Source organism: Hippocampus guttulatus, chromosome 10 (genome assembly GCF_054856545.1).
Source record: "Hippocampus guttulatus isolate MCC_2025c chromosome 10, RoL_Hgut_1.0, whole genome shotgun sequence".
Taxonomy (NCBI): Eukaryota; Metazoa; Chordata; class Actinopteri; order Syngnathiformes; family Syngnathidae; genus Hippocampus; species Hippocampus guttulatus.
The window spans coordinates 9,239,933-9,382,075 of record NC_141270.1 but is presented as its reverse complement, the minus strand read 5'-3'; the positions used below and the strand labels follow the sequence as shown (position 1 = coordinate 9,382,075).

At 42.4% G+C, this 142,143-nt stretch overlaps 10 protein-coding genes across 18 annotated transcripts in view; 8 read left to right on the top strand and 2 right to left on the bottom strand.

Annotated features, from left to right (window-relative positions):
* Positions 1-515, top strand: part of ercc6 (excision repair cross-complementation group 6) — an 18,174-nt gene extending 17,659 nt beyond the window's left edge. For both annotated transcript variants that reach the window (XM_086122266.1, XM_086122267.1), the window contains one exon: positions 1-515. This exon is cut by the window's left edge and continues 1,351 nt beyond it. The gene's annotated coding sequence lies outside the window, so the exon portion shown is untranslated.
* Positions 516-1,597: 1,082 nt separating this feature from the next.
* drgx (dorsal root ganglia homeobox) lies at positions 1,598-17,332 on the top strand. Its single transcript, XM_086122117.1, has 6 exons — positions 1,598-1,795; positions 2,243-2,343; positions 3,205-3,306; positions 12,690-12,862; positions 14,387-14,499; positions 14,577-17,332. The coding sequence occupies exons 1-6, from the start codon at positions 1,738-1,740 to the stop codon at positions 14,924-14,926; spliced, it is 897 nt and encodes a 298-aa protein (XP_085978243.1). The 5' UTR covers positions 1,598-1,737; the 3' UTR covers positions 14,927-17,332.
* A 3,522-nt stretch (positions 17,333-20,854) lies between these two features.
* c10h10orf71 (chromosome 10 C10orf71 homolog) lies at positions 20,855-33,479 on the top strand. Of its 2 annotated transcripts, none has more exons than XM_086122793.1 (2): positions 20,855-20,920; positions 22,357-33,479. In XM_086122793.1, exon 2 carries the CDS (start codon positions 22,522-22,524, stop codon positions 32,782-32,784), a length of 10,263 nt encoding a protein of 3,420 aa, XP_085978919.1. In that variant the 5' UTR covers positions 20,855-20,920; positions 22,357-22,521; the 3' UTR covers positions 32,785-33,479. The 2 variants fall into 2 exon arrangements, with proteins under 2 accessions (XP_085978919.1, XP_085978921.1); XM_086122795.1 differs by lacking the exon at positions 20,855-20,920 and having other exon boundaries at positions 29,851-31,248; positions 31,928-32,129.
* Positions 33,480-35,126: 1,647 nt separating this feature from the next.
* vstm4a (V-set and transmembrane domain containing 4a) lies at positions 35,127-44,441 on the top strand. Its single transcript, XM_086122788.1, has 8 exons — positions 35,127-35,451; positions 36,925-37,377; positions 41,322-41,375; positions 41,466-41,573; positions 41,700-41,733; positions 41,810-41,958; positions 42,383-42,447; positions 43,851-44,441. The coding sequence occupies exons 1-8, from the start codon at positions 35,403-35,405 to the stop codon at positions 44,001-44,003; spliced, it is 1,065 nt and encodes a 354-aa protein (XP_085978914.1). The 5' UTR covers positions 35,127-35,402; the 3' UTR covers positions 44,004-44,441.
* Positions 44,442-47,226: 2,785 nt separating this feature from the next.
* wdfy4 (WDFY family member 4) lies at positions 47,227-85,966 on the bottom strand. The gene is made up of 64 exons (XM_086122093.1): positions 85,738-85,966; positions 84,659-84,916; positions 83,474-83,585; positions 82,592-82,701; positions 82,239-82,358; positions 81,978-82,167; positions 81,298-81,487; positions 80,958-81,118; positions 79,459-79,691; positions 79,248-79,381; positions 77,952-78,082; positions 77,693-77,794; positions 76,910-77,100; positions 75,449-76,128; positions 75,270-75,363; positions 74,987-75,201; positions 74,809-74,900; positions 74,123-74,351; positions 73,945-74,021; positions 73,637-73,855; positions 73,282-73,460; positions 72,969-73,200; positions 72,195-72,340; positions 72,011-72,122; positions 71,716-71,906; positions 71,494-71,646; positions 71,350-71,423; positions 70,916-71,077; positions 70,088-70,182; positions 69,899-69,995; positions 69,590-69,792; positions 68,819-68,985; positions 68,618-68,737; positions 68,377-68,538; positions 68,140-68,298; positions 67,695-67,821; positions 67,440-67,591; positions 66,794-67,032; positions 66,523-66,644; positions 66,236-66,427; positions 65,341-65,450; positions 63,182-63,259; positions 62,884-63,075; positions 62,339-62,414; positions 62,043-62,257; positions 60,497-60,645; positions 60,296-60,407; positions 59,380-59,465; positions 59,242-59,304; positions 55,373-55,415; positions 54,927-55,046; positions 54,400-54,523; positions 54,197-54,306; positions 53,109-53,259; positions 52,910-53,001; positions 51,828-52,037; positions 51,641-51,746; positions 50,080-50,237; positions 49,847-50,005; positions 49,213-49,392; positions 48,906-49,088; positions 48,201-48,297; positions 47,521-47,650; positions 47,227-47,443 (listed from the first exon to the last, which is right to left on the bottom strand). The coding sequence occupies exons 1-64, from the start codon at positions 85,756-85,758 to the stop codon at positions 47,380-47,382; spliced, it is 9,651 nt and encodes a 3,216-aa protein (XP_085978219.1). The 5' UTR covers positions 85,759-85,966; the 3' UTR covers positions 47,227-47,379.
* lrrc18a (leucine rich repeat containing 18a) lies at positions 57,178-59,607 on the top strand. The gene is made up of 3 exons (XM_086122094.1): positions 57,178-57,314; positions 57,397-57,476; positions 58,360-59,607. Exon 3 carries the CDS (start codon positions 58,364-58,366, stop codon positions 59,174-59,176), a length of 813 nt encoding a protein of 270 aa, XP_085978220.1. The 5' UTR covers positions 57,178-57,314; positions 57,397-57,476; positions 58,360-58,363; the 3' UTR covers positions 59,177-59,607.
* Positions 85,967-87,559: 1,593 nt separating the features above from the next.
* Positions 87,560-91,974, top strand: LOC147199169 (uncharacterized). The gene is made up of 10 exons (XM_086122771.1): positions 87,560-87,860; positions 88,642-88,777; positions 88,852-88,962; positions 89,045-89,177; positions 89,561-89,739; positions 90,110-90,183; positions 90,291-90,453; positions 90,551-90,646; positions 90,826-91,003; positions 91,180-91,974. Exons 1-10 carry the CDS (start codon positions 87,740-87,742, stop codon positions 91,660-91,662), a joined length of 1,674 nt encoding a protein of 557 aa, XP_085978897.1. The 5' UTR covers positions 87,560-87,739; the 3' UTR covers positions 91,663-91,974.
* Positions 91,975-94,180: 2,206 nt separating this feature from the next.
* arhgap22a (Rho GTPase activating protein 22a) lies at positions 94,181-100,558 on the top strand. 3 transcript variants are annotated; one of them, XM_086121294.1, is made up of 10 exons: positions 94,181-94,589; positions 95,185-95,335; positions 95,713-95,800; positions 96,190-96,309; positions 96,474-96,684; positions 96,759-96,888; positions 97,555-97,628; positions 97,902-98,023; positions 98,110-99,013; positions 99,095-100,558. In XM_086121294.1, exons 1-10 carry the CDS (start codon positions 94,483-94,485, stop codon positions 99,303-99,305), a joined length of 2,118 nt encoding a protein of 705 aa, XP_085977420.1. In that variant the 5' UTR covers positions 94,181-94,482; the 3' UTR covers positions 99,306-100,558. The 3 variants fall into 3 exon arrangements, with proteins under 3 accessions (XP_085977420.1, XP_085977418.1, XP_085977421.1); XM_086121292.1 differs by having other exon boundaries at positions 96,756-96,888; XM_086121295.1 differs by having other exon boundaries at positions 95,139-95,335; positions 96,756-96,888.
* A 75-nt stretch (positions 100,559-100,633) lies between these two features.
* mapk8a (mitogen-activated protein kinase 8a) lies at positions 100,634-114,730 on the bottom strand. Of its 2 annotated transcripts, none has more exons than XM_086121300.1 (12): positions 114,594-114,730; positions 108,894-109,060; positions 108,411-108,540; positions 108,118-108,176; positions 107,881-108,019; positions 106,980-107,145; positions 106,697-106,768; positions 104,977-105,159; positions 104,736-104,860; positions 104,587-104,650; positions 103,597-103,674; positions 100,634-102,408 (listed from the first exon to the last, which is right to left on the bottom strand). In XM_086121300.1, the coding sequence occupies exons 1-12, from the start codon at positions 114,627-114,629 to the stop codon at positions 102,224-102,226; spliced, it is 1,404 nt and encodes a 467-aa protein (XP_085977426.1). In that variant the 5' UTR covers positions 114,630-114,730; the 3' UTR covers positions 100,634-102,223. The 2 variants fall into 2 exon arrangements, with proteins under 2 accessions (XP_085977426.1, XP_085977425.1); XM_086121299.1 differs by lacking the exon at positions 106,697-106,768 and adding an exon at positions 106,132-106,203.
* A 138-nt stretch (positions 114,731-114,868) lies between these two features.
* Positions 114,869-141,898, top strand: ptpn20 (protein tyrosine phosphatase non-receptor type 20). Of its 4 annotated transcripts, XM_086121289.1 has the most exons (48): positions 114,869-115,136; positions 116,756-116,880; positions 116,968-117,131; positions 117,961-118,026; positions 118,126-118,305; positions 118,371-118,440; positions 119,367-119,447; positions 119,910-119,997; positions 120,104-120,257; positions 120,506-120,577; positions 120,696-120,870; positions 121,369-121,504; positions 121,579-121,717; positions 121,793-121,945; positions 122,022-122,207; positions 123,421-123,583; positions 123,663-123,918; positions 124,000-124,076; positions 124,536-124,613; positions 124,713-124,820; positions 124,893-125,009; positions 125,098-125,306; positions 125,816-125,917; positions 126,051-126,144; positions 126,413-126,498; positions 127,013-127,184; positions 127,798-128,009; positions 128,289-128,387; positions 128,467-128,960; positions 129,473-130,229; positions 130,410-130,580; positions 130,651-130,825; positions 131,589-131,799; positions 131,903-131,940; positions 132,162-132,248; positions 132,876-132,937; positions 133,466-133,627; positions 133,720-133,969; positions 134,072-134,178; positions 134,274-134,356; positions 135,540-135,676; positions 136,337-136,485; positions 136,579-136,669; positions 138,555-138,629; positions 138,741-138,889; positions 139,014-139,229; positions 139,625-139,687; positions 139,782-141,898. In XM_086121289.1, exons 1-48 carry the CDS (start codon positions 115,069-115,071, stop codon positions 139,890-139,892), a joined length of 7,218 nt encoding a protein of 2,405 aa, XP_085977415.1. In that variant the 5' UTR covers positions 114,869-115,068; the 3' UTR covers positions 139,893-141,898. The 4 variants fall into 4 exon arrangements, with proteins under 4 accessions (XP_085977415.1, XP_085977413.1, XP_085977414.1 ...); XM_086121287.1 differs by having other exon boundaries at positions 138,555-138,889; XM_086121288.1 differs by having other exon boundaries at positions 116,732-116,880; positions 138,555-138,889.
* The last annotated feature ends 245 nt before the right edge of the window (positions 141,899-142,143 follow it).

Here is a 142,143-nt window from a genome sequence, read left to right as displayed (position 1 = left end):
ACGCTAATGTTTGTGATCATTTCCTTGATTTATCTGATGAATGAACAGCTCACGTTGCACTGTTGGAATAAGTTCTATTTCCTGTTCTATGGTTAGATTTTTTTCCTCTGGCATCGATTTGAGCAGTTATGGTGGCATCACAAAAAAAAAAAAAACAACTCTTAAATGTGGCATTGTACAAAACATATTGTTTGCACACCAAATGGTACCACTCTGGGGAATTTGAAAGTTCCACTGCATGCTATTAATATATTTGGAAGTACCCCATGTTGCAATATAAGAATTTCTGATTATGTGACTTTCAAGTGCATTCACTATATTGTTTTTCATTTTTGTGCATGACTAGAGGTCCAAATGTACAGCCAATGTTTCAGGTGATTTTAATTTATGAAGACAGACAGACTTTTTTAAGATGTTCGACTTTCCTCATGAATGTTTGTGTGTGTTTTTTTTTCAAGGAGCACGAGAATAAACTCCACAAGCACTTGAGGCCTCCTCAAGTCTTCAGGAGCAAATATTGGGCTAAAGTTATTTGATTTCAATTTTCTGCACGCACCCCACCATGCAGGTCATAATAACAACTTTATTTTCAGCGGTGCATAAATTAATTACGCGCATTTAATAACTAAAATATCATTATATTCCCCCTTTAATAACATAAACGCCGCACGCCGGGGAAAGCCTTAATAGCGCGGGGCCGTGTAACTGGCCATTATCCGCCTGTAATGATATTACAGAACCAATTACGCGCCATTAGAAGGGATTTGGTGCACTTTATGTGCTTTGCGCTCCTCTTGGAAATTTCTGCAGCCTCATTTTGCGAGCACCTCGCAAAAGGCGCGCGGGCGTCGTCCCGCATGTGCTTTAAAACTAATTGAAAGGCTCCCGCAGCACGTCATTCATCTCGGCCCGCCTAATAAATCGCGAGACCCCTTGCTGTGAACAAAATCAAAAATTTGGCCTTGCGAGTGTTGCGGAAGCGCAAACCCTTGTAAAGTGGACCCTTAACACACCCCCGACGTGCAATTAACACCCCAAAAACTCGCTGCTTTTTTTTCTTTTTTAATATATGAACGAAATCAAAAAGTTCCGTTGGCATGTGCGCGTGTTTATGGTTTGGGAATAAGCGTGTTCTGCACTTTGGCTCACACACACACACACACGCACGCACACACACACACATACACACACATACACACGCAAGAAAGGGTGAGCGAGACAAACATAATCCGATTAGGAGCAATTAGCCGTGAGATTGTGCGACACCAGATGAAAACCTTCCCGCGGTCTGCTACCCACGGCCCGTGGGCCATATGCGATCCGCCAAGCAAATGTAAAATAACATCTAGATTTGTAACAATTTGCTTTCATTATCTGTCATCATTTTAGCACGCCCCCGGAGGTCATTTAATGCCTCGAAAAGGTTGACATCATGGATACTCCCCGAAGTGTGTGTGTGTGTTCATTACTGTGTGTGCGCGTGTGTGTCAGAAAGAGAGAGAGAGGAGGGGGGGGGGCAAGTGGAACCTCCCAGTCAGAGTCCAACCTTTCTTCCCTCCAGAGCAGCACCTCCTTCTCTATCACGCACACACACTGTACGCACGCGCACAAACAGTGCAGTTTTGAAAGGATGCTCCCGCAGCCCACTTCCCAACTTTGACGTCCATGTCGTGCGTGTTGCGATCGGAGCAGGGACTGTTCTTGCTTGTTCGATTGTAAAGTAAAACTCTTGGCAGGATGTTTTACTTCCACTGTCCTCCGCAAATCGACGCCGAGTGCTGTCGCTCCAATACACGTAAGTACATTTTTTTTAAAAGTGTGAAGCATGAAAAATGGGTGTGTCTGTCACTTAGTGTGAGATATTTAGTGCACTGGTGTGACTTTCTTTCCTTGTTCCTGTTACGTTTTTGTTGTGCATGGTTTGCGCTCTGGCGAAATAGAAAATGAAAGAGGATTTTTCCCAGGCACGGATGTTGTGATGCTGACTTTGGTTTCAAAGTCCTTCATGACTCCCCTCAGACTCCAAAACAACGTCAAAGTTTCATCATGTAAATAAAGGCCAAAATCAATCGAGCAATGTTTGCTGTTGCAGATGTTGCACTTAGAATCTATATTTTCCTCGAAAAGAAAATAAATCAGTGCAAATTCTTGTGATTTCTTTTCTTTAATTTCCAAAACGGACATTTAAAACACAAGCATGTGATTTACAAAGTGACTAAACGTATGGAATGTAACTTTTCAGTGAATTCGAGCACTTTTGCAAACCACGCCCCAGCTGACTTTGACGATGGCTTCCTTCGTAGGAAACAGCGGAGAAACAGGACCACGTTCACTTTGCAACAGGTATTGCACATATTCAAACTGGACATACACCGCATTCATCTGTTCACCCCGCAAACCTTCGGGGAATGTATACATATACACTATTTTCTTATTATAAAATTCCAACCTTACTGTTTATTTGAATGACATTATTTGTCGTTTCATTTCATGATTTGGTTATTGTTATTGAAATATGTTTTTGCTTCGTCTTTCGCTTTGTTTTCTTCATCTTGTTGAGGACGTGGTGTTGTGTTTTCACAAATGTGCACATCGTCAAGTATCATTGCTTGCATTGTATTTGTGGTGCAGTTGTTCAAAAAGAAAATCATGGTGGGGGTGGGGAATCATATTTAAGATAATAATCATGCCAATAATTCCAAACTTGGCAGAAAGTTGCTTTCTATGCGTTAAGTGCGGAAGTAAAAAGCTTCATTATATATAAAGCTTCATTTATATACAATATATATATATTGTGTGTGTGTGTGTGTGTGTGTGTGTGTGTGTGTGTGAAACATGCATGCATTTATAGTATGTAAACTGTGTCTATGTTAAATATAGATGTGTAGATATTAGGTAAAAACCTTAAATATTGATTTTATTAACACAAATCAATAATAGCATGCATACATGAATTGTATTCATCATACATAAATTGTATTTATTCAAAATAATGTGAAAATGATATGTACCATATTTTCACATGTTTCTTTTGCATTGCACTTATTTTTTCTGAGTGGCTTTTTATTTTAAAATGTAAGCATGCTTCCTGTTGATAGATAAATGTGTATGCATTCATATTAATATTAATTATTATACATTTAAATTATGTACTACTGATTGTGACGTGTGTGTGTGTGTGTGTGTGTAATTGTGCTCTGGAAGCTGGAAGCCTTGGAGGCGGTCTTTGCCCAGACTCACTACCCAGACGTGTTCACGCGCGAGGAGCTGGCCATGAAGATCAACCTGACCGAGGCCAGGGTGCAGGTGGGTCTCGGCTTCCACTGTGTCGTTATCAACCCTCTAATTTAATAAGGGACCTAACTTTGATTCATCATGCATGATCAGCGGCCTTAATGTTGTTGGGTAATTTGTCAAGTGTGTGTCCATTTCCAAGACAAACGTCAGCATGCAAAAAAACGATCACGTTATGTCACTTCCTGGTTTTTGCATGTAATTGCAAGAGACATAATGGTTGGGTTCATCCCATTTAGCTTCAGGTCCGATAATGGAATCCAGCGTTGTAAATCAGGACACGTCAACAAATTATTCCCCCTAATCCGATAACACATTGCTACCCAGTCAGCAGAGGCATCTGGACCGGATTCGGCATTAAGCTGGCACAGCTGGCCTTGAGTCGGCACTGGCATAATGCATGTGGGCCGAACACGGCCCAAGAGTGGCAAAGGAGGCACTGGCTTGACTCTGGCAAACCAGATGAGGGCCAGTTGTGGAGTGAAGTATTTGGGCCAGAAATCAATTTACAGCCCTGGCCCGTATATGGCCAGCCAGTATTGAGCCACCCTTAAATGCAGTTTCAGATTTATTTTTTCAACACACAGCCTTGTTTTACAATTGCACACCGATGCGGAATTCCATTCATCACTCACACACACACACACACACACACACACACACACACACACGCACCCGCACACGCACACACACGCACGCGAGGTTCAATCAGGCCCGCAGAATAATTTAAAAATTAAAAAAATGCATAAAAGACACAGAATTAATATTTTTAATAAGGTGCAATTCATTGAGTATCCGCTAGTGGACACTGTTTTGACCAGAGAAGAAGACAACAGCAGCCTCAGTCCGTCACTGAGACAGACCCATGACAGCAGACGCTATCAATAGCACTCTCACATTTACACATTCAATAGCACTCTCCTTAGTTTGTAAGGTGTAGGCAGGGATTACATTTAGATTTTATATGCACGTGTAAATGGTTTAAAACTTCCTTTCTTTATAAATCTTGTTTAATCATAAAGTGCATTACTATATTTTTCAAGACCAATTACTTAAAATTCAGTGATGTATAGTAAGGCGTTTTTAGCCAAAAAAAAACGATCATTAAGATATCCTTAATTTGTCCCACACTGGGGAAATTTACAATGGTATAATAAGGCGTTTTTAGCCGACAAAAACGACGATGTGTAGTAAGGTGTTTTTAGCTGAAAAAAAACAACGACCATATATACAGTATAGTAAGGCGTTTTTAGCCGAACCCCCCCCCCCCCTGGCCATGTATAGTAAGGTGTTTTTAGCCGAAAAAAACCGACCATGTATAGAAAGGCGTTTTTAGACGAAAAGAAACTGACCACGTATAGTACGGTGTTTTTAGCCGAAAAAAAACGACCATGTATCAAGTAAGGCGTTTTTAGCCCAAAAAAAAAACGACCATGTATATAGTAAGGAGTTTTTAGCCGAAAAAAACCACCATGTGTAGTAAGGCGTTTTTAGCCTAAATAAAACCGACCATGTATAGTAAGGCGTTTTTAGCTAAAAAAAAAAAAAAGACGTATAGTAAGGTGTTTTTAGCCCCAAAAAAACGACCACGCATAGTCAGGCGTTTTTAGCCCAAAAAAGACCATGTCTCGTAAGCCGTTTTTAGACGAAAAGAAACGAACATGTATAGTAAGGGGTTTTTAGCCGAAAAAACGACCATGTATATAGTAAGGCGTTTTTAGCCGAACCCCCCCCCCCCCCCTGGCCATGTATAGTAAGGTGTTTTTAGCCGAAAAAAACCGACCATGTATAGAAAGGCGTTTTTAGACGAAAAGAAACTGACCACGTATAGTACGGTGTTTTTAGCCGAAAAAAAACGACCATGTATCAAGTAAGGCGTTTTTAGCCCAAAAAAAAAACGACCATGTATATAGTAAGGAGTTTTTAGCCGAAAAAAACGACCATGTGTAGTAAGGCGTTTTTAGCCGGAAAAAAAACGACCATGTATAGTCAGGCGTTTTTAGCCGTAAAAAAGGACCATGTATAGCAAAGCGTTTTTAGCCGAAAAAAATGACCATATATAGTAAGGCGTTTTTAGCCGAAAAAAACGACCATGTATAGTAAGGCGTTTTTAGCCGAAAAAAGCGACCTTGAATAGTAAGGCGTTTTTCGACGAAAAAAACGACCATGAATAGTAAGGCGTTTTAACAAAAAAAACCCCGACCATGTATAGTAAGGTGTTTTTAGCCGAAAAAAACGACCATGTATAGTTTTCCCCAGTGTGGGACAAATAAAGGATATCTTATCTTAAGGCGTTTTTAGCCAAAAAAAACGACCATGTATAGTAAGGCGTTTTTAGCTGAAAAAACCCCCGACCATGTATATAGTAAGGCGTTTTTAGCCGAAAAAAATGACCATGTGTAGTACGGCGTTTTTAGCCGAAATAAAACTGACCATGTAGAGTAAGGTGTTTTTAGACGAAAAAAATGACCAGGTATAGTCAGGCGTTTTTAGCCGCAAAAAACGATCATGTATAGTCAGGCGTTTTTAGCCGGAAAAAACGACCATGTATCGTAAGGCATTTTTAGGCGAAAAAAAACGACCGTGTATAGTAAGGTGTTTTTAGCCGAAAAAAACGACCACGTATAAGAAGGCGTTTTTAGCCGACAAAAACGACCATGTGTAGTAAGGTTTTTTTTGCCGAAAAAAACCCCAACCATATACACACTATAGTAAGGCGTTTTAAGCTGACCCCCCCCCCCCCCATCCCCGGCCATGTATAGTAAGGTGTTTTTAGACGAGAAAAAAAAACGACCATGTATAGTAAGGCGTTTTTAGACGAAAAAAAACGACCATGTATAGTAAGGCGTTTTTCGACAAAAAAAACGACCATGTATAGTAAGGTGTTTTTAGCCGAAAAAAAACGACCGTGTATAGAAAGGCGTTTTTAGACGAAAAAAAATGACCACATAAGGTACGGTGTTTTTAGCTGAAAAAAACCGGCCACGTATAGAAAGGCGTTTTTAGCCCAAAAAAAATGACCATGTATCTAGTAAGGCGTTTTTCGCCCAAAAAAACCCGACCATGTATATAGTAAGGCGTTTTTAGCTGAATAAAAACGACCATGTGTAGTAAGGCGTTTTTAGCCGAAATAAAACCGACCATGTATAGGAAGGCGTTTTTAGCCAAAAAAAACGACCATGTATAGTAAGGCGTTTTTAGCCCAAAAAAATGACCACGTAAAGTAAGGCGTTTTTGGCCGAAAAAAACGACCATGAATAGTAAGGCGTTTTTAGACAAAAAAAACGACCATGTATAGTAAGGCGTTTTTAGCTTCCACTGTCCTCCGCAAATCGACGCCGAGTGCTGTCGCTCCAATACACGTAAGTACATTTTTTTTAAAAGTGTGAAGCATGAAAAATGGGTGTGTCTGTCACTTAGTGTGAGATATTTAGTGCATGGTCGAATTTTCGGCTAAAAACGCCTTCCTATACATGGTCGTTTTTTTTCATCTAAAAACGCCTTACTATAGATGGTCGTTTTTTTCGTCTAAAAATGCCTTACTATACATGGTCGTTTTTTTCGGATTAAAACGCCTGACTATACATGGTCGTTTTTTTCGGCTAAAAACGCCTGACTATACATGGTCATTTCTTTTGTCTAAAAACGCCTTACTACACATGGTCGTTTTTTCGGCTAAAAACGCCTTACTATACATGGTCGAATTTTCGGCTAAAAACGCCTTCCTATACATGGTCGTTTTTTTTCATCTAAAAACGCCTTACTATAGATGGTCATTTTTTTCGTCTAAAAACGCCTTACTATACATGGTCGTTTTTTTCATCTAAAAACGCCTTACTATACATGGTCGTTTTTTTCGTCTAAAAATGCCTTACTATACATGGTCGTTTTTTTCGGATTAAAACGCCTGACTATACATGGTCGTTTTTTTCGGCTAAAAGCGCCTGACTATACATGGTCATTTCTTTTGTCTAAAAACGCCTTACTACACATGGTCGTTTTTTTCGGCTAAAAACGCCTTACTATACATGGTCGTTTTTTCATCTAAAAACGCCTTACTATACATGGTCTTTTTTTTCAGTTAAAAACGCCTTACTATACATGGTCGTTTTTTTTCGTCTAAAAACGCCTTACTGTACATGGTCGTTTTTTTCGGCTAAAAACGCCTTGCTATACATGGTCGTTTTTTTTCGGCTAAAAACGCCTTCTATGCATGGTCTTTTTTTTGTCTAAAAACGCCTTACAATACATGGTAGTTGTTTTCGGCTAAAAAAGCCTTACTGTACATGGTGTTTTTTTCCCGCTAAAAACGCCTTCCTATACATGGTCGTTTTTTTCTGCTAAAAACGCCTTACTATACATGGTCTTTTTTTTGTTGTCTAAAAACACCTTACTATACATGGGCGTTCTTTCGGCTAAAAACGCCTTACTATACATGGTCGTTTTTTTCGTCTAAAAACGCCTTACTATACATGGTCGTTTTTTTTCGGCTAAAAACGCCTTAGTATTCATGGTCCTTTTTTCTCGGCTAAAAACGCCTTAGTATTCATGGTCGTTTTTTTCGGCTAAAAACACCTTACTCTACATGGTCGTTTTTTTTCCGCTAAAAACGCCTTATTGTACATGGTCTTTGTTTTTGTCTAAAAACGCCTTACTATACATGGTCGTTTTTTTTCGGCTAAAAACACCCTACTATTCATGGTCGTTTTTTTCGGCTCAAAACGCCTTACTATTCATGGTCGTTTTTTTCGGCTCAAAACACCTTACTATTCATGGTCGTTTTTTTCGTCTAAAAACGCCTTATTATACATGGTCGGTTTTTTTTCAGCTAAAAACGCCTTACTATACATGGTCGTTTTTTTTGTCTAAAAACGCCTTACTATACATGGTCTTTTTTTTCGGCTAAAAACTCCTTACTGTACATGGTCGTTTTTTTCCCAGCTAAAAACGCCTTACTATACATGGTCGTTTTTTTCGTCTAAAAACACCTTACTGTACATGGTGTTTTTTTTCGGCTAAAAATGCCTTACTATACATGGTCTTTTTTTTCGGCTAAAAATGCCTTACTATACATGGTCTTTTTTTTGTCTAAAAACGCCTTACAATACATGGTAGTTGTTTTCGGCTAAAAAAGCCTTACTGTACATGGTGTTTTTTTCCCGCTAAAAACGCCTTCCTATACATGGTCGTTTTTTTCTGCTAAAAACGCCTTACTATACATGGTCTTTTTTTTGTTGTCTAAAAACGCCTTACTATACATGGGCGTTCTTTCGGCTAAAAACGCCTTACTATACATGGTCGTTTTTTTAGTCTAAAAACGCCTTACAATACATGGTATTTTTTTCGGCTAAAAACGCCTTACTAAAGATGGTCTTTTTTTTCGGCTAAAAACGCCTTACTATACATGGTCGTTTTTTCGGATAAAAATGCATTACTATACACTGTCGTTTTTTTGGCTAAAAACGCCTTACTATACACTGTCGTTTTTTTGGCTAAAAACGCCTTACTATACATGGTCTTTTTTTTTTCATCTAAAAACGCCTTCCTGTACATGGCCGTTTTTTCGGCTAAAAACGCCTTACTATACATGGTCGTTTTTTTCGGATAAAAACACCTTACTCTACATGGTCGTTTTTTTCGGCTAAAAACGCCTTATTGTACATGGTCTTTGTTTTTGTCTAAAAACGCCTTACTATACATGGTCGTTTTTTTTCGGCTAAAAACACCCTACTATTCATGGTCGTTTTTTTCGGCTCAAAACGCCTTACTATTCATGGTCGTTTTTTTCGGCTCAAAACACCTTACTATTCATGGTCGTTTTTTTCGTCTAAAAACGCCTTATTATACATGGTCGGGTTTTTTTCAGCTAAAAACGCCTTACTATACATGGTCTTTTTTTTCGGCTAAAAACTCCTTACTGTACATGGTCGTTTTTTTCCCAGCTAAAAACGCCTTACTATACATGGTCGTTTTTTTCGTCTAAAAACACCTTACTGTACATGGTGTTTTTTTTCGGCTAAAAATGCCTTACTATACATGGTCTTTTTTTTCGGCTAAAAATGCCTTACTATACATGGTCTTTTTTTTGTCTAAAAACGCCTTACAATACATGGTAGTTGTTTTCGGCTAAAAAAGCCTTACTGTACATGGTGTTTTTTTCCCGCTAAAAACGCCTTCCTATACATGGTCGTTTTTTTCTGCTAAAAACGCCTTACTATACATGGTCTTTTTTTTGTTGTCTAAAAACGCCTTACTATACATGGACGTTCTTTCGGCTAAAAACGCCTTACTATACATGGTCGTTTTTTTAGTCTAAAAACGCCTTACAATACATGGTATTTTTTTCGGCTAAAAACGCCTTACTAAAGATGGTCTTTTTTTTCGGCTAAAAACGCCTTACTATACATGGTCGTTTTTTCGGATAAAAATGCATTACTATACACTGTCGTTTTTTTGGCTAAAAACGCCTTACTATACATGGTCTTTTTTTTTTCATCTAAAAACGCCTTCCTGTACATGGCCGTTTTTTCGGCTAAAAACGCCTTACTATACATGGTCGTTTTTTTCGGATAAAAACGCCTTACTATACATGGTCGTTTTTTTTTTGGGCTAAAAACGCCTTACTATACCGTACATGGTCGTTTTTTTTCCGTCTACAAACGCCTTTCTATACATGGTCGTTTTTTCGTCTAAAAACGCCTTTCTATACATGTTCGTTTTTTCGTCTAAAAACGCCTTACTATACATGGTCGCTTTTTTCGGCTAAAAACGCCTTACTATACATGGTCGCTTTTTTCGGCTTAAAACGCCTTACTATACATGGTCGCTTTTTTCGGCCAAATACGCCTTACTATACATGGTCTTTTTTTTCCGGCTAAAATTACCTTACTTTACATGGTCATTTTTTTTGGGCTAAAAACGCCTTAATATACATGGTCATTTTTTTTCGGCTATAAACGCCTTACTATATATACATGGTCGTTTTTTCGCCTAAAAATGCCTTACTATACTGGTCGTTTTTTCGGCTAAAAACGCCTTACTATACATGGTCGTTTTTGACGCAAAAAATTCCTTACAATGCATTGTCGTTTTTTTGGGGCTAAAAATGCCTTATTATACATGGTTGTTTTTTCGGCTAAAAACGCCTTACTATACATGGTTGTTTTTTTTTATCTAAAAACGCCTTACTATACATGTTTGGTTTTTTTCATCTAAAAACGCCTTACTATACATGGTCATTTTTTACGTTTAAAAACGCCTTACTATAAATGGGGGTTTTTTTTCTGCCAAAAACGCCTTACTATACATGGTCTTTTTTTTCGGCTAAAAACACCTTCCTATAATGGTCGTTTTTTACGGCTCAAAACGCCTAACGACACATGGTCGTTTTTTTGGGCTAAAAACACCTTACTATTCATGGTTGTTTTTTTCGTCGAAAAACGCCTTACTTCACATGGTCGTTTTTTTTGGCTAAAAACGCCTTGCTATACATGGTCGTTTTTCTCGGCTAAAAACGGCTCATCGTTCACTTCAAAGATGTCATGGAGACAGGAGAAGACAAGAGGACATGAAGAGCGCAACAATTTGATGGACAGAAAAATACTGTTCAAGAGTAAGCTGCATCTCCAATCTGTTAAATAAAGAAAAGTGCATTTTTCCAGTGTATGTGGAGTTATATGTGAGGTTCACAAATTATGACAATAAACATATATTTTTATCACAGTCGTTTTTGAGACTTTTTTTTTAATGTGGGTCAAATATGGCTCATGAAAGATGTGGCTTAGTTGAGGTTGAATTCAGGCTGATATCAGGAACCTGTTCTGGTCCAGCGTCGGGCCGGAGTAGGGCCAGATATGGTTTTACAATGCGGCTCAGATCTGGGCCGAATGCGGCCCACTGCAGGACCGTCATTCATTGAGGTATGTGGGCCGAGTGTACGTGCCGTGTCTGCCCCAGAGCTGGGCCAGACCAATTTTGCTGACTGGGTATTATTCAATCTGTGCGACCAGGGATATTAAAGTTGCATTATTATTGGGAAATAAATGTCATTTCTGGTCCAGTGTTGTCCCCCCCACCCTCCTTCCATCCTTCCTCCCGTTTTTTGTTGAGTGTCAATGGGACTCCCCTGCATTAAGAGCACGCTGCAAATGGAGATGAATGGAGCAATTATAGGCCATTGAGAGAGGTGGTGGCGGTGGGGGTGTGCGATTCGCATTGGGTGGGGGGTGGGGGGCTTGACTTGTAGCAGGAAGGTGCAGGGGTGAGATAAGTCTGTCGGCTGAATTGTTGTCCCGTCTGCATGTTTGCTCGGCCTTGTTGACATGACACAATGGAGAGGTAACCTCCATTCATTGGCACGGCATGATTAATGCCCGCTCGAATGTGCTCCTAATCGAATGTGATGTTGTCAAACAATCCCTAAATGGGCAAATAAACGACTTCATGGCCGCCTCTCTCGGGCTGCACAACTGTCAGTGGGAAGTCATTAAAATATGATAATGAAAAATGGCTCAATTAAATGTTCTTATAGGCTATGACCTTCATTCGATAAAGATACCGCCACTACTTGTTCTCACACGTGCTGGCTACAACTTTTGCATCTTGACTGCGCATGCTGCTGCAATTTGACAGACGTGACGAATGTGACACACTAAACTCAAACAGCTACGACAACAAATGACATATTTGACAAATACTTGTCACACAGTGCACAGCCATCTTTCTAACTGAATCATGTTGCTCGGTGAACATCCACCATGTGCCCATTACATGCTAACATGAGCCAAAAAATGTCGTTTATTTTTTTGTGTATGTTGATCTTGACTAATTAGTCCACTATCAAATTGATATTTGACATACTTGTTGTACCATCCAAAGTATTATTTATATTTAACATACGCCACACCACATTGCCTATACTTGACCCATTTGTACAATGGACTAAATAGCTTTGATATGACTTACTCAGATACCACACTAAACTGCCTATATTGGACATACCTACTCACATAATAAACTATAAATATTATATTTGGCGTACAACATTACGTATATGTGACAGACTACTCATTTGGCATACATACATATATTAAATAAAAAAAAATATATATACAGTATATATATACATACATACTATATTTACAACGTAATTTAATTCAAAACCCGAATAGCATATACTGTAAGCAATATGTTTTCTAGTCATGTTGTAACTGTTAGGCAGTGACTGAATAATTCCTTTAAAATATATATATATATATTGGTGTGTTGGATCAAAAGCTGGCGGGGTCTAATCGGATCCACGGGTCATAAGTTACCCACCCCTGTGGACGCGTTGTACAGTAACAGTCGTTTTAAGTCTTTACATGATCAGAAAGTCATTGATTGTGTCACTGCAGGTTTGGTTTCAAAACCGGCGGGCCAAGTGGAGGAAGACGGAACGAGGAAGCACGGACTCAGAAGGAGGCAAAGAGCACCTGAGCGAGGCCGCTCCTCCGGCACGCGGCATCAACTCTCAGTCGCCGGTGGAGCCCAGCAGGAAGCACAAAGAACCGCTGGACATGCAACAGAGGTGAGATCAGAACAACGCGATCAAAAGCCCGACGTTGCCTTTAAACCCGTCGCATTTAAGCACGGAATCAAACTGGATCAACACCAAATTGTACGCTTGATCCACATCCTGCATATACAAGCATTTTCTCTTGTAGCGTCATGCATTATTAAACTGGGAAATGACTGTAAAGTCGCTTTGTTTAGGAAAACGTCTTCGCTCTGCACTAAAATGTAATTAGTTGTCAGTGGATGATCTATACAAAATGAGTTCACTAGTAGTCGCTGCATTATATTTTTAGCTGGTCGCTCTTTTATATAGACCATATTTCAGAAAAAAAAAATGGAAAGGGGGAATTTATTTACTCAACTGCAGATGGGGACAGCTGCCTATTTAGACGGAGGCCGCGTTTGTTTGATCACCTCAAACAACATTCCGGTGACATGACAATGTTCAGTACAGGTCAAATTTAAAAAAATAAAAATGACTCATGGAGAAATGGAGTAAAATGGCAAGAGCAAAGGCAGCCTGAACAAATATTTCCTGCATCTCCCCCCCGGCACAGCGATGTGGATGTCCACTACATTGTACAAAGTCGACAGAACGCTACTGTTGTTAAAGGTCGAACATTCACCGAATCATCTCATCTTTAATACTGTGCAAAGTATTAATTTCCTTTATTTGCCTTGCTGTTGCTGTTTTGGTGAGCAACAGATTTCGAAAGGGTTCAACAGTCAACTCTTTCATGTCTGTGTGTGAACATTGGCGTCGATGAAACGACATAGTTAGTTATCCAGGCCAGCGAGGTCTTTTCTTCTGACCCCTAAACACTCTCAGAATCACTGGCATACATTTACAACATAAATTCTCTTGTTTCATGAAATTGTATACATTTATTGTCTTTGTTTCGTCGCATTTCACGACGCTCCACCGCTTCCAGTATGCATGTGTGCTTGACTTTTTTTTTTCCTCGTCTAATCAGATTTCAACCTTGATGTGCCGCCATGTCAATATAATTTTCCCAAACCCTTCAGAATCCGTAATTCTGACCATTGCAACTGACACTAAATGAACAATGTGACACTTTCTTTCAAATTCAAATCCAGCAAACAACCACCCGAAAAAAAACCAAACACTGGCTCCCCTTCTTACAAATGGCTTTCTAGTTAAACTATGTGAAAAACAAAAGACCAAAAAAAAAGGAGGGCACACGACGGGCACCGCTTGGTCCATTTGTCACTTCCACGCATTTTTCATCCTTGTACAGTGTACGGCATTTTTATTTGATTTGAATGTTTTCTATAATCGTGACTTGACAGTGGTGGTATTCGAGGTGGACTGAGTCGGCTCGGTCTCTACTGAAGTCTCAGCTACCAAATGCCAGTGAGACTAGAAAATGGATGCTGGATGGATGTAATCGGACACTTCACATTAATAATGAAGTTGAGAAACAACAACATAAGACACATTTTTTTGCATGTAAAGTATTTCACCGAGTATGCATATGAAAGTGTGTGTTACCTGGAGATTCTTTGTTTTGGGCAGTATGAACAGGCCGGTGGGTCCCGGTGGTCCCTTCTTTCCATCGTGTCTACCAGGGACCCTCCTCAACTCCGCCACTTATGCTCAGGCGCTCTCTCAGGTCGCCACTTTGAAAGGTGATCCTCATCACAACAACGATCATCGAAATTCCGATCGTCAGCATTCCACAATGTTGAACGCGTTTGCCTTTCAGGTAACGCTTTGTGTTCCTGCTGCGTTTCGGACCCCATGGGCTTGTCCTTCCTGCCTCCCTACGGTTGCCAGGGCAACCGGACAGCCAGCGTGGCCGCCCTCCGCATGAAGGCCCGCGAGCACTCCGAGGCCGTGCTGCAGTCGGCCAACCTGCTCGGCGGCACCGCCGCCGCCGCCTCGGCGTCCGGGGCGGGCATGGTGAGGCCCCCCGCGGGTGCTCCGGCGCAGGCGGAAGCAGGCGGGACGAGAGGCGGGGACGCCTCCAGCCCCAACCTGACCTCGAAGCTGATGGGGAGCGTCCCGGAGAAGCACCCTCATTGCTCCAACAAGGACGGCGTGGAGAAGAAGTGAGTGTGTGGACAACACCCGAGTGACAGCTGAGGGCTCGTCGAAGCGCAGCAATGGAGCGTGCACGAGATCTAACTATTTATTGGACTCTTTTGAAGAATTGATATTACCGTTTGTGACAAACATACGGGGGAACTTGTTGACCTCACGAATGCACACACATTGGGATCCGTTTTGCTGCACTCTTTGATGGACCAATGCAGTTAAGTCCGAGATGATTCAAACGCTGGACACATTTTGAGGTAAAGTGTTGAAAATGGGCTTGTAAATGACATCCGATTGTTACAATGATGATTATTATTCATACCCTTTCTCTTGTTGCATGCGCATTCAGTGTTCGAAATGTAAAGTGGAATAGAATATTCTCAGTTTCACCAAAATCGATAGCATACGGCATATGAATCATTTTTAGAAAAACAAAAGCTACTACCGGTATTTTTCATTGACATTTCAAGCACAATTAGCTGCACCATTTCATGTTTCCGGATAAATTTCTGGAATAATCTACAGAAAGGATTTTCAATTACCGGTTTGGGAAACGAAACGGTTTTGCGGACAGCCGTCAGACGACCTAAAATATTATTTGAGTCACTTTGAGACTATAATCTTCATTTCATTTTTTGAATTGACTCATTTAATTCTTTATCAGTATTTATTTGTACGTGGAGTTTCAAGCTACATTTGCTGGGTTTTACTTTGGCGGGAAGCCTTGAGCGAGAACATTATTAAGACCTAAACACTCCTTATGCAGGTATTGACAAAGTGCATTCTGGTAGAATTAGGGGGGAAAAAAATCATCTTACAGCCTTTTACCACTTTCTGGTGTCTTTCCCAGCTAAAATATAAATAGCCAATATCTAATTGATTGAATAAAAATGTATACGTGTATGAATCATTTGGGGGTTAACTGTACAGTAGATATAAAAAGTCTACACACCCCTGTTCAAATGCCATTTGTTTCCCCCCCCCCCCAAAAAAAAAAGACCAAGATAAATCCTTAAAGAATTCTTTCCACCATTAATGTGCATGGCCTGTACAGCTCAAATTATTATTCTTTTTTCGAGAGCAGTAAAAATAAAGAACTTGGAGAATGTGGTTGCACAAGTATGCGCACCCTCTTTGAACTGGGAATGTGGTTGTGTTTACGATGTGATGAACCCACGTGAAGTTCTGATGTGAAGTTTGCGGAAAATGTTGACGCTTTCTAGTGGAAGTCTGAAGGTTTTGTGCAAATACGAATTGTTATTTGCAATTAATAATAATTCACAATAATTCACTTCACTAAAGGTTGACTAAAGGTCCTTCCTTGGTCCAGCTGAAGAAAAAGTGAGCTGTCTCTCATTTGAGTTTGAATTGAATTCTGAACACAACCACAGCGATAGTTAAGAGGGAGTGTACACAACAACCGAGTCGTTCATATGACTTTGCGCTCAAAGATTTCTTTTTTAAAATTAACTTAAGCAGAGGTTGTATTGCAAGTTGCATCAATGGTGAAAAAACATTTTGAAATCATTAATCTTGTCTGCTTTTTATAATGTCACAAAAATCTGGCAGTCAAACAGGGGTGTGTAGACTTTTTATATTCACCCCATGTGTTACTTCCAGGAATAGCCAATGGATAATGTGAATATGCCACTTCAGTGGGCCCATGCTTACTTATTGTAAATGTTGATGCATGTAAAGAGTAACTTCACGGCAGCGTTTTTGCTGCCTTTTTGTGTGTGTGTGTGTGTATTTCCACAAATCAATCATCGTTGATCTTGAAGTGAACGTGCACTTTAATCAAAGACAGTAATATCCAATCAGCCGTCATCAGCGGAACTGTGTCCACGTGCCAGTCGAGGGGAAGTGAAAAGCAGCCCGGGTGTCTCTCTCTTTTGTTAGCGCGATGACCGACAGACAGCCAACACAGCTCGGCTGCCGTTGTGACATGTTCTTGAAAACAATTTAACATGTAGGCGCTCATGTTGCTCTCACTGCAGCCATCTGTTCTTATCCATTATTTAGCAGCTCATCTTGAAAGCCCGCAGAGCATCGCACCCGATGTTTATCATTCATTTACTTGGAGGAATCTTCTTCTTGCCTCTTAATAAAGCCCATTAAATGTGATCATCTCAGCGTATTCGTGGTCCACTTGAACAAGATGACCTCACATAACAGCCGATGTCTACTGTATTAATTATTATGATGATTTGATCACTTCCTCCCTCCCCGTGATGGAACAGATCCCCATCCTGGAGGATTTTCAGGAAATGACTTTTGATAAGTCAATAACACAATTAAGTCAACTGCACACACATTATCGTGAATAATTGATGAGAAATTATGTATTACCGTGAAGTAGAGCTTCAATAATTGATGAAGTGACACCCTGCTGAGACAAGGGGAAGAGAGCTCACGTCAAAAGTGTTGTCACATTGTACATGGCGACGGCGCATCTGTGTGCAGGTTTCAAATGCATCGACCAATCAAGCCGGTCGGTGGGTCGTCTCTAATTGCTTTTCTTTAAAAAAAAAAAAGAAGAATATTCAAGTCAAAGGAGAGATACAAATTTGTGCATGTGTTTGTCATACTTCTATGACTATAAATCAAAATTATATAAATAAATAACCACAATAATACTAAGTGAAGAAAAAATGCAAATGATAAATTACTGAGCATAATATATATTTACATATACACACACACACACACACACGCATTATGGCGGCTACTATCCTGATAGAAATGGTTTTTAAAAAAAGTCATGGAGAGTGGCATGGCAGCTAATATCCTGAAACAAATGGTTAAAAAAAAAGCACCAATCTGTACATCGCAATCCAATTCCATTCTCACAAAAGATGTAGAAAAACACATTACGGCTTCCCAAAAATTGAATACAGTTGCTGTGGAATTGAACCATTACAAGCCAAAACAAAGCGTGCTGGAGTTGTAATGACTCCGATCATCATTAAGTTCTGCCCGTAATTCCCGGCTTTAATATTTCATAAAGAAGTCAAGTTGGTGTTGACATTCAGCGGCAGCATGTGGCATCATTGATGATTGTACAAGTCGTTGTGTGTTGCATTGTTATATCAAATTAGTTGGAGAGGAGCCAGAAAAGCAGACAAACATGGGAAGAATGTGGCTGATAGAAGCTCTTACATTGCAGTTAATGGCCTTTTGTTGCAGTAATGAAATATTTTTGCAGACATGTGGTCAAATGTGTTCTGAAACCACACACACACACACGCGCACACACACACACACACACACACACACACACACACACACACACACACACACACACACACACACACGCATCACCCGAACTGACAGTACAGTTCATGATGCAGAGTCCATCTCAGGGGCTAGAAACTACCCGCTCTATATTACCATGTCTGCTTTTAATTCCTGCACCAGACCTGATCAATAACCCAATCAATTAGGATCAATTAAGATCATCTCTGAATTGTGGTATTCCAAACGAAGCAGATTTTAATGCTGCAGCCACTAATGTGCAGGTGGGCCGTGTGCCACTCTAGCTCATTTCTTCTTACTCAGCAAGCTGAGGGCCTCCCAGTCAACATTTGAGATCAATGATCAAACTGAAAACATTTGCAACAAAATCAGATGAAATGTACACTTGGACTAAGAAATATGAAGATTGGGGTCTTTGATTGGAATTTTTCCACTAGAGAGAACTAGTGTGCAGGACTCTTCTGCCTCCAAATAGCACACATTAGGTTAAGGAAACACACACACACACACACACACACAAAATATAAATATAATAGAAATATGATTTTATGATATATAGGTGTATAGACTGTATATTAATGTGTTATAACAATATTTCATAACATATCACTAATATGTATTATAATCATATAGAATGATAAGAATATTAAATGTGCTCTTAATTTATTATTATATTTTATATTAAAAGGTAATACCATGAATAGTCCTTCTATGTCAATTAAATAAAGCTAAAGAACATATGATAAAAATAGACACTGTATTGTACATGTGTGTCTTTTTTTGGGGGGGGGGGGGAAGTTAACATCCGGATTAACTTTAAAGAACACAACAGAACATTGTCAGTGATCTCAAAACAAAATGTTTTATGGGAGGAAAAAAAGATGAATTAGATAGATGCCTTTTTGTGACTCTTCCAGTGTTTTTGCTGTGACCTGCTGTTAACATTCTGACATGCTAAGCACAGTCGCCACCTCCCCGTTTGAAGCATCTTGATAGTGAGGTCTTGTTTATCAATTGTTAGGTGCAGTGTTAAGGCTGAGGATGTCAAAATATGGCCGACGTGTTGAAGAGGACTGTTGGAATACCAATTCTAACTGAACTTTGCTGGTTGGATTCTTATTAGAAAACAGCAAGTTGGGCCAAAAGTATAAACACATTGAACCCATCAAAAATGTTTTCAAATTAAGTTCACTTGGCTGTAAAAGGTTACAATGCAATTAAACGAGCATCCCGAAATCTCACCCAAAAACCAAATCTTTCTCACATTTTGTGCCTTGTGTGCATGTTTGTAATTCTTGAATGTCCTATTTTGAAACTCACTTGTGGTGGTGAAAGGCTAAAGGCTAAATCCCCTAACAGCCCACATCCAAAATACCGTTCACGTCCAAATACTTTTGGACCGATGAGTACAGTACACGTAGTAGTAAATGCGCAGTGAGAGCGTGTGACCCGGGCAGCCCATGTGTGCGTGTCCATCACGCTGCCAGGTCGGGCCGAGCCGCGCACCCGCCAAGAATCTCAGGAAACAATCTGATGCTGCAATCTCTTATTATAGCAACGGGCTGTGGGAGGGCACCAGCCCGCCCTCCTTCCTCCCTCATGGCCTTTTCGGCTCGAGGTGGGTGAGAGAAGCTGTAGTCGGGTAGATTGGCTCATGATAAGGTCTACTGGAAAATGGAAGACAGAGAATACTGTATACGGGCTCGATTGGGTTGTATTAATGAGCAATTGACGCTCTAAGTGTGAAGCCATTTATGTCACAAACCCCAAAATAACTACTGCAAAATGTATTTATTTATTTTTAAATCATATCTCCTCATAAATGTATCCACGGTGAATATTTCCTCGTCTGCCCAAAGCTCATTCCTGAGTGAGCTGTACTCATTTAAAAATAGTTGCCAGGCTGTTTGTTTCATCCATGTGATACTCGACACCACAGGATCTCGTAGACCTGCACGCCAGCTCCGAGCCCCCCGTTCTGTCCCCCCATGATGGAAACTCTCTCTGGGACTGCTCCTCTATTTCTGTTTGCGCCGCGGCCCGAAACCGGCGCCCGAGCGAGGGTCCCAAACCGAACTTCATAGAGGACCTGGTTTAGAGGGTGAAGACGGTGCGGCCAGTGAGGGGATAAGGCAGGACTCCCTCCAAGGCCTGTTTTTGGGGAGGGGGAGTTTGGAATCACTGGAAGGCCTAAAAGATGGAATATTACCTTGGAAGGTAAGACCTCACTTGACATTTTTCTTTAAGACACTTCAATGAAATAAATAGATGGTTAGAAGGACAACGTAGAGCTCTGAAAATATCTTTCATCCTACATGATCTATATGTTGGTATTTGAATGCGGGTACTGTAACCACATTGATAACCATTTGGGCTAATTTAGAAATACTGAATAAAATCATATATCATAACTTGAAACAACACATTAGTTGCGGTTCTGTCTACGCTTGGACCTGCCACTGTTCCATTTTCAAGTCAGGGGCCTCTCGTTGCACCAAAATAAACCAATCATATGCAAAATTAAATGAGAATTGATTTTCATGCCCCAAAAAAATAGCTTCACTTTCAACAGCCACCGTAGAAGACGGCAACATTTAATTGTGTTTTCTTGTCACATAATATTGTCTGCCTATTAGTCTTTTGTACTTAAAACGATGTGGAAAGATGTTTTTAAAGTATTCTATGTGATGTAGGTGCACCATGGCAGCACAGCTGTAGAGCTTAGATGTGCTTTAAATACTTCTGGATGCCTTCCAGGTAAGAAGATATTAATGATTGTTGATGATGGTTCTCCCCAGTTTGGCAGCTAAAATAAAACACAACCGCATGTGATGCTATTGCTCACAATTTGTGACCCTCTTCCAAGAAAATCAGGGCAGTTATTGCAGCTTTTGAATGTTATTTGAAAATCTAAAAATACGTTTGATAGAAATACTTTTATAAACAAGTCACTGTGACTACTTTACTGCAGAGAAACAAGTGTTGGGTTAAGTTGAAGCACATGATGTTGTTTAGCCAAAATTAGTGACGGATTTCAGTGAGGACATCATGGCATTCTCGTTCGTATCATGTCTTCCTAATAGTTCTGAAATTGCAGTTTGGATGTTGGTTTCTTCCCTTTCTTTGCATATTTTGCATGTTTTTCTCATGCATGTATGAGTTTGCTCCAGGTACTACCGCTTCCCCTGACCGACACGCCAAAAACATGTATGTTCAATTAATTCAAATTTTTTTTTAAAAAGCCATGTCCAAGTATGAATTGTATTTGAATTCTAATGTGTAATTAGCAATATGTGCAAAGTCAATCAGAACATGTCAAAATAAATAAGCGGCTGATGCAAGATCAGTTAATGTGAGTTAATGGAATGTCATTAGTTGAGACTCTCAGAAAACTAAGATGCTAATATTTTTCCAACACTTGAACATTAGTTTAAAAAAAAAAAGCACATTGTTGTCGATCAAAAGTAGACCTTAAATATAGCAAAAGATACGAATGCATTATCTTTTTTCAATCAATAAATATACCTTACAAAAAGCCTGTGTTTGTAAATGGTAAAAAGATTGCAGTGTAGAGGGTTATTTCAGGGCAAAAGGGTGGTGCAGACAATTTGACTTCCCCAAATAACTCACGTGAGCACGTCTTTTGGGCGCATAGCAACAATGCAAATTTTCACAAACACGCCGGGCAAGGTCAGACTCTTTGAGCGGAGGGATTTACAAGACTGTTTTGGGAATCACATACAGTACAGGAATTGTAAATGGAGTCGTAGCTTCGCATCAGTGTCGAACAAAACACAAGCCGCATGTCCTGCCTGCAATGTTGATTTTGTGATTTTTGGACTTTGGTTGAAAGGGATTTTAATTTGTGATTCATGTGTTGCTCTGGTGTGTGTCTCACTGGCCCTGCCTGCCCATGTGTGTGCCTCAATCGTGTCCTGTTCTAAGGTTTATTTTAAGAAGCAGTATTAGCTTCACTGTAATTGTGTCTCTTCCTGGAAACATGTCAATATGTGTATCTCTAATCCTACTTTTGACAAAATTCTGTTGTCACAATTTGCTAATAAATTAATGGTTCTGAAATCCAAGACCGTTGCTAAAGAAAACGAACTGGTTGCATGAGACCGAAAGGCACAATTCACTTAAGACATTATCTGATGTTAAAATGATAATCCAACTTTTTTTGTGTTTTGTAGGGAATTTTCAAGATTTGTTCAGATGAAGCACAACTGAGATGCACGGCTATTTAATAGCTGGGACCTTGAAGCCGGGGTTCTTAAGATCTGCAAAGAAACATTGTATGAGTTGCTGAGGTGACAGTTGGAGTGAACGACTCAGCTCACTGTTGGCGAGCCTGCATCATGACATCAGTGGAGAAACGTCGCTCGAGCCGAAAGAATGGCGGACATCGGAAGCACAGCGACGGAGGTTTTAGTGACACATCAAGCGGTGGATCCTTATTGGACGAGACGGACCGTGAAGTCCGTAGTCTCACAGACAAAGCCTTCAGGAGTCTCTGCGTTGGAGAAGAGGCCATTTACAATGACTCGGACCTGGGTCCATCCTCACCTTGCCTCCAGAGGGACAGACAGCGCGCCTTCAGTCGGAGTGGGCTGGAGAATGAGGATGGTGAAAGGGAGGAGCTTAAAAGAACAGCTCATGAGCGTTTCAGCCTGATGGTGCAGCAGTATGAACATGATTGGACTCATGACGGAATGTATGGGGCAGAGTTGAACAGAAATCCACAGTGGGATGTTTGCGAAGACGGGACACCGGGGAGGGTTTCTGCCACATTCCAACATTCCTTAATGGGGATGACCCAGGAGGATAAATATCTTGAAGAAGACCCACTTAGCTATTTTAGCAACGGAGCCACAGACTTGAGTTTGCGGCATCAAAGAAGCCGTTCCAGAGTTTCTTCACTCATCAGAGCATTTAACTCTGAGGGTGGAGCAGTTATGGAGGATCAACTCAGAGAGGGGAATGATGAGGCACGTTGGAATAGACCAGATTTGATGAACACGCCTTCATCATATCAGCAAAATGTTACCAATGGTCATATCTCCATGTTTGGCCATTTCTCACCCCAGGACACCAACTTTTACTCCACTGAAGCAGCTGGGGTGCCTCACATGAACGCTGCCTCCTCTTTTATGGGATTGTCCCACAATAACTATACTATGATGACACAAGTGGACTGTAACACCAACATCTTTATACACAGCGAATTCAGTCCCTTCAGAGTATGGCGAGACCATAACCAGTTCCAACAAGGAGAAGTTTCAAGACATATGCACTGTTCAGAGTTCCCCAAGTGGAACCACACACCCATGTGCAAGGAGCTTTCACTGGAACCCCAAATGAATGCTTCCTCTACGTTTCAAGAGCGGAGTGGTAGGCACCACAGTACGATGATGGCCCCTGAGGTTCCCAACCATCCTCTACAATCCATTTCAACATCCACAAGGTTGCAGAAAGCATCTGCCTTGGAAAAGCGCTGTGAGTCTGAGCAGGCCGTACATTATCCCCACAGGATGAGGACACAAAGTCTTGGAACAAACAGAATTCCAACCAGACGGCCATCAACAGCATCGCCCACTGTAGAGATGTCTCGTCATGTTCAGGAAACCCTCAGCTCTGTTGACGCCCTCCACCAACAGATCAAAGTAATGACAGAGCAAAACAACAATGCAGGGATGACAGCTAATAGACGTGGAGCTTTTCGGAGCAAAGACACTCTATTGCCAGTCACAACGGAGCGAAACGCTGCAAATCAAAGCAGCAGTACTTTATCCACTCTTGGTCATATGCTTTCGCCACAAGTTCCAATGTCCCAAGCAGAGCCACCAGAAAGTCAACAGAAGGTAGGTTATTCCCAAGTTATGGAACATCCACCGGTGCGTGCCGAAAGCAGGGGGGCTATGCCTGATGTAAGGATGCCAAGCTACAAATCCAGAGCCAGCAGCCTCCTCTTCAATCTCAAAGATAACAGAAAGAGAGTGAAAAGTACATACAGTTCTGCCAAATTTAAAGGCTGCGAGACTACAGAAAAAAGCAGAGAACTTCCTCTCTGGGAATCCAAAGACATTGTGATTGATATACCTGAGCATTTACAAGGAGACATCGAGGAATCCAGCTGGACTGATGGAGCCTCACATCAATATGTTAAACCCTATCACAGTTCCAGACTTTTTTCTCCTCCAATGAATTCTAAGCCCAATACCGGGCACGTTTCAGACTACAAGACGGCTCAGAGACAACATGAAAATGACACCAGCAACCGTTTGACTACTGGTTTGAATTTTAGTGAAGAGCTGCCATTATATTCTCCCTTTAAACAGGACGTGGCTGGCAATCAGGTGGTGAGAGGGGAGGTGTTCACCAATAAATCATCTTTTAACACCACGGACGTGAACTGGAAAATGGGTGGAAACAATCAAGTAACAGACTATTTACCAAGGGAAAGTGACGATTTGAAAGAACCATATTCGAGCCATTCTTCTGAGGTGGTTCAACTAAATCAGAACAAACACAATTATAGTAATGCTTCAAAAGAATGGTGGGGACCTCCAAATAACCCAAATGCAAAACAATTGGCTCTGAAAGGAGTTGTACCTCCATGGAAACACGACACCTCACCCTTAAAAGAAAAACATCCCCATGTTCAGGCTAACCCACAAACTATCACCGAAAAACAGATCAGTTCACCAAGAGATGACCAAAGAAGAGAGGGTCAGCAGGACACAAGAAAAGAATCCCGAAGGACCCCACAGTGTAATATGTCTGTTAAAAACTCTACATTTTGTGGAAAAGACAGGACAGAGAATTATTTACGACAGAACAATCATGCAATGGTAAATCAAGAAATTGACGAATCTATGCAAAATCAAGAAACAAGTCCGAGAAAAGTAAAAGTATGTGCACAAATATTCGAGGACGAAATGCCAAAAGTGGCCGAGCAACGCAACACATCAAATAGCCAAAACAGTTCGCTATCAGTCCATGAGAGGACAGAAAAGGTCCACCAGGTGAAGGACGGACAATTGGTTGATGTCAAGGCTTTGAAAAACACATTAAAACAAATACAATCAGAGCAGAGACAAACAGAGCAGTCTAAAGTTCCACAGTGTGCTCATGGGGGACACCCCAAAGACAAGTGTGCTTTGTGGCAGACTGGTTCAGTTGAAGCAGAACCAGCGCGACCGGCGCCTGATGAAATAACAGCAGCCAAGGTCAAATCGGAACATGATGAAAAACAAAAAGACAGAACCAGTGAGAAACCAACAAGAACGTCAAGTGAAATTGGAGATGGTAACGAAGAAAACAACGATGCAAAAGTACAAGTTGAACAGAGGAGAGAGGTACAGAGGGAACGAGTCCATACCGAGCAAGCTGACTTGGAGGAACTTCAAGGCAAACAGAGACCATTAGAGTCAGTAAGAACTCAACCATCTCAAAATGAAAATAACATACTGGATGAGGTTGAGGCAATACGGGGTCGAATTAATCAAGAAGGTTCACAGAAAATATTGGAGGAAGTCAAAGCGAAAAATGTTAGGGACGAAACTGTAGCAAAGCAAGTCAACAAGGAAAAAGCTCAACTACAAGCTAAAATGGAACACACTAGCACACAAATGGAAGTGCACAGTGGAAGACACAAGCAAAATGAAAAGAAAGCTGAGAAAGAATCACAAGTTAACACTCAACCTAAAGAAGTGAAACATGCTGCCAAAGAGGCCAATTCTGTTGCCAAAAAAGCAGAACTGGCTAAGATGGAGCTAACCAACATGGAGCTAGCTAAAGTCGCACTGGTAAAACACCAACACATGAAGCAAAGACCATCAAAGCTCACAGCAATCCACACAACGCAACCTCACGTCAACAGTGAGCCCACAAAAGTTGACCAAGTAAAAACGGAGTTAGCCAAAGCTAAAGCGGAGCTTGCAAAGATAAAGGAAAAGATGAAGGGGGACAAAAAGGGAAAAGTCAGGTGTACAATTATCACAAAGGAGGAAGGTGTTGCAAAAGAAGATGCAACACAGCAGACAGCACAACATGAGGACAATTCAGCTGCAAAAATAGCAAATAACTCAAATCAAAAAGAGGATGGGGCTGATTATTTTCAAAGTCTGAGAGAGAAATATGGCTTTACTCGTTCACTTTCACACCAAATGTCATCCAGGCCAAGCATTTCTTCAAAAGATGGCAATTTAACTTCATCTGCGCTGCCACTTGATATTACAGAAGTTAATACCAACAAATCAAATGGTGATGATCTCACAGTCAGTGGTGAATTCAATAATAATGAGAAAGTCAACTCCAATAAAGGAAATGAGAGTCTTTATATCTACAGCAAGTCATCCAATGAATTTAAATTATCTCAGGCAGGCAATTTACCTCCTTGTGTAGATAAAAGAGCAACTGGTGGCACAGTTTCTGATATTGGACAGGAAGGCACAATTGAAAATTTTGAATCTTCTGATCCTTCTTCTCATTCTGTTGTTTCACAACAGACACGTTCGGAGTCCATTCAAAATCCTGAAACAAAACATAAATCAGAGCGCCAGAAAGCAATGCCTCCGAAAGAGAAAGCTCAGACAAAACAAGAGATTCTGACTTCCAAAATAAAAGCTCATGCTGAGAAAGAGATTTCAGCGCTGATGGAAGGTTTCGCTTTACAAGAGGTCTTCACTTCTAAAACCGCCACCAAATCACTACCAGCTAGTCAGAATCTTAATTTAAAGCACAAACCTCCATCGCACGATGTCGCCAGAGGAATCTCAATATCAAGTAGCGAAACTAAATATCAGATAGGATCATCAGGAATGGAGGACAAGGCACTTCTCAGTTCCGAAGCAATCGGCAATCAAACTGTCAATCAAACGCAGAATGAACCTCCCATGAAGAGTGATGACTCCGCCCCAGACGTTGCAACCGCAGAGATGAAAATGACACCAGCTCATTCTGTGAGTGCAGAGCAGCGAGCAGATCATCATGAAATCAGGTCACCAATACAAAATGAGGATCAGGAATCAAAGTACAGCAAAGAAAACGCAGCAGTAAAGCTTGATGGAAACTCTGAAAAACCGGAATTGGATTCACTTTTGCACAAACCTGATCCACCCGTCGGCAGAATGAAGTCACAGCAAGATGCAAGCCAACATGTAGTTGTTCACAAAGACTTTGCCTGTGGGCAGACTATGAACTCTGTGTCAGAGGACAGTTTGCCGATTATGGAAATAATTGTGACTGAAAAAGTGAGCAATGATCATAAAGTGTTGAACGCTGAGGAGGGCAAAGAAAGTAGGGCTGAGCCTGACACGTCTTTCCTCAACTCGAGGACAGAAATGAGCGAGAAAAGTGAATGTTTGATCCATATTAACACAACACATGCGAAGGAAATTCAACCTACAGAAAAGGAAATGCCAAATAAAGTTGGTATGAATATTCATCATGAAAAAACCATAGAGGAAAACATCAACGAGAATGTGACTGAGAAAATGGCCTCTCCCTTGCAGTGTAATATCAATGCAGGACCCCAAAGCGAAACGCACGTCACAGGCCCCATGCCTGGAAAAGATGTAACCTCCACACTCACTTTCAGTTCTATAAATAAAGCACCAACCGAAACTCAACTCCTTCAAAACGTAGCAACATTGGAAATGGCAGGAAGCACACTTGAAACCTTCGACCCAGCAAAGAAGTGCCACAAAGATCAAGAGGAAATTAAGACAAAAGAAATTCATCCACATTTAAAGCAAGACACGGCCAAAGGAATAAACACAGGACTCAATTGCATCCAAGATTCCATCAAGGCTGTTGCCGAAACTCGATCCGTCACACCATCCCTGAAACAGGATGCGGCATCTGACATAAATCCATCTGAAATCAGCGGCATAGAGGATAAGAGTGCACTCCTACTGGAAGAAAACAGAAATGACAGTACCACCCCCCAATTAATTAAGACTGAAAGCATGAATGCATCTTCAAAATGCAAGGAGTCAAAGACGGGAACAACGAATCACCTCGAAGATGTTCATACAGACAACATTGTCATCGGAGTCGTCCCAGCAGTAACCGAGAGTGACAGTGTGGAGAAACAACAGAGCACAACGTGCTCTGATGTGGCTGCAGTTGAGGAACATCAACATCAAGCATCATCGATTGCGGTGGAAAACACGAGCGCATCAATCAAAAATGATCAAAATAAACATTCCACTTCAGAAGGCTGTGGGGAGCAGAGGAACGTTAAGATGGAAGACAAACTAAGTGTACAAGACAGTGTAAGAAAATTGACTGACTCAATGAAAAACATAGATCAACACAATAGCATGAGTATAAATACAAAAACAGAAGACAGGGGGACCGTCGTAGCACAGACTCCAATTTCAAATGTAGAAGCCAGTGAGGAAGACTATTTCCAAGTTCAAGGGATACCCGGAGCACTCTTTAGAAATAATAGCACGCACACAAATGTCCCAGACGTTTCAAAGGGAGTGGAACATTCCAACCAACCTTCGGATCAGAGCACGTCCGTATCTTCCACAAAACAAGTTCAAAATGAGAGAATGCGAAGAAGAGGCGCAACAGAAAAGAACACTTTGAAGCAAAGCGATCGTCCGTCGGAATCACAGAACTGTGAAAATATTGCGGCTGCCCAAATGGTGGATGTGAGAAAACAACATTCAGATTTTAGATCAAATTTATCAGTCAGGGAAAGACATAACTCAAGAAATTCACAGCTGGCAAGCGAGGAGTCAGAAGTCAAATCAAAACCAAAGAACAGAGTGTCTGCAATTCCTGAGATATCAGCCCTTGCCGACTACGCCAGATTAAAAGTCATTGTTTCAGAAGACAGAGAAAACACAATTCAGGAATTCCCTCCTCACAAAAAAGAAGGATTCTTTCCACTGATACAGTCCCGTCATGCCAGACGCCCAATATTCAGTGTTGACCCACAAGAGCAGCCTGTGAAAGACAAAAGCCCACCCAAAAAGACAGAGCTCAACACCAAAGTCAACAAAGAGCCCAAACCAGTCGTGTTTCCCATAACTGAGAAACAGCATCAGCGTACAGGGATGTTCAAACTGGGAGAGAAGGACAGACAAGAGAAAACCGTATCTGATGTCAAACATCATGAAGAACATTTGGACAAAGAGCTACAACAGCCCACACAAAGAAAAGTAACGCCAAAAGCTCAAGTTAAAAATGAGGTCAACAGAGAAGAGGTCCCAAAGGTGGATGGAGAAATAGTTAGTCAACAAAATAATAATCGTAGGCAAGACGCAACATCATCTTCCTCACGGCACAAAGCAAGAGAAAATCCTCAGTCACAACAACAAAAACTACTTGATGCTCCAAATGCAACAGAAAACACGTCAGGATTGACCTCAATTAATTGTTTGGTGCTCAGGGAAAAAGTCTCTGACACAAAACCCACTATGGAGCCAATTTATCCAGATGGGACTTCAAAAATTAAAAACAATATAAATAAAGACAGAGCAGGAGAAAGAAATTCTGAAAAATCAAGAAAAGAAAACCTTGAAACTTGTCAAGAAGAGACAAAAGCCAAACGAGAGCAAGAGGAAAGCGCTTCCAAGAGAAGGCAAGATACAATTGCAGAAGACATAAAAGCTAGGATAGAAGAGAGGAGGGTATTTATATCAGAAGAGAAAAAACGGGCTGAAAGAGAAGCGGCACGGTGGGAAAAACTCAAAGAAACGGCCCAAAGGATGGAAGAGGAAAGAAAGGGAAAACAAATCGAGGGCAGGCGAACACATCAAGGAAAGGATGGAAGAAGAACAGAAAGAGAAGGAGGACACCCGCTGAAAGCCCAACAGGAAAGGCGAGAAAGCACATCGGTTGGGGAAAGGAACAGACTGGAACAGAGACCGGGAGAGAGAACTGCTGAAGAGGAAGAGCAGATGAGAGCCGTGCTCATCGAGGAGCAACGCCTAGCCAAGAGGATTGAGCAGCGGAGACTTGTGGAGGAGACAAGGATCAAAAAGATTCAAGAGCGCATGAGAGATGAGCAGAAGAGAGAAAGGCAAAAAAGAGTTGAACAGATGACCCGTGAGGACAAAGAGACAACCCGTGCTGACCAAAAGCCAAACACGAGTGCAAAACCAAGAGAGGCCGAAGGTGAAGAGCTGATAAGTGCCGATGATATCGTGGCCAAGAGGGAAGAAGAACATTGCACAACTCAAAGAAAGAAAACCTCGACCAGCAAGGAGCAGAAACGGGCAGCACTCTTGATGGATGCTCTTCAGTACTACACCATCAGCTCGAAAGATAAGAACCCCAAAGAAAGACAAACACTCTCCCCACTGCCCCTACAACAAAAAAAACATCCATCTGTACCTCCGGAAGACTCTGGATCGCACAGAAGGTCACACGGGCCACATGCTCCTCCTCTTCCACGCTCCAATACTTCCTCCCCTGCTCTCGGCGCCAAAATGTTGATGTTCAGAGTGAAGGATAACACCAAAGGTTCTTCTTTCACTAAATCGGTTAAACCACGCTTTCATAAGAATTTTGTAGAAGAGTCCAGAGTGAGTTCACCGATGGAAGGGAGAGCAGAGAGAAGAGGGAATGAACAAGAGATAACGAGTCGGAACACCGGAACGCCCGTCCACCCCGACACGATCGCAGGCTTAAACCGACTCACTCCAATTAACGAATCCTCCGCCTCTCAGCCTGCATCGACGTCGCAAGAATACTCAGTTCCTGTCCCACATCACAGGCCCTTCTCCAGGAGAAGCGTTGCTCTGGACGACGACGACTCCCCGTCAGTCATCAGTAACATGTCCGAGGATGTACAGAGTTTTGCCACCAGTGCTGCTGACGTAGCAGATTTGAGAGGACTGTATGATTACGAGAGGCCGGTGTCAGCCTGCAGCTTCAGCAGCGATATGTCGCGTTTGGGAAAACCTCCAGCAGTTCCCCCAAAGAGTGACAAAGCCTTACGCAGGGCACAAAGACTCACGACTCGTAGGATAAGGAAAGAGGTGACCCAAAGCGCAACAATCGACCCTGCAGAGAAACCACAACGGGAAGCCTCTAGTAGGCCTGCTTCTGCCTCCACCGAGGTACGCTCCTTAAACCGCCATGCCGTGGCTTCTCCGCATTTTGCCCCTCCCGTCTCGCTCACCCATGCACCGACATTTGGGCCGAGCTTACCCTCGACACACACAGAGAACCTGCACTCAGGCCTCACTTTCCACGCCTCCGCTTATGCTACGGCTCCTGCCTCCCCCCCTGTCACTTCCCCTCATGTCATTGCACCTGTATCATACCCTCAGTACACTCCACCCATGTTGCACCCAGTTGCTTCTCCTTCCCCTGCACCTATATTCACCGCTGCTCATGCTGCCACTGCCGTCTCCCCACCTGTCACTGCACCTGCATCACATTCAATTTCCTCCCCTCATTCCATTGCGCCCGGACCGCACACAGTTACTTTTCCTCACGCCACAACCGATGTGTCCCTTTGTGCTGCCTCCCCTCACGTAACCTCCCCCGCATCATATCATTTGTCCTCACCTCCTTCCAGTGCACCTTTAATGCACCAAGGTGCATCCCCTCACATCCCCGCCCCGCCATCCCAGTCAGTCACCACTCCTCATACCACAGCTGCTGAGATTCATTCAGCCGCCTCTCCTCATGTCCTGGCACCTGTGAACCATCCACCCGCCACTTTTCATGTCACTTCTTCTGTATCCAATCCAGTTGCCTTCCCTTACATGCCTGCCCTTGTCTCCCATCCAGTTGCCACCCCTCACGTCACAGCACCTATCTCCTTTCCAGTGTCCTCCCCTCATGCTTCTGCCCAGATGACACACCCTCCTGCTCCAAAGATGGTTCAACATGTTCCTTCTTCTCCCACGGTCCATTATGCTCCCCAGCCAGCTCCAGTGAGACAGTACCATGTAGAGTCAAGCTATCCCCAGTCCTATCCACTAACCCAGCACAAGGTGTTGCAGGATCTTGGCTCAGGCAGATATTTTCTTGTAGATGCACCTATTGAGGTGAAAACGAAGACTTTCTTTGATCCAGAGACAGGAAAATATGTTCAACTCAATGTCCGTCAATCTGGCCAGAACATCTTTCAACCTCATCTCCAGCCTGTGTTGACCCAGCCACTATTCCCTCATCTGAATTTACCACCCCAACTGCAGCTCAAGCAGCAACCCGAGCTTCTCTCACATAGTTCTCCAGCTGAGAAGCCTTTCACACTTTATGAAGGCTCCCAAGCTTATCCACAAGTTTACAAATCCCAAGGGATGTCCTCCACGCCTTCCCAGAGGCTGCCCTCAGGAGTGGTAGTCCAGGAGGAACCGTATTTCATAAATAACCGCAAAACAAATCAATCAAATGAAACAGGCCAGAAATCTGAAGGGCAGCGCTACAGTCCTGAGCAGACGCCCTACATGGATACGGTTAATGACACCAACAAAACACAAAACACTGTTTACAGCACGCGTGAATCCTTCCCACAGTGTGACACAAACCAGCTTGCAGGAATCCTTTGTGAAAATGATAACTCGGCCCTCTCAAGGTGTCGGCCATGTGATATCATATCTATGAGTGAGCTGGATGACTTTATGGAGATGAGCGACTGGTGAGGTGTGGGGGGTGGCAGGTGGGAGCGTGAAAGAAAAGGAAGTTGCTTTGATATTGTGGTGAACGTCTGTGTAAACAATGCAATACAGTCCAATAAGTATTTTATTTATATGGTGATGTTTTTCATGTAAAAAAAAAAGTATTTTCGGTTTGTCCCTGTGAAATGCTGTTACATCACTCATGCTTAGCTTATGCTACAGTTCACCATTCCATTGCCCATTTATGAATGTGAGAAATGAAAGTTTCTCCCTTATGTAAACATAATTATAGCACAACTTTTGGTCTTGTGATGCATGTCTTGTGACGCTATAATGCCACTGAAGGTTCTGATGTAAACCTCCATAAAGCAGCATATGAAGCTGTTGTAAAGTGTCATACAGAAGTCAATATATGAATAATGTTGGAAGTTGTGTTTTGCAGTGAAACAAAGCAGGGTGATATGCACTAAAAATACACTTGACTCAACAGAATAACTGCTCAGCCAAATGTCTTCCTGACAGAAATCACCGGACTGTTGCAGATTTCATTTTGTGACTTGAATAAACACAATAAATGCAACAAGAAGATATTACTGCTACCTGTTTTGACTATTGAAATGTTCCCTGGGTCTGAATGACTGAAATTAAACATATTTTCTGCTGAGTGCGTACAACAATTATGAAGGGCTGTTTAGAGCGCATTGATAGGTCCAAAGAGAGTTAATAAACAAAAGAAAGATTTTGCAACATACTTGTGTTGTCATTTTATTTCTGTATGGAACTGAAGTTTGGATCCTTGCCTGCGATGCCAGTGGGATCTAATGACAGAAATGACTTTGTCTTTTCTTTGATTTCCCTAGATTGACAAATTCAGATACAAATGAACACTGATAGTGAGCCCCAAGTGGGCTCCACATTCCTTGAGCGGTAGTTAATAGTCTCTAAAATCTGGAGCAGATTCAACATTTTAAGAAAGAAATTGCAATTCCATCATAAATTGCGTATGAATAAGACACTGCTGCTTAAGTGAAATGCCCAAGAAAGTATTAAAACCGAGGACGACGACACTTGCTAACATATTACATCAATCCACAGATACAGTGAAACTTTGGATGTCAAATACGACGCGCGTCGGGTTTTTACGCTAAGTCGTCCAAAACAGAACATTTCAACATTTCATACAGTTTATTCAATTCAACTCTGGACTAACGTCTTCACTATAAAGATAAACGGTACATAAAATGAAAGCATGATTGCGATGCCCAGACTTTAGGGACACCAAGTAAAATGAATGAATACACTGAATGATTCAGTCCTTCTCTTGCACCAAAATTCAGTTCAAGCAACTGAGTGGTGGTGTGACCATGCATTTGGGAGCTCAATTAATTCACCTGTTAGTACCACCACCATCATGTTGCAATGATAGAAACCATCAATAGTATACATAAACACAATGTAACTGTGCTAAAACCATCATTTGGAGCAATTCAAAATCAACAATTAACTAATGTGACAAAAACGTAGGAATTTTAAATAAAAGACTCACTCAGATGTTGATCACTACAGATTGTATTTTCCTCGTTCAACTTGTTTGTTCTGACCAACCAATCAGAGGACAGGAATATGGTGACAACACGGAGGGCCACCCCACCTGCCCTCTGAGGCTGAATTTGAACTCTGCATGAAATACCTTTCATGCACCCTGAACCTGAAAACACAATAAGCTGTCCACTGTAGTAACCGCTGTCCCTGAAAGGGTTAAGGAACAAACACAAGAATTTAGGTTGTGAATGTAGGTCATTGCTCCTGATAGTGTACTCAACCTGATGGTTCACCGCTGCCTGCAAGTGAGGGGAGCTCCACAGCGCTGAGGATGATTGAGCTACTGCCCCACCCCCTTACACGCTTCCATGCATATATGACCAAATTTTCAAAACAAACACATTGACCACCCACTCCTCTCCAACACAATCCGACCCACAACGCATCATTTGTCTTTGGCTGCATCTGAAGCGCCGGCCTCAGAGATTCAGGCCGCCCAACACAGCAGCAGCCCTGGGAGCGTCTGTCATCCGCAGCCAGAGACAAGCCCATGCCACTCTTTCCAGCAGCCAGACGGGGGAGAAGTCCCACCACGCACAAATGCATCGTTACCACACGCATGAAAAAAAAAAAAAACACGGGGGTCAACATATTTGACTGGCAGCATAACTAGAGAAGTAATTGCGGATGGTGGAAATGCACATTCAGCACTCTATGGTATACGCTTCTAAAAATGACACGCGTTGCGATAGACACGTGGCCGTGCACCAAACCACCAAAGTGGACCAGGACAACCGGGCTTGTGGGGGTTTAAGGCCTTGGCCCAAGACACTTCAGAAGAACTCAGGAAATGACATTTCCTCCGTTTAGCAGGACACAGAGACAGCGAGAGAGCGAGCATGTGAGCGAGAGACTACTGGGGGAACGAGTGGGAGTTCCTAAGTGGGAACAGAGCAACTAGTGTTTCGTATTACTGCGAAAAGAGGAGAAAGAGAGGAAGAGTTCATGTGGCCAAAGGCTGTGGTGGGTCCCGCAGTCGTGCTCCGCTTGTTTAAGCGCGCTGCAGTGTTGTGGGTTTATGGATTCACTGAGAGAGGACAATGTACATTTCTGTAGTGCTGCTGGTCCTGACTAAAGCTCTGCTCACAGGTAGGTTCATCTTGTTTACTGCAATAACACGGCAGGGTGAGTTAAAATGAGCATGCATGCAAGGGGTGCAGAAAATACATCCAGAGAGGCATAGGATATGAAACCTAAAATTATAGGTTATGCTTTTTTACTTTAAGATGTACATGTAAGAAGGTATAAAAAAAACACTGCACTACACTGAAGTTGAAAGTGATCCTTGTCACACTTCTTACCAGTGACTTGAAAGAAAACCTGCTTAAAATGGTCTTGACACAACTCTTGAACCAATCGTATTGAGTACTACCGGGTAATTTTGTAAGGATCTACTTTTTTGTCGCATTCAATTTGGGAGCGTGCACAGACACTCAGGGAGATTCCCAAACTAATCAGAACAACAGTGGATGGCATCTGGTCTATGTTATTTTGTTATCTTCTTTTATTAAAGCTGTTTGGGGCTTCCTATAGTGTTTCCCACCAGCAGATTCCCTTAACTCTTTTTTTTTTTTTTTGGATCACGCATCTTGTGTCCAGACTCTATGTCTCGACCAGACGTGAGCTGCCGCAGCTGGCTGCAGAGCAAAACATCACTACCTGCAGAGAAGCAAAACAGCAGCACACCAGGGAAGAGTTTATAGTAGGATGGGGCCGAATTTCCCCGTCTAATGATAGAAAAACATGACAGTTTGAGATGAAGCAGTGTGAATCAGTGCAGCCGCTGCGGGCGTGCATGTCAACAAAACGCCGCCATTATGTCGAACTGGCAGGAAATCAAACACTCTGCTTAAGTGAAGGGAGAAGAAACACAAATGACTTCACGAATGTAAAGTAGACAGGCACACGGGAGGAAAAGAAATCACGGAGCGGCAAACGCCTTATTTGTGTTTGTTCGTCCAACCACGTGGCAATTGAAAGATTTGCAATCCGCGTTTCGCCCTCTGACAAAAGCAAGGCAGTAAATGTTAATAAATTACGTGTATAGTGCATATTCTTCCTCGTATTCTTCGTTAGTGTCTGCGCTACTGTATATATACAGCACTGCCTTGTGGGCTGACCAAAAGGAGCAGCACGACAAATTGAAATGCAGCATTAAATCATGTGGCACATGATGGTTTATGATCTATTGAATTTTGTTGTAACTTTGTCTTTATCAAGTAAAATATATTTTTAAAAAACACGAGACAGTTTTTGTTTTTGTTTTTGTTTAGTTATTTATCTTACTTTATTTATTTATTTATTTATTATTTTTTTAATGGAGTCGAGGAAGGCCGGAAGGGGTTAAGAGCATTTCCCTCCAATTCAATGGAGAACGACATTTTGAGTTAAGAGCATGGTCACTGGATTCTACATACAATTGAACAATCTTAAGTTGTAGTACTAAATATTTTGCTCATTAGTTAATACGAAATTAATCATAAGTGAAAATTAAATATGAGAATTGAGCACAAGTTTGCCCACCCCTTGTGTCAAAGTCATCTTTGTATGTTTTGTCAACAGAAGTATGTCACGCTCTGAACGTGACGGTGATCCCGGGACCCGTTCTCACGGCAACCGAGCGGGAGAACCTGACACTGTCCTGCCTGGTATCTCAGAGAAAGAAGAATGGCAGCACTCTCGTCCTCCGCTGGTTCTTCTCCCCTCTGGCTGCTCCCACCCCCGTGCCTCCTTTACCTCTCCCGTCTCCTTCCCCCGCCACCCCAGAGCCCGCCCAGGTCCTCATAGTCAAAATGGGCATCAAGAAAATCAAGCTGTACGGCAACTACACCCGCCGCTTCCCCCAGCCCAAGTTTCGTCTTTACGAGCAAACGGAGGGAGAGGTGTACCGCTTAAGGATTCTCAACGTGAGTGGGACGGACCAGGGCTTCTACACGTGTCGAGTGCACGAGATAAGAAAGTACAGGAACATATGGAGAGCATCGTCCAACGGTAGCAGCACCACACAGCTGACAGGTAACGAAAGCTATTGCCATTATTGTACGCTAGCATCCAACTTTACGCGGCCTTCGAGTCGAGCCTTCAAATCTGGCTTTCGTTTCCATGGAGACTGGCCCTGAGCGAGGGCTCTTTCGGATCACACTTGCGAAGCCTGCATTGCGCCGCTCTTCTTCTACGCTAGACCTTCCCAAATTCACCACAGTTTATGCAGTCCAGGAGGCTACACGAGGAGGAATCTTGACGGAACCCAGCCTGCGAAGGCTTCTCAAGGACGCAGGCTACAAATTGGGAAACAGCTTTACACGTTCTAATAATGGGGCCAAAATGGAGCACGATTCCTCCTTTCCGATCAAAGTCAACAATCTGATTTTGAGATGTCTTAAAAAATAAGTGATTGATTATCCTGATGTGTGTTAAGAGTGATTTTGATCAACCTTTGTGCTGAACACCCAGGCCCAACAAATTCTACATGTTAAGACTTTTTTGATAGTTACGTTCGCAAGTCCTGAAAAGTGTGGTCAAAACCTCCGCAGACTTCGTAATTTGTCTGCCGAGCCGCAGACTTCGTAATTTGTGATTTCATCTAGGAACTAACCTGAAGCTAAATAGACGAGCAACTGGTTGGGATTGTCCTATATCATCATAAAAATGACAAGAAAACTTTGCCACTGCAACGCAGAGTACGTTTGCAAAGTAACTCTGACGCCCTTCGACCACTCCGAGAATGTGAAATTTGGAAAGGCAGCGTTCCCATTGGTTTACGAACATAGTGTTACAAACCAATCAGCAGCATTTGCTTGAACTGTTTCCACCCGTACTGCCCAACGGACCGGATGCACCGTGTTCCAATTGAAGTGGTCAGAGCACGCTACGGCATTTCTTTGTTTGGGGCACACTGAATAACCAAGCAGCACATTTAATCAATGCTCTCAATTTATAAAACGTTTGGAGTGAACCAGACTGCGCTTGCAGGATATTTCCAAATGCGCCCGTAGTTCCCAGATAAGCTAACATTTAGCCTAGCTTCCTTGATTGCTTCTATTGGCTACAACTCGTCTTTCCTTTTTGTTGTATTTCCTGGTAGCAAGGATGGCCTGTGGCACAATGTTGCTTCTCATTGGTCAGTCTTGAGACCATGTTTGTGATTGTCAGTGGAGATATCGCCGTGTGCGCGGTGTGCTGTTTTGGTCACTCAAGAAGAACAGTCCAAACACATGGATTGGCGGGTTGGGTCCGTCATATTTTAAAAATCGGTTAAGATGTTCAAAATTAGCATGCGTGTACCAGGGGAATGCAATGGAACACTATTGAATGAGAAATGTGCATGTTTTGGCTGTTTTCGGAGATCCAAAATAGCCTTGCGAGGAAGGACATATGAGAATAGGTGTGTCTTCTCACAACACCATCTTGCCAAACCGCAAGATGACTCGACTGTGGCCTATTCCGGGGGAAAAAAAAAAGAATGGACCAATCAGGAACTTGAGGTTTCGAAGTAAGAAAAACGGTATGCTTGTTTAGTCTTGCCATAGCAGCGGTTATAACAAAAAAAAACAAAAAAACAACTGACAACAAATAAAATGGATGATTGGATGGAATTCTTCAAAAAACAAAAAACAAACAAACAAACAAACAAACAAGAAGAAGGCTTCCTTGATATATCCGCAAAAGCTTTTCATCCGATCTGCCATTCAGTCTAATCCACAAACATAATAATGAACTTTTTTTTTCATATATTTACTGTTCCCCAGCCCAAATATAAAATATGTTGTCATTAACAACTCTACTGAATAGCATGGTAGTTGTTGATGTCATGTTCTCATAATTAACACGTGAAGCCAAATGTTTATCACATGGTAATAAAAGTTTGACCAGCTTCCAGACAGTTTTCGACCATCCACACTCCAAACGCACATACTTGTATATAAATCAAACAATCTGGCCCGTCAGCTTCGATTAAAAGCACCGTCAGTTATCAGCGTCTATTTAATCATCAGTTGATTCTGGCCAGCAAAGTGAAGTCAAACACAGAATCCTCATACACACTGCCAAGAGGGACTGGAATGGAGAAGACGGGGAATTCTGCTGTCATTGCACGGAAAAGTTATTGTCTGGAATACCAGGGCATCCGCACGTCCTGCACACACGACATCCATATTACGGAAAATAAAAAAAATGCAAACGTTGGAAAAGCAAAGACAGCGCGACACCGTAGCTTGATCATTTGTGTTGAACCATTTGTGTGTGTGTGTGTGTGTGTGTGTCACCCCATTTCTGTGGTATTTCCCTATAAAAACAATGAGCTCACATGGCCAAACCACACACAACAATGTGACTCTGTGAATGAGTGTGAGCAGAGGTAGCTTGTTGCTGAGCTGGCCGTGTTCACGAACTCTGAATTAGATGACTTCAGCGTTTTGAAAGCTCCTTTAGGAGAACGCTCATTTTCTCACCCAAATCCACGGCCACAATAAAGTTCAAGTAAAATGATGAATGCACACTAAATTGTTGTGGTGATGTCCGCCTATATGACGCGACTGCTGCAGCTCTGGCATATACTTTTTGGGCACTTGGTAAGAACATTTGAAACGGCGGAGGCATCTGCCAACGCCCTGCCTGTCCTACATTCAGGTCAGTGTCGCACTGACGAAGCCACATGACCGCAGGCATCTCTGACATGCACACACCACAGAAGCAGTAAAAGGGAAAACAAATCAAAACGCTAAATCTGACTCTTAAATTGGGGATCTCCTCCGTCTGGCTGAAAAAAAAGGCTGAGCTTGGAGCAGTGAACATTGGCTGTGACTTACTTGGGCAACTTGGGAGAAGTGATAAAGTGAATGACTTTATAGGATGCTGCTGCCTGGCTTCAGTGTGGCTCGGTTTGTGTTTAAAGAGCATTCATGATACAACGACACAATCTTCCATCCAACCATTTCCATGCTGCTTCTCGTCATTGGGGTCACGGGGGAAGACGAGGCCAGATGACCTTCATCAGGAGGTGGGGTAAAACTATTGGAAACTACTGAAATAAAGGCCATTTCACTGTTCACTTTCTGCGGTTTCACTGTATTGTGGATTTTGAAAGCCGTACATAATATCTCATTTTGGATTGTGAGTTTTACTAAATTACAGTGACTATTTTTGGACATGGACTCGTGTTACTGCAGACTCATGCAGCAAGAAGCACGAGCCAGGAGAAAAGCATGCGTAAAAGACAAAGTCTGATATTCTGCATCACTTCGCTTAAAAAAAAAAAAAAAAGTTGCAAATGTGTCAAAATGGCCACAAATTGAATTTTGGGCAAATTCATACAGATTCCTAAACACCGACATGGGAATTTGTCCAAATGAGCACCATTCCAAACCAGGCATGGGGGATAGGCGATTTTGTTTCGTTTTTATGTAAAGGCAGAATTTTCTTTTATTTATTTATTTATTTATTTTGTCGGGTCTACCCAATAAAATGACTAGGAAGTATAATTTTACGACATGTATATTTCTCGCTCCTGTGACATTTATTAGCGCCATATTCACATGTGACAAGTCAATCACAGTTGATATATCTTATGAGTTTATGCGGCGCATGCATTTAAAAGACATATTAAAAAGTCATTAAGGGGTGCTTAGGTTAAGTCATTTATGTACGTAGCCTGTATTCATTCTCCTCAACCTTTTGCTAAATACCCCTCGCCTGTTCACGGCACATCATTCATTGACACATACGCACTGCAACGTCCTCATTCATTTATGGTGTGTGTGTGTGTGTGTGTGTGTGTGTGTGTGTGTGTCAGCGCCACTCTACCTCCATTCCAGCCTTTTGTGATATTTTTGGAAAACCACAGAGGCTGTCTGGCCTCGAGTGGGTCAGTTTCTTCAGAGAACAGCAATTTACAAAGATGCATAGTCTGGACCGTTTCTTCTCCATAAATGTTTTTTTTTCTTTTTTTCTCCTCTCTCCAGTGCATTTTACACTGGAGGCTCGTGGAGGTGAAGGAATTTGGCGCCTGTTATCAGGTATTCCCTCGGCCCTTCGCACTAATGTTGTTTCCTCAACATTAATGGCTGGTTTTTAAAGTTATTGTTCCAATGCGTTTATCTTACCAGACGTGAACGTGTGTGCAGTGTTAATCTGCTCACTGGGTTTAGTCTCCATCTTCCTCTTCACTCTCACGCTCACGTTCCAGTATTTCTACAGGAGACACAGGCTCAAAGGTCACTTCATTTACCATCTACAATTCACATGAAACATTAATGCATTAATAGAACCTTTGTGGTCGAACGCAAGCCATTGCAGTACGTTGGACAATGTCAGACTTTCGTTGTTTTTTTTCTCCACAGCAAGTTACCTTCTGGTCAAGTGTCCAGAGAGCAGGTACGACCAATGTGTCTTCATTCATAAGAAATAAGATGTCACATATTCTGAGTTGCAGCATCTCTGTTCCATGCAGCTCCGGAGAGACAGTAACCAGCTCCGGAAGTTCTTCTAGTTCCTCACCAAGAGCACTGAGTAAATACATGGGACAAAAAAGTGATCGAAAAGTGGCATTAAAACCCCCTAAGGTGCCTGAGAAGCCACTACCACACACACCACCTACAGGTAAAAACATCAGAACGGCATATCAAACATTGCAAGACCACGGGTCAACTCACCAAAACTTTGCAAAGTCTCCATCACATTTTCCAAATGTGCTGGATATATTAAAGAACAGCAGGTGCAATACTTGAGGCTCCCGTGATGCTAAGAAACTGGATGAGAGGATTAAAATAACAGGATGTGAAGGTATCATTATCGAGGCAGTATAATTCAATTTGTAGCACCATGAAAACAACATGCAGACAATGTGAAAAACGGCGAGAGGGAAACTTTACGCTCTTATTTGGGGAAAATCCCACTGCGGGAATTTAAGTTAAAAGCATCATCAGTAACAAAAAAACAAAAAAAAAAGCTGCTAAAAGCTTACCAACCCCCCCCCCCCCCAAAAATTTTTTAAAATCACTTACACATATGCTTTTATTTTCAGTGCCCATGGCTTCAAAAGGACCTCAGAAGCCCAAAAGGTCAAAGGTCCCAAAGAGATCTGCCAATGTAAGTCTTCATCTTCAGTACCTCCTCTACTGATGTCAGTAATAGCACAAAATTAATTCAATAATTTTTAAAAGGCGCTTATAAAATTGCTGCTGCCGAAATACACGCAAGAGGGAATTTGTCTCACGACCGTCTGATTGTCTACAAGAGTTTATTGCCCTCTCTTCATTCGGTTATGAGCGTGATAATTATATTTATCGCTATTGCTTCTCAAACACAATTATTTATTTAGGGCGCTTCACTGGTTTTATTTCTACAATTTAACTATCAAGTAAGTTCACACAGAAGAAAACTATCTCCAATGTTTCCAGCGTTTTTGCTTTTTTTTTTTTTCCTTTATGTGATGAATGGCAATACTTCATTGTAAGCATCCTCCAAAAATGCATTCCATGTTTGACGATCCAATACTCATATTTTTTTTGTTTAGATTAAGGCTTTCTTGGAAGTCTGAAGATTGTTTTTAACCCAAACAAATCTAAGGAGAGCGCCAATATACAAATCTGGGGAAGACACACCTAAACTTCCGCTAACAACACCGGTTAGCTCCTCCCCACTATATAAAGATATTGCCACGCAATCACCTAGACATACTTCCTTGACACCAATTACTACTTTCAAATAAGACGGGGTTTGACGCCATTTTAGGTCATTTGCAGTAGGGCATGAAATGTTGCAATTTGCATTTTATGTTTGTTTGGCAAATAGCTCAAAATAATGAAAAAAATAAATAATGCCGATACCGAACATGAACAGCAAACCGTGACTTAGCAATAGATACATGTACAATATAGTTTATTGTACTTTTTTTTCTCCCTTTCATCATTCAAATTTTCAAGTTTTATATCAATTTATATTTCACTGACAGACGACACAAAATTGACTAAATGTCCAGTATGAGTAAAAATTTATTCTGCACCAATCCACTGTTTCAGCCTCCACTGAATAAAGACAAAAACAAAGGTTGTCGTGTCATGGAAAAGCTCGAAGGTTCCGTAAAAGAGCACTTAGCCCATAATGACAGGGTGCACATTTCGGGGACATGCAAAAATGTTCCATGGGATTATGAAAATAGAATATAGGCCGACATCATCAAAGTGACTCATTTTATAATTTTTTTGTGGACAATACAACCATGAAAACATGTTTTGGTTTAGTATCATTTAAGCACTTCACACACACTGTAGTGGGACATACCAAAATCATACATCCAATTGGGGCGGGGGCGAGAGAGAAAATGAGAGAGAGAGAAAATGAAGGAAACTCATTTGAAGTGATGCATCATTAGCAGCGCAGTACATATCCCCCCCCCCCCCCCCCCCAACCCTGTTCTACACTCAGGAGACAAACATGTGCACGTTTGCAGTCTTTCACCTCTGACTAAATTCCCCCCGTGCTGTTGGCAGCCTCAAGCACGTCAGGAGGACAACCTGACATACGCGGAGCTGGAGTTGGTCCGACCAGCCATCGAGCCCCCGGCCTCCACCAGTCCCGACCCTGACCCTTCCAGCCCAGACACGGTGTACGCTCAGATCCTCTTCCAGGAGAAGCAGCTGTAAACACAGCAACTCGATCTGGACTCATGGATATCTCGCTATACCTCCCGGAGAGGAAGACTTTGATTGGGTTCTGGAGTGAGGACGTGTATTTATGAACATGCAATTGGCATTTGTTTTCACTGTATGTGTCTTTGCGTGTCTTTGAGCACCTGATTCGAGTCTAACACAGACATTTTTGAAGGGCCTGATTTTATTTGTTTGCTTTGTCGGCATCTCTGGTCTGTGAGCCAGATGTTGTAAGAATGCTCCGTTATTGCTGACAGGATGCTCAGGAGAGAAATCGTTGTCAATGCTCCTTTTTCTGGACAACTCTCAGCTTCTTTTCATTCATCTCTAGTTTACAGTGGAGACATGCTTATGAAATAATAAATGGCGATGTAAATTATATATGCCCATGTAAAATATTTGTTTCATATAAAAAAAACGTTTTTAAATTGATCTGGTGACTTTTCTCTGTTACGTTCATATCACTAACCATTTGCTAGACATCTCATTAGGGCAGGCATGCCCAACCAGTCGATCGCGATCGACCGCTAGCCCCGGGGACTGCTCGCAAGTTGATCACAAGGAGTGTTGGGGAAAATGGGGAAAAAGCACGTCTACGATCTTTGTGTCCTTGAATAGATTATTCAGTTACTACTATAATTTTCACCCGCTTTTATTTCTCTTAGGTTGATGGCGCACCCAATGAGGTGTTAAAATTTCACAACAAAATTCAACTCTTTTCAACTCTGCAAATCAAACCAATCTTGTTTCAATCATAGTCCCATGAGAGGTCTGCCATGGGACAACTCTCATGACTCATTGGGCATGGGACACAAGCTCGGGTCTGGTCAGCCTGTAGCTGACCACCTCTGGTGATGATGCATCATGTGAATGGCCGAAACACACCATGAGCCTGAGGAGCACGACTGAGGATGCGTTCCAAAATTTCAACTGTCCCATTTCCTCCATTTTTCTTTATCATGTCATTTTCCAACAACAAATCCACCAACTCTCTGAATGTGCTCGCACAAGGATACCATCTCATCCTGTATTTTTTTTGGAACAAACAAGATCGATAAAGACATTTATGAAATTAGACTGTGTAATTTTGTCTGGTTACCCGTTACCACTTGAATACACATTTTCTGAGTATCCCTCTACAAGTGCGGTGTGTATGGAAAAAGAACCCTGAGATAATTATTAGAATGTTTTGATTTGGGGCCGAGCACATAAACTAAATTGAATTGAACTGCGGAGCACAGGGAGACGATTCTTGCAAAATGGCCTCGGCAATTAGCAGCAAATAACACATTTTGGAGGGAGGAAAGGGGGGCGGCGCATGCGTTACGCTCAAGCAGGCAAGAAAGGTGAAGGTCGCGAGGCATTTGCTGAAGGTCAGGTTGAAGAATAGAAGAGCAAGCAGGAAGTGCATGATGCACACACTGAGTGGGAGAGGTGGTGATGATGATGATGATCATCATCATCACCATCATCTCCCCCTCAGTTTGCTCTCGTCGACCAGGATGAACCTGCTAATGACGACATTTATTCAAATTAGACTAATTGTAATCATGGTTAATAATTAGCTTTACAGTGCAGTATAATTGGGTTAAGCTACAAGATGGTTCTGCCTTGGCGCTATAATTTATTTGATTTAATTACTGTGAAGAAGCCGGCGCTTGGACATCTCTATCATAAAACCAGCCATGTAGAGAGAATGGAGCTGGCCGTTGTCTTTAGAGAAGGTCATTGGCGGCTCTCTGGGAAAATTACGATGACTATTTTCCACTCTATTAAGCTACTTCACTTAGCACAATTAGCTGCACACACAAAGGTTAAAGACAGAGACCTCCTCCTTCATGACGGAGATCGCATGCGCACAAAAAAAGTGAGGCCAAGTAAGCCTGAGGTCCTTTTCTCAACAAAAGACCCCGTAGGGGGATCGCCTGCGCAAACAAAAAATCGGACATTTTTTCCGTCCTCTGATTGGTTAGTCAGAGGAAAACTTGTCGATTAAGTAATTACAGCCAACTTCAACCAGCAAAACACGTGGAGCAATCTGCACATATGGCATCTCTGGTGAGTTTGTCCCTCCTGAAGGTCTTGGTATTAAAACCCATCATTTGCGACAGAACAATGTGGGAAAATGACAAAAGTCTGAAGGGGTCCAAATGCTTTCTCCATTTTGTGCCGGTCCCAACAGTAACATAGGTTGTCAAGCAGTGTAAAAGGACTTGGGTACATACTGACACACAGTCCCCCATCCGACTCCCCCCAAAAAACACTAACAAAAAAAAAAACACTAGCCAGGATAACAAACAACGGATTAGCGAGGCACAAAATGAATAACTAACACATTTTTTGGAAATGTATTTCATCCAGTTCAACTATTCACAAGCAAATGAATGTAAATTTTGCAGAGCTGACACAGCTCAAAATGTCGGCATGCAAAACACCCTGGTTTGGATTCCATGACAAAAGCTTCGCTCTGAATCGTTGGTCGATGAAAAGCTGACGTTTGAACAGCAAATAAGTGTGCAGTTCTGCTCTTTGGTTACTCGAAAACACTTACTGGTACGTCAAAAAGCAGCAAGGGTGAATTCTTTTGTTTTAGTTTTTTTTTTAACCTGAATGATGACATCACAAGGTGATAAGTGAAACTGTCATCATGATCATGATCATAACGAAGTGAAGTGAAGCATGCTGGTGCCACCATCATACTTTGGGGCCAGTTTTTCCTAAACTGGAACTGGCGCCTTAGACAAGGTGGAGGGAATCATGAACAGTTGCAATTATCAGTCAGCGTTGTCAGCGTTAGCATGCATGACACCTTCAAGTTACTGCTGAAAAGCAAAATAAGTCAGTAAAAGCCTACTAGAAATTCATTTGGGATCAATCTGCCAAGATTTGGCCGGTGTGTGCCGCCTCACAATTAATTTGAACTTGGCTGACTGGTTAATTCTGAACGTTGCCACATCCCGGTTATAAGAGGGTAGACACACTTGTGTATCCACATAATCTCATGTTATTGTATCTTTTTAGGTGCCCACTCAAAAAGATTTTTAAAAGAATCAATTGAGTTACACGTGTTTCGGTCACATTGTTGGTGGAAGATTTTTTTTTTTTATATGATTTATGTTGGTCTCTTTTTAAAAATATTTTTCTAGATCGACAATCTGGCCATCTGTGGTTTGAATATGTAATGAAGAAAATAAGAATTAGTGTTCATAGTCACAAATAGCTAAAAATGTTTAATTAAATTGCAGGTCAGTATTTACATAAAAGAAGTCACAGTACTACTAAATATTCACATCCGAGGTAAGGTTCACTGCTGTTCAAGTCTTAAGGCACCACCAATAAATGAAGTCAGAGATTGAGGTCACGCATGAGCTCACTCGCAGGTCCAAGTGAAAACCCGGCCCCAGGCGTCACCTGCCAACAGTGTTGCATGGCTCCTACACAAAGACATTTTTGGAACAACTAAACATGAATTAAGTCCACCGGTTTCCAGTGTGTGTCATTATGTGAATACCTGGACATGGCCAACGCTGTGATAGCGGGATTAGTTTTGCTGCGACGCTGCAACGCGGCCTGACTTCTGTTCAGTTCCCGACACAACACCAGACGTCTCTTCCATCGTTTAACCTGCTGCGGGCCGTTCGCTATGGAGACATCATTGCAGCATGAACTTGAGTGTTATGATAATAATCAGCATGTGCGACTCTTTCAGTATTCAAATTATTTCTCAGTCATCAAAAGGCTGCCAAATTGTGAAAAACACTCAAATATGAATGTTAAATGTTACATTAAGAGTGGTCTTGGAGTCATTTAGCCAGCACAATGCTCAAGTGAGGTGAAGTAGGGCTGTAACCAACCAGCAAATGCCAAATTGGATCTGGGTATTATTGCTTTCTAAATTATACACGCACACGAACGTCAGCACATTCACTCATCAGTCTTTACTGCTTCTATGTTTAATAACTTTATAACAACATCCTTCCTGCTAGCCGTAACACTAGCGAGGCGATCTGAAAAAGCTCACCCACATCGCTCGGAGAAGAGCGCTTAAAAAATAATCATCTCACACTTAAGGATTGATCTAATTAGAGGCGTGTTTTCCTTGTGAAACTAAAAAAGTAAAAATACGTTTGGCGCAGTTTTCCACTCGGCTATAAATAGATCTGTATCGGATCGTAAAGCAAGCAGCATTACCGGCGCTCTCTGTCAGCGCTGTTGGGTCTCGCCCTGGGGACACGAGCTCTTCTGGAGGGCCAGTTAATTGTGTTCCGGTGTACTCTCTCCTCCATATCTGTGTGAAAGACACATAACGAGTAGCAAAATCAGACATAATTCAACATAATAGCAAAGACACGCACACGCGGCGGGGGTACGCGCACTCTCCATAACTCAAGGTAATAATAAAGTAATAATACCAATTGTGAGCATGTGTTGGCATTGGCACCCGTTCCCCGGCGAGGGCCTAATTTAAGAGTTTGCGGTTTGATTGCAGCAAGGCAGCATTATGCTTATATGAAACATGCACAAACCCATATGCTGTTATTATTACTGTGATGGACACCAGGTTGCAACCTGCGAGGCTAAGCGCAAAGTAATGACATGCATTCAAACACTATGCAGTCGTACACTCGATAAAGCAAAACAATAACCTCTTTCTTGCACCTGTTAGTGCCACAAAAAGTGCAGTGGTTCTCAACTGGAGCTGATTGAAACGTGTGGCCATACGTTTGTGCAGATGTTATATTTCGTTCTTTTACGATATTCAATTTTTTTGTACAAGCAGTCGTCATGTTTGTCCTTAAGTTTGTTCAGGTGATCTGAAAGGCACTTTGAAAGTGATTGTTTCAAAATATGATACGATTTTAAATTGTTCTTCATTGTTCTTCTAAAAGAGCTCACCCGTATGATGCCATCGGCACAGCCGGTGGCCACAACATTCCTGGCATCCCACTCATGTCGCTGTGTGAAGCTGACACAAAGGATGTCAGCACGAGGCCCACAGGAGGAGTCGGTGCAGGCCAACAGTTGACCCTTCATCGTCCACAGGTAAAGCAAAGGCCCGGCACATGATGCAATTTCACCCTTGGACAGAGCATTGTTGCGTTAATATACACAAAGCAGTCTCCTTTCCTTATTCCGTGAAAGATGTGAAGACATGACAGCACTGAGCCAAACGCAGTAATGATGAGATTCCGGTCAGACTTACTGTGAGTTCATTTATAGCCACTGCAGAGATGCTACTTGTATGTCCCACCAGCTGCGTGATGTAGCTGAGCTCCTCCAGATCCCACAAAATGCACGTGAGATCACTGGAGCCGCTCACGACCAAGCTAAGGGCCTCAGACGCGGTCATGCAAGTCACCACTTCAGTGTGGCCGTACAGCGGCTGTGGGTAAAAAAAGGATATAAGACAGGTTGTTCCCCGAAAAAATAAAAATCTGACATACATTCAAATTGTAATAAACAAAATTGCTCAAAGGATGTCAACTTTGAACAAGACGTGTAAAAACAAGCTACATTTAAAGTTAGTTTAAGGTGATGCTTTTTCTTTTTATTTCTAAGATGAAGAACGGTATTCACCAACATTGAAAAATGAAAAATTTGACCTAAAACATACTTGAATGCAGTCAAATGTAAGTGTGCAACAACCTGGAAAGCAGATTTAAGAAGCAATTTATTAAATCACGCTTTTTTTGAAAGAACATTGACATTATTACAATTTATGTCAAGTGAAACTGGAGCTGAAAATATATTGAAAAAATATACAATGGGGAAATTCAGAGCGACAACAAGAATGTTCATGTATTTTTTTTTCTCAAAAAACATGCAGGCAGACTCACCTGTCTGAGTTTCATGTGGGTGACTTTGTCCTTGTTGATCATCACATCCCACACACAAACCACGGTGCTGCTTCCTGCAGTGATGACGGTCGTTGGGTTGGGACAGACGGCACACGTTGTCGGCCCCCAGGCACATAAACTCTCGCACACAGCAAATGTCTTGACATGGACACGCAAACAAAGACATGATGAAGCTGTACGGCACAAAAAAACAAATCTGCGTCCCAAATGACCTTTTCAGTGGTATAGCTTCCAAAGGTGCAACTGTTGTCGGGGAAGCCCCAATTGAAGAAGCAACTCAACGATGGGGACAGGAGGAGTCGGTTACTCTCCAGGATCACCACCTCTTTTTCCAGACACGCTATTTGACCCACTGGACCTCTTGGCAGTTCTAAAGAAATATCATCATGTTAAGTGACTGTGAGTGCAGCATAGCGCAGCAAGAATTTACTTCAAACATTTTTACCTACATGCTGTTACTTAAATCATCAAACTCCAACTTAAAAAAAAAAAGAATCAAAATGTAACCACCTTGAGGCAGTTCATGCATGTTTAGAATAGAATTTGGAGAAATCATAGAAAATGGTAGTTGGCAGATTACACCTAGGTTTAGTTATGTCCTTAGCAGACAGTTGCATGTTTGTATGTGTGTGTGTGTGGGTGTGTGTGAGTGTGTGAGAGAGAGAGAGAGAGAGAGAGACTACACACACACACACACAGTGTGCAAGAGGCTGTAATTGTTCCTGTAATTGACCTATCTGTACAGGCACAAATCATTACTTCCTGTCACCAGCTCTGCACGGAAAGTCCCCAGAAAGAGGCCAAGTCCCGGCATTCCTCCTCCTATTCATCTCTATCTGCTTATTGATCAGATCAGACACTCTAAGATTTAATATGAAATGTAATATGCAGGAATCTCTCCCTGAGCATTTGCACATTCATCTCCTCTCCCTCAGTGGGCCTGTAGGGATATTCAGATTATTAAGTAGAGCTCAGCAAAAGAGTCATCTCCATATCGTCGTTCGCCGATGGCGCCTTCCGCCGCGTCCATAGTGTAAATTAAAATATGGATGCTCTCGCACCATTGCAACGATCCCCCGGAGACGGCGACACGTCTTGTATACAATAATTGGCGTCAAATGGTGTGAGATAAAATAAATGCGGGGAACAACACAAAGTGGGAGCAGATGGAGGTGACAATAATTGCATGCTATTTTCTGGATTGTATATTGGAGTCACTGCTTTCTTGAGAGTGGATATGGAATGTGACAGTGCCCATGTCAAAAGAGCCGACTTTTCGGATTGGAAAAACACCATGGTCAATCCACCAATCAGTTCAAAACATGATTTTGAATAAATGATATAACAACCACATTGAGTTCCGAGTGGATTCATGTCTGCACTCTGACTGGGCCATCACAAATCTAGAATTATGCTCTGATTGGTATTTGTAAGAACAGAAGTCAAACCAATGCTAAAGCGTTGGTTAGAGCGTCTAACTTGATGGTTGATAAATTATAATTAATTAATCTAAGCTTAAATGCATTGATGTATACTTGTTTTTACTTTACAAGTATTTTGTAATTCTTTATTTTGAGTACATACATTTATCAGTCACTTAAAATAATTATTTAATACTGACTAAAAATAAATAATGAAAAAGTACATTTTAATGAACCAAATTTAGCACATTTTAAATGACTCTTGTAAATGCTTGGTGGTCCAGAAGAATGCAATGGAGCAGGCAAACATGGCCCACCGGCCACACTTTGCCCACCTCTGCTTCAAGCGTACCTCTAAAGGGTTGGGCAGTCGTCTTGAGTTTGTCCAGACTGAAGAAAAATGGAGTTGGATGAGGTGGCGATGGCCCTTCTTTCTTTGGATGGGGTTTAGTGAAGAGCTATGGCAAGGACACAAGGGGTTGCTTTAATTTAAAGAAAATGAAATCGGGTGACCGATGCAGTTTTGTTTTGTTTTTTACCTGTTTGGGAATCTGGCCAAAGTTGCTGACATATCCCAAAATTGTGCTCTTAATGAGTGGATCCCTAGCCTCTTGATGGCCTCTCGGGGCATAAAAGTAAGGATGGAAGGTGTTGACACTTTCGAGAGCAGCAGGGCCTTGTTGTCGGTACCCAAAGATCAGGTCAATCCACAAGTGGAGGTGTGAACTCACGTAGTCACTTTCCAAGGCCTGTTATAAACAAACACATTGGAGTTTATTGTTGCAAACCACTACACTGGCATGCAGAGCGCCGTAATAACAGTGAGCCCAAAGTCATCAGTCAAACTTTTAATATGAGACTATAGCACCACTTGTTTTAGAATGCACAAGTAGTAAAAAAACAAAACAAAAAAACCCACTATGATTTTCGCAAAGTCCATTTGAAAGTGAGATGCTGCATAATTATGAGCATACCACCATGTTGGCATTAAAGAAAGATTTGTCCAGAATTAGCCAAAGATTGTTTTTGAAGAGTTAATAAGGAAATGGAGGAGTTAAGGACCTGCAGGATGCTGGCAAATATTCTTAATAATCCCACCCTAGAGTAACAGGGGGAGGGAGGAAAAACTCATAATGAGGATATATTGTCGTAATTTAATTTGTGTACGGAAGAAAAAAACAATCTTCAAAAGTCACTAATTTCATGAGCATAGTTCAGTAGATTGTGCCATGATAACAGTCAAGATACCCGCAGGATAGATGGAACAAGGAAGAATCAAGAGCAAAAAACAAAGAGCAGTAATCCATCTGAGAAAGCAAAGAGAAGCTCGCAGACATGGTGCATTGAGGAAAAACAGAAAGGCCTAGGTTGTGCTGCAGATACGTTTTTGTTGAAAAGCAAGAAAAGTGGCATGAGACACAATACGAGGATAAAACGGTACGTCTCAACAAATAAACAGTGTTCTCAACACTATTACACGGGCCCCCTCTTGCAGTGAACCATTGTTTCATATTTTAAAACGGCATGTTGTGAGTTTAGCTATGAATAGCAATAATAGGTCTTATGGGAAACCTCCTCATAATGTAATTAAATGGGAGTGTAAGGGGGTGAGGTCACTGACCTCACGCTGGATTCTAATGAACTCCTGAGGGTCATCTTTGGCCCATGCCGGCAGCTCCACATCTCCCAGAGCGGTTCCGTCCGCCATGCAGCCTAAAGACGACGCAGAGGAAAATATGTGCTATGATATCGTATTCTAATATATGATATGTGCAGTGTTATTTGAATATGTATAAAAGGAGAGCTTTTTTGAGGCAGACCCAGCTGCATGTGGTTGGAGTTGAGCAGAAAGTCTGGCAAGTAGTAAAACTCCGGAGTCAGCTCTCTGACGTCACTCATGTTATCTCGGGAGGCCGACTCCCACTCCTTGTTTACACTATAAAACATCCGCTCGGGGATATCAAATCCTCCCTGTAAAAAGAGAAGACAGATAAAGTGAAAAATTGATGTAATGTTCCATTCATCCAGTCGTCAGAGAAGAGAACCTCACTGCAGACAAAGGAAGCTTTTCATGCTTCAATAAATTCCTATAATCTGTGATGAAAATCTCATGAGAGGGAATGCAATTTAGAATAAAACAATTATTGAAATGAATGAAAATAGCTTATGTATTGATAAACCTGGTTAAAGATGGAAATCCAGTTATGGATATTACAACGCGACTGTTGTTCGCCTCAGTAGACAAAAAAGTACACAGTAATTCACCAGACTAACATTATTGCTTTATTTGACTATCAAATATGCATGCCTTTTCATTATAATCAATTGGACACCCTATTGGAAATTTGCAACATCAATGGCTATCTTTATGGGCTGATTTTAGATGCCTCCTGCAATTATTTGCATATATATTGGAATCTCACCATAATTTGTTTTCAAAAAGAGAAAAAAAACAACCAGAACAGATGTCGCACAAACATCCAAACAGAGGTTATTTATTTCACTTGTATTTTTTAATGAAAAGCGCCGTGCATGTGTGAGCCGCAGACACGGTGTGCGCCAGTCTATATGTACGGACCAATCAGCAGCTGACTAATATTTTTTGAATGTATTTCATCTAAATTTATATTCATTACCGCTGCCTTATTTGAATTTTAATGATTCTAATCACTATTAAAGACCCTGTCCACACCTTAAGAAATCTCTTCATGTTTGTAGCATAGCAGCTTGTTTCAATGTCAGACCCTTTTTTGTGAAATGTTGGAAATTGTGAGGTAAATGAATATACTGGATGAAAAACAATTCATTGAATCAAAGATGAAAGTTACCAAATGTTATAATTTTCACACAAAAGTGACTGTAAGTAGGACCGTTTATGTTGGTGCTCACAACTTGTTTTGTGCTATACCTGCAGTGTCTGAAAGGTATGAGAAAAAGGCTCCATGCGAACAAGGAAAGAGGCCACAATGATGGCTGAAGAATAGTGGGTACAGTAGTGGCATTTTGCAGACAAACCTCCTAAAAAGATTGTAAAAAGAACACGGGGTATATTGAATTTAAGCCGTAATACACCACAAATGCAAGACCAGAAGGAAAAAGCTAGAAAGATACCTTCACTCTCACTGTGCTCCACTTCTTCATATCTCTGGATGAACATCTGCTTTCTTTTCTCTGTCTGAGCACCCATTGGCTTTGACAGATCTCGGAAAGTTGTGGGATCTGACAGGTCCAGTGTCTGGGACATTTTGGATAAAAAGTCAAGCATGCAGCCATGCAATTCTAAAACCAAATATTGTCTGTCGAACATATTTAACCCACAGATGTTCATAACAGTTCACACATTGCATCTTATTTATATCAACAGTTTGCAAGGTTGTTAATTTTTTTAAAAGAAGTCTCTGCCGTGATATAGAATTCAGTGATTCGCTAAAGTCATTGAATCATTTAAATTGTTTAATATTTTCATATCTTGAGGTGAATTGTTGGTGGATAACTGTGCATAATGTCACAGGGGCTAACAAAGCATTACATTTGGTTGTTGGTCATTATGGCGGGACTGGGAGAGCTAAGGATTTTTTTAGGTTGTACATGCTGTAAAATTGTTGAGAAAAACTGGCCTAAATTAGAAATTGTTGTACCTCAGACTTGTAGTCAGCTAGAATCCAGGGGAACACAGGATACTGCATGAGGTCATTGTATGTTCTTCCAGCAAGGGTATTCAAATACATCAAGTACTCGAAGTTACTGATCTCCCCTTTCTGTTGGAAGAACATGTACACAAGGAGGATTAACACACCAAGCATTGTTCAAAATAATAAAGAGGAAGAACAAAAAAAAAGACATGTATGTATTGCTCTTTACTTAGTGTTGACGGTCTGAACACCGTAATTATACTTGCTATTTGAAACAAGAGACCAGAGGGCAACATTACAACCTAATTATGCTTTCCTATTTTAATGTAGCGTAGTTTAAATTATGAGTCCGATTTTCTGATGATACCGATGGTGTTTATGCATCGATCTGATACACAAACAAGTCTTAAAGTGGATAAAAATAACACAACAAATCATCATCTGAGTCATACCTGCCATTTAACAAGGGTTGTCTTCTCAACCAAAGGGGTTTTCCTGATACACAAGAGAAAAAGCAGCTTGTGTTAACACCACAGCCAAAGCATTTTTCACCACATTTTTGTTATACTTGTTTCCAAGCAACCGGAACTGTAGCACAACAGAAGTGACTTTTTTTTTAAACCGCAGCTGTTCAGTCTTACCGTGTTTCTCTGGTTCTCCTGTGGGTCAATTTCCCTTCCTCTCTAGCGATGCAGCAACAGTACTTTTGATATTCGCAGTAGTCAAATTAGCAGTTTTCTTATTAATTATTTAAATTTCTTTTTTACCCCGACCCTCAAAGCTCAATATCAGTTACTCAAGTTAACCAAGCCATCAGCGCAGGAGGCTACATGTGTTTTGTCCTGTTCCAGGGATTTATCAGTTTCCTCTCAGTACCATTTACCAAGTACAGTACTATATTTGTTAATGACCCTGTTATGGGTAATAAATAAATAAAATATATCTTGATTTAACTGAAGTTGTGAAGTTCTTGACATTATCATTTTCACCAAATCAAGTAAGAAAAGCTAATTGGAACAACACATTTGAAAGGATTTATGAAGCTAACAAATTATCACTGCACAGTTTTTTGCATTAATATCAAGCTTTTATCTTGATGAACTATAAATTTGTTCTCAATTGGGTGCGGAATGACTCAAACCTTTTTTTAAACATCATATAAAATGTTCTAAGGGTCCTTCATATACTGTATGAGTTCCAACAACGGTTTTTATATATGAACCTGGATTAAACCTATTGTTAAAAAGAACATTAACAGTGGTTAGGTGGTGAATACATTAAAAACATATTCGAAGTTCGTGCTCTTCATGTTTATGTTGTTATGCGTAAGAAAGCGGCCATGCATCTCAACCATGGCGTCAATCGGTGGATGAAAGCAGTTCAACTCTTTCCGATTTGCTGTTGACTCGTCCAGTAAATAAAAATCGGCAAATCTTGGTTTGAAAAAGTTGGTTTATTTGTGAAATCTAATTTATACTGATGCTAACAGTAAAAAAAACCCGTTAACACATCAATAAGTATAGCACCGATGCGATTACCAGCGGCGTTTGACACGTTTTGGTTGACGCCATCGCTTTCGGTGACGACGCGTTTTAATTACGTCACATGACTGTAATCGATATGTAGATTGGAATTATCATACTTGAACATTCCGTACGGTTCCGGAAATATACACGAACGGCATCCTTGCATTTTCAAACTTCCGTAACGCCACCATTCCAACGTGAGTGGATGTGACCAGAAAATATTGAGACATATAAAGCCGGGTGTATTTTGTTTTTTTAAACAAGCTTCTGCCATAAACTCCAAACGAAGGCTAGAGAAGAAGGAACAAGGCAAAACCAGTCACTGCCAGATAGCACAGATGGGCGGGCGGGTTGCGTGAATTGACAGCTGTCATTTTTTCGCTTACGAAAAGCAACTGCAGACTTTACTGCAAGGCGCTACAATTCAGTATTCCAAATGCAGTGACATTTATATTCCAGGATCGATTACATTTAATTGCTTAGTGTTATATTAGGCTTCCAGTTAAAGACTATATATAACTAAGTGATCACTGACAGTGTATAATTGTTTCCATTACTTCCACACTGATGGTTAATCTACGAGAGCATGCATATCTGTTAGATTGTAATGAACATTTCATAATTTACTCGCACAACACTATCTATCCAAGTCGTTTAATTTAAATTAGGAGAGCATTCATTTGCTCCTGAAATTTGCTTCCCCACCCCCTCTACGGGCCAGCAACGCGGCAATCCCGTCCTGCTGCCAAGGACCCCGCGTTGCTAAGTTACAATGCCAAACAAGAGGAAACTTGGATTTGCCGTGTGCAAGATAGGAAACATTGCATTCCCGAGCTTTCTTCTCAACTTTGAGGATTACAGTTACCAGGTATTACTTGAGTACATTGTCTACATGCTGACAACTAGCGTGTTACTATGGCCTAAATCGCGGTTCCTTTTTTTTGGCACAGGGTCTGATGCTGTTGGTAGGCTTTTAAAACGGAAGACTATCACCACTTTGTTAAGTCAGAATTGGGAATGCAAGACTATGGTGAGTAAATAGATTCATTTGTGTTGATAAGAGTCAAGTACAATAGAACAGATACAAGTCCTCGCTTCATCCAATAAACCCTGAACAAATTATTTTGTAAGCCCGCACTAAATCAATCATTGACTTTGGCCCAGTATGTGTTATCTAATTGCAGGCAATAATTTCATGCAATAGTTTTCTATAGGAGGTTATAATAGAACAAGCACCATTGGATAGCCCCTCTCATCCTGAAGATGATGAATGAGGCGAGAGAGGGCCTTGGGGTGTATCACAGACACCAAACACACACGTACCTTGCTCTCTTAGACAAGGCGGGGGGAAGAGTCAAGCCTTCATCACATTCCTAATATCCCATAACTATCATTTATCAAAGTCCTGATTTGACTCTTCACTCATGTACATCCACTTTAGGACAGTGAAGTCATGTATACCATTACACTTACATGCCTTAAGCACCGCAAATAAACAGACGCTATCCTTCCTGGCCAAACAAACACAGTCAGTGATGGCGCAACAGCACTCATTTGTTTTTGCTGCATTACCCAGTGTCGCCTCTCTGCGGTTGTTCCCCTGCATTAGCCTTAATTAGCGAGTCGTGCTCTTAAATACCCCCGAGGGCAACACCGGGTGAGCGCGCACTGGTTCAAACATAACGCTGCTGCCCGTACACACGCGCACAATCATACAAGCTCTTAATTCCTCAGAGAGAATTCTTTTCCTATTGCCCCCGGTTATACATGATCCTTTTTTACTGTGTGAATAAATCACATAAGCTGTGCGCAATCACACATGAACACATACTGCAAATGTATTCACTATACATGTAGGAATAAGTCTAAAAATGTGAGCTAAATCATGTGGTTATTTCCTGTGTGTGTCGCAGCACCATGACCAAAAGGAAAGGAAACACAGGGACAAAGGTGACACTTAAGGATGCCAAAAAGGCCATACGGATGAAACCCGACGGGTGGCGCCGGCTCACACTAAGCAACATGGGCATTACTATCTTCCCGCAGTGTATCCTCAAACTGACCAACATGGATGAGTTGGATCTCAGCCGCAACCAGATTCAAAAAATCCCAGAGGGCATCGGGAAGTTGTCATCGCTCAAGTGGCTGGACCTGCATAGCAACAAGCTGGAATCTGTGCCCGAGTCCATCGGTAAACTGGTGGACCTGACCTATCTCAACCTCTGTAACAATCGTCTCACCTCGTCAGGTTTGCCCACGACGCTGGGCTCTCTTACAAACCTGACGAGTCTCAATCTGGGTTTGAACAAGCTGGATGCCCTGCTTCCAACTATGGTCCCTCAGGAGAGCCTCCAAGAGTTAGGCTTGTTTGACAACCTCTTCACCATCCTCCCAGACTTTGTGAAAGCCCTCCACAATCTGACTAAACTGAACATAAAACGAAACCCATTGCTGAAAGTGAAGGAGGCCGGTGAGGAGATGGAAACTGAAAAGTCAGACGAGGAGGATGGTGTGTACCTCGTCCACGAGAGTAGACTGTGTAAAATGTGCCTGAAAATATGTAAAGACCCAGGAGGACGGCATTTGAGAGGGGATTGTGTGAGGGAGAAGTATGAGGACAAAAGGTCTTACTCGGGACTCGTAACACCAAACTCGGTCGCTGCGGTCAATCAGGATGTGTGGAGAGCTAAGAACCTCGAACACTATCAGTCTTTCGAAAGCAATATTTGATATGTTTTGACCGGTACAAATCCGAAAGCATTTGCTATGTCAATAAATCGCTGTTTATTGACTACCTTGCATTTGCGATGACATCGGCAACACCTCTGCCTTTCAAGGATGAAACCACCTTGCACAACCTGCAAGACAGATTTTGGATCAAAGTATCAATCGTCAAGAGATTTGACATCCATCATTCAGAGACGTCTTTTTACCGTTTGTATGCAGAGACATGATCCTTATTTATGAACACCAAGAATGCTGAGTGGCCATTTTTCACGAAGACCTCAATGGCATTATCCTATGAAAGAAGACAGTGTTTTAGCATACTGTAACATGACCAGGCACAAACTTTAACGGCATTTCAACTTTAAGATCTATGACGGCAGATAGAATGTACACTCCTGCATGTTTTGCATATTAAATGTTTTATCTAACCTCAATATCTAAAGTTGTGTGTACCGAACTTTCAGCTGACCCAAATAAGAAATCTGATGGCTCCACAGGAAACAAACCAAAAAACTTATACCATCCACACATGCATCAAATTGATGATGAAGACAAACTGATTCAGTACAATTAATACGAATCAAAAGCCACATGCAACAGTTGCACTTGTCTGTATATTCTTCATTTCCAAACCAAACAAAATATTGGTGTTAATGTTTCATTTTGCATGTCATGAAATCTGTCATGTCACACAGTTTGTTTTGCATTTTGTCCTTAACTGGACAAAATGGGTACTGTACATAAAACCAAGTGACATAGGAGTGTTGGGACAGTTCAGGTAACCCACGGTACGGTCTGTGCCTCGTTTCTTTTTTGGGCCATGGTTTGTACATTTTGCGGTGCGTGGTTTGTGCACAATCGGAACAACTTTTCTTTCTCAAAAATACTTTTTATATGTAATTTTAGCAACAAATAAAAGTGCATTTTGTAGTGTATTGATTAATCTGACTTTTCAAGTTAACCTCATTCAAACAAAAATCTTGAGAATTGTAAACTGCCTCTTATTTATGGACGAGCATGTTAAACAAATGAAAGCAAAACATGTAAAACCAACAAACTACACAAAAGCATTACTTGTGTAAATGTATTCATTTTTCTTGTAGCTAGTGTGGGATGTTTAACCTCTAACAAGAACCGCATGAATCGGGCCTCCTTGATGTCCTCGTAGAGCCATTGCCTGCAGCTTGACGTCGACTCCTTAGTCAGCATGCTGGAGATGAAGGAATCCCTCACACTGGAGAAAGAATTCTGAGGCTGAATAAGGCGAAATCAACCAGAGTTGTGTTCTTGTGCAATTCAAATGTATAAACCGTACAATCGTACCTGCTGGGGTGGTGCTTCGTGCAGCAAACGTCTCCAGACGGAGACAGGGTGAACCCTTCGCACAAGAGCAGACTGTCTTGGGCAAAGAGCAGCACCCCCTCAGTTACTCGGAGGCCGCTCACCATTACAACAGACATCTTTGCTTTGACCTAAGCAAGAGATTAATTGAAGCACACTTTGATGTCCACATTGCATGTAGAGCCAACACTTGATTGATCATTTTAATCACATATTTTAATCATTATTAAAAAGACACCACTGAGCACTTCATTATAGGAGCTGATTGATGGGGAGGAGAAGTCCTGGCCCTTTTTCCAGCATCTTTATTCAACATCAAAAATGACCCACATGTGTCTTTCAGGCCTGGTTGAAGCTAATGCTAACTGCTAAGTGTTAATGTGTGTAATTTTATTGTCTCTCCCCTCATTTCACAGTGAGTATGCACACCTGGCTGGCTCCCTGTGTTGGCTCCTCTGGGACACAGAGCCCCAAAACCATATGGGGCCCCAACATAGCTGCAGGCCCCTCACAATTTATACTAATCAAATCAGACTCCCTACCCCCACAGACATAAGAGTCACAATTGTGAAGGGGGAGGAGGTCTTGCCTGGCCATTATTAGGGGAATTAATCACTGTCACATACACAATAGGCAACCTGCTAAACGATCAGAGCCTCTTGTCTGAATGCACACAAACGTACGTGCTATGATGAATCGTGTCACGTGCAAGCCTTTAAGAGTCAAAGTGAGACTCCGTGACATGGCACATCATTTTTACCCACAGTTAGATTAAATGGCAATTTCCATTCGCGAAGGCAAGCTGCAATCCACACAATTGGCCCTCATAATGAACAGATTTCACAAAAAGTAGCTCGAATTATTATCATCAACGCCTAAATACATAACAATAAACTTGTTTCCTTATCCGCGTATTGTGCAAGGGACAGATGTGCATTATGAGTCGGGGAGAGATTTAGCTGCTGATTGGAAGGAGAGAAAAGAAGGACTTTATTGACAGAGCTTAATGTCAGACCATTGATTTCTCCCCACACACATTAGCGTCATAATCACACTATTGGCGCTGGAAAGCTAATTATGCGTGGGTCTGCTTTTGTGTGTTACTGTCCGCGCTGTGTGTTAATCTGTATCGGTGTGTGCGTGTGCATTTCTCAAAGCTAATGACTGTGTTCATTTGACAGGATGCTCAGCAGGACTCACACACTTGAACCGCTGCGATAGAACTACGCAGATCACGCACTTACTAAGCAGATATAAGACAGCTTGCATCACCTCCTACTGTTTTTATTAATACATCTGTCAGAAACATTAAAAGGCGCGGCTGGTTGCCGGAGCAAAGAGAATCCCTGTCAACATGTGCCATCTAACTCAGTGGAAGAATGAAAAGAGCTGAGCTGGGCCTTGCACTAATGAGGAAAAATGAAATCCTGATAGCGGCATCGAGCTGTCGGAGTCCCTCAGTCTACTACTGATAATTATTATGATAGCGAACTTGGCCAGCGCAGCACAGGCTCTCGCGCCACAGTACCTGCTCTCCATCATCCAGCTCCTGCAGGATGAAGCGAATGTCAGTGCAGGTTTGCACATGGGAGCAGGGCTCCAAGGTGAAGGGGTCCACGTGGTCTTCAAAGGCAGAAGGTGTTTCATTCAAAACAGGAAAAAAGGTCAGCTGATCACAAGCCTGTCCTCCATCCTCATTTTCCTCTTGAGCCTCGGCGCCAATTTCGCATAGAATCTTTGGCTCTGGTACAAAAGGAAAACATGACTTTCACACTGAGCAAAAAAATAAATAAATAAAACTCATGATGTGTCTGTTTGTTTTACCTGTGTCAGCATCTATTCTGTTTTTGCTTTCTGCAGAGGCGACCTTCTTCGAGCCCAGAGACAGAGCTCCTTGCACCTTCATAAATATCATCACATTCCATATTACTTTTGCACTGTTATTTTTTTTCTCATCCTTTTCCAGGTCACCCTTCTATCCAAATACTGCTGACACTGAATGAGGCGATGTTCTGCCGTCAGTGATGTTATCAGAGCCGTGAACAGAGGCGGAACATCGTCTTTGTGTAACGGGACATTTGCTGGGACATTTCACACTTCTCTTGCACTATTGTGATGAAAGCAATTGTTGTTGTCCTGTTACTATTTTGTACAACACACCCGACGCTGGTGATGAGCCATGTTGCTGTGTGATCACACTGCACAGTTACAGCAATGCTTACTGGGGTAAAGTTTCGTAAGAACATGTTCTGAATCAAATTCTGGCATGTCATGAAAAAAAGTGCCGGATACTGCAGACAAGCAACTATCAATCCAAAGTATCCCGGTGGGACGTATGCAGAAATTGTCTTTTCCAGTTATTACTGTACCCGTCTGGATAGTCTCAGTTCCTTTCTTCGGATACGTAGTCGAGTGCGGTTAGGTCCTTCGGCAGCACCTTGCACCCAGTTATGGCTGAGCAGCACGCCCGGACTCGGGCCAAACACGGCCCTCTCCCTCAACAGTTCTGCCTCTGCACGCAGCCATTGAGAGTAGATCCGATCCCATTCACTGGCTCGTAACTGGGCGGCAAAAAAAAAAAAAAAAGACAAGAGCACTGGGATGGCAAATACAAATCAATGGCTTTGTTCTTTCAAAAATACATTCTCAAAAGTATTTTCTTCAAACCTGTAAGTGATTTGTCCTCATATTCTCAAACATGCTGTTGCCCCTTTGTCGGTGCGACTCCATGTAAGACAGAAACTCCTGCAAAAAGCCAAGCAAAATAGTCCAGAAGCAATTCGTTCCTCCTTCCACGCACACAGATGTTGTTATATTCATATTGTTATTTCCTCATGCAATTACAATGCATTCATACAATTACACTGGCTCTAAATTGCATTCACGAGGGCCAAATAAGCTAGTGGCTACAGACTTACAATAACCCCTGTCTGAGAATGTAATCCTTTGTCGGTGTGATCTAATTAACATAAACATTAATATCACCGAGCCACAGCACAGTAGGGGGCAAGGTAAATGTGTGTGCGTCGATTAAAAGAGAAAAGAAAAAAATAACAAGCGGAGCCGTGTTGACACTGCAGGATGCGCATGCTGAGCAGACACACAGGGATCATATTCGCACTGTTAACTGCTTCATTAAGCCCATCATCACAGCAGTGCTGGCTGAGAGAGCAGTCAAACAACATGTGTCCATCCACACTGCTGACCCACGACAGCCATTTCACTGAAGGAATGAACACGCAGTCACTCTTTATATGCGCTCTTATTTACAGATGCTAATTTTGTGTTTCGGGGTATAACCCCTTAATGAACAGACAGCACAACAATACGCAGCAAAAAAAAAAAAGTCTTCTGTTTTATAAAAAGAAACAAAAATTAAACTCATTTCGAAATAAAGCCATGACAATCAAGTTTTGATTTGGCATGGCTGCTGGAGAATGAAAATGGCACCGCGTGCAGTGGAAGATGGGCAGAAAAGTAAGGGGGATTATGAAAATATGACAGAGAGGAGAGTAATAATGAAGTTTGCAAACCAGAGCCGTGGCGTTATAGATAAACAGCAAGTCATCTTGCAATTTCATTCCTTCAATTGGACAAACATAAGTAATATATAGCATTAATTACCCTATTTGGCAGATAGGAGACTCATTGGCTTTTAAATGCTGCATTAAATACATAACTCATCCCTTCCCACTGCAATTAACATTCGAACATCACACTCATTTCCATTTTAATGACTTCCCAACAATACGCCACCTTTGATGATAAGGCAACATAATGTCAACTTCATTTTGGGCTGGTAGGGAATGTGTAATGAACTTAACGTGATCATTAGTGCTGTTAATTATCCGCGTAATGTGAGGACACAGATATGATTATGGAAAACGGCATTCGCCGATGAAATAATTCTTCGGAAGACATGCAACTGAGACTGCCTATCAGTCACTATATTCCTACTCAATACCTAACAGAAGGCTTTGGGACTGCTTTTGCTTCAATGAACTGTACAGTCATGTTAATATCTGAGACGAGAAAGCCATGCTCAGCACACTGTAGTGCTGCATTAATGTGGATCCCCGAACACATCTCTCACTTGCCAAATAAAGGCCACAAGTTGATGATCCAGAAATTAATTATTGTCTCGCTCCTTTCTTTGTGAGGCTGGGTGCAAACTGGCTCAACGTTTCGACGATCTGTCTATTAGTTTTGAAGAAACTCTCAGACCGGCTCAGAGTGACGTGATGCAACAAAGTGCAGGGGAAACATCTCTCCTGCTTCTTCTCACGCGGAAAAACAATTCATCACCCAGTCTGATAGCCTGTCAGATACTGATATGATAAAGAATAACATCAAATGAATAATGTTTTCATCAGATTGCTACCACTATAATTGCCAACCCAATTTCAGCGGGCAGGACACACACACACACACAGGGCTGGTGCAAACACAGACGCGGTAATTTCATGCCTGTGTGCTTGAGTAATATGTCCCCGCTCCCTGGTCCAGATGGCGCAACGTCTTAAGCGTTGTGGGGGAACTAATGATGTGGACCACGTGTTTCAGGGGGAAAACAACAATAAATGCGTCTTTAACCTTCAGCGGCAAACAGTGTGTTGCGGCGAATGTTCTTGTGAATGGGCCGAGCAGATATCAATTACGATGCCCACTCAGGGGCAATCAGCTGTGATCCTCCAAATCCATTTTAAGAAATAATAAAAACACTCCCACAGGGCTGGACGGCCCACATCACAAATACAGCGGCGAGTGACTTTGGGATGAATGTCGGTTGGTTTGGTAGCGTCTTAGAGAGGATTGTGAGAGCGTACCTCCACTGTCACCGTCTCCTTGTCCTGCCTCCCCATTGCTGAGCGTACCGCACTGCTGATCATATCGAACTTCTTGAGAGGGTTGCTGGCCATCGCTTGCTTATGATTCTCTGCAAGGGTGTGACACACACACACACACACACACACACACACAAAGTGAAAGTGCAAGATTCAACAAGTGATGTGAATTTGTTTTCTTGCATTTCTCTACTCTAGTTACACATGGAGCAGAGTCCTTTTTATTTTATCATCTTGTGTTGATCGATATACCATTCAAACATGTCCCACGATGGGAATGATATGGGAGAGTATTATATATTAAAGCCCGTTAACATAGATTTTATCGTATTGTTTTCCTATTGATTTGTGCCACATTGTTTTGTTTATTTTCACAAATAATTTGTTGGAGTTGTACCTGTATCCAATGTACTGTGTCTTTCTTTGAGCCCCTTCATATCGTATGGTCACATTGTCTTAGAACATATCGCACAAAAAGGTATATGATGCACATACAGCAGAGGTCACATAAATGTATAATCCCTGACATACAGTATGTCTTATTATAAGTTATCATATCTACAAAGTAAAAGTAAAATATCATTTCACATTGCATGAAATCATGCCCTATTTTATTCATAACATGAAGTATTGTATCACATACAGCATGTGTTATTGTAGCATATCTGATTTTAATTGGAGCATAACACAGAGCATTTTCATATCTAATTGCACTGTATTGTATCATTTGATCGTATTGTATAAGCATCAAACTATTGTCTTTGTTTTACAGTGTATATATATTTTTTTCATGGTATCAGAACTTGTTTTATCAGGTTTTACTCTCTCATATGTTACGCTTTTCCCAATCATATTGTGACACATCATCAAGGCTGACCTGAGTGCAGCAGCCAAGCTTTGTGTGCCATCTCCTCCCACAGTGGGCTGATGTCAGTCATATTCACAGGTGTCTTCTGAGCAGTGTGGCTGGATGAGATCTCAATCTTGTACGCCTCTTCCAGAGTGTGCCGCCGCTCCGTCATCACCTTGGACCAGCAAGCCTTTGCTAAGGACACCAGCTCTTTGTCATCTAATACACAAATGCAGACTGGTCCGAAACCCTCGAAAGCATACAAAAAAAGTGTGTGAATACACCGAGAAATGCTTAAGTGGTAAATTTCATACCTGTGGATAGTTCTGTCGTCGATTCTATGTCCATTTCACATTGTGTTTTAGTGTGAAATACGTTTACTGACACTTTCCTGTTGTGCACTCTTTGGGTTCCACACATAAAACCTTCTGGGTAACTTCAATAAAACAAACAAACAAACAAAAAGGCACACACACACACACACACACACACACACACACACACACATTTTACTGTAGGTCAGTTTGATATTCATGGTTACACAAGTGTGCAAATATGAGTCGGTGCATCTGAGTGAGCTATTACCTGCCCGAGCCAATCAATAGCAGACAATGAAGAAGACATGTAATGAAGTTCACGTTTGAATTGTAAGTTGCCAAGAGAACATCCCAGCGATCACTGATTGTTTGGAATGTTTTAATGATGCCCTCCAACTCGGCTCTGGAATGGCGCGGTTGGGAAAGGAAGTAGAGCAGGGCCTTATTTGTGCAGGAGTAGAGTGCTGAAACTGTCTTCTCCTTCTGAGTCTGTCCTTTTTCCAGGGCCTGATGCATCAAGAAATAATACAGGTCAGAATGAAATATCAGAGGGATTTTCAGTTCTATATCATCAAATGTTAGTAGATTAAAGTAACTAATAATGACATTACATTATGTTTTTATTTATCTACTGTGTAATAAACTCTTCATCGAAACATAATTAGAAACTACTGAAGTACAATCACACAATCCAGATTTTTTTTTTCCCCCATGGCTGTATAACCTTCCGACATAACTGGGAGAATGTTTCCCTAGCAAATGAAATGTAACATGAATGCCTTGCGGAATTGTCTCACGTGAACAGATTGAATTTAACAGAAATCCTGCACTGATCTTAGCATGACACGGTTGTTTGGCCATAGCTGTAGTTTGGATTAAGGGCATGAGCATATGTGCATATCGGCTCATCTCACCACGACGATCTGATCTGCGAGGAAGTTGACTAAACTCTCAGAGGCCCCCAGGAATGTTCCGTTGTAAAGTGCCTGCACCAGAACCTTACAGAAGAGCACCACATTACCCATCAACGTGCACATCTGGTCTGCAGGTTGTTGCCCTTTGGAGCCTATATGGTACACAATATTGCAATACCGTATTGGATACAAAAGAATAATAAATGAATTAAGAGGCACATTTAGGCACACGGATAATCTATATGGCCACGTTACCTTGTGATATAAGGTGGGTGTAACTGTCATTATCGTTGCTGAGCATGTAGACGACGTCCATCAGGAACTTCAGCATTTCAGTCTGAAAACTCTGCCTCTGCTCCAACGATGCGCCATCTGGGCAGAACTATATAATAGATTTATTATTACTGGAATGATTACTTTTATTATACTGTATTTCAGAACTTCCTGCAACATGAGACTGGAAAACACTCAACACAGTCACTCTGGTTTTATTTGTTCTTCAAAGTACAGTAATTCCATCATTAGTGCCATTGCTCTGCACCATTCATTCGGTAACCAAGCAAATAGTGGCACCTTCTGGAGAAGTCATAGTTTTGCAGGTTCAACATGCAAAGAGTGTAAACAGAATACGTATCGATATTTGTGGGTGATCTATATAAGATACCTAGCTTTCAATGTAATCATTTATTTGTTTACTTACCTCCACCAGTAACACCAAAGGATGTGTGTTGCTGTTGCCAGACACATTGAGAAGACTGTCCGTCAGCAGAATGCGGATAAAATCACACACTGGCTTCTTGGGTGACTGAATCCTGAGTTCATCCTCACATTCGTTTATTCTACAAGTCTCATGCTCCCCCTGAAAAAAATGCTACCATCAGTCAAAAGGAACCAGGTAGCAATGTCATGAAATATAAAGCAAATTTAATGCACAAACCTCTGCACTGTACCAGGGGAACATAACAGCAACAAGCGCGTGGAGGAACTCTATGGATGCCCAAAGTGGATCTCGGGGTCGAAGGTTATGCAATAGGCAGAAGAAGTGCATCACACTTGCCAGCAGCTGCAACTCCCATGATGCATCACTGCTTCGTCGATGCTTTATTCAAACAACAGGTTGTCATTGATTCACCTTAAAACGTAATCCACAAACACTCGAGAGGATTTAATGTTTTTACTTGTGTGATGACAATTTTGACCAGTTCAAGCAGAATTGTTGCAGCCTCCATACAGAGCTGTGGGGCCGGACTGTCTACCTGGCTGTCGATCAATGACTGGAGGGAGCCATCCAAATTCACCTGTACATTACATGTGGCACAATTTCAGTGTCAACAACCAACAACCTGGAGCCTATCCCATTTCAAGCCCAAAATCCTCACCTCTATCTCTGCAGAGTGTGTGACCCTCCTTCCCAGCAGCAGAGCTGCCAGAGCTTCATAGACCTGCAGCAGCTGAAAGTGTCTGACCAGAAGACTTTGGAGAACATCAAAACCGGGGCATGCAGCACTGGAACATTCATATGACCAAGGGTGAGCACGAAGGTTATCTGGGGGGAGAAAACACACACAAAAAATGCACACATTTACATGTCCATTTGTTGTCCAAGTTTATAGGAAATATTCACAATTGCCCTTTACTGGGTATGGAAACCAAGTCGCACACAGTGAGCCAGTCTTGCCCAAAAATGATCAACTAGGGGCTGATGTACTTGCACAACTGTATAGAGAGAGAGGGAAAAAACAACTATGGAGGTCTAGAAAGTCAGACTGACACAGTCTAAGGAAATGACTCCAGACACAGAACTATAAAATCAATAAATAAAAACAGCACTGTCTACTGGATTTGGTGGAGGACTGGAAATGTTGCAAAAATTCACATTTTCATTTTGAGGTATTGAGTGGAAATTGATCACAATGTACAGATATAATGTGTGTCGTCTATTCGGTGTCCCTGTCTTCATATTATTAATTCCTCTGGAAAACATCCAAAATTCCCCAACTAAGCTTCAAATTTCTGTAAATTTGCCTGCAGTTTTCTGTTGTGTTGCAACACTATGCTCCGCCCTTATTCCTATCCAAACAAACAAACAAAAAAACCAACAAACAAAAAGGCATCATTGAATCATCCATAATTACTGCACTAATGTGTACCTATAATAGCAAAGGGCTGCTCCATGCCATTTATGAGGCTTCCAAGGAGCACCACCTCCCTAAAGCTGCTCTGCTGCGTCGGACAGGACAGGAAGTGTGTGATCAGGATGAGACCCAGTTTCACAGTGGAAGAGTGAAGGTGAGGCTTCAGGAAGTGCAGAAACCAATCACTGCCCAGGGCATCATAGACAGCATTCTGTTGACTTAGAAAATACAACACAGCACAAGTTAAAGTTTTTTCCTTGACATTATGGCAAATTTGATTCCATCCTGTTTTGGTTTTGCAAAGAAGTAACGTGTGACACCTACTCTTTGATCAGTGGGCTGTCTGAGCCGAGGATGTCGCAAAGAACAAGTAACAGCTGGTTGCGGATCCAGATGAGGCTGGCGGGAGCAGAATTCTGATCTAAAAAAAATAAAATAAAATAAAGATTCGACGTGTGAAGTTATTCATACAAGTCAGAAGGGGTCTTTCATGAAGACGTTGTCATGTGTTACCTTTTGTATCTTGTGTAAGATCACAGTCAGACGTGCCGTGGCTTTCGGCCGCATTATGAAGAGGAGGGAGTGTGTAGATGAGGAAGAGCCCAACTCTGGCAAAATACGCAAACACCGGCCATCAACTAAGAAAAGAATCAGGAGTATCCAACCTTTTACACTATGAGGGACATTAAAAGAAGCTGAGAGCTACTTGTTTCATTTACTGTATATAACTTGTAACATTTACTTGTACTGTATTGTATTTACATAACACATTGTCATTCATGGCCATTTGATGTGGAAGTGTTTCACCTACAAAAACACAAGAGAGACTTTCTGCATTCATTCTTTTCCCCAAGCTACCTGTTAGTGATCCTTGCGCAAGTTTTTTTTTCCCCACTGACCACAACATTAGAGAAACTGTCACAATGTAATGATCCAAGACAAGAGTTTTGTATCCAAAAGTCCATCCTGGTCAATTTCTTTTAGCGCCGCCAGAGAGAGAAAATATGCAGGGCTGTTGAAATTCACTGTATCATGCCTACACTGTTGCTTTAACACAACTAAAAAGAAACCAAAATATGTGTACCGGTACCTAATTTGCGGCCAATGAGTGTGCTGTGTTGTTTTCCTAAAAAGAGGTACTATCATTGATGACATAAGTTAATGACTGACCTGAGATTTAGAACAGAGCACCACAAACTCTAAGCAGTCATTGTATGCGCAATAAATCATCAGTTTCAACCAACCTATGACAACACGTCATCCTTCAGAAAACTGAAACAATTATGTGCATTTTAAATTTAAATTTTGAAAACATCTTGCCAGCATGTGTTCGGGTAGTACCTGCTGATATCCAGAGGAGTGAAGTGAGCTTTCAGGAGGCACGTGATGACACAAGAAACAAGTTTGACTTTATGATAAGTCACAGAAGGGTCACACAGCTCAAACAGCAGATATGGTAGCACGCCCATTCTGTGCATGGCCACTGCAATCCTGCTCTCATTGCTGAGGATACAGAGAGAATGTATCGGTTTTGTTGACAGCAAATTGTATTCAATTCAGTCCGTTCTTCTCTCTCAACCTATTTCTGCTGGACATTGCCATGATACACAAGCATGATATTGATGTCAGGCTTTGGGAAAATGTTGACAGCGTAGACGATGAGAGAGTTTCTTTATTTCAGTGTCCAGGTGTTGCAGAACTTGTTGTCACGTGAGCAAATAGATTCCATTATAGCTGTGATGTTTAGTAACATGCTGAAAGACGGCGGGAACTACCTTGGGCACTTCAAAATCTCAGCAAAGTGGCTCAGGACTGAGAGATCCAGATTTTCTGATGTGTTCCTCCAAACCTGACAACATGAGTTCATGTATGTAACAAATTGGTAAGATATTCCTTCGCTAGTATTTTTAAATGTGTACCTCCAGGTCCAACAGCAGAGCCTGGAAAGCAGCTGTGTTCTGCAGAAAGTCTAGACCACTGCTCAGTTCCATGGAACTCGAGAGGTACAGAATCAATTGAAAGGTTCTGTGACTGACCAGAGTTTTCTTCATTTTCAGCAAGAAAGCAAGCAGCTGCATAGAGTAAAATTACATGTAAAAAGTGGAATTTAAATGTAGCTAAACTAGCGATTTGGAATAGACCTTGTAACCACAAATGCGATTCATTTCCTGCCGCATGGCAGAATTTGTTTCCAGAACGGAGAGAAGAACCTTAACCGCTGCATACAGGGAGCTGTCGTCAGCCGCCATTGCAATTAGACTGAGAACAACTGCAGGCCCGCCCACGTACAGAAAAGCATCAGCGGCACTTCTGGGAACGAATGTGCGGAGACCTACGATAAAACGGTAATATTCTTATAAATGCACTTGCATGAATTCAGGACACATTACATCAAAATAATATATATCTTTTAAATATATCACGTGCATTACTGACCAAAATGTCCAATCAGTGCTGCTCCTATAGTGCGTGCAGTGCCACTCAGGTGGTGACTGATGTTATGAGCCAAGAACACTGGAGTGGACTGGTCTCTAGAGGTTATCCCTAGCTGGAATTAGATGGCCGACTTTTAGAATGTACTTAAAAAGCAAAAGGGTATTAAAGATAGATCTGGCCGTACCTCTTTAGCAATCAGTCTGCAGTCCACCTCGTTGTAGTTCTCTCTGATGCGCACAACATTTGTTAATGTGGAAACTGCTGGGTTGATGCCAAAGGTAATCCTCTCCTCAGGAACCAACGGGAGCGGGAAAGACTCCGTTTCTGGATCTGGGAATAAATGATGGAGATAAAAGCAGTTCTACGAGGTAAACAAATGAAAGAAAAAACAGGCTGGAGCCTATTCAGTGTCATAAATCAAAAGTATGGGAATAAATGAGATAAAAAGAATATTACAATCCGGGACATAATCCCAATCCAACTCTGATCTCAATAGTTTTTTCCTCGATTGTTCATTTATTGTGCAGTACAAATACTGGGCCGGTTGCTCATTTCGGACCAGTGTAAATGCGTTTGTTTAAATGAATTTCGCTCTCCACCAAACTGTATCAAAAATTGTACAAGCATGCATTTGATGCTATAAACTGTTGCCTCAAGTCGTTGTGCCCTTTTGTCTCCCTACTCGCCTGTTGCTTTCATAAATAAAAGACAAAAAGTTCATCTCCTTTTGATTTAATGCGTGTAATGCAGGGCTAGCCTTTAAAGACCACAATTTAGTTTTGATGAAAAAATATATACACATTTTCACATTGGAGCTGAATAGAGATTGATGCTATTATATGTACCAAGTACCAACTTTGACCATCAGTCATGATATACCAAAAAATAAGTCATATTTCTGCACAGTAAGAAGTTAATCAAGAAAGAGGACCTGTAACAAACAATGTCATGCACTTGCCTTTGTTGCACAAGGCCAGAAAGTTGCCCAGATAGACGGTGCCTTGAGAGTAGATGACACCCACAAACTGAGCGCTCAAAGCCTTCTCAAAAAGGTAAGCTGGTCCAATACGCCAGACTAGAGCAGCGTGGTCTTTCCAAAGAGTGGGCGTCCCAATCAATGCATACACATCAATAACAGCTGTGGGATCCATGTAGACACACTTGCCAGGAAATGGCTGAATATATTTCATCTGAATGAGAACATAGAGTATGTTTAATTTAAAATAGGTCACGTCAGCTCTCTACATACGGCTCTCTCTTAGTCTTCACACCTTTCCAGTCCCCAGTACTTTGCCATTGAAGTAGACGGAAGCCACGCAACTCTTCTTTACATCTTTGGCCATGACCACAACAAGATGATGCCACTGACCCGGGACCAGCAAGCTGGAGCAACGGAACTTCAGTGAGTTGGGCAAAGAGGTTGGGGTACTCACTTCTGGCTCCATCATATCTGTTTTTCAAAGACAAGAAAACCATTCAAACAAAACAAATTCCACGGTGAAAACGGGTGATGGAACTACGCTACAAGACTGATGGCTGAACCATGTTTATATGCACGCTTTTGTAGAGATATTTTTAAGGTATGTAATATATGTTACAAATCATCCAAATTCATACATTTCTTACCCAAATAAGTAAAAGCTTCCTCTTCAGTGGAGAGGACCAGACAGCCATCATAGGCTGAGAAGGAGAGAGACAAACAGATATACTGCTGCTCCGTCCGTGACATATGCCGAACGACTGTTAGTAGTCGGATTGGGTGCGAATCACATGCTGAACTAAATCTGTTGATCTGAAACCAGCAGGAAAAGGAAAGCCCGGCTGTGGGAGGGAAACTCCGGCAGTCTAAGGAAATAGAAAGAAAGTGATGACAAGACATCTTGTTTAGATTAATGAATACAGTACATGCATAGGTTGAACATTTGCACTCTTACCTCCTCCTATTCCACCAGTTGAGATAGAATCGGCTGTCACTCCCTTCACTGTAGCCAGCGAAGGGAGGAAAAGGCAGCTGTAAAGGACAACGATGTTGCGGCGTTTACGATAATCAATCAATTATATATATTGTAATACATTTGATGAAAAGCTATCAATAAGCAGGTTGTGACTCACCCATGGCCACTCTCGCTCATGTCAAACTCCACAAAGGCTGGCGTGGTGGAGAGCCGATGCGGCCGAAAGGCGCGTGGGGATGTCATTGATACCACACTGATGATCTGGTGGGCGGGAATGGTGGAACCGGCAAAACATTTGCCGGAGTTTGTAGACTGTAACAGGCTGAAGTTCCGCTTTAGTGTCTTAGATGAGGGCCCTCTGGTTGGGTCTGCCTTTGTGATGAGATCTGGAAGAAAAAAAAAATCAGGTTTTACTGTGTGTTTACTTTGTTGAGTGAATGCGTGGTTTAGGTGAATGCGAAATGATGTTGCTTACAGGGCTACTTTACAATATTTAACTCAGTATCCACTCTTTAACTCATCTGAAAGTGTTTGTGTTCTTCAATGCTGTTGTTTTGGTTAGCAAAAGGAGATCAAGTGGGCTAAGGAGTTAACGATTTATTGTCTGTGCGTGACCAATAGTGCCTGAGATATGTGAAACTAACATTTTCTCGTTCTGGAAAAAGGTAGCTGTTTATGGATCTCAATGGATTATGCGCTCTGTGACGAACTGGGGCATACTGTCTACTGCAGGGACGACGACTATTTGAGGTAATGTGGTACATGGTGGTGAAGTCAACTTGTGCTATTAAAAATTACAACAACAAAAAAAACGAGAGTGTCATTTTCACAAAATTACAGCACCAGCTTCTCCTGTTGCGGGGAAGTCTGGTTTTGATGGCGTTCCGGCTTCGTCTGCCAAGCTCATAAGAGGGCCTGTTAAGCACAGAAATTTCCTGAAAAGGGACAGAAATCAGATATTCTGTGCTCAAATGTTGGGAAAAATGAAAAATTATTTTGGGTATAACGTACTGTATCTAACCTGAATTCAGAAGGTGTGATGGCCTGGGAGGAAAGCTTCTCCAGGATCCGTGTCACCGTTAGATGTAACGGGTCATTTGGTGTGAGCAGCATGCTGTGACAGTGAGTCAAGAGCGTAGAGATAAGCCCCCCCTCACACATGATCTGACGATTCCGCTCCGATTTGACCGCTGACTGTATGTGGTTTGCCACGGCGAGCTGGATTTCCACTGACAGCTGAGAAAGAAAGAGTGGGAATAAGTATCAACGTCGAGGGCCTTATGACATCATGCTTCAACAAATACCTGTATGTCCTCGGGCGTAAAGATGAATGGAAGGAGAGTCATGATGACACGAATAGCTCCGGGGTGAAGGATAACATGATCGCAAGTGAACCTACTGTATGTCAAAGAGAAAATCTTGTTAATGGACGTTAAATATTCTTGCAACAACTTGTGCATGGCATGTGAGTGAAAAGAAGCACCTCGACTGGGACTCTAAAACTGTGGATATGCTGGTTCCTGTGGTTCTAGAACTCCCGGGCGGCTCCTCCATAGACTGCTGGACTGGCCCCATGGGGACTGGTGGTGATAATGAATTCATCTTTCCATCGCCGTCACACGAATTCCCAAGTTCTAGGCCAAAATTCAAATCGAGAGGAGAGAAGAGGCCTGTAGCAAAGTGATCAAGGTAGGAAAGGAGCCTGATGCAAGTCCGAAGAGTGACAGAAAGTTTGTCAGATGAGGAGGAGTGACATGAGATCGCCCCTTGTGCTAACTCAACAAACTGATCGAAGCTTCTTCCAGGAGGCTGGTGGTCTTCTGCACTCTTGATAAAGCATCCCTCGTCTGCCTTCCACCTGCTCCTCTCAGAGTGGAAGCATCCCAGCTGGAGGAGAGCCTCAGCCAGCTTCTCGTAAAAGCCGCCAGTCTGAAAAAAGTGTGCATTCACCGCATGCAGATGCACGGCGGAGGCCAAGATGTGGAGGGCGAGAAGGAGGAGATCGAGCAATGGTCGATGACCCACGGACTGCCACACTTCTCCCTGGGGAGGGTCGGCCAGGGCACCTTCCATATCGAGCACAAGTGAAAGCAATCCAGTGAAGCCGCCCGCCCGTCGGAAGGCGTCCAAGCTATTTGGGCTCTCGAGTACCTTCAATATAGACTGACGTCCATCCAAGAGACAGTTGACAAAAAAAAAAAAAAAAAAGATGAGCGGGTGGATGAATATTTTGGTAGACACAAAGACAGAAAAAGCTTTCAAAATGAGCTGCAGTCAATAAAAACAATGTGATGAAAAATAGATGAAACATATAGATCTATCATAAATCATTTCAGGTAATAGTTTTTGGAGGTCAACTAAATCACATTAGCTTTATTCAATTTGGAGAGCTAATCCATCAGGTAGGTAAAGTGTGAGGCACAACGTAGGGGCAAATGTGATTAAGTGAAACCGGAGTAATCACAATGGCTCGGAACACTTGGCAACCCAGGTCAGAGCCAATCTGATTGCCACCTGCTTTAACCGCGTTAGCACAAACAGCACACAAGCACAAAAATCACACACCGGCCGACACATACACAATATCTGCAAGTAAGAGCGCCTCTCATTGCCATCTATAAAAATCAGACACATACAGTAGGTGTGTAACATCGTTAAGCTTAATCAGATCTCAGGCCCATTCGCCGATCCAAAAGCAGCGCCGCACAATGCTACTGGGCTAATCAAATCGGTCCAAAGTTAACAGCTAAACCTGGTTGAGCAAATCAATCTGCTTTGTCAATAATGTAATCAGCATCCCACATGGAAAGCAAATAAATTCACTTGCTAATTATATTTTAAGTGCATTACAATTTGTTATGATTTGATGCAAGATGAAGACTGAGATCACTGCAAAGACGGGTGTCTCAGGACATGTATTTGGGTGAATGCTCGACGCGAGTACCTGTAACAGGTCCCGTTTCAAAGCCAATTCGTGTTGCGTGGAAGAACAGAGGGCTCCTATAGCAGTACTCATGAACTCCTCTGGATTCAACTCGGCAAGATGCTCCAAAATGCACAGAGTGGCACCTCGATACTGAGCTTCGTCCAGGAAGAGCTTAATGTAAGGAACCATACCAAGCTCTCGCACTGAAACTGAAACATAAGCAAATAATTGGCAAAGGGGGTGAGTTAAAAAAAATTGTGTAGTGAAATAAAATTCAAATAGAAATATACAACTGCATTAAAATGACATAAAATCAATCCATCCATATCTATACAGCTAATCTTCCTTACAGTTGCAGGAAGCTGAAGCCTTTACAAAATGGCAAAAGGCGTTGCACACCCTGGATTAATCACTGGTCAATCATAGGGCAAACATAGACCAACCATTCTGAATAAGAATGGAATTGACGCTGTCGGATCGAAATCAAATAAAATGAAGTGTATGCATCCAGCGCCCTGGTGTGTTTTTTGCACTACATTACATGTTTAGCACTTTCTTTGTGGATGACCTTTGAAAGGTTTTGAGTGAAAATCCTTAAATCCTAATGATTAATCTATCAATCTGTCACAGACGATGATATGCTGTAATCAGCGATTGAATAATTGATGATACAAAAAAAAATGGTGATGTGTGGCCATTTTGAGACACATTCAAAAGGGGTTCTCTTACCCCACCCCACCCACCCCCGCAAAAAAGCTAATAAAAGTTACGTTTAAGGGGGGTGAGTGGACCATTTTCTACCTGTGTTTTTGATTGAGCGTAGAGTAAGGGTGGACACAACTTGCAGCATACAAGTAGTGAGGAACTTTTCGCAGTCATCTATGCACGGCAGCTGCTCTGCATCTAAGGAAAACACCGGTGATTCATAAATGACATCCTCATGAGTTCCCATTTCGAAGTTAAAATGACTCATAATAATAGACACATGCAGTGAATCATTATTGAAGGTGGCTGCAAAGTGCACTCACATGAATGGTGAGTCACATATGATGTCTCCTACCTAATTGAGGCGAGGCGACAACTCCAGCTTTCCGGATGATTTTTGCTCTTCTGCGAAGTTCCCCGAGCAGCAACTCCAAGAGTCCCCAGTCACTCAGCACCTCCGCAAACATGCCACTGTGCACCGTCATTCTACACAGGAGACCAACATCTCCATTTTCAAAGATGGCTATGGTGTTATTATTATTCTGGTTACAGTTTGCAGAACTGCACTGGTAGTATACAACACGACAATCAATATCTACAAATCGACACTACAGCAAGTTAGCTGCAGATTTAAGGGAGCCAAACCAAAGACTTTATAGTATCATTTTTTAAGAAAGGTTAAGGTCTTTATTTAAGAGTGTCTGCCTCATTAATAAAAAAATAGGAAGAAAAAAATGAAATTGTATAAGTCTGTGGACAGCCTGGAATGTACTGGTTAAAGTAAGGTATGGTAAGTAAACCAGAAAATAATGCTCAATATTAGCTGTGGAGGTGTACCTAATATTGCGGCCGGTGATGTAACCACATTTACAGCAGATAAAGCAGCGTTATGGGCGTGGAGCATATTTTAAGTATATTTTCTAACTATAGCCAATATTAAGTGTTTAACACATACATTAGACCACCACCAAATATGAGGTTTATGCAACAGATGCCCTTAAATGCCTGTTCCTAAAATAATTTCATAATTTTTACTTCAAAATTGGAGCCTACTGGATCAGCATCTTCTTTTCTGCTGCAGATTAACTCAGCTGTGTTAGACAGGCCTGAGGTGTGGGTTTTGTGCAAGCTCTTCTAGGAACTACGAAAGGGACAAGTGTCCGCCATCTTTGTGTAATATTCGAAAGAACATGGAATGACCACTTCAAATGCCTCTAAAATGCTCCTTAACAAATAAATTCCAGAAAAACAATTGAAGTGCATGACCAATTCTCCTGCTCCTCTCAAGAAGAATGTTCTGTCAAGTTTTTAGTGCAAGTGACATTTGAAGCGTTCCAGTAATTCTTATTTGTTTACTTGGGGAGTCCCTCGGAATTTTGACCCACACAAGTTTATTGATGGATATTTTTAAATGAAACGTGTCAGCCAATCAGAGAAGGGCTTCCCTGCAAAGCACATGAAATGAAAGGGTTGTTGACATTTTTTTAAAAATTCTAACTAGAAAGTTTGTTTTTCAATTTTTTTTTCCCAAAAAGCCCCCCCAAAAAACAAACAAAAACTACATTTTTCCTTCACAGACTGCCGGCCCTTGTTAGATTAACAGTTTTGTCCCAAAACATTATAATTGTTTCCAAAGTAGCACTGTTTTTACCTGTGGAAACATGTAAGAGTTGCTACTCCAAACTGTGTTCCCACCACAGGTAGTAACCCTGACCAACTCTGCTTCAGAATGCCCAGCACTACGCGCAATGCCTCATGGGGGATGTAGTTGAGCTTGAAGATGACCTGCAGGAGACCCAGCACTGGATCAGTACTTGCGGCGAAAACTCGCATATAGAATCGTGTGAGATGACCTACTGTACCATCTCGAGCATTGAGTAGAACATCGTTTGGACTGCAGCCGGTTTGTGGCACACACATGCGGCCAGTTGGGCCATCGTCTGGAAGGTCCACTCCAAGAGGAAAAAATTGCCTTTGTCTAGCTCCCAAATCATCTGAATGGTTCTTAGGATCTGACAGCACAGCAGCGAATCCTCAGATTGCAGCAAAGTAGTCTGCAGCAAATGGAAGGCGGGCACGTTCTTGACTGATGAACCTGAAATAAAAAGTTGAGAATCAAGAAAAAAAAAAGCCCCTGTAGTAGTTTTGTCATTTTTATTTCAATGATTATGGTTAAGGGCGGCCCGGTAGTCCAGTGGTGAGCACGTCGACTTCACAGTGCAGAGGTACCGGGTTCAATTCCAGCTCCGGCCTCCCTGTGTGGAGTTTGCATGTTCTCCCCGGGCCTGCGTGGGTTTTCTCCGGGTACTCCGGTTTCCTCCCACATTCCAAAAACATGCATGGCAGGCTGATTGAACTCTCTAAAATTGTCCCTAGGTGTGAATGTGAGCATGGATGGTTGTTTGTCTATGTGTGCCCTGCGATTGGCTGGCAACCGATTCAGGGTGTCCCCCGCCTACTGCCCGAAGACAGCTGGGATAGGCTCCAGCACCCCCCGCGACCCTAGTGAGGATTAAGCGGTTCGGAAAATGGATGGATGATTATGGTTAATATTGTCAAAAGGTTCAATGACAAAAATCCTTCTGGAAGATTTTCGCTGGCAAGGTCAATTTAATAGAGAAAGCACAAGCGATATGTTACAAAGAACAAAGAACATCAAGCACACCCTCAATATAGTAAACAAATCAAGTTGCACATACAGTCCATGAATAGATTGAAAACAAACACCATAATATGTATGAATACAAAATGTTAAAAAGTATAATCTGCCTTGATGTACTTTGTTTGCCACCATGTCAAAATCTGAACATGAAATGTACCGGTAATAGATTTAGCCAGAAAACACACTCGTGTGTGTTGTGGATAAACACAGACCTGCTTAGTAATAGAATTCATGTTCACGCTTAAGTTAAATTGCATCAAACCCAAACAAGATCAACACAAGACTCTATGAGTCCTGTGTTGTAACGAGAGTTTCTCCTTCATGTGATGGATGGCTGCTCAATGTGTGCGTGTGTGTAGGTGTTTATTATGGGCATCAAATTTCTGAGTCTTCTGTTGGTGCGTGTGCTTCCATGATAGATGGCCGCTTGTTGTAGGCCAGTGGTGAATAGATGTGGGGCATTCTAACATTGTTATAAGGGAAGCCTCCACTTCATCATCCCGGACATAATCACCTCAGCTTCCTGTTAAGCGGAGGGACACTGCTTGCCACGGTGGGGTGCAGGTGGTGGCAATGTGGAGTCAAGGTAGTAGTCGCAACAGTGGAAAAGAGATATCGAGTGAGGAAATGAAATGATGGGCTTTGAGCATGCGGGTTGGAAGACGACAAAGCGGGACGAGCGGTGACGTTGAGTTTTACCTTTGTTGAGGGGCGGCTCAAATTTAAAGCCGGGAGGCTGAGGGTGACTGACACAAAGAGCCACTTTGAGCTCTGTTTTGCCGAGCAGCGTGAACGAGGCAATGAGCGCCAGCAGCTCCTCCACATAGTGGAACTGATCCTCTGGCACGCCTCCTTCACAACTTTTGCGGAATGATCGGCAATAGAAAAAAAAATGCGAAAAGAAGAACTATAAGGGCAAATCATAATACAAATGTGTGAGATAGTCTTATTTCACACCTTGAGAGTATGTTAGTAATGTGGAATTGATCTCGGCTAAAATAAGCCAAACATGGGCTGAAATACATGATCATGATCTCACCGTTTAAGAATGTTTTCAAACGCCTTGTAGCCATTGTGGGAGTCAAACTCGATGAAGAGAGCTGGATTGAGCGGATATGTGTCTCGAATGAAGCTGAACACGGCCACAGCCACCTCAGCTAATAGCGGGCCCGCCACCTCGGAGTTGATGCGTGACAGATTCTGGATGCATATGCGTACGCAGTTCTTCTCTAAAGAAGAAGGAGAAAAAGATATTGTGAATCTCATGTGTAAAATGTTCATTTAAAATTCAAGATTACTTATCAGCAAAACTACAACATCAAACAATATAGCACTTCACCTGAGAGATAGCAAATGTCTTCACTGAAATGCCATATTAGATCGAATTCTTGATTTAAATGACACAAATATGAATGAGGAATAAAATTCTGCTCAGTTTTGGAAAGAAAAAAGTGCCAGTATAAATCAGTGCCCAATTGATGCCAGATGAGACCTCAATGCCATGTTTCTTGCAATAAATCCCAAATCTGAAATGCGGTTATGTGTTTTTGGAGCACTAATCACTTTAACAATAAATTAGTACTAGCGTGAATAAATACTTATTTTTTTTACCATTTAAATAAATGAATCCACTTTTTGTGACGCCTGTCTTAGAATGTACAGTATTTAATCATTTTCAATCCAAATGGAAGCAGACAGTAAGTTACATTTTTGGCTCACCAAGGAGGTTAGGAACAGTGTTGCTTGTGGCTACAGCAGAAACCACTTTAAGGACGTGCGAGGCCTGATGCCTCCATGAGATGCTGGTCTGGTCCCAAAGCGATGTAAGCCCTATGATAAGGCATTGCAGCTCTTGGGTCTCTACCAGCCGCTCCACGTTGACTGGCTGCCTACATAGTTGGAGGAGAACCTAAAGAGGCACATTATGAAGTCACACACGCACACTCATGTCAGGAAGGGTGTTTGTGAAGTCATGTTCACCTGCGTTAGAGACTCCTGAAAGCTCTCTTCCATGTTTAAGTCGTCCTTGGACGGGATGCATACGAGCAAGTACAAACATTTCACAAGAACGGCAGGAAGTCCTGGATTGAGAGATGAAACCTACAAACACAAATGTCGTGTTAAGAAATGGAAACTTTAGAAGTGAATAAATGCACTGGTCAAGTTAACTGATAAAATATTGTTACGGATTTGATTCGAGTGAAAACCTGTGATACTACAATGAAGATCATATACAGTATGTACACATAATGGACATTTTTTCATCTAGTACAGTGAGGAACACTGTATTAGATGATGAGGGCAAAAGTGGGGACGCAAAAAAAAAAACTCACTGAGGTGTCAGCAGTTAATAGTAACAGAGATTTTAGCAGCAGCCATCCTGGACAGCTTGTGTGCTCGTGTTCCGTCTGGAAGAATCGCACAACTTCCTCACGAGCATTCTCTGGGAACACAAACAATTCAATGTGCCACATGAATAGCACGCAAGCATATTATTTTCGTGGAAAACATCAAATAAAATTTGAATAACAACAATAATAATAATATTAATAACTGGAATGTCCAAAAAACAGCAGCACAGTAGCACCTATTGTTGTGTGAGCGAGATGGATATAACGGTGCATTGTTAATCGGTCATTCAAAACAGCATTTATTCCAAAAGCAATGGGGGCTGTGGGAGGGGGGGGGGGCACTTAAACAGAGACAGTGGTCACATTGACAATAGAACAAGAACCTGCAGGACGTGGAAAAAAGTATTTGGGCACATGGTGGGCTGAAAATGGAAGCAACTGCTTGTATAATAGTATCATATTATTGACAGTGATGTGTAATGATACAGTGAGGACTTGTGATACACCCAATACGACAGTATATGAAACTCTAGATTTACATGTGGTTTTATCAGCCCAAATCTTCTTGGCCTTCTTCTGTCCACCATGCAGGAAATAAGAATGTTGTTAACATTAGGCCTACTTTTATTATTTTTGCCTGTACTGTACATAATGTAACAATATAGCAAGTATGTGCAATGATGTTCCACTCTGAGGAGCATGGGTGAAATTTAATAGTAAAAGGCCATACAGCTTGGTGGATAGGAACGACAGCACAGATAAAAAAGCAGAAGTAAAGCGTGAGGTCGAAAGTCCCAAAATCACCACTTAATTATGATGGGCCATGTGTGGGAGGAGGTACGGGGGGATGTGAGAGGGATTTACCTGCAGGCCTTTCTGCAAGCCTGTTGTGGATGTTCAGGATGAAGGCGTCAGAGGTGAGCACTGCAAGTCCCTTGAAGTCCAACCCCTCAAGCCCTCCATCTTCTTCACATACCTACCATCAAGAGAAGACAGCCTATTATAACATTGATGACACGCACTCACACAACAGATAATTATCCATTTTCTGATCCGCTTATCCTCACAAGGCTCGCAGGGAACGGGTAATTATTTATATGAATTAGATGGAAGTTTTCACTGCCCTCACTTAACAAGATGCAACCAAACAATGGTGCTTTGTTCAGAGGTGGTACATTATAAGTAACCAGCTGGCACTGTGTTCACTTTCACTTCCGTAAGAGGATATCGTACTTCACCAAGATTGAGGTTATGTAAATCCCTGAATGTTGGTCATGAGGCTTAAATAAGGCACACCCACATGCAAACTAACACCGAATGATTCTAAGGAAAGGCTCAAACAAGTCCCGTTGCACAGTAAGAATTATGATCGTGGAGGTCGGCCTATATTAATGGAGTTATCTGCTTTGGTCATGGTAACACAGTGGACGAGGGTGAGAACCTCGTCCTCACAGTTCTGAGGTTAGTCAGACTCTAAAGTGTACACAGGTGTGAATCACTCCCCTGCAATTGGCTTGGATTCATACTGAGAGCACCCCACCACCCGGGTGACCCAACTGTGGATTAATGGATGGCTGGATCGTTTGGTCATGTGGTACTGAGCAGCCAGATACTTTCCTCGGTTGCAATAAAGCCGAATCATCACACTTTTTTTTTTTAACCAACATCATCACATGATGGTTTGAACTCATAATATTTTCAGTAAATGGTTGACCGCGACTGTTCCACTGTATACGTCTCTACACACTTGAATTCCGTGTGACAATAGAGCAAATGGTAAAGATAAATACACGGAAGCCAAACATGTTGTTTAAGGGCTGAGTGATGGGATCGGCTAAAGGCCAAACATCTGACCGTCACCTTTGGTTATCTGGATTGATTCGATAATCCTCTCTTGTGACTTTAACCTTTGAAACAATGCTTCTTAACACCACTAAGACTTGAAACGTTTCTATACAGTAATAATTCCTTCATGCACTTTGCATATTGACAAGCACTTGGCTGACAGGCGAGGGAAAGAGAATATGTACCGGTAAGTCTGGTTAATACCTGTATGTAGAGAGGCAGGATTCTGACTAGATGCTCATGACTCTCTTCCAAAGGGGCCGGGTCACCTTCGTGGTCCAAACTTGAGCATTGATAAATCTCAAGTTGGTGCAGTTGTTCACGTAGCAAGTCAGAGGGCAGAGGGTCCAGACAGGGGACTACTGCTTTCTTCACATCCAACTCCACAGAGACTGATAACTCCCCTGAAGCACTCAGCTCGCCTGTTTCTTTATTGACCCTCTCCACTTTTATGCCGGCATCCTGTAGGGGGAACAAAGACAACATTCAGAAATCCACAGCCTCTCCCATCATCTCATTTTGAAAAATTCTATTCACTTAATCAAATTCACTTGACACGCATCATTTCCCAATAAGAAAAATGTGCAGCAAAAATGTCCTCACACAGTAGAGCACTAGCAGTCATGTGCCATCTAAACGGGGCATTCACCCAGATCTGCATAAAATTTGTGACTGGCTGAATTCACAATAACTGGAAACACAAAACAAGCAAAAATATCAACATTGATTACAAAACCCCAAAATGCTCTAAAAATGGTGGTCTTACTGAAAATTGAGATAAACATTACTAACAGAGAGGCACTCATCTTTACTTGGTCAACTTTCAGGATGTTCTGAACTCAGTTTGCAAATGTATTTTCAGTTACAATAAATGAACCTTGTGTGCCCCGTGAGTGAGGCCTCGGTTGCCTGTAACAATGAAATTTAATGTTTATTTAAAGTACACAGCAATATGGCAATTGTTGCTGTGAGCTTTCAAATAAATTGAAGGAAGTTCTTGGATTGAGATTTATGGTAAAGATTGAGAAGCAACTCGAAAGATTTGATTATACAGCAGCAGCCAGATGAGCGTTTTCTATTAACAGGCATGTGATTTTCAAAGAAGGAAGTGGTGGACTGTACATAAAGACAGCTCACATTCCTCACGAATACGCTGATTATTTAACATCACTCATGTGAGAAGCTTCTGTTTCAGTGTACGCGTGAGTGGAGAATGCATGCACACTTTCTTCTCAGCATTTCATTGAAACATACCCGACAGAATACACAACACAAGTTCTTACCTTTGTTTGTGTGAGAGCCATGTGTGACGTTCCACGCTCTTAACAGATTTCTGTGAAAGTACCTTGTGGGAGTCCAGCTGAGTTCCTACTCTGTCCACGTTTCCATGTCAATAGCAAAGGCGAGCAGAGACCTGCTAAAACATGACGATTACTGCACTGTGCTGTGCTGTGTAAACCCTCCTATAAAACCGCCCGCCCTCACTAATCTGCAACAAGTAGAATGAACTCTGAACATGCAGAATAACTCACATCGGCTGGATCAGGTCATGTGCCTCCTGACTACCCAAGAGAAGCAGAAGTGAAAAAGTATTGTTGGGCCAATTGGATGAGGCCCTCCTGCCACAGCTCGGTAGTCGCTTGAGCTTTTTATAGAACTGCCAGATCTGGCTGCCATGACATGACATACTAGGACAGCAACCCATGAGTAAGCAAGCGTGGCTTTCAATTAAAAATAATTTGGAAGGGGAATTACTGTGAGAAGTTTGCATGTTCTCCCTATGCTTGCGTGGGTTTTCTCCTGGTACTCCGGCTTCCTCCCAAATTCCAAAAACATACTTCTTAGGTTAGTTGAAGACTCTAAATTGTCCTCAGGTGTGATTGTGAATGGTTGTTTGTCTATTTGTGCCCTGCGAGTGGCTGGCAACCAGTCCAGGGTATACATCGCTTCTCGTCCAAAGTCAGTATGGTAAGCCTCCAGCTCACCTCTAAACCCTTGTGGCGATAAACAGAAGAGAAAAGAGATGGATAGAATTACAAGAAAAAAATCTACCATTTATACTTTAGCTTAGGCATTAGAATCGGGATGGCCAACCTTTGTGATTTTTATAATGAACAGATGGGATGAGTCATTTATAGATGGGGTAAAAATGAAAAAAAGTTCAGATGTTTATACGGACCAGATGTAAAAAATGTAACAACAAACAATAAAACAATACATTAATAACGAAGACATCCTCTGGGCCTGCGCTTAGTTCTCGGTCCCTCTTATAGTGCAGACCTAAAACCTCTGGCAGTTGCCGGAGGAGCTCAGAGGGGTAAGGTGAGGGGAGGCCATTTCAGGCTTTAAAAACAAATACAGTAATAGGATCTTAAAAAGAACTCTAAATGTATGTATCGGGAGCCAGTCAAGGGATGCCAGAGTAGGAATTATGTGCTTTTCTGACGACTACCAAAACTAACAAACAGTGTCATCTAGTGGGGAAATACTATTACCGCTACCACTCTCAGCCGAGGGAAGATTTACAAACACAAAAAAATGTTTGGAACGTGTACAAGAACTCTTTTAAATCGTTGGTCGTTAAATGTCGTTGGGTGTTAATTTGAGATGAGATGACGAGTTAAATTCAAAACATACAATACAAATATTTATCACAGGCACATTTATTAAGAAGGAGATCCAGAGTATATATTTTTTTTAATTTTGAGGGATTAATACAATTAAATTCAATTACAGTAGTTTTCTCTTCGAGCCAACAACAAGGAGACTAACACCATAGCCCGCTGATGTACAGCAGGAACTCAATAAATAGCCTGTTGTGTGGCTAGCCTGCTTCTTTTTCTTTTAGATGAAGTAAAGGGCGGATTGCTGTGGTATGGAGCATTACCGCCACCTACTGGAGCACAAACCTGGGCCGAAATAATTAAATGACTAAAAACAACATACATATGCTATCTAATTATATGAGACATATATATTCCTCTATGAACTAACAAACTAAAGTACGTATGTAAAACATTTAGTTTCGTGTCCCGTTTCTGCGTTTCATTTCCTACATCTCTAGTCATGTGGGAGGCTTCAACCAATGAGGTGCCTGGGGCGTGGTCCGTCAGCGTCAGACAACATTCGGTTCAACGGGCGTCTGGTCGTCGCAAATAGTTTTTTTCCCCATCACTTCATTTTGCATGAAAAATATGAAGTCGCAATTAGTCGAAGATGCTAATTTAATGTAACTTCTGTAAAAATAGAATAAGAAGGCAGATCTGCACACGTGAAGTCACAAGGATGCAGCCAATGCATTCATGTTCCCTGAGTAACGAAGGCATTTTTGACTTTGTACAGACAGGAAACCTTGAGCAGTGCAAAGACATCCTTCAAAATGACCGCTCAGTTCTCATACACAAAGGTAAGCACAAAACAAATCAACTTCATTTGGGTTTAAAAAAAAAAAAATTAACTGTCAATGTGTGGGTGTATTTTTGTGGAAGTTATTTTTGTAATCAGAATTTACCGTGATAAAACGGTCAAATAAACGTGTCCGATCTTTAATTATCCATGAAAACCATTTTAAATGGTCTATTTTGTTTAAAAGTAATTATAATAATATGCCTACTCTCTTGCACACCACATGTAGTAATGAAGAACGAGAAATGTCAGAGAAACTAAGGGACGCACAAACACTGGTACATTACTTGAGCTGGATTCGGTGTTTTGTTTGCTCAAGGCCATCCCTACAGTACAGTAGTCAGGAAGCAGACTAGCGGCGCTCACACATCCAATATTCTCTTTCTCCCTTTGCCCACCACAGGACTCGTTCTGTCACCCTACAATTCTAAGCCCAAGTACTTACAGAAGAGCTCTTGTTGGTATTCATGAATTCATTAATGTGCCATCACACACCACTGTCCTCTGAGATAATGTGAATCTCGACAAGGGGTGTCCGAACTTTTTCCACATATATTTGTAAGGCCACATACAAATAAAAGGATGGGGCGCTACTTTGATATTATTCTCCTTTAGTTTATTAAGTACATTAAAACCAATGTAATACACTCTACCTGTCAAACGTTTAGGCATGGGTTTTCATTCAAGATATGTAAAGAAATTAAATATCCATCCATAAAGCATCAGTATGATAATAACTTATATACAATTATCAAATCTGTGTGCTTTTTACCTTCATCCAGGCTGGGGTGGTTTCACTCCACTGCACTACGCTGCCCTTCATGGTAACTGTTCCCTGGTTGACCTTTTCCTTAGCAACGGTGCAGACCCCAACCTGACCTGCAATGCAGGACAGTCAGCTTTTCATTTTGCATGCAGGTATTCCAGGTCTCAGATCTTTAGTTATTTTCTTTTGAAAAACTGGTGATCTTATCATGGATGATTCCTGACAGGCAAGGAAACATTGACATCATTCATAAAATGATCAAGCATGGAGCTGACCTGCGTGTCTTGGATCATCAAGGAAAATCCTCTCTTCATCATGCCGTGACAGGTGGCAGCATGTGGGTGAAGTAAAAAACAAACGTCAAAATGGTCACATTTTAATAGTTCCGGCATGCATTGACCATGATTTACCTTTCCCAGTGTTGCAGTGCACTATTTGTGGGAGACAGAAATGTTCCGTTTCACAGACACAGACATACACCGGGTGACCCCACTTCACATGGCAGCATCTACGGGCAACACAGATATGGTCCAATACCTCCTCAGAGACCAGGTAATCATTACAGACAGTATTAGTCTTACATACAAAACCCCAATCCCAAACTCTTACATACAATATTTACATACTGTACATACAACATCAGATCATACAACGTTTGTTAAAAGATTGAAAGAAGAAAAAAAACAAAAAATGGTCCTGAAAGTACTCACCCAGAGAAATTTGGGGTAATGGTCTGTACGTGTCCTTCACAGTGGCGAGATCATGGGTGTTAATCTCATAGGACAGGCATGTTTGGACAACGTATGTCTTGAGTGTATTGTTATACCGTGACATTTGTTGAACACCCAAGAGATGCGCTCTTGTCTCGCATTTATTTTTGTTGGGCTCCAAATTGTACTACTTGGGCCATTTCCTTTGTTGATCCTGTGTTTCAGCGTTGTGCAGTGGAAGTTGTTGACCAAAAGGGGGCGACGTCACTTCACGTCGCAGCCGAGCGAGGATGCGTGGAGGTGTGCTGGACTCTGCTGCAAAAGGCTGGGTGCGGGATCCTTCATGAGAAAAACCTCAGCGGCCTCACACCACTGGACCTCAGCAAACAGGGGAAAACATTTAGGTGAATATGAAGTAAAATCTCAGTGTTAAAAATGGATGGATTGATGAATGAACCGGAAGTACACAAATACAAAAACGTGCACTAACAAACGAGGCTCAACCTCTTCCCCGACATGCAAAGCTTGTATCTCAGGCGAGATTCATCATTTTAACACAGTTCCTTGACACCAATTACTTTTTTTCTATTTAGCAAGGGCTTTTGTACCATCTTGTGGGATCCCAGGGTGTCATAGAAATAGCACAAAAAATTGCAAATTGTTGTTTGGGGGGGGGGGGTTCTGATAAAAATAGAAGTGAGTTTTGTGAATAGCAAACCACGAATAGGCAAGGGTTCAATACATACATTTATGTACTGTTCTTTTATTTTGCAGGCATCAACAACTCACCAAACTACTGAGCCAGTACATGAATGTGCCAATTCACCACAAGCCCAAAGAATCTCTTGGTGGGTAATCTGTTGTGGTTGAATCAGGTTTTGCACAATGGACACAATTATAAAGACATGTGCATACTTTCATTTGTGTGTGTTTTGTTTATGTCCCTGAATGTCAGTTTTGTACTACTGGACATTGTTTTTTCCAAGCCTGAGTGGAGCCACTATTCTTGTGGTCGCATCCATGTTGGGAGCTTATGGTGGTCTCCTTTGTGGCTTACTCTTCCCTTGGCTGGCCAGAAGCATCTTCACTCAATACCACCGTATGGCCACATATCAAAGGTTTGACAAACGTTGTTTCAAGTATGTGAGATGTTTCCGACACATTTTATGGCGTTGTTGGATGTCTTTGTTCAGATAGCAGCTATCTTCCTTCCAGGTTGCCCAACCCCATTTACCTGGGAAGCCTCATAGCCGCCTTGCTCCATTCCCTGTTTTGCTTTTATGGGAAAATAACACCTAATATCCTTCCACAGCAATTTTGCATATTTTGGATGAACTGGTTGCACTTGAGAAAGATATGCTGAATTGTCCGACCACCGGGATGTTTGGCTTTCATTTTTTACAATTATTTGCTAGTTATGCAACAGTCACAGCTTGTTGAGTACATACCTAAAATCGTATCCTTAACCAAATGAAATGTGTGCACCTAAGCGGCGCCCTGGTCCAGGTGTCGACGGTCCACTTCTGCATTGTCCTCAGTTTGTTCTGTAAGGTTCTGACTCAGGACCCCGGGACACTGGACAGAGCAGATGCAGATCCTCGCTTCTCCTGCATCGCTGACCTAGCAGAGAAGAATCAAAGCGCTCGTAGGTTCTGCCCCTACTGTGAGGTAAGACGTGATATTGGACACGGGTCACAGTGACATGAATCTCTAAATCAATAAACAGCTTGATCTCTTTTTTTTTTATTTTTAGAAGGGACGAAAACAAATGCTGCATCTTCATAAAACATTGATTATTCTGCACGATTAGGTTTCTCACCTCCTGGGTCTTTTTTCACCCATAGTTGTTCCAGCCCGACTACACGAAGCACTGCAAGCTCTGTGATGTGTGCGTTCAAGACTACGACCACCATTGCCTTTTCCTAAACCGGTGCATCGGACAGGCGAACCACCGCCTCTTCCTCTTCTTCATCCTCTCCTTGGTGATATGGCACTTGTTGTTTGTTGCCACGGCAACAAGTTACCTGTACAACAAGATGTCTGCCAGCAACTTGTCATCGTGGCTCACGTTCCTGGGGGGTGAATTCTGGGTCACGGCGATGGTGGTTATGAACGCCCTATCACTCTTGTGGGAGGTGTGGCTGCTGACAGAGCAGTTTCACGCCATCGCCATAGCAACAACTACTTATTTCAGACACTGTGGCGATGTCAGGCGGCACAGGTCACTTGGACAGCGCTGTGCGGCGGTGCTGATGTTTTTGCTTGAGGGACGGAGACGGCTGGGCTGCAGACCGACAAAAAATGACAGAGTCATGATTGACATTTAAAACTGCCACAGCTTGTATGTTTTTACTGATCGCCTGAATTGAGTAAATATTCCATTCGGCTTCAATCAGACTGAAGGCAAATGTGAATTGTGATCATTTTTATGACAGTCGGAATGGCTCAATTTTGATTTTTTTTTTTTCAAATCTGACCTGCGTCAGTTTCATATGTGGTCTGAGATTTTTTGCAGGGCAACCTCAGTCTGAATGGACAGGTCACATGTATCTGACCTATGCGTCATCAAAAGCTAAACATGTTGTACGTGTGGGCAGGGGATATTGATGAATATCTGAATAAACTAACAATGCTGCTTACTCACCCTCACGAGAAATGAGGCCACCGGTGGCCATCTTACGCTGCCACTCGCTAAGCTCCCAAAATTGAATACATTGATTTCTCTGTGGTGTCTCTGCAGTGAAAACATCACAGGGTGCGGTCTGGGAGAAGCGCTACATGCACATTTTATCGGTAATAATGAAACTTGAAATAATGAAACCAAGATTCATCTGCATCACAATGTCAGAACTATCAACAATGAAATGAAAACAATCCACCATTCTTCATACTGAGATAGTATACTCTGACTAGTCGATGCAAAAGGACGGATTGATAACAGCATTTTCAGTGAAATAATACCAGGTTGTCAGTAATGGTGTCAACGTAAGATGGCTGCACTCTGGCTTCAACCATGAAGGGCCAATTATCTATTAACTCCTTTTGCCCGTTTTCAACCAGCTTGAGCAATTATGTGTCTCGGGAGTTTTGAAAATATCCACAAAAATCTGTGTTAAGCATTCAGTAATTTTCGTAAGAAAATATGAACAATCCGTAATAGTTGGCAGCCCTGATATGTGTTTGTAAATGCAGAGGATAAATGCAAATCACAGCAGATCTATGATTAGCTATTTGTAATGATAAAAAGTAGCTGCACTCATTTTCATTTCCACTCTGACCTCCTTTCAGCTGTCTGTGCTTGAGGTTCTTTTTACATACTTTATCCTGCGTTTGGACTAGTGGGGGCGCATAGAACTTATTAATATCAATAGTTTTTTATTTGACTTGCCCTTTGAGTAGATAACATTGCAGTTTAGGAGAATTCTTTCAAACGGTGCATGTTGGAATCTATACATGTGGTACCTTTCAGTCAAATCAGGTAATAAGATAAATTCTGCAACCATGGTACCAAATGAGGGCCATGCAGAACCACTACGATGAATAATGCAGATAAATTCATTCGGCTTCCATTAATATTTCGTAATTTATTGATGAATAGGTCTTGCTATGAGGTTGTGTGTGATGTAAATATGCTATACAACCTGTTTCAGCTCAAATTACAACACTTTGAAGATTTTGGGAAAAAATCATTCTGTAAATGTAGTGGGAGACAAAAAAAAAAAAGGTTAAAGGTTCACCCTGAGATAAGTGCCCCAACTACGATATCAAATTCAAGCGCACTCTCACATTGGGGAAAAAAACAAAACAAAACATTTTTAATTACTAAAAGCACACATGCAAACATTGTGACTTAATAGTTTGCACAAATTCATTCAAATCCAAATGTTTGCGAACAGTAACTCTTGCAGGCTTACATTCTTATCCATCATCCACAGGTGCAACTCAACAGTGCAAGAGAAAAATTAATTACAGTGACAATGCTACTTATGTGCTAAAATTGTAAAATGTATGGTACTGGGGATTACGTTCATATTGCATTTGTCAAATATGAATTAAGCAACCAAGTTTACCCATTCATTGCAATCTCACCGAGGAGCCATTTTGCCACTTGTCGTCGACTAAAAATGACATCACAGTGCCTATGGGCTTAGGTAAAGGCCAATCATTACTCACCTGTTTTCTGGGCTTGGTCATGTGACTGGGCCTATTAGCAATGTGATGCAATTTTCAGTCGACAGCAAGTGGTAAAATGGCCGCCTTGAGATGGGTAAACACGTGTGGATTTTGCTGCTCAACTCACTTCACAAACGCAATGTTAATCAGAATGCAGTTTTGAGTCGTGGTTTGGACTAGGAAACATTTTTGAGTTGACACAGGTCCCTGGTGGAAACTTTTCCAATACCCTCCTGCGATCATAATGATAGGTGTCGCTAGAACGCGGGACAAAAGCACTCCCTTTACCATGCATCAACACTGAGATACAGCATCCTACCAATCAGAGCAAAGCTTATTTCTACATTTCAAATACTAATGGGAACTGGTACATGCGCCAAAAAGGGCATCCTAGGCATTTCCAACACAAATGAATTGTCTTGCAAAGTCGATTAAAGGTCTTGGAAAAAAAAAATAGGTGTGGCATGAGTCCTTTAAGATTTTTTTTTCTTGACTTACTTCTATGATCGTTACATGTAGAATGTTTGGAAAGGTTCCGTTTCAGCTCTCACAATTCTCACATTAACATCAGATGACGAAACATGCGGTACATGCTTATAAAAATCAGCAATTTTCACTTCTCTATCAAATTGCCTTACTTCCTGAGGCAGAGAGTCAAGAGGATGTCAGACATTTACGTCGACAAGATTTTTTCGAAGGTTGTAAGATATCCTCTTGCGAAGAACAGAGAGATGAGGCACAATCATGGAGACTTGTCGAGTAATTGCTGGGAGTCACTGAGAATACATTAGTGACCAAAGTGAATTTATGTATAGTCAAAGGAGGGAGGGAGGGATGGTAGGCGGTGCTCCAGGCACCCAAGAACAGCCTGTGCAACAGTGGAAATAGAGATTGGGGGAATAGGAGAGTGAGGGGTTAAGTGCTTGTAAGTGTGCCTGGCATCATACAGAAAACGGTCCAAGTGCTAGAGAGAGATGCTGGAAAAGGATGGAAAAGGGCGAGGCATCTGCATGACTGTGTCTGGACACGCGGATGTCACCCGCAACCATGCTGAGCCCCAAGATAAAACAGGTTCGGCGAGGTAAGATTTATTTCTTTTTTCTGTACATAGTGTCACTATTTTCATTGATAAATTCTTCACTCTACCTTATGTGACAAATTCACAGACAGTTGACATGATGGTGAAAGGTGATGCAATCTCTCATCTCTTGATGACCCACCCCCCTCCCTTCTTTATCTGTAAAAAAAAAAAAATTGAAATAATTCCTTTTGAGATAAATATGGCTGCAGGGGAGTCATTGTGTTATTGTAGCTGCTACAGGGAGGTGATGCGGGTTGAAATCTTTCATTGGGTGGAGTGTGGGTGTTGCAGTACCTGCATCCCCTCCAGGTGCAATGCCTCTTGGTCCTGTGTGAAACCAGTGCCCTATGTGGAAGAACATAAATCCAAAATTTCATGGTGATATCTCTGCTGGTGCTGCATAAGTTTCCTGAGTGTTGCGGTTATTATATATGCATCATATGCAAAAGATTGCTGTTTGGAAAAAATATATATGGCCATCTTTCTCTTTTGGTGATTATGTCATGACGAGTACTTCAATTTTCTTGTGTGGTTTTAATCCTAAAACAGCGCGTTCTAAGAGCATGGTCTTAGGAGATTTGTCTGGGGTCTCCAGGCCTTGCTCCCCTCTTGACCGGGAAAAAGTGTTGAAGGCAGGCTGGCTGAAGCGACGGCGCATTATCATGAAAAACTGGCAACTACGGTGGTTTGTCCTCAAGGCTGACATTTTGTATTTCTACAAAGACCAGAATGAAACCAAGGAACAGGTAATATGCACGTGTTTATCACCTGGAAAGTCATTTTTCTTTTCGAGTCGCGATATACACAAAATTTGTAGGGTTTTTTTTTTTTTTTGGTCTTATGGCGCCTTGCTTCTAAGGAATGTCAGTTGTAGTTCAGGTATTTCAAGAGTCCTGACTCAGGAAGAGGTGATGACTTGATTTGAAGATATCCAGCAGCTCTCTCTTAAAACTAATTGTTCCCTCTGCTGTAGGGACTTCTACATTTCTTTGTCGCAACTCAGTAATTGATAACATAGCCCAGTGAAAAAAATCTTGATTGGCTCTTGAATATCACTAGTATAAAATCCGTCAAACTTGCATTTGTCATACCAGTGCATTCCTTCTCCCCATTTTTTAAACAGGGTTGCATTCATCTCAAAGGCACCCAGGTTAATGAGCTGACCACCAATCAAGATGATTCAGGCCGTCATTTATTTGAAATTGTTCCAGGTGGGTTGGCGTACTCGTCGAAATGTATGATAAAGCGTTGGTAATTATAATTGTTAATTTTGCTGCTATTTTGCTTGTTCAGTTAGAGAAACATTGTCTGGTTTGAGTCTGAACACCTGTACTATGAGTACACAAACATACAACATACATACGTAACATCTGGCTAGCTAGCTAGCTAGATACCTCCCAAAATATACTTCAATGTCATTAAAGGTTACTGTATCAAAATGTCAAACTAAAATGTCAGACCAGAGGTTGTCCAGGGGTGACTAAGAGGAATGACGAGACACTGCACTGATGCAATTTTTCAGTGTACTACAGGGAAGCTGGAGCTAATCACACTATCATCACTATATTTAAAAATGATATTCTATGATTTATATTTTCAGGAGGTGATGCAGAACGCGATCGTAACCATGAATCCTTCCTGCTGATGGCTAACTCTGAGAGCGACTTGGAAGAATGGGTCAGAGCGATACACAGAGCAATATGGGCCCCACTTGGCGGAGGTGAGATTTCAAAAGTAATTGTCTATTCCTTCCCAATTTATATCTCCGCACAGTCATCTCCACTCAGAGGTCATAAGCAGACACAAAATGCTCCACCTTCCAATCGTGTCCAAATATACTTAAGAAAATGTATTCTCTCAAGAGCCTTTGATATGCTGCTGTAGGTATCTTCGGCCAGCACTTAGAGGAGACTATGCTTAATGAGGCACAGTGTGGTCCCCAACGAAGGGTGCCGGCGCTGGTTGAGCTGTGCGCGTGTTTCATACGTGACCACGGCCTTCGAGAAGAAGGCCTTTTCAGGGCCCCCGGCCAGACCAATCATGTTAAAGAACTGCAGGATGCGTTTGACCGTGGTGAGAGTCTGTTGTTTGACAGGTGAGTCAACTGGACTGAACACAGCATCTGCCATGAACCTGTGTTGACTCACTACTCTCTGCGCCTTTCAGTAGCACTGACGTCCACACGGTGGCGTCACTCCTGAAGCTTTATTTACGGGAGCTGCCGGAGCCTGTCATCCCTTTCACCAAGTATGCACAGTTTCTCTCTTGTGCATTGCTACTCAACAAGGACAGAGAAATGGTAAATCAATAAATTGGGAGATAAATACATCAATCAATGAGCCATGTAACTCATACATACAGGACAGTGCTACATTGACTTACAATGTCCCCATTGCACGGTGGATAAGCAGTAGCAAGTATCCCTCACAGTTCTGAGGTTGGGGAGTTAAATCGAATATAAGCAGATATGAGTCTCGTCTGAAACTCAAAATGTTCGACCAAAGCAACCAATCAAAGGATCATAACTCTAAAACTGAAAATCAAGTTACCAGCGGGAGGGCCCGGTGGACCAGTGGTTAACGCGTCGACCTTACAGTGCAGAGGTACCGGGATCAATTCCAGCTCCGGCCTCCCTGTGTGGAGTTAGCATGTTCTCCTCGGGCCTGCGTGGGTTTTCTCCGGGTACTCCGGTTTCCTCTACATTCCAAAAACATGTATGGGAGGCTGACTGAACACTCCAAATTGTCCCTAGGTGTGAGTGTGAGCACGAATGTTTGTTGGTCTCTGTGTGCCCTGCAATTGGCTGGCAACCGGTTCAGGGTGTCCCCCGCCTACTGACCGAAGATGGCTGGGATAGGCTCCAGCACCCCACCCCCGCATCCCTTGTGAGGATAACGGAATCTGAATATGGATGGATGGACGGAAGTTACCACTGCACATATTAATAACACTTCTTTTTTCCAAGGGTATTATAGCGCTTGGCAAGCAGGTAAAATCACTTCCCAAGGTCAACTACAACCTTCTTGAATACATCTGTCGGTAAGTCATATGGTGATGCTACGTGTGTCACCGTCATTCATAATTCACTATTTGATGTGAGACATGTGGCATTCATCACGCCCGCGCGCACATCGTCTGTGGAAGCGGCAGTACATCAATTGTGGATGTGCATTACAACACGTCTGCGCTGAGCCCACACGCCTGTCAGTCGCATGACTCAGCTTCTCATCATGAGTCAGAATTTCAGCCACACTGTTCATTGTCAAATTTCAAAATGCCGCATGAGTCTCTGGTTCCTTCCTACGTGCTCAGGTTTCTCGATGAAGTCCAGTCTCATTCCGATGCCAATAAGATGAACGTCCAGAACCTCGCCACTGTATTCGGCCCGAACATGCTTCGGCCCAGAGTGGAGGATCCCGTTACCATGATGGAGGGTTGGTGACAGTGCCGCAACAGTAAAATCCAAACATCCACGTCAATTCTCTCACGCTAATGATGACTCCTTTTTAACCGAAAACAGCAAGTTCTCAGGTGCAACAGCTGATGACTGTGCTGATAAGTGAAAATGCCAGACTGTACCAGCTGGAAAACACAGATACTGTGATCGAGAATTCTTTGCTGCATCAAAATGATTCCATCCATAGAGGCAAAGTGGAATGGCTTAAACAAGAGCCCGCCGAATATCCAGTGGAATCTAACACAGGTGCGGAAATACCTCAAAAAACTCCTCAACCTTGTATACCCTCAAAGGACAATAAGCTAACACCATCCTTCACTACCTCTGAGCCCGATGAAAGTGTTCTAGTGAAGAGTAAGGCAGAGGAGAATGGGGTCGGTCACCCAAATCACAAAGAAGAGGCCAGCGCTAGCCCCGCTAAGCAGGCCAGAGTCCTCTCTGCATGGAAATGCTCTTTTAAGGGCAGTTCCGTGGGGCCGAGGGGAAACATCGGGGGTTCAGCGGGGGACGTGTCAGCAACAGGTGCTGGTAACTGGTTGATGAATGGCCTGTCGTCCCTCCGAGCACACAGGCGCACCACCTCATCTGGCGCAAAACTAAAAGACTCTGCTCCATCGCTGAAGGATTCGACCCTGTCGCTGAAAGAGACCGCAGCGAGAGACGCCGAGAAGGACGCCTCTTGGGCGCCGCCCTCTCAGAGAGCCCTTCACCAGTCGCACCGATTGTCCGCCTATGATAATGTCGCTCCCTCCACACTAAGCTTGCCGGCTCAAACCTCTTTAATCTGGACTGCTTTTGATATCTCGCTGGCTGAGCCGGAAGACGCCCAAAACACAGTGAGTGACGGTACATCACCTCCAGATCACGAGCCAAGTACTGCTGAGGATGACGTTCTAACAAACATAGAATTAGAGTTACAAGAAGAACTGAAGACACAGAGAATCACCTTTGAATGCAGCGCTCGCAAGTAAAATGACCTTCATTTCCTGATCTTAATCTGCGATTGCCCATTACGGCTAAACAATCTCGCATTCATCTTCTATTTAAGGTTGGAGGAGAACTGCCGTAAGCACCAGGCCCAAGTAAACAAACTTGAGGAGGAGCTCGACCATGAGAGAAAGCGGTTCGACATGTTGGAGATCCGATTCAGGAACTCGGAGCGCGCACGCCAAGACGCAGAGAACCGCAACGTGCTACTCCAAAGGGAGATGGAAGACTTCTTTAAAACTCTAGAAGACTTGACAACAAAGCCCAACTAGACCGGACCAATTTATCATCATCTAGTTTTAGCCAAGGTGTTGAAAAGCAGTTTCTCGACGCTCATCAATTGCTATATAGAAGTCGAGCGTCAATTCATACGGCTTAAAGCTTTGCCATGGCCAAACATTTTGCATAGTTAGGAGGCAGATTCCTGGTTAACATGACAAAAACAGACAGGCGGTGCTATTATGATTGCGGATGGTTGACAGTTCTATCGGTGCCAAAGTGTCAAATCTGCACTTTTATCCAGAGTCTCACCAAAATGTTATGGGGTCTTTCTTGCCCGATGCTCTGCCTGTTTTTGTGGAACTACTTCTTTGAAATCTCTCACTTGGGTCCATCCTTATATTTACTGTGAAAACAAAGCTATGAATGGCTTTTGCACAGTGCCGTTTGCAAACAGTGACCAACTATTTTAGGGTGCCAAAAATGTATTACCTCTGGACAATTCAATTAGGGTTTTTTTCAAGCATTGTTGCATAACTTATACATTGTCTTCCCTTTTGGGAGAGCACCAGGGCTGGACTGGCACAAAAAAATTGGTCCAGGCATTTTGGCTCAGACAGACCTACGCACAATGACTGTGGATGGTTTGACAAACAACAAATTCTCAGTCGTGTTGTTTGCTTACTATGGTGTGAAAATAATGGATATAATTGACACCGGGTAAATTCTAAAGACAGATTCTTATCCAATTTGTATTCAGACATTCCTCCTGATCATCCCTGGCTACCACATAGCTCTGCCACTCAAATCGATGGGTTCAGTTTTACCATCTATATTGGAAATGGATCCATGGGCTGCTCCCTCTATAAATTGCGGGCCGGTCGTCTGGGGAAAATAAAATTGAGGAAAATATATATATAGCAGCACATCGGTCCCAAAGAATGCCGGCCCACCAAGCATCTGCCACATGGCCAGTCCAGCCCTGGAAATCACCAAAAAACAATAAGAATTAGCTTTATTCATGACAGACATTCTTAACCATTCACACACATCCATCCATTTTCTATGCCGCTTGTCCTAATCAGGCTGACGGGAGCTTGAGCCTATCGCAGCTGACTTTGGGCAATAGGCATGATGAACTGGTTGCCATCCATGAGAACGAGCTTACTCTTCACACCTATTGACAATTTAGTCTTCAATGAACCCAAAATGCATGTTTTTGGAATGGGGGAGGTGGCTGGAGAAAAGTCACACACGCACGTGGAGAACACGCTAATTCCACACAAGAATGCCAGACCCCACATACGCACAACCTATAAACTGTGAGGCATGTGCACACCACTTTTCCACCAAAATTATTTTAAAAAATGAACAAGGACACTCAAATTCAACTCTTTTATTGACTTGAGTTGAAGGTGGACAGTTTTCTCTTTTCATCATGTATTGTATTCAGACCGTGCCATACAATTGCCCATTCAAAAAAAACCCTCAGGTTGAATATTTTGTCGCCAGCGGTTTACAGCCCGTCAGAAGACCGACTTACCCTCCCAATAATGCTGAATGACTTTCTTGTTCCTGCACTTCATTCAATGTGTGAAGAGTACATTATATTTGAGTAGGTTCAGGAGAGGAAAGCAATCAACAAAAGAGGCAGCCAAAGCAGTCATTGAAGATATAGCCCAGAAAATGTGAGGCTATGCATCACAATCCCCCAAATAGATTCTGGGAGCAAGTGAAGTTACTGCATGGAGTGCCCGAACATGATCATTATAAAGACGTAACACACTGGTAAACTTGAGTCATCAAACACACAAGAAAGGGAACGACTGTGGGGGGCCTTAAAAATGACTTGTTTTCTAACTTCCACACATAAAGTACATCTACAGTATCATGTACATCCCATCGACTACTCTAACCTACCTATTGTATTGCACAGAAAACAAAGCAATGAGCTATAGGAAACAAAATGCATTAGAAACAGTACTTTGGAGCTACATGTACAGTACATTACATACAACAAATGCATTTGCACTTGGAATAAATAAATAAATAATATATACAGAACAAAAGTCAATCTTTGTTTGTTCGTGTGATATGCATACTGTAGCGTCAAAAACGTGTGTGTGTGTGTGTGTGTCTGTTTGAGAGGTAGAACGCAACCCTGCTACAGAGAGCACTTAAAAAAAACAGTGAACTTAGTAAGGGCACTTAAATAATATATACTGTATATTAAATACCAGACGTCATTCTAAAAATGATTCAATTTATAACTACGCATTTTGGAACCAGTGAGTTGGCCTGTGTTGATCAGACTTACATTCAACCTGTTCTTTAACTGAAAAATGTGAGTTGAATATGCAATTACGTTTACAGAATGCTCCGGAAAATACGAAAATCAATGCAAGGGGAAAAGAAAAAAAAACTGTTGACAAATTAGGTTATGTGATAAGATGACGGAAAACTCTCTAAGATGAGAAAAAGCAAGTAGGCATTAACTTCCCCATTTAAAAAATGTCCTTTACTAATAGTGGATTCATTCAAATGCCCCGGCCCCACCGCCACCCCTTCAAGAAAAAAAACTATACAAAATGCTGTGTCAGCATTTGAAGAATATATTTAAAAAATAACAGTGCAGTGCTCGCAGTGTGCGATCCCACTGTGTCGCTGGAGCTAAAAAGCGTCAATGCCGAAATTCCAACGCCGCCCTTTCATTACAAACGTAACGTTCACATCGAAACATACTCTTGATTCTTTGCAGCAAAAATACAATAATAATAATAATGATGACACAATTTAAAACCACAATCATTTACAGTAGTATCGGGCAATAACACCAAACTGTACATTGAAATCGCAGCTCAACAAGCTAACATGAGAACTTCCATTGGCCTATAAACCCTCCCATCTCAAACACTGTATAAGGTGCACCGATGAAAGGTTATGCTTGCGAAAATGTGTGTGTGTGTGATTGTTATCTGCAACACGCCAGAGCACCAAGGGAGGTGTGGCTATCCAGGCTGCTGTCTGTTTCCGAGGTGACCGAGGGGTCGCTGCTAGGGTCAGTGGGCTCCGTGGACATGGATGACACATCGTTGGCTGATGATGAGGAGGATGACGAGGAGGAAGGTTGAGGGGGGCCGTCAATCACTGCTGCACCTGTGCTGCGAAAAACACGTCAACGCATAGGTTTCGTTCAAGTATACAGGGTTGTGGGATGACTGGACCATAGTCGGTGCAGGTCCAAGTTACACAGGGAAAGTGAAGTGCAGTATATGGCATGCCTTGACCACCAGGGGGAATGCAACTCAGACATTCAATAAACACAAAGAAGATGGTCACAACTCGTCAGTAAACCGCAGTACTACTCGTTTGTAGAGAATCATTAAAATAGGCCTTGGGTATGTCGGTCTGCATGTGTTACTGCAGCACTTGTGTTTAAATATCAGTACTTCAAGGTTTATAACAACAAAAAATTGTATCAGCAACTGTGACTCACCCTTCCTACATGCAAGGGCATTACATACCGTCTACTGTGAAAACCCATAAAAACTTAAATGGAATGTTTACAGAACTCCTTTGAAAATAAACCACCCTTAAATAGACATTTCCTGGTATACTGAATTCATACATGCTGGGGTATTTTATACGATAACTACTCCTTTGAACTCAATTTCCTGGTATACTGAATTCATACTGTACATGCTGGGGGTTTTTTTATACGATAACTACTCCTTTGAACTCTCCTGATAATCAAAATAATAGTACCCAAAGTTCCCAGTCCAATATTAAAGAGCAAATCCATCCACCCATCCATTTTCCGAAACACTTATACAGTATTATGGGGAAGTGACTATTCAATGACTGCACACAATTCGTTGACAGCAACAGCACAATCATACATAAGCACCAGACTCCTGCTGTGATGTCAAGCCAAAAAGTAAGCAGAGCTGCATTGAGTTTTGACAAGTGTTGACAAAGAGGGTTATGATAAGCCACACATACTTGATTGCGCTGTGGGCACAGAATGCCATATGTCACATACAGAAGCGCCCACAAGTTCAAAAAAAAAAAGCTTTTAGATTGTCTTTATGGGTACTCAATCCTTCCCCTGCCCCTTTTGAGCAAATAGTAGAGGATACAGTTTCAAAGAAAAATGGGCACATTTGTGAAGAGCAAAGTGCAAATATAAGATAAGATAAGATATCCTTTATTAGTCCCACACTGGGGAAATAAAGGATATCTTATCTTATAGTATATTGAGGAAGGTTCACTGTAATCCAAATAAATGCCACAGCACCACAAAAAGAAAAAAGTACTTGAGCTGAAGTTACAAAGATGACTCACCTAGAGGAGAAGGCTGCCCTCGGATCACTCCATTTTTTGACCACTCCTCCCACTCACTCACTTCCTTATAGATCAGCCCTACGTACGGCCAAGCAGACAGAAAGAAGTGATTAGTACTTGATACCACCTGGACCGTTGCCTCTCTTTCCGTCCACCCCAGTGTGTTTTGCATTCTGCACGCTCCAAAACAGCATCATGTTTCTAATTTGGATGCTGCGTGTGCTAGACTGACCCTTCGAAAACGCGTGGAGAGTCATTATCACCTGGTAGAGTTTAGGATGAGCTCATCTTGGAAGCTTAGAAGAAAAGTCTCGCGTGTGCATCACTAGCCCCTCACAGACGACATTGAAAACCTTGACGGTATTTCAAGTCCATTTATGATGTTCAGAAAAATGGACAACGCAGATAGAAATGAGAGTTTAACAAACTAGCGATGTCAAATAGGAAAAGTAGGACTTAGCTGCTTTGCACAACATGAGCCATAAAATGAAAAAGGTGCACAGGTTCAACACATTGGATGAGTGGTGTGCATGTCTGTCTCACAGTTCTGAGGTTCTGGGTTCAAATCTCATGTGGAATTTGAATGTTTTACCTCTTGTGGGTACTCCAGTTTCCACCAAAATTCCAAGAACATCCATTTGAGGTTTATTAAAGGTTAAACTCTCCAAAGGTGTCGACATGAATGGTTGTTAGTACATTTGGGAACACATTTATATTAGTGTGGCAGTTAATGTTAAAATGCCACACATCACATTCATGATGACGACAGTTTGAGCCTGGAGCCCCTTGAATTCCTTCACTTATCATTCCCATGGGGAAATTAATTGACCAGCACCATCGGATGGTTTGTGTTTGATTTTGAAGGTTCTACTAAACATGCATTGATACACACATTTCAGAAATGATGTCTAAAAGGCTTAATTGTGTTTGACACCTATTATTCTGTCTGAGCCTGACGGTGGAAAGGGATCAAGAAAACTCTTATCGCACCTTTCCACTCCTCCACGGTGTGCTCCCTCTCATCCAGCTGTTTGTCCAGGACCTTGGGCGGTGGCTAAGGACAACAAAAGGCCTCAATAAGCATCCTAATTTTTATAAATAATAATAATACAATGCGTGTATTGTGCAGGGACACCTACTGCTTCCACTTCAGCTGGGTCGTACCAAACGTTGATGTAGGGGTGCTGCAGGGCCTCATCCACAGATATGCGCTTAGAGGCGTCGATCACTAACATTTTGGATAAGAGGTCTCTCGCTTGACTCGCTGAGGGAAAGAAACAACTCGCTACTTTTTTGCGCTATTGAACGCACGAGGTGCCAATTTTGCTTTTATTAAATTGGCTGATGATACGATGCGCTGATAACAGAAGACAGCACTACCTTTCAGTTTGTTGTGATCGGAATCAGCGGGGAAAAGAACATCCGGGAAGAGTTTCTCAAAGGTGTATCCGGCGTAGCGTGGCCTGTTTTCCACGTACGTTCTTACTGACTGGTTCAGTTTCATGAGGAAGTCCTGAGATGGAGTCCCTAGCTGCTCGATGACTTTGTTCCACTGGTCAATGTCTGACGTGTGCACATTAAGGAAGAAGGGCCACACGGAAACTCATTGCACCCACACACACTTTTGCGACTCTTGACCGGTGATGTTTATATCCTCAACTGCAGATGCTGTGGCCTCGATTATTTGCTCCTTACATTTGTACTATTTTAGAGATATAGTCAAAAGTGTTGCCGTTATGCATGATTACAAAGTCAGGTGAAATTGGGGCGGAAAACAAAATGGACTGTTATGGAGAAATGAGGCAGATTTGGTGCAACAAAGAAATGCTGTGGATCCTCTCCACCGCAACAGAAATGTGGCGAGTTTGCATCAGATTCTGCTGAAAAGCTAATCTGGGTTAAAACTGTCTCCTCATTACGTAACAATCTTTAATCCAGCACAGGGAACGGAAACTTGTGTACAACGCGCGCTAAATCTCTACACTTTAATTAATGTGAGAGACTGTTGAGGTCAAAGGTTAAGGCGCTCTGAAGCTTCTGTTTTGATCAACAAATTGGTGTTCCTTTGGACTACAAAATAAAATGACATGTACATGTACCTGGTTAATGCCGTTGTGTGAATAATAGTATTTATGAACTGTCATAACAGTACGGTAAAATCTGTTCTTAGGAGGCGTTAGACTTCAGTGTATGACGCAGTCTGTGACTAATCGGCGCATGGCACTAATGCATTTTGCAACATTTCTCCATAACATTTCTCCTTTCTTTGTTTTAAACTCCACTAGCACCGCTACGATTGGACGTGAACTGTATTGTACAGCAACAGTGAGGTTGTTGAACATTCAAGTATACGGCAATGTAATCCCACAAACACAGTGACGCTCACGGTAAAAAACAAAACAAACAAACAAAAAAAACATAGCTGTGGATGGCAAGGGCTGGAGAGGTTGTCGAGGCAAGTCGGAAGAGTTTCAGATCTCTTCACACGGAACGGAGCGATGACGCATTGGAGCACAAATGATGGGGCAAGGATACGGTCAGTGCCGGGAAACAACACACTTCCCCTGATCATCTCCGCCACTATGCAGCCCACTGACCACACATCCACTGCGGGTGGACGTTCAGATGATACAGAGGTGGACATGCAAACAAAGGAGTGACGGTAAATAAAAAATAAAATAAGCCAATGTGAGGCAAATGAAGATAATGACAGCGATGTGGTGTGCAGCAATGAAAATCATGCAATACATGCAGGATGGATGAGCCGAAACAAACTACTACGCTGCAAAATGGTCTTTAAAAAAAAGCAAGGGGGGCGGGGGGGACGACAAATACATTAGGTACAAAATTATTTGCCAACGGAAGAGGAAAACCTGACTCGGCAAAAGTAAACATAATTCTCGAAACACAAAATCTGCTTGGAAAGAATAAATATCTTGGCAGACAGAACGGGCACACTGTATGTCGCCTTGATTTGAGATATCCTGTTAGTTTTTGCAGTGGTTAGTAGTGATGCAAAAAGAAATAAAAGAGTTAAACATTTGGCAAAGACTGACAAGCATAAGGGTGTGAAGAGACAAACTGGAAGCCGCAAGGATACAATCCCGTCCTGGGAAAAGGATTTTATGGCGAACCATTTCAGCCAGTATGCAGCCCACAGACCAAATGTCCACTAGTGGTTAACATAAGTAAAGAGGTAAGAGGAACACACCACAACTGATTAGATTGATGCTTGTTAGTGAGAAAAAGAAAGGTTTAATTCTTCATATATATTAAAAAAAAAAAAAAAAAAAAAAAAAAAAAAGGTCTAAGATCTACCATGTTATGCAATTCACTTTTACAGCCAGGAAAAAACGGTGAGAGGCCAAGGCGAGTCGACATACCATTGGCTTGGTAGCCCATGCCCAGGATGACTTCGGGTGCTCTGTAGTAACGCGTCACCACGTAAGGCGTCATGAGGAGGCCCGTGGCAGCTGTTCGAGCCAGGCCGAAGTCCAAAATCTTCAGTGTGCAGTCTGATTTCACCACAATATTGCTGGGCTTGAGATCCTAAAGAGAGAGAAGAAAAGTCAGTGAGCAATGAATGAATTTCACAAGAGGTGCATAGTTGTAGAAAACCATAAGAAACCACCGGACATATTCCAATTTGGTGATTCCGCACCACAATTTTATCTAACTGGTGTGAAATGCATTATTGACACACAGGATCGTCCTTATTACCTGCGTATAATTTTTGGGCCGTTTGTTCAATAAAGGTTGGGAAAGGCTGCTATTTACGATATAAATGTACCGGTACTACAAGTATTGTTCAACAAAAGAAGGCTTCCAATTTTGGTTTTGTACTCTTTCAGAAACATTCTGATGCCACAAGATGTGCCTTGCAAAAACAGAAAAGTAGTAATTAGTCCAAGGAAGTATCCAGGGCTGGACTGGCCATCTGGCGCTCAGGGCAGATGCCCAGTGGGCCGGCGTCTTCTGGCCCAACACAAGCGTTTGACAAGCATTGTCATTTAATTTACCCTTCCTTCCGCTGGACTTTGTAATAGGATGCAGCGATGTTGCACCTTTGATGACCTTTCGTGGGTTATTTCATTTCCCATATGCACTACGAAACCCCGCCGCCAGATGAGCCGAGATGGCGTTTCATCAGTGCGCCTTGGCAGCACATAACACAAAGAAGAGGGTCGTCAGCGGCTCGCTGGAATTTGTTATGCGCGGAGTGAAAAAAAAAAAGACCTTAAGTGTGGCAACACCTCTCACAGTTCTGATTGGCCAAAAATTTACCCTGTGAATGATGCCGGCGGCGTGGAGGTGTTTGATACCGCACAGCATCTGATAAAGAAGATAAGACAGCCTCTCGTGGTCCAGCTCCATCTGAATGACCTGGCACAGGTTGGCATCCATCAGCTCCATTACCAAGTAGCTGGAAAGGAATCAATGGAGGAGGGGGGGGGTTAAATTGCTTGACTTGCTAAATTGTACAAATGTTCTGGGGAAAAAAAAAAGACACGAGCCACTTACACATCTTGAAATTCTTCTAATGATTTTTGAGGTGTAAAAACATTTAATAAACCGATGATCTGCGGGTGGAAAAATACATGAATTAGAAAGTTGCATTGGCAATAAATCACACATGGCTGGAACACGAATGATCGCAACTTTCCAGACTTTGTAGCTCATTCCAAGTGGAGACTACCATTACTAACTAGCAGAAGTTACTAGGAGATTCATTATTCAACGCATGCAGGTTGGGAACATGCAAGCGCTTGTGCATCAGCAAGCATACCATTGGCTTTAATTGTCTGCATACATACGTTTTTGTGATTGACACATTTCATGAGAACGAGCTCTCTGAACGCCCTCTTGGCATGCGTCTGGTTCTGAAAGGGTCGACTCAGCTTTTTGATGGCTACGTTTCTCTCAAGGACTTGGTCATAAGCAGAGCTAAGGAATAATGAGGACACACAAACAACTCAAGTCACTTCTTTTATGATTTGGAAACAGAAGTCTTAAATCAGGACCATTTCCTAAATTGAGGTAAACTTCTGTTTTTGTAGTATCTGAGAGTAGGGAGAAGGCTGTTGGATGGATGGATGATGTTCTGAACTCCGGTTTTCGAGGCGGTATTATATTTAACAGAATAAGTGCAAAGAGGAGTTGTCCCAAAGCATGGATGTCAAGATTTTTTTTTAACCCTTTCATGCACTCTATAACCTGATAACATGATAATCCTTTCAGTAACCGCTGTCCCTGAAAGGATTACGCAAAGTAGTTGAGATTGCAAAACAATCACTCACCACACAATTCCCTGCGCTCCCGATCCGATGGGTCTCAAGTTCTGGTACCGTTTTAATACAGTGAACGTCGAGTCTCCGACGTCGATGCTGTAGAACTCTTTCTCCTTCTTGTTTTTATTCATGGCGAACTCTTCAATCGCTGCTCTCTGTGCATCCAAAAATGTCCTCTGTGAGCACAGAAGGCAAATAAAGGAAACGGAGGAGAGAAATGAGTCTTTGGAGCAAAGGACGCAGTTTTTAAGCACAGCTTGCAGAATTACAAATGGGAGACGAACGCAGCATTTATGCCTCGACTGGTCAGTAAACACGGCAAAATGGAAGTCTTGATATCACCGGCAGTGACGGCCGAAGGGCAAAGCACCACGGGGTCAACTACATCACAGCAAACATCACTCCCACAACCGAGCTCGGTGCCTCTTGTAAGCAGAAAATTCAACTAACTGCCAGTTTGGATATCAAACATGACCTCAGTTCAGCAAGCATTGGAATTTTTATAACACTTACCGTATTGGCCCGAATATAAGACTGTGTTTTTTGCATTGAAATAAGACTGAAAAAGTGGGGGTCGTCTTATATTCGGGGTCTAGACATTATACCCATTCACGACGCTAGATGGCGCCAGATACCACTGAAACGAATGCTGAACTTGACTCCCCAGGCCAAAGTGAACCCCTGTCACGAAGAATAAAAATAAAAATGGCGGTAAGAAAGAAAAGAGAAGAAAATAATAGAAGAGATAACGGAAAATGGAGAAACGTAGCAACAATCTGGAGAAAAGTGGGTCGAAGATCGGCCAGGTTAACCGGCAGCTGAGGAGAAGTTATGATGTAATTTACATTTCAAAAACCAGAAGCCATTCATTTACGAATGTGATTGCACTTTAGTTGACATATTTAAATGTTCAGATATTAAGTTTGGAATGAGGCAAAATAACATGCTTTTTCTCTCAAATATATTGTTATAATCATTTGTTTCAGATGTACTGTAATTATTTTCTGGATAAAAAATAATTTGGTGTTCAAGAAGTCTTTTTTCAAACATGAGTCTTGAAAAAGAGGGGGTCGTCTTATAATCAGGGCCGTCTTATATTCGGGCCAATACGGTATTCCTAAAGAAGCAGCAGCCTCAAGAGAAGATGAAAAAGGTGAAATGACTGCACACTAGTTCTGAAAAATTAAATTCAAATCAACATCACAGGGTTGTATATATATTCTATGCGGCCCCGCTCGTTTAACCCAACCGCCATTCTGAAAAGTATAGCGCTTGTGGGGATATCAATTCCCATCATCTTGCTTTTAGTTAGCAACGTTTTATGTAGTTACATATTCAAAACCCAAGTACTTTCCAAACATGGAAAAAAAACATTAAAATTTCAAGACTTTAAAGCACCCATGGGGAGTCCTCTAATCTAAGAAAACCTCCCTCTCTACTTCCCGCTCCTTCACTCTCGCCAACACGTCGTCCATATGAGGGATATGATTGCCAGAGAAAAATGACTCAGCTCTCCGTCTGTTCGCCCGACGTCACGAAGACGTCGGCAGCATCCGCCTCGCTCATCACATGAAAATAGACATGCTTGTGTAACCCAAGACAGCAATTACACAGCATTGCAGCACCTCGAGGGAAGAGGAGCCTGTGCTGCTGCTGCTACTACTACTGAGGTCATTATAGTCATTTGGAATAACGGCAATCCGTCACAATGACTGAAAGTCAGGTCGGTGTAGGGAGACAGTGGCAATAGCCTTTAGTAACCTCCACGCTACTGTGTTACTGTAGTATGAATGCCTCTGTATTGCACATAAAACTCAATGTTATCTATCATCTGCATTTAGATGTACTCAGTCGTGTAGCAACCAAGTGGCCTGGACCTCATGTATGGCTTTGCAATAAATTAAACGCATGGGCCTGGACTGCTTCCTGGAATGTACTTCCTGCTACATGCATCTGCCTGCAATCATCAGATTGATGACCTCCTGCTTATAGGGCAAATTGTACAGCCGACAAAAGAGGTTTTGACACACATGCATGGCAGACACATTCGATATACGCCTGCGCAGGCATTGCCGTTCGATCCGTCCTGCCATGCAATTCTTAAAACAAGTAAAACAGAAACGTATACCATAAAAAGTACCGGTAATTGACTTTGTAAATAACAAAATAGACATCCCACTCCTGATCTTATACTACAACTGTAGCTACTGTAATTCATTGCCTTTTCAAAGGTGCATGTTTGAATGAATGCCATTAGATATGTCAAATCCAAGAAGGGTTTGGTCACTTTTGGATCTCACACAAATGTGAACACTTTCCAAATAACACAAATGATAGCAGTGGACAAGCTATTTAAAATACAGTAAAAACAACCAAACACAACAATGTGCTGTTTGCATTGTTTATGAGTTACTTAATAGTGTGACTGCTGAAGATTTCCCATTCAAATGAATGGAAGAAATTCACACACACTGAAATGGTTGCCAACCAGTCGCTGTATGAATGAACACCCATTTCAAATTCTCACACATACATGACAAATCATTCTTAAAGTATTTCAGTTAGTGTAGCGTTGTTGTGAACCCATACAGAATCATAATTGGAATGTATTGACCCAGTTGTGTAACTAAATTATGTAACCAACTTAGTAGAAATTGCTCAGAGTAGGATGCAGTACAATCTACGCACGCATCCATCCAACCCCGCGCTACCAGATCCTGGATCCAGGTGGTCATGCTGGACCTCACTAGCAAATTACAAGCTAAAGATATGAAGCAAAATAGAAAGTGCCGTTTTTGTACATACTCCAAAGTATGACCACAATAAGAAACACACGATGGACAAATATCTTCTTGGCAGTGTCAAAGCAGAAATAGTTTTGTTTTGGATCTCATTAGATGTTGCAGGTTTAGCTTGTATTGCAACAAATGCATGTCAAGTTGTACACATGAATAATGACATACAGCAAGTATTTAACCACAGATCCATACCGCTGCACCATTTTGTCACCAACTGAAGCTAATCAAGCAAATAAAGAGTACATAATCCCTCCTTAACATACATTGAATAATAATCGTATATTTAAATCTTTGCAAATTTAAAATTCAGGGACAATTGTGAACATGTAACATGATGAAATGAAGATATACAGTAGTACATTAGATGGTTTCATAGTCAAAACGGCCCTATGAGGTAGAATACGACGGAGCCGCATTGAAAACGAGTTTGACACCACTGCAGTGCACAGTGTGTCCCAAAGGTCTGGTCACACAGCCACTTAACGACTTTGTGGTGTTATCGCAAATAGTTCACGTCAACCTTGGTATTAAAAACGTTGTAAATCACTCTGAACATGTTATTTGTTTAATTCCAGTTGAGTAAAATGTTGAACATTGAACATGTGCAATTTTGCCTGTGTTTTAAGGACATCCCATTATAATGCCATGTCACAATACAAATCAATTACATGATTTTTTAGAAATCATGTAATTGACTTTTCGGGATTCATAATGCAAGAACCCGCATATATCTCATCCATCATCATTACGACGAATGAGGTGAATAGCCTCCTCTTCATCACACGAATTAACAAGGGGAGCGACTTGCATCGCGAGTTAACCTTGGCCACATGACACCCCCCCCCCCCCCCCCCCGGCATATCCTCGCATGAGGCTGCAGGCAAACCGCAGCGGGACAACAGGAGCCATGCATGAGCACACACCATAACACAAGACCGAGCACAGGAAGACATTCTATACGAGGGAATAACTCCAATGTCGCCATACGACGCTCCTTTTTGTTTAACGGCGTTTCTTTGTGCGCCGGAATGCTGCGTTCACGAGAATACGTAAAAAAAAATACAATTACCATAATAAAATAAAAAGAATAGGCGAGGAGCTACTTGTCTGAACGAGTAAAATGACACACGACCCTCCCCCCACTGCCAAACAATAAGCACGTCCGAGGAAGGAGCAGGAGCCGGAGAGGGTGGGCTTCTGATCCTCATCTTACCTCGCTCGTGTAAGCCCTAAGGTGGATCCCGGCGGTGCGACGGGCCGCTCGAACTTTCCGGAGTTGTGGACGGTGCGTGTTTGGCGCCGATCAACACTGATCGATTCCGCTGAGCGCCTTAAAAACACATGACCTCACCCGATCCACTTGCCTACGTTTCCATACGCCTGCTGCTACTGACAGGCCGGGGAGCAGAGGGGAAGCGCACTGCGCATGCGTTGATAGACGTCACAGGTCTACAGAGACACACCCACCTCCATCATGTCTTCCTTCCGCCCTATCCATCCGTCATGCATCCATTCATCCAGAAATAGAAAATAGACTTTACAGTGCGCTGCAAACTAAATACAACACCGATCCAGACTAGCATCTTATAATATTTTATAAGATTAGATAGTCTGCACTGTCTAATGAGTTTAAATATAAGAATTGTCTCGAAAAAAGAGCTTCCTTTACAATGGTAATATAATGCACACTTATCGGTATGTCAGAGAACGTAAAAACAATTTTTGTGGGGAATCGCATTTTTTTCTTTGCTGTGCCAAACAAAAATCTTTTGGGAATACATGATGATTACGATCCATACACACAAAGTGCCAATGTTGCAATATATTCACAGTACAGCACTGCTGACCATTCGCATGCACACGCACACACGCACACCCACACGCACACCCACACGCACACACGCACACACACACATACGTACGCACGCACACACACACACACACACACACGCTCCTTGGTGCAAGGTCACCGCTATATGCAATACACGAAATATAGCCCGTTTTCATTTTGACCGTCTGTTCCACATTTGATTGCATGACAATGAAAAGCGCTTTCTGTACTTAGAAGCAACACTCACTTTTCTAGATACACCTGCACTGCATCTAATACGATGGAATTTGATGGAGCTGTGTCAGAAATTCTGCCTTTGGGAAGATAATGATTCTCAGTCTGGATTGACACTTGAGAGGAATTCATATTAAAAAAACACGACACCCTCTTTAATCAATCAATTAATCCATCAAGAACTTGATGACCCCCGTAATTTCCCCTGCATTTTCTTTCTTCATTTTAGCAAGACATTTTGGACATTTCTATAATGCAACTTTCCCCAGTTTCTATTGAACAAGGCATGGTGGTCCACAAAGTCATGCTTGAGTTTGGTACAGAATCATTTGCACAATCAATCAAGCTGAACTCAGTCAAACACATTTGGAAATAAACGAGAAGTAGCCACTTCATTTGCTCTCATGGGCCATAAAATGTCTGTCTGGCCCCCAAGCCTTGAGATGGACACCTGTGCATTCATTTAACACTTTTTAGTTTGCAGTAATGAAGAATGCAGTCTCATCTCTGACAATTCGGCTCTCTGAAATGCTAACACAACCACTGAATTAAGTGTTCAATGAATACCTCTTTGAAAATCAATCATCATTGTAAAGGAACGTTGCTTTCTTTCTTTCTTTCTTTCTTTGTTTCTACGAGGCTGTTGCATTGGATCTGCATCGTGCACGTTAGTGTATGTAACGCGGCAGGGTGGTCCAATCATCCCTGCAGCCCCCCCCCCCCCCCCCCCCCCCCGGTACTCGCTGCGCATGATGCCCCTGCAGGGCCTGCAAAGAGTCGCATAGTAGCGCCACCTGGACGTCCCGGTGCAGACTCCCGCAGTGGGAGCCGTCTTGTCATACTTACCCCTTGTTCCAAGAGACTCCGCAGTGTGATGATCATCGTGCCGGCGCGCACGCAGGCAGCCAGGCAGGCAAGCAGGTAGCCTCTGGCCGAGCTGGTTCGTCCTTCCCGGGACTCAGGTACCGCGACGCGCAACTCCCGCCCGCTGATCCTCTGCACCGCGAGCCCGTCAGACGGATTAGTTACATCGGCGTGGCTGATCTCTCCCTTCCCGCAATTGGTGCTTCTGACTTGTCGCCGTCAAGCCGCAAGGGTTGATCCAATTATGTGTTTTGCGCCGAGGTGCTAATAATAGAGCAAATTACAGGTTAAAAAAAAGTTTGAGGTGTCGGAGGCGGCTGTAAAAGAGCGACTGAACTGAACAGGGGGGCGGGGGGGCTCCATGACGCCGCAAGCCTGGAGTTCCGCGCCGAGGACGAGCCGCTCATCCCGGGAAGACGTCGATGCAGCGAAGCGATGATCGGGAGGGTTATTTTGGATGCTTGGTGGTGGGAGCACTGAAGACGAACACACAAAACAACACTGCTGGCTTACACATGTGACCGGGTAAGACTGCATCTTTGACTGTGGACATCTCACTTGAAATTGAACCCTGTGAAATTTACCTTGAGGCATGACTCTGTCATCAGGGCCGTTATGTTGGAGTATCTGGCATACATTGTTACTTATAATAAGAAGTTAGTGGAACTACATCCAAGATAGTCCCCCGTTTCCTAAAACAGCAGCATCTCTCCTTTGTGTGGCAGCAGTTATGCGCTTGTAAAGTAGCTTATGGATGTCAATAACATGGTACAGTTGGTGGCCCAAATCAATATGCCACAGTGTGGGCATCTTTAGGATCAAGACCCTGAAAAGTGCCAGTGTAAATAAACACAATCTCATACATGAAATTACGTTCTGCAAAGTGTGTGCGTGTCTCATCTACAGTGCACTTTTTAAATTAGTTTGACTCCACTTATCGCAATAGAGAGATATATACAGTATATATATACTGTATATATCTATCTATATATATATATATATATATTATATTGTATTGTAATTGATCAGCTTTATTGTAAAGCAATCGTTACATTGTTATTTAATTATGGCGTGTTAAATTCCAATGATCATGTTTGATTTCCTAGTGTAGAATGCTGCTATACGGTACAAGCATGAGATGACAAGCTAGCACGGGATCATGTCACAAAGCTACACCTCCCTCACAGCCAGCCGGAGGTCACAAGAAAGCCTATTAGGATTTGGGACAAGCAGAGGCAGCAGCGGGCAGTGAAACTAATAGATTAAGACAAGGGTGGGCAAGCTATTTCCTGGTAGGAGCCCCTTCAGTTTTTGTTTTTCAAAAAAGTCATTTGAGGGCCATAGTGAATGTATTAAACAATGTGATGTAATGACAAAAAAATGTATCAGTCTGTGTTATGAGCATTTGTAGAGCAGTGACTGAGGTTTCCTTCAACATTCAAGTATGGAGATGCTTTATTTTGTCTTCTTCTGACTACTATTTTGGAAAATAAATGTCAATTTTTGTGTATAATTTGGTGAGTCACGTTGGGGTTATCTTTCACACGACAGCAAATTATATAGATATTTGTACTGCTTAAAATGTCGGAACACCCAGTATATCAATCAATGTGTGGCATAGTGGGGTGTGGTTAGCATGTTTGCCTCATAGTTCTGAGGGTAGGGGTTCGACTGAATCTAGGCTCTGGCTTGTGTCCACCCACACTCCAATAACATGCTCCATGGGTTCACTGAAAACTCTGAATTGTCCATATACTGTAAGTCAGTTATTGTTTGTCTATATTTGCCTTGTGCCTGACTGATGACCACTCCAGGCTTTACATCGCCTCTTGTCCAGAGTCAGCTGGGATAGGTCCGAGCATACCTATGACCCTAATGAGGAGAATATAGAAAATGGATGGGTGCTAAGAGAGATGTCAGAATGACTGGGTGGGGAAAGAGTGTTGTCCCCTTGGTGCCTTGCTCATTAGCGTCTCGACTAGCATCTCTCCAACATTTATTATTGGCCCATACAGGATTTGAACCATCCAAATCCAATGGCCTGTACAGATACTGTCGCACAGATCGGTGGCAGGCCATCCATTATTGTGGATCAGGACTGTGTTTGTGTGTGTGCTCAGGTGACACGCTTGGAATGTGTGCAGGATGAGCAGCACATTTGTCACATTAGCGGAAGTATTGGAGGCCCGAGGGGGGCCTCTGCTGGAGGAGGAGGTGTGGGCCCTGCTGCTGGCCACTGGACGGTGTTTAGTGGATGCCTCTGAGAAAGGTAAATCATCATCCTAATGAATATTTCATATTCACAACTGCTAGGCATTGTGTTGGTGCTTTTTCTACCCCCCCCCCCCCCCTCCAGGTGAAAACAACATGTGCAATATCATAAGCCCCGCCTCCTTGCTGCTGTCAGCTACTGGCAGTTTAGCATTTAAGAACTGTGGCCTATCAGAGGAGGCATCGACCTTCATCGCTCCAGAGATGCTGCAGGGCCGTGCCAGCTCAACCAAACCTGCCATAGATAGGGTCAGTATAAACGTCATCATCAAACTTCACATCACTGCTGGCATAGACGTTACACATGATTATCGCTTAACATTTGATATCAATCACTCAAAGAGCTCAGATTAGTTAGCATCCCATCTAGTGGCTGCTCATGGATCCTGCACTTATGATTTGCCATTGCAGAAAGGTCCAAGGACCAAGTACTGCAGTTAATACCAAAATTGTTCAGTCCAAATTTTGAGGATGTTGTTGTTAGAAAGTGGCAAAATTTCAATAGCTGGGCAAAAAATAATATCATAATATTTTAATAAGAGACTCATAATATCACTATTTTTTGTGATATTTTTGTTTGGTGTTGTGCTGGGATTTTTTTTTTGTAATGTAAAATACACTACTCACAAAAAGTTATGGATAATTGGCTTTCAGGTGACATTTCAGGATGAGCCTAAAATGCATTCACATGAACTTAATGTGACCTTCTCTAAGCTTTTGAATGCACATGTCCAACTGTTAAATGTTTCAGGACTTTTTGCACAAGTTGCCATTCTCTAGCCAGGAGCTCAACGGCAAAATTCACAACAGGCGTTTTCTCCTTGAAAGGACCAATAAATGTCCCAGTTCAATTACAGCTGGTTTTTAAACAGTCTTCCTGATCACGCTGTTCACATTTTGACATCCTGTGACCAAGACGACTCCTAACAATGGATCAACAGTATCTTGCCATTGTGATGCTTCAAACAGGACGTGCTCAGACGGAAGTGGCCACTGACCTTAGAGTGTTACAGAGTGGGTGTGGGTGAAAACACTGAACATTGAAGATGCTTTCCTTTTGTTGATTTGTATTGCACAGATGCTGGTGTATTCTCTGGGTATGACTCTTTACTGGTCCGTTGATTTTCACCTACCTCAAAATCAGGTGGGTTCACAAAAATAGAAGCGCTGTGAATCTTTCCGGATGTACTGTCGTGTAATCTGTACAGTCCAAAGAAACTTGATTTGTAACATCCCCTCTCAGCCAATCCAGTTGAGCGACCACCTCAACAGCCTCCTCCTCGGCATGTGCGAGGACGTGTCCCACCGCAGACTAACTATAAGCTCCATCCTGGAATCCTGCGAGGGTCGTCAGAAAGCTTCCGACTTGCCGCCATCTGCCGACGTCATCAGGCAGCTGGTGGAAGAGGTCTTCAGTGAACCGGTGAGTCTGCACACGTGGGTCTTTTCCGCCGTAGTCTGTTATCTCACAGGGCCTTGTTCCCTCAGATGGACCATGGCTCTGACAGCAGCTTGCCTCTGAGTGGGCGGAGCCAGATGATCAGAGAAAGGCTTCATGGTGAGTCAGGTCCAGAATTATATCAGGGGCGAATCTAGGATCAGAATGGCAAGCATGCAGGGAAGTGCAATTAATAAATTAATAAACTACAAATGAAATATATGGTACTTGGACTAAACAGACTATTTTGCCTCTGTTATCCAACTCACTCGACTGGGTTCCCTTGAACATGAAAGCCTTTGCACACGGTACACAAATGTGACATCACACGGTAAGGATCTATAGGTTTAGACCAACAATATAACAATACGTTGCATGCATGTATTCTTTATCCTCTGTGGAGAATGACTAATGTTACTTTCAAACAGAGAAGTTGAGCGTATGTTTGTCTTACACTGCCCCCATGTGGCCAGGGCATGCACACTACAATGAGCAGCAATGTGTGCACTGAATGAAAGTAGAAAGTGCGACACAAACAAATAAAATTGTATTCCATTTAATTACATCACTACTGTATGTTTTTCAAAGTATAATATTATATAGTGATCATTTTGTCATTTAAAAAAAACATGACTTTTTAAATTGGGAAAAGTCAGAACGGATTAATGGCATTTCCATTGATTTCAATGGGTAAAGAAGATTTGAGATATTGTGTTTTGCGTTATGAACTCGAAACGAATTAAACTCATATCGCACTGCAGCACGTAACTTGATAGTAAGGTATAACAGAAACACAAATAAAAATTGTTGCCCTTCCATAAATGTTGCCGAAACCCGATATCAAATAAATTGTTAATTATACAAATTTCGTCTTTACCAAAGGAGTGTTCAGGTCCAGAGGATTAAAATCTTAACCTAAGGGAGTCTGGGATTAGATTCTTGCTTGAGACAATAATCGGATACTGAGCGTGGGTTTTAGCCTCACCTTTGTTCAAATAAAAATACATTCATCTCATCATCATCATCAAATCTAACATGTTTAACAGGAAGGCGAGGGCCATTTGCAGACTTCAGTGAATGTTGTCCAGAAAGAAGAAGATACTCAACAGACTCAGACTCAAAATCGGGTAAATTCATGTTGACCACGGAGGACTATGTTATTCATCTGTTCACTGATTCTTACACCACATAAAGTAATAACAATGTGTTCTGTGAATGTATAAGTAAGGTAAGGGGATCGTGGAGCATCCGAGGTACGGCACAATCTGCTCTTCAATTTGCAAATCACCCCCCGCCCCCCCTAGAAAATAATGAATGAATTAATTCATCTGTTCCAGGGCCAAACTGTGGCCATCATAAAACCTGCATTTTCAAACAGTTGTAAAAATAAGAATTGCCAACAATTGTATTCACAATCACTTCATTAACTCTTATAACCACTTGTTCCTGAGAGGCGAGTCTCATTTTTTTTCAGGTATTGATTTTCAAAAATGCACACTGCGCACTGTTCAACGGCACAATGATATTCTGGGGAATGCACTGCCCGTGCGCTATGCTACGTGTTTGATTTTGTGTTCCTCTGCTTGAAGCTGTCCTTCCAGGGTGTTTACCTCAGAGATCTTGGAAACCTCGACCAAGAAGCTCACCCACACCTTTGTACCAGTCATCTTTGGAAAGGCAAGGACCATATTCCATATAACCTCTCTTGCGTGCCTGTCTGTTTTGACTTTGACCTTGAATCTGTTCAACTTTCCACACCCGCCTCTTCCCTCCCGGAACTCAGGCTGCCGCGAGGGGCTCGTCATAGGGACAGCACCTGCAGTTGGCTGGGCCGGAGCCCCCACCATGACGTCTCTCCCAAGACATCAGGCAGGTCTCACAGTCCTTCAATCACTTTCAGCGAGTCCTCCATCAGCCTGAGCCAGAGGAAAGCTAAGGTAAGAAGACATAAGCTTATAAAACCAGTTCATCGGCTAACATACCGTACATGTGCGCGAGGAGACTTTCATGAGGACATCTGGGAAAGCTATTTTTATGAACAATCTGCAGTCATGTGGTGATCATCGGAAAAGCTAATGGGGGTTATGCCTATGAGGAACTGGATTTATGTACAGTATATTAGAAGCACAGGGGTGATGTGTTTATTATTCTGATTATTATTCTCATTTGTTATTTTTCTGACCAGGCTTTAGGTCCAGAGTTTATCCGAATGGCTGACGAACAGCAAATAGTGCTCGAGCTTCCGGGATCTATTGTGGTAAAACAGTTATTCCATTTATATATATATATACTGTATGTATAGCTTATAATTCTTACATAAACTTCACTCTCATGTTGGATCTGATTAGTGTTGTTGTCGTGTGTTTCCTATGCAGTCGAGGAAGGGCCGCCTGTGTTCGTCTCAAAGGGAAGTGACTGTGGTGCTGCCGAGCGGCCAGTACGTGGTGGTCCGTTGCGATACCAAGTCCCGCGCGAGGGATGTGTTTGACATGGTGGTGGCTCATGCTAACCTAGTGGAGCACTTCTACTTCGGTCTTGCCTTTCTCGACGGTACTCGTCATCCCGCATTTAGTAGATTACGTAGCAGAAGTAGGCATGTGCGGCGATGTGGATTTTTCAACTGAAAATCTGTGATATTGAAGTAGTGAGCTTTTCTTTTTTTTTTTTTTTTGCCTTAAAGCAGTAAGATAAGACATTGGTAATGAAATATATGAAAAAATGTATTTACATTGCAATCTCAGTTACACCTTGCATTAGGTTTTCAAAACGTGTTACTTAAACATTATCACAGCACAATTGCTTTATCTCTTGTGCTCATATTTAGTTGTGTTGTTACATAGAAAGGTTAAAAAAAATTATTTTGTTTTCCCAAAAATGGCCTTGTATTTTAGTTTCATCTGTGGTGATAAAAACAAACAAGTGATTTTATTGAGATGTAAAGAATTCCAAGAACGACTTAAAACTTTCACACTTGAAGAACACTTTTGGAAATTGCGTATAAATCAATTTCCTTCCACATATTTTAAGTATTTCCTTTCCATTTTGCAGATGATGAATATTTTTTTCTGGACCACGAAACAAAAATCTCCAAAGTTGCTCCCGATAGTTGGAAAAAAGGGCAAATACTTTCCTTTTTGGTGTTCCTTCGAGTCAAATTTTTTGTGGACGATATCGCCTTTGTTTTGTAAGTACCGGGCGTGGTCACACAGATTCTGTTTCTTGCCTGCAGACTTTCACCCGCTTTCCTTTCTTCTCCAGGCACAGACTGACTCGCCACCAGTACTACTTGCAGATGCGAAAGGACATCTTAGAGGACCGCATGTACTGCAACGAGGAGACCGGCTTGTTTCTGGCTGCCCTTGCTCTGCAGGCTGAATTTGGCGATTACATGCCAGAGGTACTGGACGCAAGAAGAACACTTCTGCTTTCCCATTTGGGTTCCGTTGTCATATCAGTGCATTGTTTCGCCCAGTTGTATGGAAAGACTTACTACCAGCCGGAGCACTATGTGTCCAAGAGAATGCTTGAGAAGCTGGCATTGCCCAATGTGAAGGACGAGCTGCCAAGACTGCATGGCAGGCATGCCCCGATGGGACCTGAAGAGGCGGAAACAGAGTATCTGAAAGTGTGTTTAAGTTTACACAACGGCCTGGCACTATTGCTGCTTTCAGCTAACCAACCTTGACTTTGCTTCTGTTAAGATTGCCCAGCAACTACCAGAGTACGGGGTTATGTTCCACCGCGTGGGCAGAGAAAAAAGGCCTTTGATTGGTGAATTGGTTTTGGGAGTCTGTGCCAAAGGAATCATTGTCTACGAGATGAAGAATCAGGTCCGGACCGTCACCAGACGCTTCCTGTGGAGGGAAACAGACTCCATTTCCACTGGGGTAAAGAGAATTGTGTAAATTAACAAAATGTGAGCGCAAGAAGGTAATTTGAGAGTCTAATAGTGGTCCGTCCGTTACAAGAATCAGCAAATGTGTAAGTACAGGGGGCGATATCAGAGCGATGTGAGCGGATGATTTGTACGTCAGCGTAGTAAGTTGCTCAGCCTTGATTTGTGTCTACTTGCAGAGATAATTTTGATGTTATGTTGAGAAAATTAACAACTTAAATTTCACATTTTTGTCAAATTAGTTAAACTAGGGCGGCCCGGTGTTCGATTGGTTAGCGCGTTTAACTCACAGTGCAGAGGTCGTGGGTTCGTTCCGGCTCCGGCCTTCCTGTGTGGAGTTTGCATGTTCTCCCCGGGGTCGCGTGGGTTTTCTCCGGGTACTCCAGTTTCCTCCCACATTCCAAAAAACATGCATGGCCGGCTGATTGAACATTCCAAATTGTCCCTAGGTATGAGTGTGAGAGCGGATGGTTGTTCGTCTGTGTGCGCCCTGCGATTGGCAAATGTCCCCCGCCAACTGCCCGAAGACGGCTGGGATAGGCTCCAGCACCCCCGCCGCGGCCCTCGTGAGCATAAGCGGATTAGAAAATAGATGGATGGATGGATAGTTAAACTAGAATTGAATGTAGGAATTTTGGTTATAATGAGGGAAAGAATAATTTTGACCAGAGAAATTCATTTTATATTTATCTTCATTAGTATCTGAAAACAAGCCAAAAAAACCCACACATTTTTTTCTAACCAAAACCATCTGTAATTTAAACAAAATTCGTAATAAATAATTTAAAATATCTGTTTGTGATTTATTGTAATTTTGTCCAAAAGAAACCCCCACACAAATCTGTCTTTTTTTTAAACCCAACTAGACACAAAAGTGTCATTTTGGCATAACAAATGCATTTCAAAACACAGCTCATTCATTTTAATTTGCAGCTGTCAGTAGAACGTACAAATGTATGCATCTCCAAATTCTGTTATCCTTTTCATTTTTTCCCAAAACATGATTTTTTTCCCCCCTGAATATATATTCAGGGAAGAAAAAAAGACAAATTATTTTACGATTCTAGAAAAGAAAATGGCAGGTTGATGACAAGCACTATAGCATTACTGTGAATGTCTGTTTTCTTGGCATCTAAGCAAGGTATAATGCATTCATTCTTGTATGATTCATTCATACAGTGTGATCAACTGTTTCTGTTCCCCAGCGCCGTAAACTGATCATCGAATGTGGCGGACCAAGCGGGAAAAAGCACAATTTTATAACGGAGAGCTCAAAAATAGCACAATACCTCCTCAACCTTTGCTCCGCGCAGCACAAGTTCGACAGCGAGATGACATCACGGCAACTTAACCACAGTTTGATGCCAGGTAAAAACAGAGAGAGAGAACGAGCAGAGTAAGAATCGTGCTCTTCAAGGGACACCAACTATTCCGTTCCTCCCTTCAGATGAAAACATGTCCGTCTACGCTGGTTGTAATCTGAACCTGAAGCGGATCTCATGCTCTGAGGGCATGCTGAACCACGTCGGTTTAGCCTCGGGTCAACCGGATCCGCTGTCCAAATCTTGCGAGGACCTGAGCGCCAAGCTGGAGGCTCGACTCCGCCACCAGAGAGAGATGAGGCGGGAGATGAGCAGGGAGCTGAACAAGGAACCCTCCGAAATGGCAGAACTCGGGGATTTGAAAGAGCGTGCCTACTGGAGGTATCGGCGTGCTGTACAATACCATCCTCCATCACTTTGCAACGTGAAATTGTTCATTTTGTCGATATGTTTTTTTGAAAGTACGCCAGAGTCGATACCAAGAATGATGTCAAGTGTCTCGCTGCAGAAAGACTCGGATACATCTTCTTCTATACGAGGTGAATATATGAAAGGGTTTTTCCCATGTTACAGTTCCAACTTGAAAACTACTAAAAAAGAAAAAAAATAGGAGTTAAAAAAAACTAAACAAAACAAAAAAAGGGCAGAGAATTTTCCCAGCTCTGACGGTAGTATCAGAAGTGTCATAGAGTAAAGACAGCTCTGTATGAAAGAACGTTGTGTGTCGAAAGTGGTTGTCAGACATACCTAATTTAGTTCTGTGTCAAAGGCGCAATCCTGCAAAAAAAAATGAACAAGCAACTAACAAATGGCCGGTACAACTACAACTACACCATCCGTGCCTTTGCACTTGGCGAATTTCTTGTGGTTCATTTGGATTCTAGATGTTTACACACATTCATGGAAAGATGAGGTCATGCAGGTTTGAGTCTGAAAAGCACAAGCTGGGAAACGTCGATTAAGCTTACTTTATATGGCTCATATTTCCATATTTACAGTTGACACGCCCACTCGGTTTCCGCCAGAGAGAGAAATTATATGCGTAAGCCTCAAGAAGGATCCTAAACTTGGCTTTGGTGAGTGGTCCACTCATGTAAAATTCATAAGAAGAGACACTTACCAAATTTTTGTTATGCCAACTTTTTGTCTCTGATTTCGCTGTGGTCCCGTTGCAGGCTTTGTGATTGTAGGCGAGGACAATACAGGTAAACTCGACCTTGGTATATTCATTGCTTCCATTGTGCCAGATGGACCTGCGGACAAAGATGGACGGATCAAACCAGGTAGGACTTAAAAGCACATGCAACTTAATTTGGATGCAAATTAGATTACATGTTTGTTTTTTTTAACCTCAGGTGGGCGTCTCATTTCTCTAAATAAGACCAGTTTGGAAGGGGTAACATTCAGTGATGCTGCTGCCATCTTACAGAGTAGTCCTGAGGAAGTGGAGCTGATTGTGTCCCAGCCTAAACGTAACATAAAGCGATTGAACGGAGACATTATTTTTCATCAGTGTATCGGAACTTGTGTCAATGTTGTTGTTTATTTTGCCGTGAGCAGAGTGTCTGAAAGACAGCAAGAACTCTCTTTGCCAAAGCACACTGGGCTTGGCATTGGAAAGGAGCTTTGGTTCTCAGACCACCCTAAGCGGCACCGAGTACCGACACGCCATGGATGAACTGGAGGAAGCCATCACTTTGTCCAGCATGGCCACGCCCAAACAAAACAGGAAGCTTCACATACCTGTGGTGCGAATACATGACGCACAGGTTCGTAGGACAATAACGTGTCACTCTACATTTTGATCAATCAGGTGATGGGAAGGTTTTTTTTCCCCCATTTGGGCCATTTCACTTTTTATCAAGCCCTCAGTTCGCCAAATGAAATTTATGAACAAGTATTTTGAAGAAATGTTTGTTCATAACGACTGCTCTGAGATTTTATGTGTGGGGTAACTCTTTGGGCATTCCAGACATTGCGATCATTGGATTTTCTCACACGTCTTTCATGAAAACATCACCCATTACAAAATCTGTCAAATTAGGTAGCAAAAAACTTACTAGGTAGCATAGTTATTGTTTGATTCTTTTTTTAAATTTTGAGGAGCTAGGAAAAAGTACATTTGAAATTTGACAAATTAGGTTCCATTTTTTGTGGGTGGCATGGCAGTTTTTAAACAAAGTGTTGCTTTTAGTTGAAAATAAGCATCCTCTTTTTTTGAAAACCTAAATAAAGTTTTTACAATTGTGAGGGGTTTTTTTTTCCTCTGTACATGCAGGACATGTGTTCTCGGTCTCCCTCTACCTTAAGTCTAAAAACCGGGGGGACGTTTTTAGTGGAGCTGAAGAAGAGCGGCGGGAGTCTCGGCATTAGTGTTGCTGTGAGTTTTTTAAAAATTCCTGTTGCTTCTTTTTATGCTTTGTGTGCTCAAAGTTGTTTTTTTCCTGCACACAACACTTTGTGTGGGACTTTGTGTGGCATTGGCTAACTATGTCTTTGTGTCTTAAAAACAGGGCGGAATTAACACAAGTGTGAGATATGGCGGCATTTACATCAAATGTCTGGTCGTTGGAGGTGCTGCTGAACAAGATGGACGCATTCAAATTGGTATTTTTTTTTCATACATACACATCACGTTGCGTGTTCTTAGAAGGGGCTTGACTGCTTTTTTTTTTTGTTATGTCAATCACATGTACAGTATTTGTTTACATTTGGACACAGAGACAGTATGTTTCTGCTTGTTCATGCTCCACCTACCAGGATCACCTCAGATTGAGTGACATGTCCGTCAAACAAACACACACACGCACGTGCATGGATGTATTGATGCTGCTAATGATGACGATGATGAGATTGCTGTGTTTGCATATGGCAGGTGACAGACTGCTGGAAGTTGACGGCTCCAACCTGAGAGCCGTGACACACCAGCAAGCTGTCGAGTGCCTGAAGCGGACTGAGGAGGTCAGCATGCGAACAGATACACACACACGCATCTACACGCTATATCTGCTTATAGTACAGTTCACCGTACGTGCCTCCACTATAGCGTAGATTGTTATTTTTTTAAATTCACGCAACAACTGCTGTCAGCCGCAGCTCACGCCCAGGCGGTCACATGCAGACTCGTCAATATCACACAAAGACAAGACATTCCGCACAGTATTTTCCAGACATTTTATCCTTGCAATGGTTTGGTTCAAATACGTTCACAGTATCTTGCGAAAAAGTCTTTTTGTAATTTGGATGCATGTGGAAAGCAAAAGTCTGATTGGGGCCGATCAGATTCTAGTTCTCGGTGAGTAATACAAATGCATATACGCACATGTGTATCCAATATCTTGTTAAGCGTCACATATTAAATGATTAAAAGTATATCTCATTTATATGGTGTCTTTAATGATCCAGGGGACTCATATGACACATCATAGACAAGAAAATGAAACACACCGTATGGACTAATAAAGTGTTGTGATAGGTGGTGAACCTGCTGCTGGAGCGAGAACCAACAATAATCTTGGAGCCTAGAACAGACTCCCCCCTCCCACTGTCCATCCACAATGCATCACCAACTCAGCCCCCCGGGACTGAGGTCTCCTTGGAACCAACCTTGAGTGGCCGAGCTAAGGACTACAGCTTTGTGACTGACGGTGTGTGCGCGCTCACCAAAGAAAAAAAACAAGAAGAGTAGGAGAGAGACACGCACACACAGGCCTGAGGTGACTGTGAGTCATCTGACAGTTACATTGTGGTGGCTGTCAAAGTCATCCAGGGCTGATGTTGCCTCGTTCCCCTGAGACAAGTGCTTTTAACTAGACTTGGACCGTAGTCTAGTTAAATCTAGTTAATCTTATCTTATCTTATCTTAAAAGCACGGTTCACTGCCTCTACACATCTTGACCACTGCGCACCATCATTACTATTATTCGTTATTTTCTCCATCAAAGCATCCATTTTCTTTAGCGTCGGTTCTCATTTGTGGCACAGGCGATCTGGAAGTTACCGTATGCCCACTGACTTTGGGGCAAACACCCTGCGCAGGTTTGCAGCCCATCGCAGTAGTTCTATCTTTAACACGAGTTACTTCCTTTGACATAACTGTGAAAAGGATCGTTTATTCAAACAACAACACTAGGGGTGCCCTAAGACTTTTGCACAGCGCTGTTGAATATGTCGTATCGTATTCACGAATCAACTTTTGAAAGTTTCGTACTAGAATTCAAAATGACCTGGTTCATGAATCCTCCCAATTTCTTTTCCTAGAAAACACGCATGAAGTGATCCTGAAGAAAAGTTTGTCAGGTCTAGGCTTCAGTTTGAACATTTCCCAACTCAACTCGGGGCAAGACCATGGCAGCGTGGTCCGCATCAAGCGTCTGTTTCCGGGTCAGCCGGCCCACGAGAGTGGCCTCTTAAAAGAAGGGGACATCATTCTGTCCGTCAACAAAGAGCCTCTCAAGAACCTTTCCTACCAGGTATGTTGAACTTCCTTTGCAATGTCATTTGTCCCAAAAAATCGTGTAACACATCAAATAGTTTAAAAAGATTGTGAAAGGGCGTCAGTGGGAGCGCATCTTGGCTACATCATTGGTTCACTAATCTTTTAATCTAATGCTACCCAAAATAGCAAGCTGGTTGTGTCACAGTCTTTCGGTGTGTTCTGACAAGGAATTATCGTCACAAACACTGGAGTACATCTCAGGTCATGAAGACTATCCTCAATCACCCGCACTCGTTTATCTTTGCGACATTAGAGGGTTTTGTTCCTGCTGCGAGGTGCCCCTTCTGTGGTTCATCTCTTGATTTGTCGACCCAGTTCAGGAGTGCTGTATGATGCTGATGACAACACACTTGTAAGTAAACATGTATCTTGAAGGACATATCATCGCCCAAAACGTGGCGGTATTACTTTCACTTCTCTTTCCGTGTTAGAGTCCTGCACCCACCAGGGAGAGCCGATCCCGGTCTCTGGACATCCGTCTAGGAGATGACTACAGCCAGCTTCTTAAGTTCCAATTTGATGTGAACATACCTGCTCAGAGTACAGCTCCCGTCTTTGAGGAGGAACTGACTGACACGGCGGAGAAAAGCCCAGAGCCTCCGGCTTTTCCGAGTTTCTTTGAAGGACAAGAGAGGGAGGTGCAAGGCCAACAGACTCCTCAATCTTCACCTCCCGGACCGGCCTCTCCCACTTCGCCTCCAGCGCCAATCTCGCCAACCTCGCCCGCTTCTCCCACATCACCTGTCTTACCTCCGGTCTGCTTTCGACCAGCTCAAGAGTCGCAGCTGACGGTGGAAAAAGCAGAAGAACAACAGGAAGTAAAATCGAAGAATAGAAGCGACGATGGGGAAGAGGCCGTTGCAACAAGTTCAACCGCGATATATGACGTCTTTCCTAAGACTGCTTCAAACTCCATGTATGCCAGGTAGAAAAATTACCCAAGACTACATTGCATTAGACTGTAATTTTTTTCTGGAATTTGCCAGTGGCCTCCATTAGCAAAACTACAAGCCTTAACTTCAACCCATATATGTTTGACATCCAACAAAGGCACGTTTTTGTTTGGAATCTTGCTGAACTAAAAGGTTTGCTGACTTCTGAATGGTTCGTAGAAATATATGCTAGTGTAAATGGGTTCCTGATTGACTGGCGATCAATTCGAGGGATACATCTTGTTCAAAGTCGGCTGGGTCAACTTTTCCATACGGAACATCCTAAGCATCTTTTTTTTTAAGGGTGATGTGTTGGACCAAAGTTTAGCAATGGCAAATGGTAGGGCATTGTCTGCAGTTCGAATCGTAGCGTGTTTTTTTTTCTAATGTCTACGGTCCTTGTCTGCTGTTGTCTTACTGTGTATTAAGTAGCCGAAACTGATTCAGATGATTAGAAAACTGCTCCTTTTGGTAGAGGGTGAAAGTGATTCTCTTTTCTTTGCAGTGGTGTTCGAGAAGAGGCAGATGGAAGTGTGACCTACTGCCTTGTTGGAAATGGATTGACTATCATGGCAGACGAGGAGTATTTGACCATCAGTTCCACCCTGGACCATCAACAAAGTTTTCAGTCCAATCAGGCCACTCAAACACCGCTACCAAACCTCACAAGCCTCAGCTCGCAAACCCAGACCACTTCGTCCAGTTTTTCTCAAATGTCCAACACTCTGTCTGGTCTATCACAGACCTCGAACACTCCATCAAGTTTCCCCCAGACTTCCATCACTCCAGCTCATCTCTCTCAGACTTCCCAAAATCCAACAAATTTTTCTCAAACCTCCAATACATTGTCTAGCTTCAGCTCACAGAACCCAAACGCTACCATGTCGCCTTTAAACGTCTCATCTGACACCCTGACCACTTGTGCTCTTGCACACCCGTCTCAGCCGCTCACGACACAGCCGTCCAAAGCCAAGCAGTACCCGCTCCAGCAGGGACAGCAGCTTCCACTCCAATGCAAAGCGCCCCCTAAAAACAGTCAGCTTGCTGCGGGGCTCCCTCAAAATCCTGCTCCGCCGGCGGGCCCCATCACGACACAGATAATCTCCTCAACACCTCCTAATGTCAGCGCGACTCTTCCCACTCTTCCACCCACAATAATACCTCCACCTGCCCAGAGTCATGCACAGTGGGATGAAGAGGCGGAGAAGGAAGAAAGGGAATACAAGGATGAGGAGGAGGATGAAGAAGAGAGTCAAAGAAAGGTTATTTTGTTCACAGATCTCCAAAACGCTCTCATGGTGTGACAGACACCTCAATTCGTGTTTTAGCAAAGAACCGAATGTAGAATCCTTTAGTGCATATTGTGGCACTTGATTACCTTTTGATCCAACACTAAAAGCACACGTTTTTGTGTCACTGGTTGTTTATTTGGTGCTTTGCAGGGATCGGTAAAAGAATTTGAGTTGACCGTCCTTCTGACCAAGTCCAGGAGCGGAAGCTTTGGCTTCACCATCACCCGCAGCAAACTGGACAACTGCTACTACATACAAGAAATACTGGATAATCCAGCGAAGGCAGACGGACGCCTCCGAGCTGGAGACCGGCTGATCACGGTAAACGGCCACTTGTTTGAACGTGTTAGTCGCTATGTTGATTATTTTTGTCGGTTTCAATCGTCTCCAGGTAAATGGACATGATGTGACCAATGTGGCGGATGAAATTGCCATGACGATTCTCAGGTCCTCTCCCAGGAGACTCAGTATGACCCTAGGCAGGGCTGTTACCAACCTGGTGGCACCCCCTTCTTGTGACAGCCTGCCTGATATTGTCCTCTACAAGACACCTTCAGGACAGCTCGGTAGGACGGCTAGTGGTCTTTCATTCTTTCGTGTACGCATTGAAAGGGTAGCACTGTGGCCTTGTAATTGACATCTCACACCTAAAAAAATTCCAGTTCAACTGGCTTCTTCACGTTGTCCAGGAATATGAAGTTAACTGAAGAATCGTAGGTTTGAGCTAGTTTCTATTTTCCTCATTGTCCCTAATCAGCGACATGGCATAGACTCAGCTCACCTTATCTGTAGTTGGTGTGAGTGGTTTTGCTGAGGTGCAGGGTTCGATTCCGGCTCCGGCCTTCCTTATGTGCAGTTTGCATGTTCTCCCTGTGCATGCGTGGGTTTTCTTTGCGTACTCCGGTTTCCTCCCACATTCCAAAAACATGCACGGCAGTTTAATGGAACACTCTAGTCTAAATTGTCCCCAGGTGTGATTGTGAGCGCGAATGGTTGTTTGCCTATGTGTGCCGTGCGGTTGACTGGCAAACGGTTCAGGGTGTCACCTGCTTCCTGCCTGAATACAGCTGGGATAGGCTCCAGCACGCCCGCGACCCTTGTCAGGATAAACGGATTAGAAAATGGATGGATGGAAAACCAGGTCACACAAGGTACGACCTGACTAGAAGTGATCGAGATAGACACACCCTGCTACTGTGCGCTGTGTTGCAGCAATCCGTCCTTTTTGCATTTTGAAAATCGACTGCATTATAGCATTCAAGTTGAGCTGAACAAAGGATTTATGTCTCAAACGTATGACCGACCGGCATTTGTGACTGCTTTCTCCAGGCATTAAGCTGACAGGTGGCATTGGAAGCAAATGGCAGGGCATTTACTGTCTGGAGGTGGTGCCAGGCACCCCGGCCAGCGAAGAAGGCAGTGTGCAACCCAATGACAAGATTCTCTACATCTGCGGGAGGTGCACTCTAGGGATGACCTTGGATGATGCTGTCAAAGCCTGCGAGATCGCCCCGCGTAAAGTCAAACTCAAAATCCTGAGGTCCGTGCCTACTTCGGGGCCCAATTGAAATGAAAGAAATAGCCGAGATACACACAGATGACTGACTCATTCTGCTGTTTGTGTTTTTTTTCCTATTTTCCAGAGATGAACAGCCCGTGACGCCCAAGGCCAAATGGAACGGTGAGGAGTCTGTGAAAGATTTATGAGATGATTTCATCTGCTTCAGTAAACCCTAAGGACAAACATGAGGGAGATTTGTTAGTTAGAAACACAGATGCCGGGAAACCACATATGTTTGTGTTTAACCAAACGATCATTTAAGTTCAATCATTACCAAAAATAGTTTGAAGGGGAATGAGGTCATTGTCTGTCCGACCCTTTTTGGCGGACTTCTTTTACAGGTCTGTTTGATTGGAAAAAGGACAAGAAGTTCTTTGCTCGTTTTGAAGAGCCTATCTCTCCTGAAAAAGAATCACCTCAGGAAGATGGTGAGATACTTTCCTTATTGTTTTCTTCTCACCATATCCTTCCATCAGCGTATTTTGTCGCTTCGTATGAGCTTGGTTGCCCGAGAGACATTGTGTGTGTGATACCAACAGTCTTGCAGTCCAATACACCAGTGGAGGCCTGAGGCTTGCTAATTATTAATCTTGCAATGAGGGTCCAAGTTCTGTCTGTCAGCATTTAGAACACACACACAAGCACATTCACATCACATACACACTCATAGACACATTCCTGGTCAATGGTGGTCTCCAGTGCAGGTGATTCAGTTGCTCGGTGACAGTTCCCGCAGAAGGTTGGGGGGCAGTGGACAGCGTCATTTTAAAAAGGCCTTGTCTTGTTCACCTGTCACAGAAGAGGTGCGTAGCCTTCAACACTTTCAAATGTCGACTGGTTGAGGGGGAGATAGGCAGACGGTGTTTTGGTTCTTTGCAGCGCCGTCGCTGCAATTTCATCAATGAGGATTTTTCTTAAGCTGTGTGAGGCGCTGAACTTTAGATGTCAATTAGCTTGGATCAAATGGAACAGATCAATATTTGTGCACAAGTACTTTTTGTCTACATTTGCTGCTGATTCATACCTAATCGATTGTTCTTTTTTTTTCCCTGCAGTTGAAGTTGTCAGTCGAACGCTTGGCAACTTCAGATGTCTGTCTGGAGCTGAACAGCAGGATGTAAGCGTTTGTCCTCCTGTTGCAACTACACTAAATCATTTTGTTTGTAATGTAACCTGAGACCACTAATGCCACTCTTCCACTGCATAGTACCGTTTTTCTTAGGGTAGGGTGATTTTCCGCTCCCCAATTCAGTATTACTGCGCAAAACTACCAATAAATAAAAATAAGAAAAACACAGCATTTTGAATGCACCTGACAGATTGGAAAATATGAAACAAAATTCAGGTGTCCAGCGGTAATGCTACATTTGCATGTGTGTTGATTATTTTAGCCATATATTCTCAAAGGTTAGTGACTTGAGACATTTGTACCCTGGCAGGCCAGGTAACTGGAACTGATCGTACTGACCTGGTTTTTCCTTTGGAAATAGCGAGCCCAGTTGGGACTTTGCAGAGGAAAAGGGGCATTGCTGTTTTCCCCCAGCATGCAACATTTTTGCAAAAGATTAAGTGCATAGGGTTACATTTTCAGACGTTCACCAATAACAATTCCTCTGTCCTTCTGCAACATTGCTGTCCTTTTCAGAGTTGCATTATGCAAGTTGAGTTTACCAAACCAGAAGGAGGCGGCCTTGGCTTTGCGTTGGTTGGTGGGACCAACGGTAGCGTGCTCAGGGTGAAAGAAATCTGTTCTGGTGGAGTAGCTGAGCAGGATGGCAGGTTGAGAGTGGGAGATATTCTTCTAGAGGTAACATTACCAAGGATGTTATGTACAGTATATTTAGAATATTTTCCCATCCGCCTCTGGTAAAACCAAATCTCCCGACTGTGTTTAACCAGGTGAACGGTGTGATTGTGTCGGGACTGAGCCACAGTAAGGTGGTGGATATTCTGCGTAAAGCTGAGGGCACAGTGCAGCTCACCATCTGCAGGGACATCCTGCCACTGACGTATTCCGAATCACCTACACCACCCAACATGGCCTCGAGTGCTGAGGCTGTCCGAGCTGAGCAGCCAGCTCCAGTTACCACCTCGGATGCCTCTTCCTCACCTGACGTCATGATGAATAAGCCAGTGGAGCGCCCCCCTGGTAGGGATCCAGACAGTGCGCATATTCTTTTCTTCCACCATGACCTGTAAAAACACGATCAAATGTAATGTCACGGTTGGTTTTCTTTCCATGCTGTTCCAGAGCCGATTGCAGAGTGTGTGTTTAATGAATCTGGTGTTTTAGTCACAACGCCGCCTCCTCCTCCACGACGACTGACTGTGGTAATGGATGAAACGCCGATTGTTCAGGCAAGTCGGGTTCCACTGCACACATGTATGTTGTGCGTGAACATGTGTCCGTACTTTTCATGGTTGCATACTTTGCCTGTTGTTCTGTGTACTAGGAGAGTTGTGACAGCACGCCTTCTCATCAAGCTTGTTGCCCGTCACTGAATGTCACCGAAATGTTGCACGGAGCTTCTGACAGGTTAGTAACTTCTCTTCCCTTGTATTGCCCACCCCATTGTATTTGCGTCTTGTTTTTTTTTTTCAGTTAAGTTGAATCTTGGTAGATAAAAAGATTGAAAAGTGACAAATGTTTTTCATTTTTGTAGTTGGTCCAGTTTATCTTCAGGGGCTGGTTTACTAAGATCCTAAATGATGGGTGCTACGAGTAAATCTAAAATTCACGCAAGTGTGCACTCCTGGCAGTAGGTGTCAAAGGGGTGGGGACAGCTGAAAATAAATCGTTCCCACTATTTTTTTCTAAATACATCTAAGTCGTCCTGAAAGCCCATTTTGCGTAGAATTTGGAGTTTTTGTGCTGTAGTTCCCACGTTCACCACAGGGAGGCAATAAAGAGCAATGAATAAAACGGACAAATGGGGAAGGTCGATGCTTGAATTGATGGACAATGATGAATCCCTACTTATACGAGAACTAGAAGAAAGTCAGTTATGTTGAAGCTAAATTAAAAATACAATCAGGGCATCATGGTGCACTAGTGTTTCACACCCTTGCGTCATACTTGAAAGGTCCTGAGTTCGAATGTTGCACCCTCCTATGTGGAATTTGCATGTTCTCCCAACCCCACTTTTCTCTGGGTAGTCCGGCTTCCTTCCACATTCCAGAGAAATGTGTCGTACAAATTGTCCCCAAGTGTGACTGATGGTCTGTCTTTTTTTCTGCCTGCAATTGACTGTCAACCGGTCCCTCTGTAGCACCCACCTCTCTCTTCCAAGAGTCAGCTGCAGGCTCCAGCACACCCGTGACCCAAATGATGACAAGCCCTATAGAAAATGAATATGATGAATTTAAGATCACAAATATTCATGACAGACAAGGTCCGCTATACATTTGGTAAAATGCAGTGTAGTTCTATACCACTATAAACACATTATTTTTGTTACATGCCAATTTTTTTCGACAACTCTTGTATTGGAGCTCACGAGTGTCTCAACAAAATGTTGTTACAGTACACTGTGTGGACTTTGTACTCCAAACCCTAAAGAAGAATAATAGATGATTACCAAATATAGATATTTTAGCATCATGTTGTATATTGTATTTTAGGTGGAAAAAGAAGCTCAGCTTTGCATGAACTCAACTGGTCCTACCTACCGAAGAATAAAAACGGTGTGGTCTCCCCCCCTGCCCCCTGACTCCCCCAGGAAACACACTGTGAGCAAACTGTTGGACCGGTCGTGCAAAGGCAGCCGGAAACCAGAGTCAGACGGCTGGAGCAGCGAAGAGGAAGAAGACAATGTGTTTGACGCCAATGCTCACCAAACCAGCTCACCGCAGATAGGTGTCTATTCCTCCACTTAGAATACCCGGGATACACTACTCACAAACGGAGTCCAGATTTTGGGTGAAAGGATAAACCTAAAACGCACTTTAACGCACTTTGTTTTTTCTTCTTTCTTCTTTCTGCCTACATTCTTGCGTCTGGAGGCTGTAAATTTCCCCAGTGTGGGACAAATAAAGGATATCTTATCTTATCTTATCTTAACCTGAACGGGTGAATTTACATTTCACCCTATTCATATACAGTCGTATACATGCACGTACATGTACTGTATAAGGTATATAAATATTTGCACATATTCCACATATATACATATACATATACATGCAGTACATGTACATACATACATATTCAGTGCATATAGTATATACAGTATGTAAGCATATACTGTACACACATTATAGACATACATATATAAATATTGAGCTTTTAACAAAAAATCTATTTGAATCCAAAAAACAGTTTTGAGCTCAAAAGTCCGAGTGCATCAACAGATTTGAATCGGTCTGCTTTAAAATATACCAAGATACGTAAGGAATCATCTTTTATTGGAGAGATTACAGTCCTGACAAGTTCATTCATAACAAGTCATTGCATCATACCCTCTCAAAGACATTGTGAGTTTATTCTGAAGTATCTATAATCTTATCCTCTGCCCAGGCCCAGTCATCATATCAGAGGAGGAACTGTCCAGTTTATCCATCATTAACCCATCTCGGAGCGGCCAGTATTCAGGCTCCAGGGTCAAAGCCATCATCCAGATTCTACAGCATCAATTAGACCAGCAGGAACTGGTCAAAGAATTTATGGTGGGTTTCACTGAACATTGCCCAGCACATTATGCTGAATGGGGCATCACAATTCATGCGTGTTAACATTGTTACACACTAATGTGACTTCAGGCTCTGGAGCACCTAAAGCCTTCTGACGACTGCGTGGTGGGAAAAGCCCCTGAACACAGAGACAAGAACCGCTACAGAGACATCTTGCCCTGTGAGTCATTCCCCATTCGACGTGAATTAGTTTTCGCCATTTGCTAAGACCGCCACGGTCCACTTATAATTCTGGTCCACTTCTCTTAGATGTCGTCCATGAACATGAGCAAAAACATTTTTTAATTACTATAAGAGATGTAGGTCAAATGCTTTTTATAAATGGAGCAGCTTCAAGGGCAGACAGACAGCAGACATTACGTGCTGTCATTCCAATCATGCGCTTCCCAGTTAGAAAGTCAAAGTGAGACAAGAGTGCAACTAACAAGCTACACAAAAGATTGTGATGTCGAGAAAAGCATGCAAGTTCATATTCAACACATCATCATCACGTAAATCTGCACAATGACAAATAGCAAATAATGAAATCATTACAAAGGTGATAATGGCCAGTTTTGTTTAATTGGTATACAGTGTATATAAATGTCATTTTGATTGGCAATCGGGAATCTGACAGGGCTGGAGATGTTATCTCTCGAGGCGAAACTGCCTCTGCTTGACTACGGGAGCCACCCCCCACCTGCCCTGTGGCAATCCTCTTACCCCATAACCGCATGAGACGAAGAATGTGGGGCCCATTCCCTCAGTCCTCATTGTGCCCACGCAGCACACCAGCCAGCCCTGATAACTAACGTGCCTGTGTGGCTGTGTCGATTCATTTATCGTGTCTCCCGAGGGGCACGCACGGCGATTGGATTTAGTTACTTGGTGTGGGGCCATTCTGTATTTTCCTAGACACGGCCCTTGTTGTCACGTTATCTTCATGGATTGTCCTCTCAATCGCACGGTTGATTGGTACAAGGCTGAATTGGTCGCACGGCCTGGCTCGCCATGCACGGACCAGCTCATCCTGTTCTAGTTGCTACTCGTCTTATAGCGCTATCGCGCTGCTTTTCCAGTCCACACATCGATCCCATGTAAACGGATTGATGTCTTACTGTTGTTATGATGCTGTTGTTTTTGTTCTTGTTTGGCTATTTTGTCTCCGTTTTTCCAGTTGGATTTCCACGAAATCTCAATACAGATGGCAAAAGTGAGAGGGCGGTAATATTGTTCTATTGCGCCCTTACTTTGTGAGATTTTTCTGTAAGAATAAATAAATATCATAAAGGTTTTGAAATATGTTGACAATGTGTTTAAAAAGGGTGTGTAAATATATTTCAACATGATTCAAGTGTGGGGGAGGTATATATTAAGGATTAAACTACACAACAGATATTTTGGTAGAATATGCCACAAAATTCTTATAAGAAGACACGCAAAAAAAAAAAAAAGCGGGCCCTTGTATGTATCTAGTCGATTTTACACAATGAATTTCTTGGGCACAGATAAAGGACTGTGAGATAATCACAAATTGGAGATTTGCATGGGATTTGTTGAGGGGAAAAAAGAGAAGGCAAACCGTTTTTCATCCATATTAAGACAAACACGCAGCAGATTTACTTTATGGCCTCTAGAGATTAGTTTTTTTGGGGTGGGTGAAGGGGGTCAGACATGAATGAGCATCCTGACAAAGATAGTGGGCCTCAGTGGAATATGGCTGACCCTCGCCATATGCCCTCTCCTATGCCGCATACGGCGGGTTATTTACTGATCCAATCTATTCCTTGTATTTAAACAGCCATTTTCCAGTACATTTCAAGGAGGTGGGGGACTTTGTCAATACTCGGACTCGATCAGTCCTCTCATCACCAACAAAGCTACTTTGTTTGTAGTTATTACATAAGTTTTGGCAAAACAAGATGACAGAACCGAGGAAACGATCAAGGATCTGTTGCAGGATCTGTTTTATTCAATTTGGAAACACTTGGTGATGCAGGCAAGTACAGTAAACGGACACGCCGCACACTCACCCCGGCCCCGTGTGTCCTCTTTTCCATCCGCAGATGACAAAACCCGCGTCCGCCTCGGGGAGAAGCGCGACTACATCAACGCCAGCCACCTCCGCATGCAAGTGGGAGGTGAGGAGCTCGCCTACATTTCCTGCCAAGGACCGCTACCCTCTACGGTGGCCGCGTTCTGGCAAATGATCTGGGAAAACAAATCGGATGTGATTGCCATGATGACCCAAGAAGTAGAACGAGGAAGGGTGAAATGTCACAAGTATTGGCCCGAGAAGCCCAACAAGCCACTGGACACGGGCAAGTTTGACATCCGCCTGGTGAACCAGCAGTACTTGGAATATTTCCACATTAAGGTCATCCGCATGATGGAAACAGAGGTGAGAGACGTTCATGTTCATGCTGCATTCGCTTTTGAGGCGGTCAGACCTCAAAGTATCCCGATATTTTAATCCAACATTCTATTTGACTAGTGTACCCTTATTTGGATTGAAACGATTCCAGACAGCCGAGACCCACATTGTCCATCACCTGAAGTTCACGCACTGGCCCGATCACGGCGTTCCGCACTACTCGGAGCAACTGCTTCGCTTCATTAGCTACCTGCGCTCAGTGCACCAGCAGGGGCCCGTCACGGTCCACTGCAGCGCCGGCATCGGACGCTCGGGTGTTCTCATCTGCACCGATATCATCCTCAGCCTCATCGAGAGGGATTTGCCTGTGAGTTACAAACAATGTATTCGATGCATTGTCATTTTCACTTTTTTAGCACAGACGACTTGTCACACTCGTTCACTGCAGACAACTAAATCGCCAAATAAATCAGGTGTTGGAAATCTGCGGCCCGTGAGAGCGTTCGATCCAAGATTTTCAAATCTAGTGTTTGCAGTTCCATCTGTTGGATCCGGCCACAGAGTGAAAATGAATTCAGTAGCTGCGCCTTTATTCCGATTGTCACCGCAATCAAACGCATTATTTATTGCTTGCCACTCCTGCAACAATGCTTTCTACCTTTATACAGTGCAGGTGCCGTTTATACGTAACACTCGCACAACAGAGCGACTTCAGAAGTCGTATCACAGCCGTGCATGAGCCATCTGTCTTCTTGTCCTTAGATTAACGTAAGCAACATCGTGAAGGAGATGAGACTTCAGCGGCACGGGATGATTCAGACCAAGGTCAGTGTCATCGGAGGGGTTCGAAGTTGAGGCTTGAAATCAAGCCAGTTTCCAAAAAAGCGAGACCTTTTTTTTTCTCTGTCTTGGGTTTCAGGAACAGTACCTCTTCTGCTACAAAGTCTGGTTGGAGGTTTTACAAGGCATTTTACAGCTCCATGGCACCCAGTGGCAACCGGAAAGTCCCCAAGACCACAAAATAGTTTGAATGTTTGCGTTTGTGTGACCACAAGCACCGACGACACCTTCTTCTTGAACTCTTGTCTCTTTTCATACTGTGTGCTGTCTAGTTGTATGCAGGGAGAAAATACACTTTTGTTTCGCCTAGATCTGTGAAGGGAATCTTGACCTACTTCGGGCTTAGTGATTCGCCTTATGCCTCCATGATTGCGTTCAATTTCAGTCTCCCTGTGGCATTTCATTTGCAAATCGTGGTAGCCCAACAGTATTTTGTCTGGTAGGAACGCCGTTAAGGTTACATAAAATCATCTTACCAAAGTTTATTATCGGATAACTTGATGAATGTGAGTTTTTATTTCATTAAGTGCATTTGTACCCTGGCGAGAGAGTGAGAAAAAGGGCAACACTATTCATTCTGTAAATCACCTACAGCAATGAAAAGAATCAAGTGCCTTGGAATCGACCCCGAGCTGCTATAGTCACAAGTAAACGGGCCGAGGGAGCGACGACACTGCTTGAGAGGACTCACGCGACCTTCGACTGAATGTGCAGTTTTTGTTGTTGAATGTGAATGTTTGCTTGCTCCAAATCACAGGCAAGACAATAACATATGACCTTAAGTTAAAGGGAGTCACAATATGAAGATGCTACACTTTCCCCATTTTGTATGAAAACCACAAAATTGTACTTTGAAACCCCCGGCGGATCGCAACATAATGCATTTGAATACATTTATAAATTTTCAATTCACTTTTTTTGCTAAAGGCTGAAATGGCCATTCTCGCAAATGTGATATTTAGGCTTTTAGGTTGAATTTGTGATAATAGGCTCGATCTGTATTCACTGGCCATTTTAATACAGGGGGTTACAAAGTCGATCCGGCAATTTTCTGCCTTAGTAGATCGTACCAGGGCGTCCCCTTTTACACCACGCGGAGAAAAAAAAAAGGCAGCAACACAGACTGGGAGGCACATCTAAGCTAGTCTGAGCTGTTTGCTGTTCCGTTACAAACTAGGGATGTCCAAAGTCCGGTACGGTGGCCTGCTGCACATTTTAAACTCGGCGGGCATCAAATTGTGAGAAAAAGTTAATATTACACATTTATTTTAAATTTAAAAAAAAATAATTGTAGACCGTTACAAGATGTCACGTTTTTATTTTAAATTTGTCGTAAAATGACTGAAAATTTGTCATAAATTTTTTCCCCATTCAAAATTGTTTGAAGACATTTTAGATTACAACATTTCACGTTACTTTTTCATTAATGTGTTTTGTTTTGTTTTTTGTTTTTTTAAGTTGAAGTTGTTTTGCATTTCAAAAATTGGATGGTCAAAGATACCACATTTGTTTTATCAAAAAAAAAAACGGAAACAACTCGGGTAACTTTTTGCTTCGTCAGCAAACCCGCAAAGCCTTTTACACGACCTGCAATAATCCCCCATTTTTTTTTCAGTCCGACTTATGTACGTATGTACAGTTATATACGGCATTGACATGGAATGGGTATCGCTACAGGGTTCGGTGTAAAAGTCAAACAGAGGTCAATATCGGTTGCTCTGTTCAGGCAATTTTACAGGATCACTGTGTGAAAGAGGCTACACACTGAACTACACACACACCCGCATACACACCAGCGCCAATAGTGCACGCACACTCTCAGAGGAGTCGACTTGACCATGATGAGGAATGTAACGAAGCAAAGCAATACTCTCCGAGGGGAAGGGGAGGGTGCGAGCGGGGGGTTCGGTCCATGTGCCGGCTCCAGAGCCCATCACTCTCTGTAATGTGAATGCTTTTCCCTCGACGCTGCTTAATGTCTTCTCTCCCTTTGAGAACCTTCGAGCAAGAAAGCACATTTGCTGTTCCGTCTGTGAAGAAATGCATCGTGTACTGTGAAGAAGAGCAATAGCATCGTGAAATGTAATCATCCTTAATTGCACTGCGGCATATTTATTCAATTCGATGGATATCTTGTCACTCGCTATGTAACCCTTGACTGGAACCACCTCTCTTATTAAAGACGATTCGAAGATGTGTGTTTGTAGCACCTCTTGACACCTCAGCAGAGTGTAACTCACCTCGAATGAGGCAAAAGGCGCACACACGCAGAGCACAAGGCAGAAGGAGGAGGCCCTAAATCTTAGTCCACTGAGCACCTCACCACTTTTACTGCAGCCTAGACTCCCTCTCGGCTTTTACTGCAGGGTAAATAAGTCGCTCTCACAGAGGGCTTTGTGACAGCATGGAAATGCCCTGCACGCTCCTTACACATATGAACC

Bases quoted from the DNA above. Each gene is read 5' to 3' on its own strand.
- lrrc18a (XM_086122094.1), top strand. From the start codon at position 58,364: ATGACCAAAAGGAAAGGAAACACAGGGACAAAGGTGACACTTAAGGAT.
- drgx (XM_086122117.1), top strand. From the start codon at position 1,738: ATGTTTTACTTCCACTGTCCTCCGCAAATCGACGCCGAGTGCTGTCGC. The intron at 12,863-14,386 runs GTGAGATCAGAA...TGTTTTGGGCAG, and splicing joins CCGCTGGACATGCAACAGAG to TATGAACAGGCCGGTGGGTC. The intron at 14,500-14,576 runs GTGATCCTCATC...TTTGCCTTTCAG, and splicing joins TCAGGTCGCCACTTTGAAAG to GTAACGCTTTGTGTTCCTGC.
- wdfy4 (XM_086122093.1), bottom strand. From the start codon at position 85,758: ATGGCTCTCACACAAACAAAG. The intron at 55,416-59,241 runs GTAGTCAATAAA...CTTGTGTATCAG, and splicing joins GATGTCATCGCAAATGCAAG to GAAAACCCCTTTGGTTGAGA. The intron at 55,047-55,372 runs GTATGACTCAGA...TTCTTCCAACAG, and splicing joins CAACCCTTGTTAAATGGCAG to AAAGGGGAGATCAGTAACTT.
- c10h10orf71 (XM_086122793.1), top strand. From the start codon at position 22,522: ATGACATCAGTGGAGAAACGTCGCTCGAGCCGAAAGAATGGCGGACAT.
- ptpn20 (XM_086121287.1), top strand. From the start codon at position 115,069: ATGCTTGGTGGTGGGAGCACTGAAGACGAACACACAAAACAACACTGC. The intron at 119,998-120,103 runs GCAAGGACCATA...CCCGGAACTCAG, and splicing joins TACCAGTCATCTTTGGAAAG to GCTGCCGCGAGGGGCTCGTC. The intron at 121,946-122,021 runs GTGTGTTTAAGT...GCTTCTGTTAAG, and splicing joins CGGAAACAGAGTATCTGAAA to ATTGCCCAGCAACTACCAGA.
- vstm4a (XM_086122788.1), top strand. From the start codon at position 35,403: ATGTACATTTCTGTAGTGCTGCTGGTCCTGACTAAAGCTCTGCTCACA. The intron at 35,452-36,924 runs GTAGGTTCATCT...TTTTGTCAACAG, and splicing joins GACTAAAGCTCTGCTCACAG to AAGTATGTCACGCTCTGAAC. The intron at 41,574-41,699 runs GTCACTTCATTT...TTTTCTCCACAG, and splicing joins CAGGAGACACAGGCTCAAAG to CAAGTTACCTTCTGGTCAAG.
- mapk8a (XM_086121300.1), bottom strand. From the start codon at position 114,629: ATGATCATCACACTGCGGAGTCTCTTGGAACAAGGG. The intron at 108,541-108,893 runs GTGAGTGATTGT...ATTATTCCTTAG, and splicing joins GGAGCGCAGGGAATTGTGTG to CTCTGCTTATGACCAAGTCC. The intron at 102,409-103,596 runs GTGAGTCATCTT...TTCGCAGCACAG, and splicing joins AGGGCAGCCTTCTCCTCTAG to GTGCAGCAGTGATTGACGGC.
- arhgap22a (XM_086121292.1), top strand. From the start codon at position 94,483: ATGCTGGAAAAGGATGGAAAAGGGCGAGGCATCTGCATGACTGTGTCT. The intron at 94,590-95,184 runs GTAAGATTTATT...TGGGGTCTCCAG, and splicing joins GATAAAACAGGTTCGGCGAG to GCCTTGCTCCCCTCTTGACC. The intron at 96,685-96,755 runs GTGAGTCAACTG...TGCGCCTTTCAG, and splicing joins GAGAGTCTGTTGTTTGACAG to TAGCACTGACGTCCACACGG.
- LOC147199169 (XM_086122771.1), top strand. From the start codon at position 87,740: ATGCAGCCAATGCATTCATGTTCCCTGAGTAACGAAGGCATTTTTGAC. The intron at 90,647-90,825 runs GCAATTTTGCAT...TGTGCACCTAAG, and splicing joins ACACCTAATATCCTTCCACA to CGGCGCCCTGGTCCAGGTGT. The intron at 91,004-91,179 runs GTAAGACGTGAT...TTTCACCCATAG, and splicing joins GGTTCTGCCCCTACTGTGAG to TTGTTCCAGCCCGACTACAC.